The 121,988-nt window shown below is 46.8% G+C and overlaps 12 protein-coding genes, 1 long non-coding RNA gene and 1 other non-coding gene across 23 annotated transcripts; 6 read left to right on the top strand and 8 right to left on the bottom strand.

Moving 5' to 3' along the window:
• Positions 1–4,914: 4,914 nt before the first annotated feature.
• Positions 4,915–7,867, bottom strand: STEEP1 (STING1 ER exit protein 1). Its single transcript, XM_066339293.1, has 7 exons — positions 7,685–7,867; positions 7,386–7,503; positions 7,200–7,241; positions 6,950–7,088; positions 6,332–6,421; positions 6,114–6,206; positions 4,915–5,383 (listed from the first exon to the last, which is right to left on the bottom strand). Exons 1-7 carry the CDS (start codon positions 7,806–7,808, stop codon positions 5,321–5,323), a joined length of 669 nt encoding a protein of 222 aa, XP_066195390.1. The 5' UTR covers positions 7,809–7,867; the 3' UTR covers positions 4,915–5,320.
• A 949-nt stretch (positions 7,868–8,816) lies between these two features.
• UBE2A (ubiquitin conjugating enzyme E2 A) lies at positions 8,817–17,802 on the top strand. Its single transcript, XM_066339296.1, has 6 exons — positions 8,817–9,160; positions 9,479–9,559; positions 9,669–9,694; positions 14,744–14,833; positions 15,859–15,947; positions 16,353–17,802. The coding sequence occupies exons 1-6, from the start codon at positions 9,117–9,119 to the stop codon at positions 16,479–16,481; spliced, it is 459 nt and encodes a 152-aa protein (XP_066195393.1). The 5' UTR covers positions 8,817–9,116; the 3' UTR covers positions 16,482–17,802.
• A 2,011-nt stretch (positions 17,803–19,813) lies between these two features.
• NKRF (NFKB repressing factor) lies at positions 19,814–30,234 on the bottom strand. 2 transcript variants are annotated; one of them, XM_066338703.1, is made up of 3 exons: positions 29,887–30,234; positions 24,754–24,875; positions 19,814–22,678 (listed from the first exon to the last, which is right to left on the bottom strand). In XM_066338703.1, the coding sequence occupies exons 1-3, from the start codon at positions 30,087–30,089 to the stop codon at positions 20,673–20,675; spliced, it is 2,331 nt and encodes a 776-aa protein (XP_066194800.1). In that variant the 5' UTR covers positions 30,090–30,234; the 3' UTR covers positions 19,814–20,672. The 2 variants fall into 2 exon arrangements, with proteins under 2 accessions (XP_066194800.1, XP_066194801.1); XM_066338704.1 differs by lacking the exon at positions 29,887–30,234 and adding an exon at positions 25,716–27,220.
• A 568-nt stretch (positions 30,235–30,802) lies between these two features.
• LOC136373738 (uncharacterized) lies at positions 30,803–32,403 on the top strand. The gene is made up of 2 exons (XR_010745717.1): positions 30,803–30,912; positions 32,089–32,403. It is a non-coding gene; the product is annotated as an uncharacterized lncRNA (long non-coding RNA).
• Positions 30,828–57,535, bottom strand: SEPTIN6 (septin 6). 7 transcript variants are annotated; one of them, XM_066338709.1, is made up of 11 exons: positions 57,461–57,535; positions 51,172–51,286; positions 44,073–44,268; positions 42,753–42,939; positions 42,362–42,523; positions 39,926–40,022; positions 39,502–39,670; positions 38,441–38,573; positions 37,585–37,775; positions 35,638–35,681; positions 31,252–31,763 (listed from the first exon to the last, which is right to left on the bottom strand). In XM_066338709.1, exons 1-10 carry the CDS (start codon positions 57,485–57,487, stop codon positions 35,678–35,680), a joined length of 1,281 nt encoding a protein of 426 aa, XP_066194806.1. In that variant the 5' UTR covers positions 57,488–57,535; the 3' UTR covers positions 31,252–31,763; positions 35,638–35,677. The 7 variants fall into 7 exon arrangements, with proteins under 7 accessions (XP_066194808.1, XP_066194806.1, XP_066194805.1 ...); XM_066338708.1 differs by having other exon boundaries at positions 31,252–32,776; XM_066338710.1 differs by lacking the exon at positions 31,252–31,763 and adding an exon at positions 32,843–33,856.
• Positions 57,536–60,193: 2,658 nt separating this feature from the next.
• SOWAHD (sosondowah ankyrin repeat domain family member D) lies at positions 60,194–62,158 on the top strand. The gene has a single exon (XM_066339888.1). It carries the CDS (start codon positions 60,269–60,271, stop codon positions 61,277–61,279), a length of 1,011 nt encoding a protein of 336 aa, XP_066195985.1. The 5' UTR covers positions 60,194–60,268; the 3' UTR covers positions 61,280–62,158.
• A 3,257-nt stretch (positions 62,159–65,415) lies between these two features.
• RPL39 (ribosomal protein L39) lies at positions 65,416–67,430 on the bottom strand. Its single transcript, XM_066339013.1, has 3 exons — positions 67,290–67,430; positions 66,981–67,084; positions 65,416–65,721 (listed from the first exon to the last, which is right to left on the bottom strand). The coding sequence occupies exons 1-3, from the start codon at positions 67,290–67,292 to the stop codon at positions 65,673–65,675; spliced, it is 156 nt and encodes a 51-aa protein (XP_066195110.1). The 5' UTR covers positions 67,293–67,430; the 3' UTR covers positions 65,416–65,672.
• Positions 65,836–65,965, bottom strand: LOC136374676 (small nucleolar RNA SNORA69). The gene has a single exon (XR_010745956.1). It is a non-coding gene; the product is annotated as a small nucleolar RNA SNORA69 (small nucleolar RNA).
• A 3-nt stretch (positions 67,431–67,433) lies between the features above and the next one.
• Positions 67,434–74,549, bottom strand: UPF3B (UPF3B regulator of nonsense mediated mRNA decay). Its single transcript, XM_066339010.1, has 10 exons — positions 74,332–74,549; positions 74,013–74,119; positions 73,794–73,900; positions 72,935–73,033; positions 72,453–72,563; positions 71,777–71,820; positions 70,998–71,186; positions 70,355–70,506; positions 69,353–69,665; positions 67,434–68,520 (listed from the first exon to the last, which is right to left on the bottom strand). Exons 1-10 carry the CDS (start codon positions 74,509–74,511, stop codon positions 68,374–68,376), a joined length of 1,449 nt encoding a protein of 482 aa, XP_066195107.1. The 5' UTR covers positions 74,512–74,549; the 3' UTR covers positions 67,434–68,373.
• Positions 74,550–74,728: 179 nt separating this feature from the next.
• Positions 74,729–75,663, top strand: NDUFA1 (NADH:ubiquinone oxidoreductase subunit A1). The gene is made up of 3 exons (XM_066339012.1): positions 74,729–74,990; positions 75,183–75,272; positions 75,568–75,663. Exons 1-3 carry the CDS (start codon positions 74,889–74,891, stop codon positions 75,586–75,588), a joined length of 213 nt encoding a protein of 70 aa, XP_066195109.1. The 5' UTR covers positions 74,729–74,888; the 3' UTR covers positions 75,589–75,663.
• Positions 75,664–76,817: 1,154 nt separating this feature from the next.
• Positions 76,818–79,676, top strand: AKAP14 (A-kinase anchoring protein 14). Of its 2 annotated transcripts, XM_066338790.1 has the most exons (6): positions 76,818–77,073; positions 77,202–77,289; positions 77,362–77,453; positions 77,608–77,787; positions 78,777–78,829; positions 79,164–79,676. In XM_066338790.1, the coding sequence occupies exons 2-6, from the start codon at positions 77,211–77,213 to the stop codon at positions 79,249–79,251; spliced, it is 492 nt and encodes a 163-aa protein (XP_066194887.1). In that variant the 5' UTR covers positions 76,818–77,073; positions 77,202–77,210; the 3' UTR covers positions 79,252–79,676. The 2 variants fall into 2 exon arrangements, with proteins under 2 accessions (XP_066194887.1, XP_066194888.1); XM_066338791.1 differs by lacking the exon at positions 77,362–77,453 and having other exon boundaries at positions 77,645–77,787.
• On the bottom strand, positions 79,547–85,694 carry NKAP (NFKB activating protein). Its single transcript, XM_066338789.1, has 9 exons — positions 85,412–85,694; positions 84,970–85,050; positions 84,520–84,593; positions 84,187–84,306; positions 83,399–83,444; positions 82,915–83,030; positions 82,690–82,765; positions 82,075–82,224; positions 79,547–80,851 (listed from the first exon to the last, which is right to left on the bottom strand). The coding sequence occupies exons 1-9, from the start codon at positions 85,657–85,659 to the stop codon at positions 80,677–80,679; spliced, it is 1,086 nt and encodes a 361-aa protein (XP_066194886.1). The 5' UTR covers positions 85,660–85,694; the 3' UTR covers positions 79,547–80,676.
• Positions 85,694–94,993, top strand: ZBTB33 (zinc finger and BTB domain containing 33). 2 transcript variants are annotated; one of them, XM_066338788.1, is made up of 2 exons: positions 85,694–85,864; positions 90,020–94,993. In XM_066338788.1, the coding sequence occupies exons 1-2, from the start codon at positions 85,837–85,839 to the stop codon at positions 92,050–92,052; spliced, it is 2,061 nt and encodes a 686-aa protein (XP_066194885.1). In that variant the 5' UTR covers positions 85,694–85,836; the 3' UTR covers positions 92,053–94,993. The 2 variants fall into 2 exon arrangements, with proteins under 2 accessions (XP_066194885.1, XP_066194884.1); XM_066338787.1 differs by lacking the exon at positions 85,694–85,864 and adding an exon at positions 88,854–88,939.
• Positions 94,994–95,990: 997 nt separating this feature from the next.
• TMEM255A (transmembrane protein 255A) lies at positions 95,991–121,270 on the bottom strand. The gene is made up of 9 exons (XM_066338792.1): positions 121,152–121,270; positions 117,027–117,169; positions 112,527–112,589; positions 107,797–107,886; positions 105,922–105,984; positions 104,829–104,917; positions 102,046–102,208; positions 100,668–100,811; positions 95,991–98,679 (listed from the first exon to the last, which is right to left on the bottom strand). The coding sequence occupies exons 1-9, from the start codon at positions 121,207–121,209 to the stop codon at positions 98,521–98,523; spliced, it is 972 nt and encodes a 323-aa protein (XP_066194889.1). The 5' UTR covers positions 121,210–121,270; the 3' UTR covers positions 95,991–98,520.
• Between the last annotated feature and the right edge of the window lie 718 nt (positions 121,271–121,988).

Raw genomic sequence — 121,988 nt, forward strand, 5'->3', positions numbered from 1 at the left:
CAGATCAGTGAATCTTCACACTTCTCCCATGCCTTTGGTCCTTTATGGCTGCGCAGGCCTGCTCAAAGCAGTTGACTTCGATCACTGAAACCCATCTCAATCACTGCCCAAGGTAGCTAAAGAAGATCTTGTGTTGCAAAGTGCGAGAATTGTTTTTATTGCTGGAATGTAAGCAGGGCAGCTAGTCATGAGAGCGCAGCACCTTCCTGGTGCAGCTGGTGTTGGCTTGCCAGGCTGCTTGTGAGTGGGCACAGCCCTTCCTGATGGGAGACAGTTGTGTGCCTCACAGTTGAGCCAACTGTCCTTGCTGATGATTTTCAACTGCCCCTGGGCTGCTGCGGGGTGAGGTCCCCCCCACTGCCTGCTGTGGGAATGAAACGAGCTGTAAAGGTGAGATGTGAAGCAATGCCACAATTGGGCAGTGCTGGGGGCACAGGCAGCAGCTTGGCAGGGGACTGTGTCATGGGGCAGCTTTACCAGGGAGCCCTCTCCTGTTGTAGAATTGCCAGCTTATTAATTAAGGCCTCTCAGCCTCCTGCTGCTAAGCTCACCTGGATTTCCAGGGCTGAAATGATGCTGGTTGCTGAGCATGGGGAATCCATTGCTGTCCTTCCCTCCACAGGGGATGCATGACCAGGATATTGGCACAATAAGGTAAGCACATAATTTCTTCTGCACGCAGTGGTGGATGACTGAGGCACTGAGCTGGGCTGTTGTGCCAGGCTGCAAAGGAGCTTAGCTGGGGGATCCCTGAGTCCTTAAGACCTACAGATTGTGCACTGGACTTGGGGTGCAGGGCTGGCAGTAAGTGAAATGAGTTTGGGCTACCTGCCCTATTGATTGGTTTGGGGGTTCAGGAAACAAGAATGTGTTTCACAACTGTTTTTAGCTCTGGCAAGTGGGAGATGCAGGGCAGAGCCCACAAAGGTGTTTTTTCCTGCACTCCACTGTTGGGTAGCACAGGCTGGTAGGCCTTCTGGGATTTTTACCTCCTCCTCCTGGCAGCTCCTCAGGAGCAGCTTTATCTGGGGACCATGCTGGGAGGTTCAGCTGCTGCTGTTGCCTGCCACAGGAGCATACTGTACAGGAATTAAGGGCTTTGTTCTTGTGGGGAAACTGAAGTGTGAGAAAGGGACTGCCCCAAGAATGGCATGGATGGAGGTGGATTTTCCTTTAAAGTGTGATTCTCCTGTGGGAAGGGGCACTGAACCTCACACATACGATTTCCTCCACAGGAGCTGTTTCCAGCCTGGTGTATCAGTTCCTTTGCTGGTGGGAAGAGATGGGTGAGAGCCTGTAATGCTGCTTTTGTCTCAGCCCCTCACCCAGCAGCCATAAATCCCAAGCTTAGGAGGTGCTGATGCAGTACAGCTGCGCGGAGGATCATCTGACACACTTGTCAGTGGCTGGGGCAGGTGGCGATGGGTGCGGGATGGTTGGAATGGCTCAATGTGCACCAGCCTGCCCCAACTGGGCTGTGCCTGCTGTGTGCTGGGTCTTGCAGTAGAGAGCATCCCACCGCAAGGACTTGACTTGTAAAAGACTGGCCGAGTGCCAGCTTATCCACCCCACTGTCTCCTTCAGCAATCATTGGGTCACTCCAGGCTGTGTCTCTGGGCTTTGGATGGAGCCCTGCCTCTATGTCCTTGTCACTCTTGGCAGGCATTGCCCCAGCACCTTTGATGTGCTGCCTGCATTGACTGGCAGCATCTGGTGCAGAGAGACAGGACAAAATCAGTTGTTCCGGTGGTGATTGTTCCTGCCACTGCCCAGCCATGCAAGGTGGCCTCATCAGCTGCCCAAAGCATATGCATGGTGGGTTGGGCTGTGGGGACAGAGCTAAGCTCACATGGCTGCAGGGATTCAGCCCCAGTTCTGTGCACCCTGGACCCATGCTGAGCTGCTGTGGGGGTAGTAGTTTTGGGAACAATGAGTCCTCAAGACCTGCCAAGACTGGCAGCTTCAAGGAGGTTCTGGGAGGTGTCATCCCACCAGTTTTGCTGGTTGTTGCTTTCTGATCCTGCTGGGAGTGATGGGAGTTGCAGCCATGGGGATGGAGATTTTCTGGCTGACAAGAGAGATTGGCCTCTGGTACCTTGAAATCTACCCAAAACCCCACTATACTGTGGTCAGGTGGGTTCATAAGGATTCCTCAGCCTTACAAGATTTATATTCCATCCTTGGAGCCCAGCCCTGGAGCCTTTTAAATAAGCCCATAATTTTATATTTTTAAAATGCCTGGATGTGGCAAAGCCCCATGGGCTCTTTAGCACCAGCAAAAGTTGAGACTACTTTGATTCAGGCTGTGAATAGTGCTGCTCCCAAGCTGATCACTTTGTCATGCATACTGTTATGTGTATTTATCAATCTGCATTTATCAATGCAACAGTCTAGGCAGTCAGAGCGAGCCACCTGCATTTCAGTCAGTGAGTAGAATAGCACAAACATGCAACACAAGGAGAGCTGTAAGGGCTGCACAGAAACTTCCCCTCAGGGGGCAAGGGAGGATTCCATGCTACTCCCCAGGCACAGCTGGGATTAACAGGGAGGAGGCTGGATTCACTGTTACCACTTCTCTTGAGTGTTTACAAACTGTGTGGAGGTTTTGTACAGGTTATGGGAAACCGGGCAGCATTGTTACATCCAGAGCTGTTCTGAGGTGATAAATCAGACTAGGGTTTTGTGAAGGTGCTTGGAAACTAGTCTGGACTAAGTAATGAAATTACAGTAAGGTAAGTCTGGCCATGTGTGCCATTACTTTTAGAACAGATTCCCTCCTTCACTTTTATTTCACTTTTTGTGATACCTCTGCATCTGGACAAGTTCTTACATACAATATGGTGCTCAGTTAAACAAGAAAATCTATCACTTACCTGTATCTACAGATTTATAAAAACAAATGTTGACTTTTACAGTAACATGAAATCCAACTTTTCTTTGATCTGAACTCTGCTACAGATTGGACGTTTGCTACCAGGGTATGGGAAACCTTGCAGGATAGCTGGTTTAACTATTATAACAGGACATTTCATCAGTTGTTTGAACTTGGTGACCCTGATTCCTGTTGCTACAGTCAGCTGATACATTTTAATTCATTTAGATCTAGAAACGAAAAACCCAATTTGATTTACACTATTGTGAACTAGCTCCAGTTGAAGTAAGAAATACATAATAATGTATTGGATCAGATTCTCTGTGTCGGAGTTGTTTCAGTGATGGACTGCGTAACTAGAGTACATCAAAAGCACATCAGAAGAAACAAAGTACTAAGGTACTCCCCTTTCTGACTGGGCCCATGCACAAGTCCTGAGCGAAACTAGGCAGATTTCCAAACATGACAAACACTGATCGAACATGAACTGGCCTTCCAGAAGCCTGTGCTGTGCTGTCTCAAGGATCCAGGTGGCAGCTAAGGAAGTTGATGGCAGCTGGTAACAGCTATTTCGGACAACTTATGCTGAGCTGGGACACTCACCAGATTCTCTTTCTGCCTCACCAAACTGCAAAGATGGTCCTGTCCCCACTTGGCAGCCCCTTCAAAGCCCACCCTCAGTTGAAGCCTTTTGTCAATCCCAGCCTTAACCGTGACAATAAATCATGCCATCCCCAAGTTAGCTTCTTGTTCTGGTGTCACTTGAAGCAAGATCACACTTCATCCTTGGACAACTGGAGATTCAGCATCTGCATCCCAGCACTTCTCTCATGGTTCAAAACCTATTTTCAGATGTCAAAGCCTTTTACTCTTGCTCGGGGGAAAAAAAATCTGAATTTTTATAGAGCAACCTACCGTTACCCAGGCTCGGATCGCTCCCAGAGGAACCCTGGGGCCCTCGCCTGGTCGGACTGTGCTACCGCACTGGGAAAGGGGTTTGTACTCACACATGTCTCCTGCCCTTCCCAAGTACTGCACACCACCAAGGGCCTCTGGCCACAGGCTTCTGGAAATAGGCTTCAGATTAGCAGGTGATGAGCAGGGAATAAGATCAACACTGTGTGAGTTAACGTGAACACCTGCTCACTGGCCTGGCATTAAATTGTCACATCAATTGTCACATCAATAAAAAGACCCAACTCTGCTAGTCTGGGCCAAGTTTACTCTCTCTACTACTCCTTGTTTTCCCAAGAAAGAAAGAACAGATCGTTAGGTAAGCAGAACTGAGTTTTCCCAGTCAGGGTTATAAAGCCAGATGGAAAACCTTTATTGATTATAGCAAGTTTTCCATAATAATTGATAATAATTGTGGGACATGGAAGCATCTTGTTCATTGCTTGCATTTTATGATGCATTTACTCGATAGAGTAAGAACATCTAAGAAGAGGTATTTTAGTTCTAATCTGTAACATGGTATTTAATTCAATGTAAAGCAACTAGGACATAGGCTGAAGAGCACCATTACTACATCATGCAAGAGGCACAAAGTACTATTACCCAAACAAATGTTGTCTATCTGAGTCCTTAGCGGTCAGTACATTCAAATAAAATTTTCCTTCGTATTTCACAACTCCAAATACTGAAAGTGTTTTGCCCAATGGGCTAGTTCAGATGTGCAGTTGTCTTCTTAAATGATCACTGGCTGTATCAGTAACTTTCAACCATGTATTTGAACTCATTAATAGTTTTTATTTACAATAGTTTAAAACTATTGTAAATAAATATTGGATTTTATATACTTGTATGTCCATTATGACAGTGTAATTCTGTACAACTGCAGCCTTGTGATGTTCAGCAGGAGCTGAGACTGCAGTGCTGCAGCCCAGTCTGTGCTGACTGCCTCTGGCAGGTCAGGGTAAGCAGCAGCTACATGCCCAAGCCATGCATTCCAGTTGTTCCAGACCCTGTTGGAACAGCATGGTTCAGGCTGCTGCACCTTTTGGACACATATAAAATAACAAAATAAACAATTGGCATAGAGCTTACTTTTGTAAGGATTTCTTTGTTGTACAGTTACCTGTCATTTTAATGTATTAAAAAAAAACATATTTGAAAACTACACAATAAAAAGACAAGAATCTCAAGGTGAACTTGGGCACCCTGCGAAGATTTTCTTGAAAGCAAATATTCTTCCTGGAACAGCCTGCTCATAACACCAGGTCTGTAGAAAACTGCAGTTTGAGCAAAGTCTCCAATGCCATTGGAGTTAAAACTGATACCCAGAGTATCACTTATACAGAGGGATACAGAGAGGTTCTCATCCTCCAAGTTGGCTGCAGCACAGTGCAACTCTTGAATATTGTCTGTTACTTCTGCTTTGTTGACAGAATTGTGATAGCTCCTGGTAGTTTTCTCCTGTCTCCAAATACCCAGCAGACACACAGCATTTCATTTGAACTGGTTATCAATCAGGGTTCCCTTCATCTTGGCTTTCTTGGCTTCCAACTCAGCCTGAATAGGAAAATTAAGAGAGAATTAAATAATGTCTGGATAGTTTTCCCTTCAATGCTCCAATTAAGTTTGCTTTTCTTGTCTGACCAATGCAAACTTTTCAGTCCCAAAACCAGAACCAAGAGTAGCTGACATACAAAACAAGGACCATCTTAAAAATTGTAAAAAGCCCAAGACCAACTGCCCAAGAGACAATTTCATACTTTGTATCCTCAGGTGGAAGCTGCACATTTCCTCCCCCTTTCCATCTACCACCCTCCTGTCACAGGAGGTAAGATCAGTTATGTTCTTGCCATTTATTCTTCCATGCCCCTTGCAGCAGCAGCTGAGCTGCAGATCCTCCGCAAGAGCCTTGCTGTGCCCTGATGCCTCATGGCAATAACCTGCTCTGCCAAGCAGGCATGAGAGCACAGGCTGGCAAAGCCATGGCCTGATTTCTTCTTCCCTTGTTCCTCTTCCAACAGGTCAAAGAAAGCCTCCCTGCAAACACTCTGGTGGCTGCTTTTCAGTTAGCTCTCCACACAATGGCATGCAATTTTAAGTTCAGGGGGACTAGAAGACTATGTCTGTAAAACCTGTCAAGGAAATCTCATCCTCACAAAGCTAGCTGCAAGTTGCCTGTGACTACACCAGAACCCCTCTATACTTGCAGTCTGATCTGCAAGATAGCTTTTGAGTACAAAACCAACACATCTCAGAGCTTTGTGGTCAGAACCAAAGAAAAACTCACCAACTCTTGTAGCCTTTTCTTGCTCATGCCTTTGCGTTCCAGCTGTTTCTCAATCACTTTTGCATTCTGTGCATACGAGTCTGCAATCTCTCTCTGAAATACACACATCACTTTGCATCAGCAAACCCCAGAATAACAACATCTCATCCAAACAGTGAGACCACTGCTGGCTCTGTCCAGCCCAGATGTGGCTGCCAGTAAAGACATCCAAAACTGACCGCTTCAATTTCCTCCTCCTCTTCATCAATTGTGGAGACTGTCACAGAACTGAACTTGCCCATGTCCTTGGTCCGTTTGGTCATCATCACCTGGGTGAAAAACAAGAATATTTTGTTAAACCTTGGCAATGGTTGTGCCAGTAGGGATTGCTTTCTCCTTCCAAAGCTTGTAAGGCTTCTTATGCAAGCCATCAAGATTACCTGAACTCTGTGCGTGGCAAAGGAGAATTATGCTCAGTGATTTCTGGGCTTTAGAGGTATTATTACCAGAAACAAGCTCACTGGTATACAGTAGATGAGCCAAATTTCGAGAATCACTGTGCAGACTACCAACCTGACCTAGTTACAACTGGGAACCTTCTGTTAAGTGAGTCTAAGTATCAGGCACAAGCTAGATTTTTAGAGTATATTTTGCTCTCCTTTAGTGCGAGGAGACCAAGCTGCAGTGACCTCTGTCAAGGAAAACTTAAAGGAGACATGGCCAAGACACCAAATTGAGTTATTGTTCAGAGGTCCTTCCCTTTTTCTTTTCTCTCCCCTCTGCCCTCACCATTAAGTTATTTTATACAAAACAGCTTTAGAAAAGCAAAGATAACCCTCTCCTCTAAAGCAAATCACCTTTTTAGGAGGTTCCTGTTTCTGAGTATATATGTTTGTTTTCCCAAAACCCTGGCCAAATTTGACCACAGCACCATCAACAATGAACGTCACAGGAGCATTTTTCTGTTGGTGTTGATAAAAGAGCAGTAGTCCACACCTGGAAACGGAAATATGCATAGCTGAGAGGAAATCCAGATTCTGGATTCCCTTTGTTTCCTCATAAAAAGATTCTAAAAGTCACTCAAAAGACTTAAAAAACGTCACTCACTTGCCACACTTCTTCCTGAACTGCCGCTCTATTCCTTCGGGCCTGGGGGACAGAGGCAGCGCTTGAGCAGAGCACATGGACACAGGGTCTCCGCGCCTGGCTGGCGGCTCCCAGCTGGGCGGGGAGGGCAGCCCCTTCCCCAGGCCTGGGGCTCAGAGGGACGGGGGACACAGAGAACGGGCCCACCTGCGAAGGAACACGCTCTCCTCCTCCTCGGCGTTGCAGAACTTATGTGCGTGCTTGGCCGCGTCCATCACGCGGGCGCGGTCCCTCGGCCGCATCGGCAGCTTCTCCAGCTGGCAATCTGCGGGGAGCGGCGGGGCCGGGCTGGCGGTGGGGCCGGGCTGGCACCCACGCCGGGAACCCGGAACCCCGCATCCCGAGCCCGCACCCAACACCCCACCGCCGCCTTCCCGGGCCCCGTGCGCCGCCGGGCCGCGGCCTGCCCCTCCCCGGGCCGCGGCCTGCCCCTGCCCCCGACTCACCGAGCACCAGCACCATCTGCCCGCACAGGCAGTAGTAGACGTGAAGCGGCTTCTCTCCATCGTCGTACTCCTCACGGTCGCGGGTGTCGGAGCAGACGACGGACCGCGACACCACCTTGGGCATGGCGGCGGCGGCGAGCTCGGAGCCGCCTGGCCCGGCCCCTGTGCGCCCGGCCCCGCCCGCCGGGGCGGCTCCGCGGGGCTCTGGGGGAGCGCAGCGCCGGGCGGCTCCCGGCTCCCCGCGCCTCCCGGGGCCGCACGCTGCATAGGGCCCTTCTTGACCAGCGCACGGAGCTCACACGGTTCTTACTGCACAGGCTGCTACAGCGAGAAAGGTCCGGGAACGGCAGATTCGCACTGCTAACTGCGTGATAGCAATATTAACTTTATTTCACTGGGTTTTCTCCCGTGTCTTTCTTCAGTCGCTCCCCACACAGCTGGATTATATGAAATTACAAGTGAGCATAAACTCGAGAAACAGAGCCCAGCCAGCCTGCTTTACGTAACAGTGGGGAAATTATTTATCTCCAAAAGCTGTTAAAGAAACGTAGAAAATAGCGCTTCCCCCCCCCTTGGAAAACACTCTCTGGAGAAGCAGAAAATGCAGTGTAGCAGGTTGTGCTGGTTTTGACAGCGATGGAGTTAATTTTCTTTACAGTAGCTGGTATGGGGCTATGGTTTGGATTTATGCTGGGAGCAGTGCTGATAACTCAGAGATGTTTTTGTTACTGCTGAGCAGAGTTTACCCTGAGCCAAGGCCCTCTCTGCTCCTCATCCCACCGCAGCAGCGAGAGGTGCACAAGGAGCTGGGAGGGGACACAGCCAGGACAGCTGATCCCAGCTGACCCGAGGGATATCTGAGACCCTATGGCCTCATGCTCAGCAATACATCTGGGGGAGCAGGGAAGGGAGCGCATTTGGAGCGATGGTGTTTGTCTTCCCAAGACACTGTCAGGTGTGGTGGAGCCCTGCCTGCCCTGGGAAAGCGAGGCAAAAGCTCGTTGTTTTGGTTCCTTCGTGCGCCTGACCTCCGCTTTCCCTACCGAGCTGTTTAGATCCCAACCCTCAGCGCCGCCGCCGCACCGCCCCCTCCGTGACGCCACTTCACGTCACACCCCCGCCCTCCGCCGCCGTTGGTACCGCCCCCCAGGCACCGCCCCCGCCGTGGTGGTAAAGGCTGGGCCGGGGGCTCAGCCACATCCGGCTCCGCCCCCCTCTCCCCGCGCCGTTGGTAGATCCCGGGACCGTCCGGCTGCCGGCGCAGGACTCGGTGCAGCCGAGGCTTCCCCCCAACCCGCGCCCGCCGTAGTGGTAGAGGCCGCGATCGCTCCTGTCTGTCAGCCCCGCCGCTGCCTCAGTCGGAGCTCGAACCTCATCCGCGCCCGGCGCTCCCTCCGGCAGTGTATGCCTGAGCTATAACCCTCAGCCCGCCATGTCCACTCCGGCCCGTAGGCGCCTCATGCGGGACTTCAAGAGGTACCGAGGCCGCGGGACGAGGGTAAAGCGGCGGGCGGGCGGGAGGAGGACGAAGGGCCGAGCGCTACCAGGGGAGGAGGGGGCAGCACAACATGGCGGCGGGGCAAGGCGCGCTCCGCTGATTGCGTAGCGCGGGCGGCGCTGCCTGGCGCGGGTTACGCCGTTTGCGCAGGCGGCGGCTGCCGGGCCGGGTTACGCCGTTTGCGCAGCCGGCCGCAGCCAGGCCGGGTTACGCCGTTTGCGCAGCGGCGTCCCGGGTTACGCCGCTTGCGCAGCGCGGGGGGCGCGGGCCGCACTCACCGCCGCTGTGCCCCGCAGGCTGCAGGAGGATCCCCCGGCCGGGGTGAGCGGGGCCCCCTCCGAGAACAACATCATGGTGTGGAACGCCGTCATCTTCGGGTGAGTCGGCAGGGAAGGGGGCGGCGGGCCGCGGGGGCTGCTCAGCCGCCAGGGGGTTGGAGCCGGGCTGCCAGCGGGGTAACGCTGTGCTTTGCTTTCCCTTCTCCAGGCCCGAGGGGACCCCTTTCGAGGACGGTAAGTGCGGCGTGCGGGGCTGGTGTCTGGCTTTCTCGGGGTAAACTGCTGCAGTTTGACACGGCCTTGGTGTCACTACCGTAGACTCTGCAACAGGTGTGGGGCTGGGGATGGTGGGGGGGACATGGGTGCATGTTTATCTGCCCACACACGTGTGTGCCTGATTTATGTAAATGTTAGTTTTTCAATCTTGCTCTCAGAAAGTATTGTAGATTTAGATTGCTGTGTTGACTTACCAAAACGTACAAATTAGCATGTACAGTCTTGCTTGTAATTGCTACATCACCTATTATAAGTCGTTTTAAGGATCTCTCCAAACTTTTCTGTTGAACTCTGGATCATGTTTTTAGGGACATTCATGTTTGGGAAACCATCCATAACTTGGTACAGAACTTTTGTGTTTTGTTTGAGTTCTTTTTTTTTCTGATGCTGGAAGTGTTTTTTAAGCAAGTTCCAGTATGAGCCAGCTGAAGTAGGAAATGGGCTGAATGTTTGAGGAAGTTCAGAAGAGTGCCTTTTCTTGTTATTTATTTAATTCTGCTACAGTTAGTATCACTCAGGGCTTATTGAAAAGACTTTGTAAGTTTAAAAGCTGACCAAGTAGGTCCTAGTGACATACCTGTAGTTTCTCTCTGGTCTTACTGACCGATAGGTTTACTGATGCTGTATGAGTACTTAAGCATCTTGTGAAAACCTGTTAGACATGAAATACTGTCTAACTGAAATCAGTGATGCAGTTTTTTAAGATACTTTCAGTGTAGGCTATAATTAATCTTAGATCTACATGACTCATGACAAAAGCATAGGAAGAATTCCTTAACTCTTATGTTGTTCTTGGCTAACTCCATTGCCTTTGTTTATCCTTGGTGGTAGCACCTCTGGATGTGTCTTTAAATTGCAAATTGTATTTCTCTATGAAGATTTTGAAGACTTTAAATATATCAGGCCTAAGAAAACTCTGAAGACTCGCTTCTTTTTGATGTGTTTTATTAGTTAAGAAATTTGCTGGAGTAGCTGCTTCAGCAGTCTTAATGTTTAGAACTTGGACTTAAAACATTGTGTAATAGAACAGCTAGACTAAATGTATTTTGCTGTCTCATCTGGTAACCCTTAAAGAAGGGCTCACTTAAACTTCTGTGGGGGCTGCTAGAGCTACTTAGGCTCTTGGAGCACTGCTGCTGATTGAGTGATTCACTGTTTGGAGCAGGAAGCTGTCTCCTTGCAGTGTGCTAAAATGCAGGTTCTTGCCATGCTCAGGCTCTTCCAGCTCAGCATGTGGTTAACAGATGCTATAAGGATTTTTTTCCATATATTTTCGTTTAGTTGCAGATGGTTGAGGACTGCTTTTGAGAGCCCTGACATGCTGGTTTCCTCTGTGCTTTCTGAGGCAGCATTGTGTTTTTATACTGGATACTGAGGATGTGTTGCACTCCCAGCAGTTTGAGGTTCAGCTTGAGGCTGCTGCTGTCCTCCTGCTTTGGTTGATGTCATAATGTAATCTCAGAGTGTGATGGATTGCCCTTTTCTTAGCAAAGTCTGTTTTTTTCACAGTGTGCTCAGGAAAACAGATGTATCTTGTGTTGCAGGATATCTGCTTATCTCTTCTCCTCTGGATGTATCTTACCTTACTGGATAACAAAGCACTAAGCGGTGCCTGCAGATAGGGCTTGTTGGTGCCTCAGCTGTGCTTTCCCATTCAGTGAGGGGAGTAGCACAGCTCAGATAATGGTAGTGCAGTCCAGATGCAGTTCAGCTTCATGTAGGTAACAGCAAGGAAATCCTAATTTAACAATAGGTTAGTTTGGACTTGCTTTGCAGATAGTTTGCACGGCTTTGCCCAGGCCCTTGTGACTCAAAGGTTCACTGAAACTATAATCTTCCTCATTAAGCCTTTGCAAGTCAGTGTTCTTTTTTGTTTTTAGGCACTTTCATTCCGTGGTGATACTGTAAAATTTCAGATAGCTTAATTCTGGTAAAATCAGCCTGTGAAATCTGGGGTGGTGGGGGCTTATTCTAGAGGTATAATAATGCCAACATCATGAGAGTTACTGTTCTTTATCCTCATTCTGGTGAGGCCCTTCTCTGCTTGCAGCTTCTGAGGTGTTGAAGTTTGTCTGGGCTGCATATCTGAAGTTAAAACACATTTGTTTACTTGCTGTGCAGCATTCTGCAGCTGATATCACTCTTTCTCCACCCCCAGACTTTGGAGGGTGTTTTCACAACTCAGCGTGCAGGCTGGCTCAGCTTAGGAGCAACCACTAATTTAGATCAGCAGCATAACTTCCATCTTCTGGTTTAAGAGGATTTGATTGCAGGTGTCTGCAGTAGGACCCTGGGGTTATTTGTCGTGCCCTTCACCATATTTGTTAGAATCCTTATGTGTGTGGCATCTAAAGTGGTAATGCTGGCACAGCATGGAAATCCAGGCTGTCCCAGTCCTTTAGACCTGTTTGTCTGAAACTGGATGATGATACTATGGTCAGTGTAGGATTCCTGGCTCAGAGAGATTTAAGGAGTTCACTATTGTGAACTGCCTTGCTATGATCGTGCAGGAGGCTTAAACAGAGAACACAAGGCGTTTGTCTTCTGTGTGGTTTATGCCTTGCTTATGGAAGATAGATCCTGTATCCTTGTGCAGGAGTGAAGGAGCTCATCCCTGCTTTTTGGACAGTGGGAGGGAGGGGTTGCTCTTGGGGGCTGCAGTGAGGGGGCCCTGCAGGGACATGGGATCTGCTCTCTGGAGTTGCTGGGGCTGGTGCACAGCCCGTGCAGAAGCCTCTTGGCTGTGTCAGGGTCTCAAATCCTGAGGCAGAAGTGATCATCAAGGTAAGTACAAGGCAAAAAAAGAGAATGTTCGCCTAAGATTAGTGGTGATCCCAGTATCAATAATGACAGTAAATATGATCATTTATGTTTTAAAAATGTCTGTATAGGGTAAGTTGTGAGAAATACCAGTTGAAAGCATTAAATTAGTGACAGTAGGGGCTGGGCACTGAAGGCCTCATCCCCCAATGTGTTGTGATACCTGTTGTGGGCTTTCAGTGCGAGTGACCCTTGGACTTTGGTGCGTCAAATCTCTGGATTTGCTCTTTAATAAAACTCAATAGTGAGGGTTTGCATACCGTGGAGCATTTCCAAAGAGCCATTGTCACTTGGGCCCTGCCTTGGAAATCTGACTAGGTAGATAGTCCAGCTGGATATTGCTCCAGATGAGCCCCTTGCTCAGATTGATGTTAATAGTGCTGTCCTGTCTCTGGTGGGACAGTAGTTTCCCTTTCTTTCAGTTGTTTTAAATAGATTTTAAGACCAAACTGCTCTGTTACTGTCACACCTGTGTGATGGTTTGTGCTTGGTTTTCAGCCTACTGCTTGCTTAGTCACTCCTTCCTCTGGAGGAGGCTACTGAGAACCAGAGCTGGGGCAGGGAGAGCTGAGAGTGTTTAGAGTCTCTAAGCATTTGGTTCTAAGGGGCTGATGTTTGCAGCTGGTAGAAGTTGTTACTAACTTCCCAGTCCTGGGTTTCAGGCTGCTCTCAGACCCCACTCTGTGCTTCTGGACTAAGCTGGAGTAAACTTGAAAACCCCACTGCAGACTTCCACTAATTTCAACAATCGTAACTCTACTGTTCTGGCTCTTTTGTTTAACAGTGAGATAACACAGTGTTGGCTCTCTGCTGTTACATTGTTAGGCTGCTAATAAAAAAACCAAACATGCATAAACTTATTTTTAGGATGGTGAGAGTTCCCACTGCTGTAGGGAAAGTGCTAAAGCATCTGTGCTGTGTCTTCATTTGCTAACTGGAACGTCAAAGCAGTGACCTTCATGTCTTGCAACTCAGTGTTACAGTGTATCTCCTTATAAAGAAAGGAGTCCCTGGGAAATCTTGCAGGCTCTTGCTGATCTAAAAAAAAAAAATCTGTTCTCTGGCTTACCAGTTCTTAGCACATGTTTTCCAGCCAAACAAAGGAATTACTTCATTATATTAGTGCTAGAGAACTCCCTCACAGTAGAAGCAGGGACACTGACCATGGGAGGAATGGAGGGAATCTGACTCATCACTGATACATAAGGATGCCCTTTCAAAAAAAGGCAAAATGCCCCACCAGCAGCTTGTTCCAGTTGTTACTGTCAGGTGCAGTCCTTCTGCAGGAGAGCTGTAGATTTATATGAAGGTGTTTCAGTTATCTCTCTCTGGCCATACCCAGGAACATCCCGAGCCACCTCTGGGGCTGGTTGCTCTTGGCGGCAGCGTGGTGTGGCTGGGAGGAGCTCGCATGGTCTGCAGTGGAGTAGGCAGAGTTCCTTAGTTACCAAGCTGAATCGGTAGTCCTTAATCCCCTGAACCCATATGTGCAGTTTAGTTGACAGACTTCTTATTCTCAGATTGTCATACCCTGAGAAGGGCTAAAATAACTTACGTTGGTGCAGGCTGTTAAAATGGTTGGACTGAGACTCAGCTACAGTTTTCTGTTTCTGCTTAATCAGTCTTTCTCTAAGGATGACCAGTTAGTGTGAAGTAAATGTCAGGTTTAGATTTTAAAGTGTCAGATTTGGATACTGCGTTCAGTACTACTTTTCTGCAAGACCTCGTTGTCTTACAGTTGTTGAGAAACATGACTTTTTATTTATTTAGAGGAAATATATTACAAGGTCCTTGCCATGACAGCATATTCCATAGATAGGACTCAGCGAACGTGTTGTGTTACACAGATGGTTCTACACCCACTGCTGTTGTTTGTACAGTGTTGTCCTGGGATTAGGCTCTCTGGAAGAAAACCCTAAGCACAGATTCATTTCCCTACCTTAACCTTTTGACTGGTTTTGGGAATAAAAGTCTCAGGAAATACTCTTGTACCAGTATTGTCTGGGACTTCATGATTAACTCCACGACAGTAAGGGAATTGCTGTGAGATTGCATAATGTGTCTTCCGTATCCAACAAGCCTGTGTGAGCACAGTAGTGTTAGTGTGTATTGTGGGGATTGCTACTTACTCACCCCTTGTGTAAATTCATGCGGAATAAAGGTTGCTTATCTCTCTTTCAACTCCAGGAACTTTCAAACTTACAATAGAATTCACAGAAGAATACCCGAATAAGCCACCTACTGTCAGATTTGTCTCTAAAATGTTTCATCCAAATGGTAAGTACTTACACAATGCCTGGGTTTATTTTTGCTGTTTTGTTGGAGGTTTGGTGGTTGGGGGGGAAAGAGAGAGCTGGGGTGTTTCTTTGTTATAGCTTGCTCTATAAAAAGTCTACGTATTATAAAAGTTCTCACTATCTAATAAGGCAGCAAAATTGCAGTGTGGTTGTTTCATTTTGGTAAGGATGGATATGTGAGCAGTGCTCAGGCTTGAAAAGAAAGGGGCAATAAAAGGAGCCTCTTACCTTTCAGGTGTTACAGCACAGTACTGATGAGACACTCAACTGCCTGTTAAGCCTTACAGAAGAATGTTTTGTACTTAAATAGCAGTGCTTTGGACTTCTGTCTGTATGTATTGTAGACATAGCATAGTGACACTGGTGAATGCAACTGTCTTCTATCACTTTTCTTCCCCAAAATGCCTGTAAGAATGATACACCATGAAATGTAGTGTTAGGGTCCAGCTATAGCCAGTGACACTAAGATTGTTTAATCAATCCTCTTCCTTGGTAACTAAAGGCTGGAGAGGTATTCCTTGCCTCCAAACACATAAAAGCTTTGTGCAGGAATACCAGAAACCTTCCAATATGGCAAGTGTGGGTTCAGTGCAGAGAGGGAAGGTTCTCCTGTAGCTGCTGTAAGGTGACTGGACCCTGTCATAAAGACTTGATAGGGAAACCTTGAATGTGAACAACTGTTTGTGGGTGTTCTTTGGTCACTTCTGGGTAGCTCAAAATTTTTTGCCTTATAATCCGTTCATGGTTTTCCACAGTGGTAATTGCAATGACACAGAGAAGTTTGTGAGAGAATAACCAGGGCTTGAGTTTAAATACTTCAGGCTTTTGTTGGTGAGGAGCTTCACTGCTTCCTACTTACAGGCCTGTTTGCAGGGTTTCAGCCTGTCAGACACTATGGACAGTTGCAGTGTGGCTGTACGTAGGTTTTCAGGCTTGGGCAATACTAGGGAGAAAAGCCAGTAGCTGTATAAGTTGTTTTAAACTGGTTTTTTTGACCCTTTCCAGTCTATGCAGACGGTAGTATATGTCTGGATATCCTTCAAAATCGCTGGAGCCCCACTTATGATGTCTCCTCCATCTTAACATCCATACAGGTAAAAGAACTCTGCATGAAGAGACAGAATGACATTAGGATGCTTTGACAAAAACAGTTCAGGAAACTTCTTCCCCTCTCCTAAGAGCCAGTATAGCAGCTATACCTTGATATTGGCAAAATGTGAATCCTTTCCAGGTGTAAACGGGCCAGGCAGTGACACAGAGGGTCACTGCATGTGCCACTGCAGGGTCCCACCAGCGATGCACTGCTTGGCTGTCACAGCAAGTCACCTGCACTGTGCAGGGGTGATGCTGGTGGCCAAAGCCTCTAAAGCCTTCCAGCTGCAGGGATGTGGTGTGCTGCATTGGACTAACATCTCTGCTCTGACTAGTATGGATAGTTCAGACAATGTGGTGGAAAACTGTACTTTGCAGTGCCTAAGGATCTTTTTCTCTTTGCACAGTCCCTATTGGATGAGCCAAATCCGAACAGTCCAGCAAACAGCCAGGCAGCTCAGCTATACCAAGAGAATAAGCGGGAATATGAAAAACGGGTTTCTGCAATAGTAGAACAGAGCTGGCGTGACTGTTGACCCAGGATGATGCAAATGAACACTGTTGATGAGGAAAATAAACGAAGTGTCCGAGTCATCTTTTTCCTCCTAGCATTTACTTTGCAAGCAAAATAGCTGTTGTGCTGTTGCCACCCTCCCTTGCTGAAGCTTCTTCTCCTTGGACGACAGAACGCACCCACTTTGAAGTCAAACGTTCTGTACTTGGGTTACTTGCAAAAGAGTTACTGATGCTGAATTCATTTTCTGTGGTCCCTCTCCAGTCTTAGGGCAGTATTGTGCATTTCTGTAGTGTACACTAATTAATTGTAATTGTGTTAAACACAGTGATGCTTATGTGTAGCTTGATAAAAGGGATGTTTATATACATATACATTTTTTTACTGATATTAACTAAAGTGCTGATGTGTCCAGGCTGGTCACTTACCTCTATTGGTTTAGACCCCACTGCATTTCTAAGTACTGGGTGAAGAAATCATCTTTTGTTTCACTTTTGTATGGGTTTATCACCTCTTTTACTTACGTTAAAAAAATCAACTCTTCAATTGATTCCAATTCAAAGATTTAGTAAACACCCTGGAATGCTTGTTACTTCTGCACTTCACATGCATGATTTGTGTACAAATCTGCATAAATCACTATGGCTGTGGTACTTGGATCTTTGCTGGGAGGGTGAGAAACAAGCCTTTTTTTTTTTTTTTTCTTTTTTTTTTTTAATAACTATTTTAAAGGACATGCCTACTAGGTTTCTGTAGTCCTGTCATGGAGGCATTACTGGACAAAACCAGGTAGAGGTGTGGTACTCAGCAAAAGGCCTTCCACATTAAGAAAGAGGTAAAGCCTGGCCTGTTCCAGCGATGAAATTACTCTCCTTCAGTGTCCTTCACCTGCCCCTTATCTTTAGCTGAGAAGGATAAGTTGTTTGGGATCTAACTTTGTCTTGTGGAAAGTTTGAATTAAGTCCATGGTAGGCACTCGAGTCTCTGCAGTTTCTGCTCTTTGTAGATGACCAGGTGGCCTGTGTGAGCTACTGCTGCATGCTTGAGTTTGTTCCCTTCAGTTTTATGAAAGTATTTTTTCAATTCTGGAAAAAAACATTTGTAAGTCCAGTCACATTTTTTGTAAGGCAAGTTTGTACCTTTGGATACAGAATACCTTAAGCAGCAGTGTGGGGTGGAACCTGCAATTGTGTTGTCCACTGTTCCAGTGTCTTTTGTGTGCACATTGGTCTGTTAGTTGAAAAGTATAACTTTGCACAAGTAACCCATGTAAGAAACTGTACATTTTTCAAAAGTTGTAAATAAAGTGTAACCTTAGTGCTTATTGTATAAATAGGCAAGAAGTGTATAACTGTGCTTATTTAACTGGGCTGCCAGCAGTTGGGTGTGGGGTGAAGCTCCCGCACTTCCTCCCGTGAGCAGCAGTGGGGGAGGGCTGTGCCTGGGGTAGTGCAGGGGAGGGGCAGGGGAGGACAGACGGGGCTGGCTGCACCTGCAGGGATGTCAGGGTGGGGACAGGGCTGGGGACAGGAAGGAGCCTGTGACCCTGAGTCAGCGGCAGCAACTTCCTGAGCTCAGTTCATACAGGAATTGCATTTATTTTCCTCCTATCTGAGCAGGTGGAGAACAGTATTTATGATGAGGGGCAGATAACAAAAGCTGGTGCTGTTGCTGAGCTCCACAATTATAAGTGGCTGGGCTCTTCCGAAAAATTTAATGCAGATATGTACCTGCAGTAACAACAGCCTGTACTCTGGAACAGCTTTGTGCCTCATGTGGAACAGCTGCAATGCCTGCTGCAGACACAGCCTTTTCTGAGGGGACTAAGTCTCTCTAAGGCCACAGAGGCCCTCGTAGCAGTTCCACCGTTCTTGTGTTTGTTCCACTAGTTAACCCCAGAACAATGGAGTCAGAGAGCCTGAACTCTTCAGGCAGCCATAAATTTACACCACAGAGGTGCCAAAGAAGATCAATCCCACCTTCAACCTTGCTGAGGCAAGGCCTTTATTCACACACTCCATCACAGCCCCTGTGGTGCCCCTCCTGCAGGCCGAGGTTCTGCAGCCCCGCCGGGGTCAGTGATCTCCTGATGTGAGGCCCCGGCAGCCAAACCCAGAGCCCCCCACCTGGTCCTGCACAGGCACCGAGCACGGCAGAGGGAGTCATATTCCACAACCCAGGACAGCAGAGGCAGCGGCCTGCACAGACTGTCTGCCCCGGCTGCCCCTGCTGAGCTACAGCGACTACAGCTAGAGTGACTACAGCTAGGCCCCACCTCTCCCAAAAGGGGCCGCCTTCATCTTGAACACCAGTGGTGGTCTTACTGCCTTCCTTGGCAGCACCATGCTCTAACAACCTGGTGCAAACCCAAGCTACGGAGGAGGAGCTTCACTTCTTTCCCTAGAAAGGCTTTCAGGTTTCTTCCACTCCTACAGCACCATCTGCTAGAGCCCAGTGTTCTTCGGCTAGAGCCCAGCCGAATTCAGACAAAGGGAGAAGAAATAATGCACAAAAAGCAACCCCAAACAAAATGAAAACAAAACAAACAAACAAACAAACCAAAAAAAAAAAAAAACCCACACCAAACCTACTTTCAGAATTAAATGGCATCTTATTTTCTCACAGCAGCAAATTGTTACTCAGCAGGCCAACCAGGCAGAAGCTGTGCAGCAGCCAGGCAGAGGAGAGGATGCTTAATCTCTGCTTCCTGAGTCTCACCTGCCAGGGCAGTCTCTCCTCTTCCTCAGCACCCTGCAGGGATGAAAATCCCTCTTAACTGCTCACCACCAGGACGTTTTGAGGTTAGGCATCCTCACCTCAGCCCTGAGAGCATTTAAAACCAAAGCAGAACAAGAGATGGGAAAAAAGGTAGAGGAGGGTGTCATGATTTGGAGAGGCAAATATAAGCAGCAGAAAACTGAAGGTGATGGCTGAGCCACAGCAACAGGGAACCAGACAAACACTGCCTTAGGACTGGCTTAGCAGTACAGGATCATGTGCAGACCCCACTGCTGACAGAATAACCAGCATCTCTAGGCATGCCTCACTCCTGGATCTTTCAAAGGTCAACTGCTATCCTCTAAGCTTCCCGAGCATGAAGAGAGTGTTCTCCAAGGCTCACAGAGCCCTCTGTGCTGAAACCCTGTCCACAGAGCAGTGCAGATGGAGGTCAGAGGCTGCTTCCCGGTAAAGGAGGGAAGCACTCCAGCCTCCCAGTGGCAGGAGCTGGCCCTGGAGAGCTTCCACACTCACACATGGTCAGAGCAAACCCAGAAGTTTCCTGGGGAATCACCTTCACCAGATACAAGCACTGGTACAGGGATGGAGCAGAGAAATAACCAGGCACAGATTCGGTTTTGTTCAGGATTAAAGAGCTGATATTCCAAGTAAAAAAATAAGTTATATAACAGTCCCCACAAGCTACATGAGCATCTTTGAGCGTGGGCTCTGCATTTACCTCCAGTTTTTATATTTCACACTTCACCATGGTATCTGCACATGCCAACTGTTCTCCAAGGTAGAAACACGCCGGAATCCTCTCAGTCCCATTCGCTGGCAATGAAGGCGCCTTCAGTGGTTCTCAGAATGGGAGACTTGAGCTAGAAATCTATGAATAAAACTACCACTAAACTGGTTAAGGTTTACATACTGTACATACACACACAGCAGAGACAAGACCTCAATATATGTATTTCTGAAAAATAATCAAATTTTCACACTTTCTTTAATACAAAGTGTGACAAACCCTTATTTTTTCCAGAAATAAATCTTTATTTTTGTTGTCATTAATACCAATTTTACATACAAGTTTATGCCCCCAGACTGCATTTCCTTTGCTTTTTAGATTTTTTTTTAAAAAGGCTTTTTTTTTCCTTCCTTGCTCAAGAAGAATAAGGGACCTATAATTTTAAATTATGTCAAATTCCTTCTCGTTGGGCATGTGTGTTTCCTATTACAAAACTATTAAAATGTGAAGGAACAAGTAATATCAAAGACACATACAGTAACAGCACTACTGCTTTTGGGTTGTGCTAATGTGCTTGAACAGAATTTGGTCGGTCCTATACACCTAACAACATTTTAGAAATTATATTGCCAAAGTAAAAGTCATTAAGTTGTTAACGTCATTATTACCCACAAGAAAAATGCAGCATCTCTTTCTTTAGTCGAGTGTCCAGGAAATTCAGTTTCTGCTCAAAGGGGACACCTCACCTCAGTTTGCTTGAGGCATGATAAGCTCATAATGCCCAACGTGGCCTTCCTGCTTCAGCTGATCTAACAGATCTTCTTTGCGCCGCTTCCTGCTCACCACCAAGTATCTGTTGTGTCCCTGCCCATGGGATTTACTTTTAAGACCGTATTTTTGAGCAATTTGATGTATCTGCTTCCGCTCATCCATGGTCAGTTCTCTAGAGAAAGTCAAGTCAATGTGACTGTCTGAGCGTGCATAGTTTCGAATGATCTCTTCAATATCTCTCTTAGCGATTCTGTTCACTCGTTCTACATCAAGCCCAAGTCCTTCCCTTTTGAACTGCTCCTTTACTGAAATAGGCTCCCTAATTCCTTCACCATCTTTCCCTAGGCCACCGCCTGTCCAGCCCATTTTTCTTAAAATTTGGTTCCCAATGTTGTCTTCTTTGATCTTCTGTTTGAAAGCCTCTTCTGCTGATCGACCCCGAATCTCATTTCTAGAGATGACGTCTTCAACAGTGCCTTTCTTCAGGTTATTAACAACAGTTGGCTGAGTCTTTTTGAGGATTTTCACGGCTTCCTCTGCCGCCTCATGCTTGACAGATTTCTTCACTCCAACTGCTTCTGCAATGAATTCATCTTCAAGCATCACCTTGCATTTCCATCGCATGCCTGTCATCCTCTCAAAGACGTACTCCACCGTCATCTTGTTGAACTGGGCGGTGTCGTTCAGGGTACACACCGGGTTACTGGAGTTCTCATAGATCACCAGGTCCTTCAGGTCCTTCTTCCTCCCGGAGCCCCGTGATGAGCAGCCCACTTTCTGCACCTGGGTCACTTTCAGGGATGCTATATTTGACTGCATCTTCTGAAGGATTTTCAGTGCCTCCTCAGCTGCTGCGTGCTTGCTGGTCTTTTTTGTGCCAAATCCCTCGGCCAGACAGTGATCTTGGAGATACACCTGACAACGCCACGAGCGGTTGGGCATTAATTCATATTTATATTCAACAGACATTTTGTTATATGAGGCAGAATTGTTAAGAATTCCTATTGCATCACTGGCATTCTCTGTGAGGACAAAACTAGTCCAGTCTTTATTGGTATTTGTGGAACCTTTCGTGGATTCAGTACCAGGCTGCATTGGGACACAGTCCCTGTTGGCAACTACGAACTCCTCATGAGGTTTGAGAGCAGGAGGGAAATCTGGACGGCACACGCCTGCCTCACACACCACCAGATCCTCGTGGTAGGTGTGCTTGAACTTCCGCTGAACAACTCGAACTTCCACGGATTTCTTCAGCAGCTTCACTGCCTGCTCCGCGGCTCGATCCCGAGATCCATTCTTGCTGCCAGCATAGCCAGTGGCCAGGTAGACATTCTGACATCGCACCTCACATGCAAAGCCATCTGTCAGGAGCTTCTTGCTCTTGGGGAGGTCTGCAGGGGCGATCTCTTTCAGAGGAACATAAATATATTCAGGATTTGTCTTGCATGCCTGAATTGAACGTGTCAAAAGATACGTGAAGTTAATTTTATCCGTCCCAGTGTTTGCATCTGGATTAGTAAGATTTTTCCAGACAGCTGCTGACAGTTTCTCCATAAAGCTCTGCTTCAGCATTATTGCTGACGGAGGGAAAGTTTCTGATGCAGACGGGGCAGTTGAAGGAGAAACAGAAACCTGCAAGGCGCTGCTTGTGGTAGAGTCCACACTATTCACAGCCTTCTTGGCTGCTGCTGCTGCTGCTGCTGCTGCTGCTGGGCCTGCAAAGCCAAGCCCAGCTGAGCTGGAGAGCTGGGGATCCATATCTCGTGCATTCACAAAAGAATTTGTACAGTTTTGAGCTGGCTGTGCCATGCTGTTTGTATTTGCCTCCTGGTTCACCTCCTGCATGCGGTTATCCAGAGAATTGTCCTTCTTCCCATCCTTCTCAGCACTGGTGACAAAATGTATGGGCTCAAAGCGTGGTCGCACTCGGAACCTGGGCACCACCTTTTTAGGTGGCTCAGGAATCTCTGCTGGCTCTGGACCTATGAGATGGAAAAAAATTGCACAATTACCAATATGTGCTGTGACAGGAAGACAGTGTTTCCAGAAAGTAATCTTCAGGAGGAGCCTGCAGGCTCTGAACACAGGGTTTGCATTCCTTAGCCAAAACCCAGAAGGTTTTCTTCCAAAAGACATTTACAGTTCATCAAAGACAAGCAGTCATTCTTGTGCAGATCACTACAGTGGTATTTCCACCTTCACAGCTACCACACAAAAATCTCTACATATTTAGTCACACGATTCTGCCTTCCAACATTGCCCACTGACTCATCTGGTAATTTCTGAAGTTAATTCCTTCAAATCTACTAAAATAAATAAAATTATGCCCAACAAGACAGAACACGAGAGCAGGACTAGAGCCTCAGCTCTGACTCTGCTGCAGGACTGCAGGATCAAGTCAGATAAACGACTTTATCATCAGATCTTCTCACTTGAGGAGAGAAGGAACACAGTGGTAGCAAATCCTCCCTTCCAAAACACACAGGGCAGTTACTGATTCAATAGAAGCACATTTTCTTTCAGTGTATGTAATTACTTTGGGCTAAAGGGCAGCAAACATGAAGAAACCTGCTCGAGCTTCAAGGGACAGCTGTAGCGACTGAGGGTCCCATCACTGACAAACCTCTTGTTTCTTCTCCAGAAGAAATGCAAATGAGACAGACTATCCTGGTGTGCACAGCTACTGCAGAAAGGGAGAATCAAATAGCTGACAAGCAAATATGTTACATCTAGGAGATAGTTACACAAGACTTCTGTGGAAGATTCAGCACCCGCATGCTGATGTGGTACATGTGTGTAATTTCATCAGAGGAGCAAAAGGCCAGCTCAGTGCTGGGAAATGCTGCCTAATCCAGTGCCAATGCTGTAGGTCAGGCTGTCTAGACATCAACCACCACAGCACAGGTACCACCACCCACCTTGCTGCAGGTGAAAACAACACCTGCCCACAGCATAAACAGCCCTTCCTTCATAATGAAATCAGGTGACAAAACTCTTAGCATTAAATCCTTCGCCCATCAGTTTTGGTGAATTATGGCAAGGTTTGCATTCCTTCCTCTGTCTGGTTTTGATGGTTGCACTGCAGCAGCACCTAAAGGACTCCTGCCAGCAGAACAGCTCATTATGGCGTCTGTGCAACAAGCCCTGGAGAACCCTCAGGGCTGCTGCCTGTGACAGACAAATCACGGGAGAAGAGCAGTATCTCCTCAGCTTTGCAGCTGGCCCATGGAAGCACAAAAAGATTGCTAGCTGTCAAAATAAGGGAAGCAACTTAGGCAGAGCTAGAAATTATATCCAAGCCCAGAGGAGTCGTGTGCTGTCTGACCATTTGTGCCTCACACAGTCACTCTGCTGACTAACACAGGGGCCTGCCTGCACCCAGGCACAATTCCCATCCCTCTCCTGAGGGAGGGCAGGCAGCTCTGAAGCTGCCATGGAGAAACCAGCAGACAGAGCTATCAAACAGCCAGTCCTCTCTGCCTCCTGCGTTTTCTCCACTGAAAAAGCTACAGCTGGAACACTGATGCCTAAGACCATGGGACTTGGCTGACATATACAGCATCCTTCCAGAACCAGCAGAACCAGCAGGGAGGGAAAAAAAGCCCCAAAAACTACACATCATGTCTACTCTCCATCCCCTCAAAGCTCCAGCCAGGCTGTAACTCAAAATCAATGAGCTGAACTCTACATCTCTATGTACATGTACAATCCTTCCTTGGGTGAGAACATCACCCCTCACCACAGCAGACAAAGCCAGACAGGTATTCAATTCCAGACACCATCCCTAGGGGAAACCAATTACCTGATAACTGAAATGAAAAATAATAAAATGGTGTTTTCTTAAGCAAAGACAGAATTCTGTGTGAATCATGCACATGGCAGAGGAGGGGGGAGCCGCTCCGCAGTCAGGCAGAGCACACCACAAGCACTTCCCTCCAGTTTGTTGCACTGTCTGTCCCAGAGGCAGCCCCATGGCACACTGGTGTCCCCACGCTCCCAGTGATGCCCACCCAACAAGGACAGGGAAGGGGTCATTGTCACAGGCAGATGTACTCACTGTCTGATGGAGAGCGGTATCTCTTCAGGTTCTTGTTGGGCACCAACTCGTATGACCTCGTTTCCCCAATGTCGATGCCTTCAGCCATCTTGAGAACCTTCTCCATGACCTGCACACCGTATCTGTGTGGGTTCAACAGCAGAACACCTCAGAGCTGGCCCATGGGGCAGCACACATGCACACACAAGCCTTTATCATGTAAAACAAGAACTAAAGCTGCCTGAGACACAGCAACAGGTGCAAGGGAGATGCTCCTCTGATCCTGCTGGAGCCGAGCACTGACCACTGTCCCTGTGCCACAGCTGGTCTGGCACGGGCACACAGTCACACACCAGCTGACCTGGCTCTGCATGAACCCACTTCTGATTAAACCATGCAGCCACCACACTGATAGTATTCTAAACACTAATTTCAATACACTATCTGACAAAATCCAGTATTTAGCAGAGCTGCCAGGAGCACTAATGAACACTGGGGTGTGAAGGAGGAGCAGCAGCTTCAGTGAATCAAACACAGGAGCTCAGACTGGAGTCCTGTGTGGGGCAGCAGCCAGAGCTTGCATGTCACTAGCACTGGAACTGCCATGTCACTGAACTCAGCCTTCACTGACCACTGACCTTAAAAAGCCAAACTGAAGTCTACCAGGGTGCTGAAACCAAAATGTTTCAGGTTCTTGAAGCACAAGAGAGGTGAGGTGGCTGTGACAAGCTCTGAGCAAACCCTGACCCTACTCCAGCACCCACAGTTCCACACAGGCACATCCCTCTATGCCTTACAGCCCCCACCAGCTCAGTTTTCCATTGCTCTGGGGATCGATCACATGATTTCAAGCCATTTGCACACTGAGGCTAAACAGGAAAAACTCAAACATTTCTATCCAAAGAGAGCCTACAAATATAGCCTGACACCACCCTCTGAAAGCTTCACACCACATTCAGAAAGGAGGAAGAACAATGCTGCACCTATTCCACGGTGCTGGAGTCCAGGGCATTCCTCTGGGCACCCTGGGAGGCCATACACCTCAGCAAAGAGGTGTGGGACTCGAGCAAGAGGGTCTTGCATCTGTACAGGGGAGTCTTGGAGCTGTACACAGGCATAATAGACCCTGGCACAGAGCCCAGGAGAACACTGCCTTTGACTTCAGTCCATGGGAACAGCTTCCAACATTGAGAGAAGAATTACAAACGATGAAGATGTGAAAACAGTAGTTTAGCTTAGTATAGGACGAAAAATTATGCAGTTTTGAGTTTTTAGAATGTAAGTATATGGGGGACAAGATGGAGGATTTAGGGTGCTGCCCTTAGTTCTTCCTTCTTCTCCCCTGGCCTCCATCTTCTGGTGACGGTGGCACGAAGTAGTTTAAGGGGATTGGGTCAGAGTAGACATGACCCCTTAAGTACAGGTGATAGCTATGGGAACATTACTGTAAACAAGTGACACGTAGTTTCTGTATAAAGAGGCTGCGATGTCCCACTGCGAGGGGAGATCCCTCATGTCCCAGCTGCTGTTCAGATCTTGGCTGGGCACGGAGAACACTGTGAGATATGAAATAATAAACAACACAAGAAATCAAGAAAACAAGACCTTAAAGACTCCACTTCTTTCTTGTGACCTGGCTCAAGACTTTCAGAGGTAAAAAACTCTTACCCACCTTAATCAAGGGTGAAGAAACCCAACCCAAGACATGGTATGCTCACCTTCCAAAGTCAGAAAGTATCAGGGCACTGCCCACAGACAGCCGCTCATAACTGTCCCAAAAGCCAGGGCTGCAGAGACTTGCACTAGCTTCTAAATACTGCTGCTCCAAGAGTTCTGGAAACTTACTCAAGCGCCATTCAAGAAAGGCTTTTCCTGATTTAGAGGGCCATGCAGAAATTAGATCCATATAAATTTCTGGGTGAGAACTCTGACCACAGACTACTGCAGTCCCTGCTTCAGCAGCATAGCTCAGCCTCAGTGGAGGCACTGGAACCAGGAATGGGACAAAAATTCCAGGAAGGATCAAAGGGAGATGAGATAGTGGTGATACCCTGTTGGGGGTTAGGGTTTTTCCTTTTGTTTCTTTCTCTCATGGAATTTTGTCCCATCTGTTGCTAAGAGAAAATAAAGACCAGTACTTAAGAGAGACTAAAGAAATGGTGGGTGAAGTGTGCAGCTTACTACTCTCTTACCATGAGGGTTTCCTCCTTGGAAGGGCAAAGATACCATGAGATTTTGGCTGGGCTCAGCTTCTCTCCCTCTCTCGCTGTTGGCATCGGAGGACAGTCAAGCTGTTGCTTACTATGGGGAGAACCCGCTGCCACTGCCACAGCCCAGCCCTGTACTGCTTTTCCTACCGTGGGTGAGCCTTTGCTCCTAAGAGCAGCCACTGAACTGGGACCTTATTCACGCCATACCTCACTGGAAAGGACCCTCACCGTCTACTTGAGCACCTCAGGGTAAAAAACCTGGGAGCCCAAACTCCCTTTCCTGAGGGTGCATGTCCTGGCTGCCTGCGGCAGCTGCTTGCAGAAACCCGGGGGTTTCTGCCTGGGGCTTTTTCGCTACACTTTAGCCGTGTAGTCCCGGTACACCCTAGAGCTGAGCAGCTTCTGTTACATTTTGTTTTCCACCGGGGGACTCCCGGCAGGACCCTGCCCGGCCCTGCCCCGCAGAGGAAGGTGCCGCAGCCCAGAGCGGCTGTCCCGGGGTTTGTTCTGTCCCGGAGTTTGTTCTGTCCCTCGGCGCTGCCGCTGCTGGTGATTGTTCACCTTGTTTTACACGTACAGGCCAGTAAAGAGCTGCTGTTCCTTCCCCCATATCTTGGCCTGAAAGCCCCTTAATTTCAAAGTTAAAATAATTTGGAAGGGAGTGGGTCATTCATGTTTTCCATTCCAAGGGAGGTTCCCACCTTCGCTGGCAGACACCTTGTCCTTCAGACCAAGGCATACCCTCATCCTCTTGCAGCCAGAGGGGAAAGGAGTGGGAATCTGTTTCTCTCTCTGGCTTACAGGGGACAAGATGACATTAGCTGTGATGGATAATGTCCCTTTCCAACAGAGTGCAAGAACACTGTCAGATTTGACACCTGTCATTCTACACAAAAGATGAAGACTTTAGGGCTCATATTTCTGCTGGGGACGGGGAGGAGATCAATCAGTCTCGACATGTGTTTGTCTAATCTGTCCAGAGGAACCCAGTGCCTCCAGCACCTGAAGTCTTCCTGCTGTGACTTTAATAAGCTATCCCTTACGCTGATCCCTGTAGCTCTGAAGCATAATGCTTTCCTGCAACACTATCCCATTCTCAGCCACCTTTGACATATCCGGGAATAGGAGCACCTTCTGTCATCCATGCCTAAACTAAATGAAGCCTTTTTTTAACTCCTTCCTCACAGACCATGTTTTCTAAGCCTTCTGGATGCTCTCCACATCCTCTCCCAGCAGAACAGTCACTCAGATTTCATAGCAAAGACCCTGATCTGCTCTTCACAGAATGGCAGAGGAGTCTGAGTTGGAAGAGAACCACAAGGAGCATCGAGTCCAAGTCTTGACTGAATGGCCCATACGGGGATTGAACCCACAACACTGTCATTATCAGCACCCTGCTCTAACCAGTTGACTACTCTGAAAAACAAGTTGTCCTCAGCTGGCAAGGAATCAGCTTTAGGAAAACAAAACAAAGCCCCAAAGCAAACACTAGTCAACAAACTGAAGCGAAAGCAACAAAAAACTCTCAAACTTTGAAGCAATTTACTTGATATATCAACAACAGCTCTTCCCAAACAGCAAAAGGCAGCTCCAGGGAATGCTGAGGATCTCTTCTTCCCCCAAGGAACTGCAAAGCTAGAATTCTTCTAACAGTACAGTATGCTCCCGTACACTGCTCCCAGCCAGGCACGCCAGCTCTGGGAAAACATCTTCACTTATAATGGCTCCAGACTGCATCCTGCCCAAATCTCATCTCCCCTGAGAGCTGCAGGTGAAGGAGACCATCACAAAAAGCATGTGTACCGACTGGCTTAAACTGCATCAGTTTTGGGGATTTGGAACCTCTGGTATTAGAAGTGAACACAGCTGTTCACTTCTATTACCAGCTCCCTGTAACTGTTTATTGCACCATTCCCAAAATCCTTGGCACAGAGAAAGTACCCCATTAGGACAGCACACAAACACATTAAGATGGACCACACAGACTGCATATGAAGAAGACATTCTCAAACTAAACATATAGCTCAAGCTTTAGAATTTGAAACTATTTCAAATCTATGTTAAATTTTGGTGCTTGCAGAGCAGAAAAGTTTAGTACTTGACCCAGGGGAAAAAAAAAAACAGAAAAGGAATCAGGCAGATCTGTATTTTGCTCCACAGAGATGACACAAAGTATTCCCCCACAAGAATGCGGGATGGAACATTATTAGAAGTCCATTTATGTGCTATCAATGCTCAAAAGCTCCTCTGTCACTGCACTGTTTGCAGAAGTTGGTCATTAAGCAGCTGCTTCCATCCTTCCAGCCAGATAAAAACAATTCCATCATCAAAGGCGTCAGTCGAACGTAGGTGACGTTTCTGCAGACCTCCACAACCTGGCTATGGACAGTACGGCTGGATGAAAGCAACCCCCTTCCATTCTCCACGCCTATTTCTCCCAGAAAAGGTGAGCGTTCAGGGGACTGTACAGGCTGCGTTGTGCTCAGAGGGAAACTCTCTCCTCATTTAAATGACACAGCACAGCACCGCAAGCTTAACGACTCCTGGGGGCGGGACATCAAGAACTACTTGCAAAACACACATAAACTTTTCCAGAAGCTTGTTCCCCTAAACGTACGAACAAAACACCGGCATATTCGAGCAAACCAAACTGGCCACGGACAGAAGTTCTCTCCCATCAGCCCCCTTCATCCCAGCTCTTCCGTGGCTACTTTCCAAAACGCATCTGGGGCCGAGATTCGGCAATGATGGGAGTCTGCGCCCCTTCTTCCCGCGGGCGCTCCAGTCTCGGCTTCAAACTTCCACCCAGGCTCCTGTCCGCAGCACGGGTCGTCCTGCTGAGCCCCCGACCCCGCCGTCCTGCGGGGTACCCCGGCTGACAGCGAGCGCCGGGCCCGGGGAGCCGAGAGACCGCCCGCCGCCCGGTGTGTCCCTCGGACCTCACCTGCAGCCCATGAAGACGTGGTTGGTCCAGAGCACGGAGAGCGCCAGCAGCTGGTCGATGGCGGCGCCGGGATACGCAGCGAGGTGGCGGAGGATGAAGCGGCGGCGCAGCGCCCATTGCCGGTCGGTCTCGTTGTACTGCCGCCACTGCTCCAGCACAGGCTCGGGCACCGCCTCCGGCTGCGGCTCTGCCGGCGGCGGCATGGTGGGCAAAGGCCGCGGGGCCGAACCCCGCCGGGGTCGCGGACTCGCCGGGCCCAGGCGCGTACGGCGGGACCAGGCCCCACGTGTGGACCAGGCCGCGGCTCGCTGCGGGCCACCGGGACGCGCCGGCCCGGCCCAGCCTCAGCTTCTCCGTCACCGGCCCACCCCGGCCCCGCTCCCCGGCGTCCCCGGCCCCGCTCCCCGGCGTCCCCGCCCCGCAGGTGCCGTCGCGGTGCCGGTTCCGCTCCCGTCACTCGAGCGGGGCCGAACGGCGCGGCCCGGCCGGCGCCGCGTCACGTGGCCGCGCGTCACGGTCGCGCGAGACACCGCGAGAAACAGCCGGCATGGCGGGGAAGGCGCCGGGGGCCTCAGCGCCCCCTGGCGGCGGCTGCCACGCGCGGGAGAAGAGGGGCGGGGCCGGAAAGGGGGCGGGGCCGGAAAGGGGGCGGGGCCGGAGCGGTCCCCACGGACCCCCCGGTCCCCACGGATCCCATGGGTCCCGCCCCCCCCGGGGCCCGGGGATCTCTCCCTGGGGCCCGACCCTACCCCAAGCCTTGCCGAACAGCCGCGGTCGCCCCTGGAGCGGCCCTGCCCGCAGGGATGCGCTGCCCAGGGCCGGGAGCCGCCATCCTCACCGGGCTTCGGCTTCCCCGTGACCGATCGGAGCTGTCCGGAGCGCCGGGCCCAGCGCCGCCGGCCCCGCGAGCACCACACACACACACACCACAGCAGCCGCGCTGGCGTTCGTGTTTTTTATTTAAAATTTACATGAAAGTTAGAAAGGTAACAGGCGGAACAGTGCTGGTTCCTCAGTGTTTGCCGTGTAAATACAGAACGCGGTGCCGTTTTCACGCACTTGCAGTGGAAAAAAGGGAAGGAGGCCGGCACGGGACGGTGGCTCGGGGAGCATGCGGGGCGCGGGCAGGGCAGCACCGGGGGGCGAGCAGCGCCCGGGCGGCTCCAGCACCGCCGGGACACTGCACCCCGCTCACGGCGGGCACGGAATTCATCCTTACACCAGCCCCGGCATCGCCACTCCCTGGTACTGCCAGCTTCTCCTAACTTTAAAGAACAAGAGGAGGTGGAGTTAGGAAAGAGAAAGTACCACTTGACTCACGTCCACCATCCAATGGGGCTCTTATAACAGGATGGTGATACACAGGAGGACACACAGTTCTTACTTTATTTCTTTGATAAAATTAAATATTTCGTGGCTGCCAACAGAGCAAGTCGCACCATGTTTGTATTTCCTTTGATTCCGAATGTACGGTTTCCAAAACAAATCAAACAACAGTATATTGAAAATATTCCTTAGGCTTCACCCCTCAGGGAAGCCCGTGACATTTATATTATTAAAGACAACATTAGAAAAAACATATGCCCATAACAACATTTGAAAATGTATTCGCTACATCATTAGTCCCAATACCACACTTCTGTCGCTCTTCAAAATTTCAGGTCATCAGTTCCCCCCGCATCACCCTGTCTTGTCACACAAATTACAAGACACTTCAATTTTAAGTATCATGCAAGTCAGTAAAAGAGCTTCTTTCCAAGACACTAACACTGAAGATTTGTTCCCCCCTCCCCAGACATGAGACCCTTAAACTCTTCTAGAAGTGGCAGTCTTCTCCCTCAGACACAGTGCAGCTGGCGAAGACAGATTAAAAAAAGCTACAGAGAGAGAAAAGGGGAAAAAAGAGAAAAAACAGAAGATTAGCAAAAAAGAGAAAGACATTCAAAAAGCAAGACAAAGAGATGCAACATGGAAACAGCTGACAGAGGAGAGCTGGAACCTCCTTGTGGTACCTCAAGTAGTTCAGGGAAATCACACAAGTAAAACCCTTTTTTTTTTCTTTAAAGTCTTTTAAACTTTTTTTTCTTTAAAGTATTTTAAAACATTTCACATAAGTTTAAATAACATTCTAATAAGGCAAATGGTCAGGAGGAACAGTGACCTGCAGTATGGTAAAAAAGTCACATTCAATTGTCCTTTTAGCAGATAATCTAGATAATCAGCAGGGACAGGATGTGTGGATTCACCACATACAGAGCAGTGAGCCTGACCACAGCACGACTGAAGGATCGGGGCCACAATAAGCAAGTCTGAAATGGAAACGAGGATTTACATGCTAGTCTTCAGATAGCATGAATTAGCAAAAGAAAACAACAAAAGCAAATGAAAAAAGACAGATGATGTCATGAAAATGACACCAGATATGATGTGAAAAGAGTGTTTTATCTCTGAACTATGTGATAATTAAACTACAATGGTGTTGTCATTTTAATGTCATCAATAAATATATTTAAACTGCGTTGTTATTTTGCCAGCAAAAATAACTCACGGAACTTATTTCCATATCTCTTATTTAGCTGGGTAGAACGAGACCAGGAAAAGGGGGAATCCATTAATTGTAAGGGGGGAAAAAATGGCAGGATTTAAATTTGTAGCATCCAGAAGCATGTTATGACTAATTTTACATTGTTTAATGAAAGCAATAACCACCAGTACACAGTAAAAACAGAATCACAACGAGGACATAGGAGAGAGCAAGGATAACACCCTGGAAAGGTCACAGCTGAAATGCTGTCATGTTTTATTAGACCCTCCGATTTAACAAGTAAATGAAGGTCCATTCCAGGCCATTGTATTCAGGGGTAATTACTCAGTACAGAGCCATGGGTTACTGTAAAAGAAGGGCAAAGAAAACAAAACAAACAAACAAAAAAAAAGAAGTAAATGTTAACCAGAATTCACTGTCTGATGAACTCTTTATTTAATAACAAAACTCAGCCAGAAATACACAGATAAGACACTTGCAGGCAAACCACAGTTGCACTTAGCCAGAGTGAACTCCTGGCCCAGTGAGCAGAACATCCCCCTTTTTAGAGTAAATCTTGCAGTAAAAACAAGGGTTTTGATGAAAATATGAGAAGAAACCTGTCAACATCTGTACAGTTCTAAGGAGATGCCAGATAAAAAAATATAAAAGTAGTATTTTTTTGCATTAAAACGAGAAATTGTTGGAATCACTGAGAAGAAAGTCAATGAAACAGCATCGTCTTTCTTCAGAAACACTGATATGTACAGCAAGGTGACCAGCTTTCCCTGAGATTGGATCCAGGATGTGCATCCAGGTCAGCACACTGAGAGGGAGACCAGGCAAGAGATCCTTCATGACCCCTGCGGCATTCAGAGAACACTTAGTTGCAAACCATGGATCCAAATTTAAGATTTCCTCAGGGCTGGGAACTAGAGGTTTGGACTCAGGCCCATGCCTATGAGGATGTCAAGTGTTGCAAAAAGTCCTTGAAAGTTATTTAGGTCACACATGGCAGCACAGGGGGTAATGAGGGCTTAGGGACAGCAAATTAACATGGGAAGAGGGCAGCCAGTCTCTGGAGGCAGCACATCCCACCCCACGGCAGCACCTGGCTGCACCCACAGCAGGAGCTAAATGCACACCCCAAGCAACTCTGAGAGCATGGAGTGGGGAAAAAGCTGAGCAATGGGAGAGGGGAGACTTGCCCAGGAGCAGTGGGTGTCCTGCTGCTGCCCAAGGGGCAGGAGGAACCTGGCACGAGCCCCTCTGGCCAGCAGGATCCCTCACAAGAACAACCCCAGCAGCCAAGAGCTCTGGTTTAACCCCGAGTGGTGAGCGCAGGAGGGGAGCAATGGGAAAGGTGAGCAAACAGGCACAATGGCACAGCCGAGGGTGGGGCATTCGCCTCTGGGGCCAAGGGAAAGGTTCTACAGGAAACCCGAACTGAAAATGAAAGAAAAAAGCAGGTTAGTGGTTTTATGGATTAATGACAAAAAAAAAAAAAAAAAAAAAAAAAAAAAACAAACAAACCCAAAATAAAAATACAAGTTTTCCTAATGCGCACGCACACACAAAAAAGAAAATGTTGCTAAGTGTTAATAAGGTTTAATCTGACTACAAAACATGCTTTATGCAGACATACACACACACACTCAGCAGTGGGATGAACCAAATTTATTTTCTGAAACAATCCTTTCATCATTTTGCATGCTACAGGACTCATCAACTGTGACTTGTTTGTATCCTTACAAAAAAGTGAAGCCCTGCAACACTTTATGGATCAATATGGAGAGTGTTTTTCTAAATCCTGGAAAAGTAGCACACATACATATTTAATTTAGCAATGACAAATGCCCATTGAAAAAGGCACTGTCTGCATTTGTGTAGTGGGAACAAAGAACTTCATTTGATTCAAAGCCCAGCACACAACAGTGTACAGTTATGAGGACTGCCAAAAGCAATCCAAAACTAACAAAACTCAGTAATGTTCATTCTAACTGCACTTTAGCTGTGCATTCGTACTCAGCACCAGAATGAACACTGTTATTCTTTGAGCTTATTTTTTTCCACATTCAGAGCCTGATAGGCAGAGAATTGTTCTTTTCATTGTTCTACAGTTACCATTGGCAGCAGAGACATTCATTCAACTGGACAGCTCAAGACGACTGCAAGCATCAGTTTGAGTCAGTGCAAGACACTTCTGCAGCTCTTCTGTTAAGTGGAAGGTCCCATTTAAATTATATTCAAATGCCTCTCACTGGCAGCATAATGTTTACTTGCTTTTCCATTTCCCTCGGTGGAGTTAAGAGGAAAGGAATCCTGGAATCAGCTTCCACCAGTTCAAGGGCAGACCATAATTTAGTTTGGATAATCCAGGAAAGAATTTAAGTCTTAGCTTTGTCTGCAGGGAAGAGTGGGCTCAAGGGTGAGGTTTTTTTAGGGTGTTTTATACTTTATTTCCAAAAAGGTCTCTTCTCTGAGAGGCCTGTGCACCTCAGCCTGGGGCACTGTCACACTTGCCTTGGATAATGAGTATTGGCTGCTCTGTAAAGAAGCAAGACATTCCTGTGGGAGGTTTCCTCTTCCTCTCATCAAAGAATCATCAACAAATTAAAAATGCTAAATTAATCCCACTCAGCCTTGCTGTAAGTAGACCATTGTCATTAACAGTTTAACTAATAACACTAATGAGGATGATAGAAACTATCAATAGAATAAAAGGTCTTGCATCTACCTTCACCTTCACTGTAACCACAAGTTAACATTACAGCTTGGAGGAGTGGGAAGAAGGAGAAAGGAATGAGAGAGACATTTTCATGGCTAGCTGGGCTGTATCATCAGCACCACATCTCCATAGCAATTGTTGCCATAGTATCATCGTGGCCTGTGTGATTAAAGAATATAATACATTTTTAAGAGAGATGGAAAAAAGAGAACACAGCCAATGAAGTGTGGGGAAGATTTAAAAGGAAGAGGACATAATCCTTATTTTACTGTGTTCCATGGCCTGAGTCTCTGAATTTAACTTTGCAGAGTCTTTAAAGATAATTACATACTTTTTCTACAACTGCACATCTAGAGTGACTGGTAGAGCACATATAGTGGGGGTGAAAGCAGAGGAAGACAGAGATAATACTTATAAGCTTCAGGACTTGCACACGGTCTGCTTTTTTAGGAAAGGTAACTGATCCCACTGTGAGGGTCTATTAGTTAATGACGCTTACCAGGACAATGTGCCTCATGCACCATGCAGCCAAACAGCAGCTAACTGTAAAACAGCAGACATGTAAGACCTAATAATGATGATAATGGTGTAACAACAACAAAAAAATCATCTGAGTCATGATTAGTGCAAATTACAGAGCTTGGGTTTAAACAAGTCACCTGTGAAAGAAAAAGGCTATTGTACTGCCAGCCAGTGGTAAACAAGCTAAAATTAAGCTCCAGCTTGCAGAATTCATGGATTGTTAAAAAAAAATTATTATCTAAATACTGAAATCCGTTATTAAGGACAATTGGAGAAGTTGAAGAGCAAAGAAAGCAGCACCATTTCTAGCACAGCAATTTTCCTGGAGGCGAAAGAGGCTTCCTATTATCTTCCCAAGCATTACTGAAGCACTGACCTATCTCTGTCATGGAGTTTTCTGTGCCCTTAACTGACAAGGACAGTACCAAAGCTTTTCCATATCAACATGCTTGGCATCAAGGAATTGTTCTGAGATAAGAACCACTTCAAGAACCAGGAGTTTGACTTGGGCTACAGCAACTAATTGCTGATACTAATACGGCTGTTGCCTCCCATTTCTGCATTCCTGACCCTGACTGATCTCAAGGCTGAAGTCTGCAGTCGAGTGAGCAGATGTCTAAGGGCTCTAAGCATGAAAGAACTTAGCTGGGTATTCCTCACACCGTCCAGGCTGGAGAGAGAAGCCTGTCCCCACTCTGTCTCAGACTCCTCAGTCTGAGAAGATATTAAAACCGTCTGAAGGTGATTCAAGCGAACAAATCAAAATAGGCAGTGGAAAAACAAATGGGCGAGTGAGAAAAGGGCAGCACTAATTGCTCATCACAAAAGAATGCTCATGTTGAAGCAGCTTCAGCTCTAAACTAAAAGACTAAGCCAGGATCTCATTCTTGTAATTGGGTCTTTCCTCTTCTGTCTCACTTGATTCCAAGTTTAACAGCCACAGGCTTTTTCCTTGACAAACAGTGCTGTCAGCACTTGGCATACCCCATACTGTCCAGTTTAACAGCACTTATTCATATACTTAAGACTACATAGTGCAGGCAAGGATTGCCTCAGGACTGTGCAGAGGGGGGATCATGGCAGTGGTACAAAACCAGACCCCCTGTTTGTCTGCACACCACTCTCTGCACACCTGCACAGGTGCCACAGTGTTCCTTTTGGGAAATGTACCACAGTAGGGAGCTCAGTGCTGGAAGAACTGGGAGGTCTGTTTTCACTCTACAGCTGGTTGCTCTTGAGTAACTGCAGAGCTCCAGGAGCCTGACATAGGCACTGCAGACAGCCCAGATTCCAGACCCTGATGAGGGGCTGGATTATGTCACAGCAGTCCCTGGCATGGGGAACCCCTGCTACAGCCATGCAGTATCTCCCATTGCTTCTGTGGAGGGCAAAAAGATGATTTAGGACAGAAGAATACTTGTGCTAACAAGGTACTATTACTTGTCCCCTCATTTTGCAATCTTACATTCTGCAGATTCCAGAATTCAAGACTGTTAGTCTTCCTGAATAATTTCCACTGTCTTCTCAACCTAAACAAGTAAGAACCTGAGCGAGAACACACTCCTCTCTGAGGGTAATGGGACATCCCTGCTACCCACACCCTAGCCTTGGCAGCTAGTATGGTTCCTTTTTAGAATCACTGAGAGACCAAGGGTGGAGCAGGGAATCTTGGGGAGTGAAAGAAGTTTATCCTCTCCCATGCTGTCAGAAAGCAAAGAGGGAAGTTAGTACTGCTCCCTGCTCTTCAGGATGACAGCAAATGTTACATGCTTCCAGATACTCCTCAGCCTTACTATGGATTAAATCTGGCTGCAAACCTTCCCCTGATGAGGACTGGCTATGCTGGAGGGAGGTATGATTACCCAGAAAAATGATCAAGGAGAACAATTACCAAAAAGCAAATACCTCTGGGTTAGCAACTTACTTTTTCCTTTCCTTATCCCTTTTAAGAGTTTGTGATCCTCCAGCCTGCTGAGCCTGTGACTGAAGCAATTCAGCTGCTGTCTTCCTTTGTTTAAATGCATTGACTTCATCATCCAGAGACTTCTTCTTGTCCTCTAGCTTCTTCTTTTCATCCTGATGCAATTTCTTCAGGCGATCAAACTTTTCATGCAGCTAAAGGGAAAGGAGAGAGGTGAGCAGGATGTGGTACTACCAGATACTCTGTCCACAGGAAAAGAAGAGGATGGAAGGATCCCCTGAGATCTGAACCCTTGAGTATCCATTGGTCTCCATATACCTTCTAGCTCCTGAGCTGCCAATGCCCAAAGAGCAGGGAACAGCATCCTTCCACAACAACTCAGAGGCAGTGTTCTCTAGTAATGCATCATTGTGCAGATTAGGAACAGAGGATTGGGAGAGCATAAATGTAAAAAAAAAAACCCTAATCTATTTCCAGAGGTCTCTGCCTTATTCCTCTTTCAAGGTCAGTAAATCAATGAATTTTTCACAATTTTAAGAAAGTTGTATGGGTGTACTTTTTGTAAAACAAGTTCATCTCAAGGGCTGCTTCTCTCCTTGACTTTTACCACACTGCACCTCTCCATCAGAATCAAGACTCTGGCCCTTTCCTGGTGCAGTAAGTTGTACCGAACAAGCACTGTTATTCAGTTTTGTCCTACAGACAGAACACCTTAACATCCCCATCCAAGTTAAACCTTAGACTTCTTGGTAAGAAAATCCTAAACCACACTCCGCAGAAAGTGCTTTGGCAACAACTACCTACTTGAGAGTCAATCTATCACTCACAGCCACGAAGACACAAGTACTGCAGTCTTTACCTCTTTTTCAGCCTCCTTCAATTCTGCTTCTTTCTCCTTGACCCTCTGGACAAACATCTGTCTCATTGCCTCTTCCTTTTTCTGCAATTCTCCCAGGAACTCATTTCTTTTGGCTTCATAGGTTTCTTGTAAGCTGAAAAAGAAGGAAACTCCAGTAGTAAGACCTAGGACAAACTGTGTTCCCTGACCCTCTGAAATCAGGCCCTCACCATGACTATTGCTTTGCACATAACACATTTGCTACTCACTCACCCACAAGTGTCCAAGGTCCTCTTTATCCCAAGATTTTTTGCACTTCTCTGTATGTTGAATGTTGGGCAATTCAAAAAGACCAGCTGGCAACAAACACTGGTTCAGAGGAACACTACTGTTGATGCTTTAAGATTTCAGCTTTTATATTTTTCAAATCCTGTAGTGCATTAGTGCACAATTTTAAACTCCATATAAAGTGGTACTTAACTGTCTCACATTTTGGACAGACAAAAAAAAATCCCTCTGGGCCTGAGATCCAAGGACACTCTCCAGCCTCAGGCCCAGAAAAGTATTAATAAAAGTGAACTAGGGGGGAGCAAACTGGGGGTAAATTATTTCATTACCTGAAGTCATAATTGGAGGATTAACACCTGATATGTAAATAGATCAAACTTACATCTGTCTGAAAAACTCGTGACCATTGTCCATTTTGGTGTAGCCCCTTTGGGAAGCTTCCTCTGCCCTTAATGTACCCGAAGGCCCTTCATTAAACATATCCACTTTTATACTTTTAACTTTGTCTGTTTACCTCTGTTTCCAGGTAGCCCAAAATAGGCATCACTGTCTCTCTGCAGCACAGACATTTCTACTCCCATACTTGCAGATTCACAGTCAGTCCTGCACATCCTCCACGTATTTTCACCTTCTCCCAGTCAGACCTTTGCTGAAGTCTGGATTTATCTGACCTGGCAGTTTTTCTTGCTGCATTGGCTTTTTCCATGCTCCTCCAAGGACACATTCACACACAAGCACACAACGCATCCAACAATGCCTCCCTCAAGCTCTCCTGTCTCCTCCAGGGATCTCACCTGAAGGGTTTGCTGTCTGGATCAGTGTCCTTGAAACCCATCTCTTCCAGTTTACATCGCCTGTAGAGCTCATAGTGGCGTGTGTGGGTCTGCTCCCGAAGGTCTTCCATGTTCACACGGATCAGCATCTCCCTCAGCTTCACAAAGTCGCAGTGAGCTTCATTCTCCACTGTAACAAGACATGGTAAGGAGGAAAATGGGGACAGAAACTAAGATTTCTTCACAAATTCCCCAATCATCTACTCCTCCAACAGGTTTAACCCCAGCCCTTCCAAGCAGAGAAAACTGGCACTATAGGCCTGACACAAGGATTTAACAAAGGATAATTCAAGTCCAGCAGGCCTTTGCTCCTTTTATGAAAGCCCACTGCCTCCTTGCACAAGTGTCACCATTCATGCCAAGAAAATCCCAGGGCTCAACTCACCCTGCACTGTGCCCCAAGGATACTGACGAGCTTTCATCATTTTGTTTCCTATTTTCAGTTCTTCTGTACTCCCGATCACCGCAAATGGCAAGTGGGCCTGGAACACATTCAGTGATATCCACGTTAGTCCCTCTCAGACCTGGCTGACCCGCCAGCACACAGACATGAGCACAGCCACCGAGCAAGACAGTAATTATGCACACGCTAATCTCAGGGAGTCTAGCACTGGCCACTAGTCCAAGACAAGCAGGGTGGGTCCTTTTTTTGGAAACCTTGTTAGTGCTACCACTCTATATCCTCTACCTGGCTGATCGTCCCAGCCACAGAGTCTCAGGTGAGATGAGCCAGTGCAAGACTGGCATCAGAGTGACAGCTGGAACAGAGTGCTGCGGCTCAGACTGCGGTGCTGTCCCAGGGCTTGCCATGCCTGAGGAGAACATCTGCACAAGCACAGAAGCAGTAAGAGGTCTTGGAGCCTTCTTGATTTTATCCCCCCATCACTCCTTTAGCTCATGCTGGAGCACAAGACACCTTGCTCCATCAGATCACGTTGAAACAGCAGCAGGATAGAAGCCCATCCTTCACCCCTAGAGTAACAGCTCCTTCCTCCCTGCTTGCTTCTGCCCTGGTGAGGAAGGGCTGAACACGTCCTCAGCCACTGTGTCTGGTCACACTCCTCAAGCTGAGATATGCACTTCATATTACACAAAGGCTGTGTAATTTGCTTTTCAGAAAGTCAGAAATCAGAAATAGTTACTTCTCAGTAAAGATGATGTCTCTGCAGAAGGCAAAAAGATTTCTCCAGTGCAAGCTCAGCAAAATTGGAACTGAAACCCTTCAAACACCTATCTAGGCTCTGAAGAGCTCACCTTATAGTCTTCTCATTTCCAAAACTCAGGCAAACAAGCAAACCCCCCAGACATTGCCATCACAGTTTGCTGCATTTTTCTGTAAGTGAGATTTCTTCCCACCTCCCTTGCTCCTCAGAACTACACTGCATTCTGCCAAGCTGCAAGGAAGTCAAGTGCAAAGTTTCAGCACTTTGAGTTCCCAGCTCCTTGCAACAACCCTTTCTGTTGAGTTTTGTGAAGTGACGTTTGTTAGGCAAAGCTCTTAAAGTGTACCAAATTCTGGACAATTGAAAGGGCCTCAGGAAGCCAACTACATGGAACACCCGTGATCCTGGATTGCTCTCAAGAGCGGGTAGTGAATTGCACAGTTTATCCAAAAATTTGGAGAAGGTCATGACAGCTGGTACAAGCAAAAGATTTCAGAGATGATGTTTTTGCTTTCAGAGTGTGGCTCATAGAGTCAAACAAAGCAGAATTGCCAGCAAGCACTCACAGAGATGAGATCTTCCCCCTGTATTCCTCAGTCCCCTGCTCTCACATGAGACACACACAGAGTACAAGTAATATTTGTCTTATGTTTCTAATAATAACAATATTTGGACACAAGTTTTCCAGACCTGCAAAATTGCCTTGGTCAAATTCTGGCCTGCTTTGTCCCCATAAACCTGGTAATTCTGACTGCAATAGAGGATTAAAGAGTTGACTTGTCTGTGCAGCGACTGACACAACCCAGAACGTCCGCAATCCAAGACAGTAATTCCCTCCCAAAAGAAAAGTAAATGGCTGAAGACAAGCAGAGGTTCACTTCCACTCTCAGAAGGGCTAACACTGAACTGCTCTGACCAGGAAACCATCACTGACAGCTCCTACCTAAGGACAAACTTCATGTTTCTTTCAGGCGTCTCCAGAACACTCCACAACTATTAATACTAAATCAAGAGGTGGCACAAATGGACATCAGCTAGACCTCTACTACATCCACAGCAATAATGCAATCAACTTCTTCTACTTGATTTCCTGTGAAAAGCCTTCTGGAAAATGGGACTACGGTCAGGATGTGCTGCCAGAAGGACCAAGGGACAGCTTGCTTCATCCTCAAGGAGCCACAGACAGGCACCCACGATGCTGGGAAGGCCAGACCCAGAATGGGCATCTGCAGGCACCTCGAGGCCAGTCTGGCCTGAGTTGTGTATTGTTTTTCACACCTTGCTGGTTAAGCTATGTAATTCCTTGCCACAGGATCCTGGAGTTTACTGGTGGGAGGCCATCAGGTAATGACAAACCCTTGAGCTGAGAAGGGTTTAAACTTTGATTTCCTATACATCCTTCAACAGATACACACAAGGACAAGGAGGGTATTGAAAGTCTGTTTTCTGACTAGAAAAGCCCACCAGACAGGCAGTAGCCTACCAAAAATCTCTTCTAGCCTACAATGACACTACAAGGATGAAATTCTTGTGAAATCTTCTGGTTTTAAGACACAAAATAAATGGGAAAGTAGATTTAAGGAACATCCCAATATGAGCCACGAATCCCTACACTGACAGTGCTGTTCTGGGTGAGGAAGAAGAACTGAGTCACTTACATTCATTGTCCCATTTATCTCTGCCACTGATTCATCGTCTGTCGGGAACTGGTAGATCTGCACTCCATTACTGACCAGTTCACTTGTGATTTTAATTTTGAACTTGGTCAGCTCACTCTTGGAAATGGCATCAGATTTGGCAATGATGGGAATGATGTTCACCTAATAAAAAACAGAGGTATGAAGCAATCAACTTTGCTCATGGGAGTTTCTCTAAGTCTGCAATACAACCTTCAAAAACTTGTTAGTGCTCAATAAATCTACAGAATTATCTGCCAACTCAGTCGTTTCCACCAGAAGGGCTATTCAAATGAGGAGATCCTCTGCAAAAGCAGCAGCTTTTCCACTATGCAAACAGTAAATCTGCCCAGTAATAGCTACTAGTGCCAACCTTGCTGTCAAGCTTCTTCATCGTTACCAAGTCCAGAGATTTCAGGGAATGGCCTGTTGGAGCAATGAAGTACAAGCAAGCGTGGATCCGGGTGTCATGGTAGTTGTGCAAGACCCTTTTTATCTTCAGTTCTTCCTGCAAGTAGGCTTCAAACTGAGCATCAATGAACTCAACGATGGGCTTATAGCTTTGGTGGAAGGGAAAAAAAAGAAGCTTTACAACTCACAGTCAGAGAGCTAAACAAATAGGACAGTGCCCCTTGGCTTGCTTTTAGGAAACAAGCTGTTCATAGATTTCACTTCCCATTTTCCACTTCCTGAGGCTAATTCTCACCACCTCCCTTGCTCCACATCTATAAGAAATTTTAAAGTTGCACTACTGACAAGGTCCTACATCAGACTCCAGCAGCTTGTTTGTCAAAACACTGGATTCAGCAGAGGTCAGCCGATAAACCATCCTCTCCAGGGAAAGCAGACTCTCGTATTTTGAAATGCAAGGGTGAGAGACCTTCTAAAGCAAGGCTAATGTAGACACATTTGCAGCAGTGTTTAACCCTTGCTTGCACTCAGGGAGTGAATGGCTTGCTGCTCTTACAGCCCTGGGTGCTGCTGGTGGAAGACAGAGCTTCATTCCGTACTACCTTTGCCCAGCACACTGAGGTAGGAAATTCCTGCAACTCCCTTGCAAGGCCTTCTGGAATATAGATCCTGCCAGATGCATAATGTAAAGGATGTTTTTGCATTTTAAACAAACTTAAAAAAAATCTAACAGACTCACAAAATAAGCAAATCTCATCAGCAATGTCTCTCCAGAGATGCACCTTGGAGACTGTCTAGTGGAATTGCACATCTCTTAATCAACACACTCCAGCCACTCTGGCATGTGAGATACCAGAGACACTCCCCCAGGGTATCTCACTGACATTTTCATGCTCCCTTTGGCTTTTCCCATGGAAGAGCCCTGCCAAAAGTGAATATTAAGCCAAGCAGACACTAAACCACACTAGTGGTTTGGTCAGCAGCTTGAGGTCAGCACAAACCAAAACCTGGAGCATTGCAATCCCCCCACCAGATAAATTTAGGCAGAAAATTGCCAGCAGGGCAGAAATTGCTCTGACAGCATAAGAAAATCTGCTTTATAGCTGAAGCAGTGCTGACACTCCAGGGCCTCTGTTCTCTCTTCTACCTGTCCCATCCCAAAGAGGTGACAAGGACAACTCTTAGGAAGCAAGCAGGAAAACTGCAGTGCAGTCAGGCCCAACTAGGGCACAGGAAGAATGAAAAGCCAGGTAACAATAAAGCCTCTCTCCCTCACACTCACCTGTCCTCTTTGTTGATCTGATCCCCAAAGCCCACTGTGCTTACAATAGTCAGCTTGAGGTTGACATTGCTCTCCTGCAGGTCATAGGTACTGGATTTCAGCTGGACTCCAGGCTGTGAGTGAGATGCTGGGTCACCTTCAAACTTGGTGTTGAAAAGGGTGTCCATGAGGGTGGACTTACCAAGGCCAGTTTCCCCTATTGGAGAAAAAGAGAGTTGAAATGTTCTGTTGAATATTAATATGGGTTGGCCTTTCAGCTTCCAAACATTAACAGGGGTGAAATTGTAGCAGATGAAAGCAGATCTCATGCTCCCAAGGGAGCGTCTGGTAAACAGAAAGCCATGAACAATGGGAGGCCTGTATTCCGGGCAAATTACATTTCACAGTCTAATGGCCATTAATATCATTAGAAAATAGAGATGAAAAGAAAGAGGTGAAAAGGCAAAGGGGAAATCATCGTTCAAATCCTGCTTAAACCCACAACTACACTACAGAAGATGCTGTTTTCATTTAAAAGTGGGAGAGGAAATGGGGCTCACTGCCATTTCCAAAAAAAGCTGCTCCAGGATCAATGTCTCTAATAAGCAGACACAGAAATAGCTTCCTTCCATGCAGAAACCCTGAGAGCTGGTTTAAGTCCCACAGCAAGTTGTGCAGGTGGTTTCTTATAGCAAGATGGAGAATCAGCCTTCTACACTGGGAGGGGGCATTTTCTGCAATTCTGGCTTCATACCTTAGGGCCTACACAAGCTGTACAATACTGCAAAATCTGCTGCCAAAAGTTCTGCTACTACTGGCAGTATTCTGCTAGTATTGTATCAGTTTTGAACTGCTATTTGGCTTTCATTTATCAATGGGCAACTACCTCCTTGTCTGGAAGGAAGAGACAAGTCCCAGAGACCAGCCTTGAATTTGTTTTAGATACATCCCAGGAAGAATAAAACAAATCCCTCCGTGCACACATTCCATAGGGCAGCCTGCCTTACCAGGCTCTGACAACAGAGCCAGCTCTCCGAGCTCAAAGGTCTGACTTCCTACACAGTCTGGTCTGTTGCCTTGTGAGGGCTGCTGTGTTTTGGAGAAACAGCAATTTCTGAGCTGCCCAGATGGCTTTTGGAGAAACTTCAGGAGCAGCCAAACCCCACCCTCTGTAAAGGTTGCTCCTCCAGCCTGCTGTGGGACCACAGGGACACTGTGTCTGGCTGCAAGAGCATTCCCCTCCTTCCCCCAGCCCTCAGCTCCCAATCAAAACAACTTCACCATTTTCCCACTTTGCTCAGAATAAAAGGGCTTCTTATTTTTTGTAGGTTTAGAGCTCTGTAGCAGATCCAAACTTGCATGAAATGACCAATTCAAGAAGGGGGAAACTCCTCCCCACCCTCCCCCATCAAAATGTCCACATTTCTAAGCCTCACCCCTGCAAGCAGGCAAATTCCTATTCTGGCCTCAGAAGGGATTTTCCTCACTCAGGGCTGAAGTACATGGCAGAGCAAGGCAAACACAGAATCATAAAATCATAGAATGATTCGGGTTGGAAGGAATATTGTGTAATTCCATACCCTAAATCCCCTGCTCTGGGAACTGAGCAGTTCCTGATTGACAGGATGACATATCCAGTGTCTTTCCAGAAGCAGAAAGATCCATTAACATTTCAAAGTCAATGTACACACTGAGCTGCATAACTGCCTGAGTGCCAGCTGAGAGCTTGTGCATCATCACCAACCAACATCAACTACAGCTACAACAATCACCAGTGCAGTTGCTCTTTGCATCAATCTGGTTTTCAATCTGAAGAGGAGAAGAAGGAGTCAGCACCAGGAGCTGGCGTGGCTGCAGTGTCTTGTGCTACCTCAATGCATCACCTGTACCTACAACACCACTGGCCAGAGCAAGGGAGGGGAACCCAGCAAAGCACAACGTTACCTCTGTCACTGGAAGAATAAGAACAAGCCCTTCACTGACTTGGAATCTCATTTTCTGGACTTATCAGGGACCATTTGCCCCCAAAAAGGAGCTGGTGCAAAAATCAGACCAGTGCATTGCCATGGTTTGGACAGGGATTTTTAGTGTTAAACAGCCTGTATGGCCTCCCAGGCTGTTCTCAGGGATTCCAGGAAAACAGCAGTGTAAAAAAAAAACCAGAAATCTAAACAGCCTGAGAAGGCTGCAGCATTTCCAAAACTCCTGCCAAGGGATGGGTGGGACAGAGCAGTGAGCTGGCTGCTTGCCTGTGAATGCCAGGAACCCTGATGGGACATCTCAGGATAAGGGAGCCCCTCAGCCCTGCAGTGCAGGAGCATCACCCACACACAGCCCTGCAAAGCCTCCTCCTTTGCCACTGCCCCACAGCCTGGCAGGCCCTGGAGCAGCTCCAAGGCTGCAGGACAGGCTGACAGGTGAGCAGCAGCAGTGACCAGGGCAGGGAGCTGCTCTCTGCAGTGGATACACAAGGTCATCTATATACCACACTGGCTTCTGGGCAGACAGCACCCTGTAAGTCACCTCTCGTTTCTGCCTCCCTCCTTCTTTTGGGTGAAAGACGTTCATATGAGGCCAAGACTATTGTTTAAGCACATCCTGAACCTGTTAATCATTGCCTACTTCAAATCCATCTAAAGTGTTTTTTCCAGCAGGAGTGACTTTAACTGTCAGAGGGGCTAGGAGAAGTGTTTAAGAGATGCAGAACATGCTTTTACAGTCCACCTCATGCCAGCTACACAGGGCCAGCAAAGGCAACTTTGAACTCAAACATTGAGCTTTTCTTTTTGGAAGGGGAATATCAGAACTGTGGCATTTTTCCACAGGTGCCTATCCAAACTCCTTCATGATTAAAACATCCAGGCACTAACGTGGCATCTCATATGAAGTCTAAACTCCCAAATTTACACTGAGCTAGCAGATACCCCTGTCCCTGCACTTTGTAACCCCACTGACTTGACACAGAATAAAAGTCTGCCAGGGAAGATGGAAAAGAGAGGAAAGACTGTCTCAGCTGAAAGAATGTTAACACTGACAGAGTGACATGAAACAGTAAAAGACTAAATACATTAATAAAGTATTCTGTGTTAAATATGAGCAGAGATAGGGGGCAGTGCTATTTTGAAGGTCAAAAAGACAGAAGGAAGAATTTCTGAATCTTCAGGGAGTTTCTGCCTCACAGAGAGGCAACTTTTTACTGGCTGGAAGATGTGAATGGTGCCAACTGCTTGCTGTAAGGACAGGAGTCCAAACGGAACAGATAGTCTGAAAAAAAGGACAAGTGGTTCGTGCTTGTTCCATCCAGTGGCACTGGAATCTTCCCCAAAAGGCAGAAATTATGAACAGGGATTTAAAAAGGCAGAATTACTTTGAAAAAACAGCATCCCTGGCAAGGAGATTATTTCCTGATCTCAGGCTTTATTTATGGACACGTGATTTGATCTTCAAAACCGTACTTAGGGATTATGCAACTTGACAGTGGTCTGCTGTCCCCAAACAGGGCTGGCAAAGCTGTGGGGAGGGCAGAGAGAGTGACCTTTATTGGTAGAGTTCTGCACCAGGAAGATGTGACAGCAATTGAGAAGTCTGAGTGTTGTACCTTTCATCAAGGGATGGAGTTTTGTTGTTAAGTCTGACAGTTTTCAAGGACATTAAAAAAAAATGGGGTTCTGGACATGCAGCAGCCCTACATCCGTGCTGAGAAAGCACCATCCACTTTTAATGCCCAATAGCCCCGCTGTGCTGGGCTCCACACACGTCCTCTCATTCTCCTGAGACATATTCCCTGCTCCAGCTGCACATGCACATGGCATCTTCACTGCTCTATGGAAGTACTTCATCAAGTCTCACATTGATGGAACAGTGCTGGAACCACCTGCAAAACTACAGCTGGGACAAGCTCCTAACTTTCCAAACCAAGACAGGCATCTTCGTGCTGAATGAACTTTCACTGCTTCTCTTCACAGCGCTTTTAACATTCTAAGCACCTGCAGCAATGAGCTGAATTATACACCACAAAGCTGTACCTCCTCTTTTTGTGCCTGGAAATTTAATTTGCTTTTCCCTAGCATGTGCTGAGTGAAACAACCAACTGCTTACTGCCCGCTTTTTCACTGCCCACAACACTCAGGTTAAAGAGGCCACAATCATACCACCACCAATGGACTCTGTGGGAGGACAGAGGAGTCCTCAGAGTATTTCCCTGTTCAGAGGCAGGGAGTAGCTTTCACAAGAGCTTCCTTTCACCAGAGAGCAGCACCTGTCCTTCACAAGATTTACAGCTTTGGCTCCAGACATCAAATAATTCAATTTTAAAGAAAATGTATATGCATGCACAGCCTTTTTATGTGTAGAAATAGGAGCTAATCCAATGTAGCAGGTTTGCTGAGACAAGCCCTGAGGCAACTCAGACTGATAAGGCCATCTCTCAAGGAAAGAAAAAATGGTTTGTTTCATCTGACAGGCATGCAAAGACACCACACAATTCCCAACTGCTAGGCAAAGGCTGGGCTAAACGGGCAAGGAGGGTAACAAGGGCTCACAAAATACACTGAAACACCACCTCAGAGGAGCACCCAGCACCCACCCCATCATACCAGCAGCATAGAGCAGGAGAAGGCTGAGGAGACAGATGGCTTTTTGATTGGAGAAACTGTTCTCTCCTCCGCTGGTTGCACCAGTGACCACAGAACAACCACTGGGCAACTTCCAGGCTGTACAGCTCATCACCCCAGAGAGCTGCCTGCTGGAGAGCACCAGGAATCCTGTGCACACCCCTCCCTCCCCAAGGTGAGAGCTCCTGCACATCACAGGCCCACTCCTTTGGAATGAGACCTCAAGAAGTCTTGGTACAGTCCCGGGAGAAAGTGAAGTATTTCTGCCACAAAACAGCCTTTCTCACTGCACTGAATAGGCCAGTTAGAACAAATTCCCTGCAAATCCTGGGAGAGAGGAAGGGGCAAAATCCTGCTTAAACTGGGATACTAGTTCAATGCAACTACAATCTACCCTGCCAAAAACTGAGAAAGTTTACATAAAAAACCAGCAGGGTGCTCCTCCTCTTTTTCCCCTGTCTCACCGAGAAATACAGTCAGCACAGAAAGTCTCAGACATTAAACACTTCTCTAGCCTTTGCACTGAATTAAGAGGCAACTAAAATTTTATCTTGCAAGATTTAGGAAGAAAATGATTGTACTGAGAAATAAAAGATCAGAGAAACCATCTGCAACACCTAACATGTAACAAGAGGTTTTCTCATTTATTCTAGCTTTGGCTTTAGTCTCACAGAGGAGACAGCTTTCAGCAAGAGAAGAGCTAGAAACTGCTCCACTCTGGACATGCTGCTGAGAGTCATTTCTGAATCTTTCCTTGGCTTCTCCAGCAAGAGTTGGAGGAATCACTGGCTCAGATCCAGTATGACACAGACTAGAATTATCACTGGATTTTTCATCCAACAGATGCCACACACTGCTGAAAAATGGGAGGCAATGAAGTGCCTTTCTGTCATGTTTTGTGGCCTATCTATGCAATCTTCATTTTCTTTCTCGTTCTTCTAATTATTCATCCCAAACTCTGCTGTACAAGTGAAATCCAACAGAAAAAATGACAGATGAACACTGGGAATTCTTGTTTTCTTTCTCCAGGATGTTTAAGTGTGGGGGCAAGTATTTGCACATCTTTTTTTAATGAAGTTTATTGTATTTTCCTATAAAGTTTCTTTATTTCAAGATTGTGTTATTACTATTCATAAAAAAATTACATTAGTAACTAATGTACATTGATCTTGGTGAGTCCTTCACCTCCACAAGTGATTAATGCATTCCATTTCTGCCCTGCAAAGAGGAAAGCACAGGCATTCAGCTCCCCTCCACACATCAAAGTGAAGATGTAGCTACAGAAGGCACTCACTGCTACACCTAGAATTTGTAAAAACAACACTGCAGCCCAGTAATTGGGAAAAGGAAACGCTTTCAGACTTCAGTCGTGGGGACAGGAGTTGCCTTAGGTCATATCACATTCATGCACTGTGGAAATAACCAAGAGACTCAGCCTGACAGTGACCTCCACTTGTCAGCAAAGTTTATCATCTTCACAGGAATGCAGTTCTAAGGAAAATTGTCTTCTCAGCTCCATTTAACAGGGCTCAGTTCTCCTCTCCTTGCTCTACTACTCTCATTTCAGACTTAACTATGTTCTGGCCAAACACCAGGTCCATACCATGAGCTGCATCTCTCATGGGAGGAGACAGAAAACCTCTGTGTGGGTGCAGAGCTGACCATCAGCTGAGCTCCCAGGAGATATCCACAGCTGCTGCTCTCCCCTCTGCCACACAGGCACTGCTGGGATCATCTGCAGACACAGCTTAGTCCGAGCAGCCATGGCCACACAATAACCTCCTGCTCCAGAGGCAGGGAAACCCATCCTGGCAGCAGCAAACACAGACAATTATTAATTCTCTACTTTTAATTCACCTTCCCAAAATCTGGTACCAAAGCCATAGAGGGTTTTACCTCTGGTACCTAAGAGAAGGGATTATTTGGGATCCCAGTCCTGGGGAAGACCTGTGAGATGGGCTGCAGGGACAGACAGCAAGTCCTGCTAGAGTGCCAGGCCCCAGCTGTGATCCACACCACATGGCAGCTTGGATAACTGTCAGAAGAGTTAAGGCTTGGCCAGACACTATCTTAATTCAAGTATGCACAGGAGGGAGGAGAAAAAAATAGCTTTTAGTGATTTAAGAGGAGCATGACTAGTACTTTGTTAAAATAATAATAATTATTATAATTACAATAATTCAATACTTAACCAAACAAGACCTTGTGACAAAGTACTCTGGCATGGGCACCTATTTTCTTTTAAAAATGTGAAATTCAAACATATGACGAAAAGAAAGATTATAATAACAGCCTGTGATTTTAGGCATTTTATTTCACTGCTTGGTAAAAAGCCATACTGCAGAACCTCAGTGGGGATTTCCCAGAGCACCAGTAATTCTTGTTACTGAAAATAGAACAGTTGGGGAAATTTAAATCAAAGCAACCTTGTTAGTGCTGTAAGCTACAAGCTACATCCAGCTGCAGAAAACTTCAGCAAGAGAACTTCCCAAAATGGAAATACTCACCCACACACAGGATGTTGAAACAAAACCCATGATTAACCGACTTATTAACCAGCTGGTCAGGCAAACTATCAAATCCTACATGTCCAGAAAGCGGGACAGTACGACAGCCTTCACCCTGAAATACAATGAAATAGTTGTGTCATTTTCAAGCAAAATACACTTCTCTGTATAAACCCTTAAGACCTCCCAAGTGGAATCAACTGCACAGTCCAAGCAGAGATTTGCACAGATCTGTCAATCATGCCAGCATGCTTCACTCTTCTCTAAAACAATTCCAGAAGGCACAAATAGAACGTTTCATCCGCCAAGCGTTTGAAGGTTGCCCTGACAGAATAACACTAAAATGGGCAAAACATGTACACAAACACAGCTGCTGAAATGTAGAGGTGAAAAACACTTGCTTCTTCAAAAAATATGCAAAAACTCAAGACTCACCTTATACTGAAAACAAAAAGAATCCTCTGCACAAAACAACCTATTAATGACAACTCCTCCTACATGCCTATTACCATTCATTTTACATGAATTGGGACTCACATGTAATTCCCATTCACAGCTGCAATTATAGAAACTAGCTAGAAACAGTGAGGAGAACTGTACCTACAGGAAAACAAAGGGGAGAAAAAGTGTCCAGAACTGAGCTGCTCATAACCTCACAGGCCTGAAGGAGCCTGCCACAAGGGTTTGGGAGTGGAGGTACCCAAATCTCCTGCTGGGGGCAAGGGCAGCTCCTGCCCAGGCACTCAAAGGACTTCCTAAGAAGCTGCTCCTGCATCCTGCTCTCTCCTGTGCTCAACACCACTAATCTGGTCTCCCCAGCCAAGAGGAACATGTGGTGATCTATGCCCAAAACAGCCATGAGCCTTGGGAGAGGAGTCAGAAATTTTCACCTGGCCAGTCTCTGCCAAGGCACCCTGGGTCCCAACCCTGCCCAGTAAAACACAACATAAGTAGGTTCAGTCTCAGAAATGGCTCTAGGCAAAACAAAGAGTCAGTGCTGCACCCCTGTATTGCTGTGTACTTCTAAGTTGTCCTCCTGCAGCCAGCCCCAAAAAGGTATTTCCCTCTCTGACGCAAAAGCTTTTCTTAAAAATGTGTTCTAGTGTGAAAACCAGAAAATTCCCCTCTAGTTTTCCAACAGTTATCAAAAAATACTACAGCCAAAAGGTAGTAGCTTATAGGGTGTGATTTTGAATTTATGCTTTCACAATCATGCTTTCACATCTCTTGAAAGCCTGTTTATAGGAACTGGTTTTCCCTCTTCTGCTAATCACACTGGTATTTTAGGCTGGGAAAACATCCCCAAGGAGTACATTTACTACAGTAACTTGTCTGTATAATTTCTTGGTTTGTTACTGTTTTGCTGATGTGGGTTTGGGTGGGGTTTTTTTCAGATAATGAGGCTTCAAACACACTTCAATCATTAACCATATTTACCAGCCTGTGATGTGTAAATATGTTTCCCCTTTACCAGATTTTGTGTATTAGTCTGACTCTTCCTGACAAGATGTTCACCAAATATGGCGCTTCATTAATTCCTGAGAACCTTCCCTCCTAATGACATGTTATGAGGAAGGCACTCAGGCTCCCCAGCAGATTCTGGTTTTCCCTACTGACAATGCAGCTGTGAGGTCCAGTAATGCAGGAGAAAGGGAGGCTGTCAGACACACAGATTTTGTGACAACACGCTCAAACTCTCCTAAACTGCATTCACCAAAACAAAACCCTAGCACTGGGGAATCTCATGGCAGTGCTGGACCTGCAGCAACAACCCCACAGTCCTGGTGAAGAACAGAGCTGGGGGTCAGAGACTACAAAGGCGCAAGAGAGAACCACCAGCAGACGGCTCCTGGGGAAGGAGAAATATCAAGTGTATTTTTAATACTCAGCCTTAAAACCACACCATTGGAACCTGCTTGAACACTACTCTCCCCAGGAAGTGTGGGCAGGAGTGTGGGCTCTCATTAAGAACAAATCATCCCCTCATCCCTAAATATAAGTGTGATCCAGACAGAACAAAATAAATGGTAGAAGTTAAGCCGTTCTCAGCTACAAGCAGGCATTCACCATCACACAGGATTCAGCCTGCAAGTCATTTCCTGTAGGTTCTTTTTCTAGTCACCTGCGGTTTCACAATGCAGTTAAACTACACATCTGCTACGCCAGGAAACAACTACTGCAAAATGTGATTTCCAGGCACAGCAGCTAAGCCTCCATGTTAAGTATGCAGTCATAAGGTATATTGTGCTACTCTGCCTAAAAATCTACAGCCTCCTTGGCCAAGGCAGCAAGAAATTGGATGCAGTGGGAAAAAAAAAAATGTTTTAAGATCAGTCTGGTTCTGACACAAATCAGAAAGTTGACAGCAATTACCAAAATAGTGGAGAGAAAAGAAACATTTTCTGTCTGATCCACCAAGAAACAGTGCAAGCCACCAGTCTTCAAGCACCAGGTGATATCTCTGTACCAGAGCACTGCTATATATAAACAGCACCATCATAAACAACATATGAACACACTGATTAGTCATCCCGGGGGTATATTAAATGTAGGTTTGAATCCCCTTGTTCAGCACTGAAGGAGAATATGTTAAGCTTATAAGATTTTTGCTGATACGGTGTTCAAGACTCTTCCATCATTCACCTTCCACACCAGACCAAATTTAAAACATATGAGGAAGTACCAAAAAGGTAAGCAAAGTTTAACTACTGTATGCATGAAGACTTTTTTCCAGGAGCATCAGTGAGCACTGGATGGCTGAGAGTCCTTTGTACTCTCTATTTTAAGGTTACATCTTCTTGGAACAAAAACAAAGATGCAATCTCTGGAAAGCCAGTGTGAATACTGGCACCACACCAAAATACCAGATGCCTTTTTTTTCCTCATATACACAGAGTGACCCCCTGCCTAGACAGAATGGGCTGTTGTTGCTTGGGAGGAAGTGAAGCGTGTTTGTCACAAACAAGTTTAAAAGAACAAAAAGAGCAACACTCTGTTGCTGTATTATCAGGCAGGGCTATTGCAGAGTGATGGCAAGAAGCAGGCACTTGGAGAAGCTATTTTACTTCTTCCTTTCTTAAAAGGATTTATACAGCCTTTTGTAAGGGCTTCTTGATGCCACAGAAGACATGCTACCTATTCTAATTCTTACAGAATTCTTACAACAGAAAACTATTCGAATCATATGGAAAATACAAAGATGTTACAACAAGTGACCCCAAGCCTGAAAGCACCACACATAAACTATTTACATAAAAGGGGCAAGATTTAGTCTTCAGGTGTTTGAATCACTCCAGGGTCCTTGGGATGAAAAAACGATTAGAGGAAAATCTTGCTGAATGCACACCTGTGCCTTGATCTACTTAGCAGGACAGCAGGTACAGCACTGTCACCTCCTGATGTCCTCGGAGCCCTGAGAGGCCGTTGCTTCTTTCTGGAGATAAAGCAGAACACATGCAATGGTGCTGCTCATTGCAAATGTCAACACTGCATATTTGGGACTACGTCTGTGGCCAGGTCTAAAGCAATGCTGAGAAAGGGTACCATGGCAAAGGCAAAGCCTCCACTTGGTGATATTCAGGGAGAGCACAGCAAAGAAAATAAAGAATGCTACAGCTCTGAAACCAAGGGGCTCAGTGTCCAAATGAGGCCCACACAGCACAAAACTGCTCTCAGATGCTGCAGTACAATATTTCAATATACAGTATATATATTTCAATACACAGTACAATAGTTAAGTGTTTCTGTTCAGGACACTGACAACTGACACTTAGTACTTCTGACACAATTTCTCACCTCTTCCCAAATGAGAATCACTTCAAACCCTGAGGCCTTGGAGATTCCCTTAGAAAGATTTTCAAACAGCCACAACAAACACAGCAGCACCATCCTGTAACAAAACTGAATCAAGCAACACTCACAGAGCTCCCCCACCACTGCCAGTGCCCACAGCAGCCACCCCTTGCCCCTCTGCTGCCCTTAATGCTGAGACCTGGGGGCTGAACCCCAAACCTGAGACAACGCTTGCACAAGAAATCAAATGTCAAATAGCAAAGTAAGGCAGAACCTGGACTCAGGTTTCCACACCGCAGTTTTTCACATCATCTTTAACTTAGAACAACATCAGATCCCTCCTTATGACCTTGGCGTTATGGCATTCACTTCCCCAGACTGCATTTGGCTCTGATTAAACAGCAAATTAGAGTAACACTTGTACCAATTATTTCTCACTTGTACAAGTATGTAATTCTCCTATGTAATGAAAGAATTATCCAGCAGACACTATAAACATCCTCCACGAGATAAATGTAAATCAGGAATTTAAGGTCTAGATTAAAATTTTTTATTATTTTTCCTTACTCAGCTGATAAAAGATCCTCAAGAATATAAAAGTAAACCACCAGAAAAGTGGGAGGAAAATAGTTTGGAACCGGGCCCCATGGAAAGCAAGAAGTGTTCCACCAAGAGTCCTGACCATCAACCACCCTCTCCAGTCGTACTGCACCACTCAGCCATTCAACATTCACAAACACTCAAGTGCTTCTGAAACCTCAAATTCTGACAGCTCTTAAGATTACACTTCTTTATGCCCCTGACAAAAGGCTGCAGAAATGCCATGCAGTTTGGATACATTCCCAGGAGAAGTCTCCTCCAGCAGTTAAAAGTTGCATATCACTATCAGCAGTCGCAGTAATTTTTCTGACCTCTACTAGAGACTAAGAGTTGGGCAGTGCCTGGCAAGCCAGTCCTCTGCAACCATCCTCCCCGCTGCCAGAGGACAGGAGAAGGGGCTCAGCTTGGTGGTGACAAGGCCACTCTGCCCACCTGGGGAGAAGGGGTCTCACCAACCATCTCTGCAATAAGTGTGGGTTTGATCAAGGGTTTTCTGGGACAATGGCAGGGTAATAACCCCAGCTCCTCCACAAACCCAGCCCCAGCTCCCACACTTTAAACCCTGTTGGCACACACAGAGCCCTCTGCACCACCAGGACATTACAGCTGACTGTTCCAGGAAGCAGACATGACCAGATGCCCAAGACCTTGGCTGACAAGTTATCTGTTCATAAAAGAACGTTTTCAATTTGCAGCACACTAATTTCAAGCCTGTCTCACAGGCAGCTTTCCTTTTTGCCTCCAAAGTGAGACTGTGTGGTATCATAAATTCATTCCAGACCACAAGCAGATGTCTCAAACTTCTGTATATTATCTTATGAAAGCTTAACGCTCAATTTCTTTAAAAGACAGAGGAGCAACTGAGTCACTTCATGTATTTTGGCAGTCGCATACAAGGCAAAGGGTATTCCAGGAGGAAATAACATCACAAACTGGTAAAGAATGGCTACATCTACCCGTTCAGCAAGACTGGGTCCCTGCTAAAACTTAATGCTTTGAAGATGGAATTGGAAAACATTCACTTCAAGTATTACTTCTGTATTAACACACGGACACGAAACTTGGAAGCCCATCAAACCACAAACAAAACCATGCAAACATGCCTCCTTAGCATTTCTCTGACAAACGCAGAGGTGGTTCAACTCCCTCTACTCCTCTTCTGGATAATTCTCCGCAGACACACAGGGATCTTGTGCCGCGCTAGGCAGACGGGTGAGCACGGCAGCGGCCGATGGCACCCGGGGACACTGCCAGGGACCTCCGGGGACAAAGCGCAGCACGGACACGGTGCTGGTGTTTGGCTCCCGTAGCTCCTCCGCGGTGCCAGACTGGACACCTTCCTTTCTCGCATCACGCACTACCGAACACGGGCTGATGGGTTTTTTGAGAGGAGAGCAGCATCCTCGGAGAGACAGGGATGCCCTTGCCGTGCCCCGGCCGGGCGAGGGGCCCCCCGAGCTGGGTGAGGGAGGCACGGCCAGGCCTCCCCAGCGCTGCAGCCCGGCCAAGCCCCGGGCAGCGCGGCAGGGCCGGCCGTGGCCGGGCCCGGGGGCACCGGAGGGGCAGGACCCCGGCCCGCCGCGGCGCGGGCAGCCCAAGGTCGCCCGGCCGGGTTGCCGCGGGGGAGACCCCAACATCCAGGTAACCTCAGCTCCCCTCGGCTCGGCTCCCAAAGCCCGACCCTCCGGGAGCCGCCGCCGCTCCGAACCGAGTCTCGGAACCCGCGGGAGGCCCCAGGCCGGTGTCTCCTCGCAGCCCACCCGACACCCCCCGATCCGGCCCCGCCACCCCGGCCATGCCCGGCTCTCCCGATCGCCGCCCCGGCGCTCCCCGCTCCCGGCCCCCCGCCCCGGCGCTGCCCGGCCCCGCGATGCGGCGGCCCCGCGCCCGCCCGCACCTGCCGCGCCACCTCGGCCGCCGCCATCGCTGCCCGCCCGCCGCACGTTCCGCCCCGGCCTGCGGGCGGCTCCGGGCGCGCCCACCGCGGCACCGCGCGGGGGGGCCCCGCCGCGCCCCGAGCCCGCCCTGCCCGCGCTCCCGGCCCCGCCCCGCCCCGCCGCCCCCTCGGCCCCGCTCGGCCCCGCCGGCCCCGCCGGTCCGGCCGCCGCCGCCGCGGTCTGTGAGGTGCGGGGCCGCCGGTCCCTCCCCGCGGCAGCCCGTGATGGTGCAGCCCGGGCTGCGGGCGGGGCGGGCGGCGGCCGGAGGGGCCAGGCGAGGATGGAGCTGCGGCCGGGGTTCCGACTTCCAGCCGGGATGTTCCGAGCCCCGGCCCATCGGTCCCGAGCCCCGCGGCCTGCCCGGCTGCCTCCGCGGCCCCCCGGCCCGTGCCCGCTCCCAGCGCGGGGAAGGGTCGCCCGCGCCGACTCCTCGGGACCCGTCCCGATGCCCTGCGGCCCCTAGCGTAACACGGGCCGGGCCGGAGCCGTGCGGCCCCGACGCTGGGCTGAGGTTCGAGGTTTGGGTCCGTTCAGGCCCCCGAGCCTCAGCAGATGAGTTGCTGTTTCAAGCGGAATGTTGCACTTGCCCTGTCCCAGGTCTGCCGGACGCTTCAGGCCCACCCCGGCACCCGGCTGAGTGCGGCTGTGGCGAATTCCCTCCTTGTGGCACCGCAGCTCCTTTCCCGGCCGTGCAGCCTCAACTCCCGGCTTATCATTAGCAAAACACTGCCACTTCGAGGGTGTAGCTAGTGCCGCTTGGGTTTCCCTTCATTTGATGGTAGCACAAGCACCAAATAAGGCTGAGAGAGAGGAAACTCAGTCCTTCCCCGAAGTAACTTTCCCAGCCCCTGGACTCCCGAGTAAAGTCCCCAAGGTTGTCACCCTGGTTTTACCATGGTCAGAGCTCACCAGTGGGTTCAACTCCCTAACGCAGGCATGCACAGTGGCCCTAAATGGGAGGTTTGCTTTGCATCGTTATTGCCTTCATTTCCCAAGAGCAGCTCCTTATTTTCTTCCTTGTTTCGGTCTTTTCCAGATGCCACACAAGTGTTTTCAACTGTTCACCAGGATCTCATGCCTGTGTGGTTCAAATTCTCTGCCTCCCTGGGACCACAGAAGCCACCAAAACCTAGTGACAGAACCAGGCAGCTCCAGAAAGGAAGCAGGGGTACAATTAAGCTTCCGCACCAGTTGTTTGGGGTTTGAGATTACACTGACATTACCAACTCCCCACACATCCCAGAAAAACTGGTCCAAGTGGTTGGAAAAAGGCGAACGCCCTCAAAGGCTGACAACCAGCTCAGGGCAGGTTCAGAGCAGGGCTAAAGCTTAGGGAAGGCAAATAAAAAGGGTTCAAGGGGCTGGTGTGGCTTTTGGCTGCCTGACCAGCTGCAAAACCACCTGGTGAACGTTCAGCCATGGGTGTCAGAGCAGTCATGGGTAAGAAACTTCTGGAGAGAAGAAGGACTGGGAGCTTTTGGGGCAGAAGAGTTTGTCCTGATTTCTAACAAAATTAGTGTACAGACTGCTGGTGGTTTCAGTTGCCAGCAGCACCAGGCATGGACTGTGCAACAAAGGGAATCATGGCAAGAGAGGAAGGCCAAATTCTCCATGGGATGAAACACTGGGTAGCAAGGCCCGGAACAGTGTCCCAGGCTGGGTCTCCCTTACATCAGAGAGACCCACCAGCCACTGGGAACATGGCTTCTTGTGGCAGTAACCTGCGCCTTCCTGAATGCAGCATCAAGGAGAAGCATTGCAGTCATGGAGGGCTGTTTCAGGGGGCTGTAAGGCAATTACTTCAGTAAGGCAGCTTTGGGGTGCTGCTGCGGTCAGAGGAGGTTTCCTGGGACCCAGTGTCATGGATTTACACATGCCAGACAACATGACAGGGTCTGACCCTGGGACCCTGCTAAGAATGCTGTGTTCAAGTGAATGTTTCCAGTAAGTCCTTTGTAACTTCTTTGGTTATATAGCTCAAGCTGGTGCTTCCAGGCAGGAACCCCTACCCCAGTTCACACCTCTCAGTTATACCCCTGACACTCATCACCTAGTCCAAGTCAATCACTAAATTCCGGTTGGTGGGTTCTTGAGTTCTTGCTGGGTTTCTCTGGAGCTGGGCTGGCTGCCTTCTGATGTTACTTTATTCTCCTGGGATTGTCTCCTTGGTCCTTATCATCTCCATTCTGCTCATAGGTGCTGAATTCCAAGAGTGCTTTGCTAGCAGCATCGTTTTATCAAAAGTTTATGTCAGCTCTTACGGCCCAAGAGTTTGGCTACTTCAGGTGCTAATGCTGAGCCAGCAGTGCTGAACCAGACTGTACAGGCAGGAGAATACAGTTCACCAGTTTCTGCTATAGCGTCAGCACTGAGCTGCCCAGGACCCCTGTGCTTCCGTCTGGTCCCGCGGTTCTGCACGCTCCCTGTATTCCCATGCTTTCCCTGTATTCCCACGCGTTCCCTGTATTCCCGCACCCTCCTGTATTCCCTCACGCCCGGCCGCGCTCCCTCTGTGACTCCAGGCGAGTGTGGCCGGGGGGGCAGAGCCAGCCCGTGTTTGAGGCCGTGCCCGGCACCGGCGGCAGCCATGGACACAGCGTGACCAAAGGTCACCTGCACCGCCCCGCCAGCGCCGCGCCTCCGCCGCCGTGCCCTCCCGCCGTGCGGAATCGGTTCCTCCTTCGCCCAACGCCGCGAAGGGAAGCGGGGTGAGTGCTGGAGAGCGTGGGCTGTGCCCTGCTGGGGACAGCCCTGCGAGAGGCACCGCCATGGCCCGGCAGGAGCGGGAGAAGAGCGCGGCAGAGCAGAAGGTAGCTGGCATCTCCCGGAGGTTCTCCTTCCTAGATGCCGCCCAGCCCCGAGTGGGTGGCCTGGCCCGCAGCTCCCACCTCTGGCCAGCCACGCTGGGGAGCAAGGAGCGTTTCCATACGCTGCAGAAGATGGACACCAACAAAAGCATCAGCTGGGGCAGGCACAGCCTGGGGAGCTGGGGTAGGACTTCAGGCAGGTTCTCTGTTAGCCCCAGCAGTACCCGGAGGAAGGAGCTGAAAGAAATCCTCCTGCAGACCAACAGCCCTGGCAGCACCATGCGGTCTGCCGCTGCTCGGAAGACATCCAGCAGCAACAGTCTTCCAGCAGGGTTGCACCAAGAGGAGAAGCCTGAGCAGAGCCCTGATGTGCTGCCCCTTGTCCTTGATCCTCTGGAGCACGCTTGGCTGCTGACGGTGGCTGAGGGTGATGCGGACAGTATCATCAAGCTGCTGGACCTGGATCCCAGCCTGCTGACCAGGAGAGACTTTGTGACAGGCTTCACTGCTCTCCATTGGCTTGCCAAACATGGCCACCATGAGAGCTTCATCCAGGTCATCTCCCATGCCCAGAAGAAAGGCTACCCTGTCAACATGAACATCCCCACAGCCAGCGGTGGGCTCACCCCTTTGCACCTGGCAGCCTTGCAGGGACACGAGGTGCTCATCAAGGTGCTGGTGGGAGCTTACGGGGCAGACACCACCTGCAGGGACCACAACGGGCGCAAGGCTTGGCAGTACCTGCCAGCAAACACCTCCAGGGACCTGAAGGAGCTGGCAGGGGCCTTGGAGGAGGACTTGGTCCAGCTGCACTCTCACAACACCAACAACAACTGTAAGTCATCCAGACAGCCTGGGGCAAGGCAGGACTCTGTGGACTCTGGGGCTGAGGGAACAGCCCAGCACTCCTGGAGCCTGTCGACCCTTCGAGGTTTTGTTAGACAGGCATTTGCTTTCTTCCATGAGCGCTGAAGCTGTCCTGGCTCCGTTCACCACTAAACCCATGTTTGGTAGCAGGCAGAAAAGCTTGCAGGGAGCTGGGAACTTGGGTGGTCAAAATCCTGGCCAAGTGAGTCTTAGGCCATGGCACCATGGCCACCCTGGTTCTTGTGGTCTTTTGGGGATTTTATGGTGTGTGTGTGGAGCACCATGGCCATTGGGAGCAGTACCTTGGGACAATCCTTCCAAAAAAACTGCCTGTCTGTCACCCTTTTGCCCCATGCCCCCGTGGCTGGGGACTCCTTGCTGCATCCCAGCAGATCACCATGTTTGGGGCTCACATGTCAGCTCTGCTGTGGAGAGCTGCTCCAACACCCTGCGCACCCACAGGAGGATGCTGACCCACAATGCATGGTGCAAACACTTTCCAGCTCCCTGTGAGATGCCCTGATCTCTGCCATATGCACCTTCTCTGGGTTGATGTTTGTTTATGACAGATAATTAGAAAGCTGTTTCTCAGTAGAGTAAGAGCTAAGGACTCTGTTTATGAGAAGAGTCCGGGCCAAGAGAAGCCTTTCAAAGTGCAAAACAACTGACACTGGCAGCCCTTCCATTGAGATCGCCATCCCAGGAAACCTGAAATGCTCAATCTCATTAGGAACGAGCAAAGGAGGCAGGAAGGACACAAGAGGGGCAGCTTGTGGTGACTCCTGTGGGGATTAGAGTTCAGGAACAGCTCTGGAAAGATGATTCATTCTCAGAAACTGTGGAAAAGGTATGTGAAGGCTGTGAGATTGAAATTATCTTTATTGCTGCTGAGGGCATGCTCAAAAATGAAACTGATGAACATGCTGCAGCAGCGTTAACAGCGCATGTATTGTCTCAGTCACTGCATTAAAATGGCAAAGCCTCTGCTCGCCTGTTTGTGTTTTGTTCACCAAGTGGAGCTCTGCCCTGATGATTACAACTTGTTTTTTACATTCTAAAAGGCCATGACTGCTTCAAAATATCTTCAGAAAAACAACAGCCCCTTCCTCTTTCTCATCAGCATGAGACTATTCCTATGCCCTTAAATAGCAGTCCTGTTTGAGAAGTGTTTCTCAGGCAGGAACTGGGGAGTTTCTGTTCCCCAGGGCAGCCCTTGCAGGGACAACTCCTTTAGAAGGGCAGTCGTGGTTTCTTTCCAGCTGCCTTTCAGGGGGCCTGCAGGGGTGACTGAGGGACTCAAGGTGATCTGGACCTGGCTACACAGGCACATTTGCCTCTTGATGCAGAAAGATACACAAAGACACACAGGTAACTTCCTCTGAAGCACTAGAGCTGTGAAGTTTCACAGATCCTGAGCAAACTCCAGTTATATTCAGACTGTGTTTTGAAACGCTTCTTGGACACAAAAAATAACCCAATCTGCAGTGATGACATGTGGAAGAGCAACCTTCACTTGAGTGGATAATACCCAGTCCAGGTGTCTGAGTGGACATATAGATTTGTCTGGACATCTTAATCCCTAAGGTCAGCAGCAGATACATAGAAAACATACTAGAACTAGATTTAGTGCCTGATCTACAACAGTTTTGTAATGCTTTAGCTCTAATAGATTGAAGATGTTGGCAATACAGCTCCTTCTGGGACTGCTGTGGCCATGTCCATGCCATGGGAGAGCAGGCTGGCTTCTCACAAGTCTGCTCAAGCCAGCACAAACTCCATGAACAGCGCTGGGTCAAGTTCTGGTAACCAAGGTGCTGTTGATAAGACAGACAGGACTGAAAAATATTTTTTGACCTATTAGTCTTCTGTCACCCTTTTGCAGCTGTCAGGGAAGGGGCACAGGATGGTTCTTACATCCTCCTCTGAATAAGGCACAGAGTAAACAGTGGAATTAATGAGAATTTCCTTGAAGGAGCCATTTCCTTGGCAATAGTACCTGTGGCTTAGTCATGCTCCACCCGGAAACATGGACTTTAAGTGTTCCATTTAAAAGTAAAATTTCACTGACAAATACTGCACCTAAATACAACAAAATGATTGTCAGAAATTGCTTTCCCTTGAGAGATAACCAAAACCCTCTAAACACAGCTTTTCCCCCCATCTTTTGGTCATGGGTTAGACCCTGTATTCTGTGCTGAGACAACTTAGGTGTGGACTTCAGAAAGAGCAGGACCAGAACTCTGCTTCTCTAGACGTGTTACAACATCCTTGCCATGCCACCCTCTGCCCTGGCTGGGTCCATTTCCACTGAGAAAAGAAAAAAAAAATTTCTTCCCGTGACCCACCCCTTTGTCTTGCTCAGTTAATTTTCATACCTACAGAAAGACAGTTGATTTGGACATAGAGACATGTTCAAAAAATATTCCTCAAGTACATGATCAGCTCCAACTTTGCTTTTCAATCAGAAACCAAAACATATCCACCAAAATCAATGGACTAGAATATTCAAATATTTTTTCTATAAAGCTTCTGTTGATGTCTCAGTTATCATGTGTTAGCCCAATTCTGCAGAGATTCTTGTTCCCCTCTCATGGGGAGGAGAGGACAAAGAGAGTTGCCACAGGCAACAGAAAAGATTCAAACCCAGAGGTATTTGTTTGGTTAAGGTTCTGCAGAAGACTGAATTTAACCTAAGTTTAATTTGTACTAAATTTACTTTGTGATATCCTTTAATGTCCAGTTTGAAAAGCAGATTCAGTCAAACAGGGAAAATAATACAATAAGATACTTTCCAAAATAGTTTTTAGTAGAAGCTACTTCCATCTAACGAAAACATTAGTCATGATAGTAATAGGGAGACTTTCTAATAAATAGTAATAAATTGCTCATTCTATTGCTCAGGCAAGTTTTCCCACAAATGCCATGGAAAAAATGGTCTCTCCATTCTCAAGTCCATAAAATTAATTTTCCTCCTTAGCCAGATCCTCATAGACACAATTACAGAGAAACTCCCTGAGCAGCTTTTCCTGCCAGCAGTGATGTGAAGAGGCTGGAGGAGATTCACTGGGCATCAAGGCCAAATTCCAATCCTCAGCCGTGCTGTTATTTCCTGAACACTCACTCCAAAGAGTGCAGGTTTAAAAATCACAGGGGGCAAAGTGGATGCAGCACACAAGTCACTGTTGAAACATCTCTGGCAATGCTGTTTGCTGCTTTCCTGTTGCAGTGACTTACTGCTTCCCTCAGATGATGAACGAGAGTCCACTCTTACCAGACAAGGTAAGAAGCTAGAAGATACCTCTTTTAAGTATCCTGTAGTTGGTAAAAATCCCAGCCTTGTTTGCCCCAACTGACAGGACCCTGCAGCACACCTTAGGGAGACACATTGACCTCTGAGATGTGTATTTCTTAGCATTTACACGTTTGGCACATGCTGTGCCCAGTGTTATTTGCTCTGAGTTGCAATATAAAGGAGATAAATCTATTTACCATCAATGTGAAAAGCAGCAACACAGAAGGTATGGCAGCCTGAAGCTTCCTCAGGAAGTTGCCTCTCAGGAACAGACCTATGACCTGAGGCTGAACCCAGGACTGAACCAGCACCTTGGCAGCCCTCAGTGTCAGGATGGGCTTTGGTGGAGCGAAGAACAGGCTCACAGCAACAGGGATTTCCTGCTGACCTGAGCAGCTCCCACAGCTCAGCACTAACAGAAAGGCAGAGCCACAGCCTCCTCCTCCACTTTCCTGCAGTGAATTGGTTTCACAGGCCTCAGCAGAGAGGTGCTGGACAACTACCCAGAGACCTTTAATCCCTTTTTCCCTCTCCCCTTTTTTAAATAGCTCCAACCTCTCCATTTGAGCCCCATCCTAAATTTCTACCTGTCTGCTGAGAATGTTTTGTGTCAAGCTGCACCTGTGGTTGGTGTTGACTTATCAAACCAACCCAGACTCCCAAACAAAACTCATATTATTTAATATTCTAGGGACTACACAGACATTATGTGCTACACTCTACAGTACAGCATTTTTAAGAGATTTTTCTTCCAGTCTGATTTTGACTCTTTTTTTTAGTTGGTACTTTGGTACCTGAAGGTTTACAGTAAATGAAAAGGAACACAGCCTTCTTGACTGAAAAAGAGCTGCCAAGGTCTCTCATATTAAGTGAGAATATAAGTAACATTACCGTGAATTTTATTATTACAATCCCACCACATACATATGAAATAATTCTAAAAACAAAAGTCGTTCAGGTCCATATTTATTAATAAGCCTGTGCACTGTCAATACTCGTGGTGATGCCTTAAAAGAACACTAATAGAACACAGTCTCCATGTTTCAGATACAAAGATTTTCCCAGTTAACATCAACATCCCAGACCAGCTTATAAAAGCCCCACACAGGGGACTGCAGTCCAGCACCACTGAAGGAATCGCTTGAGGGTGTTAACGATCTGACACACAAAGACGGGTGTTCAATAGAGCTCCCGGGACAGTCTCTCTTACAAGCCCAGTTTGGTCCTCCTCCAGTGTCTCCTTTTGGAGTTGTACCTAAGACAAAAGCAGAGCGAATTAGCAAAGTGCACACATGCTTGTTAAACATGAAACAGAACAGCACAAGGAAAAAAGTCTCTTCCATGAAAGCACACTAATTTGTGAGCACACATTTGTCCATGTTAATAACAAATGCTTTCACCATGGTGTGGGTGAAACCAGACAGTGTTAACAGGGTTGCTCTCAGCAGGAAAATGGCAGCACTCCCACAGCAGGAAGCGCTGCAATTGCAGCCTGCTTTAACACAAAACTTAGACAGAACCTCTGGCCCAGCTACTCAAGTGCCAGGAGACAAAAATCTGTGATTTTGCCCTATGGTCAAGTATTTGGAAGTACTGGAATTTAGCTGAAACAGAACCCAGTTGTAACCTGGCATGTGAAAGACAAGGATCCAGCTGAGTGCATGCCCACTGATCCTGCCTAGAAACAAGTTGGGAGCAGCTACAGAACAGAGCCTAGCAATGCTGGGTCACTGCCTGAGCCAGCCAGTGCTGCTGTTGCTCTCCTCACTGCTTAGGACAAAAAGAGAAAGAGAAGAAGGATTTTGTTGTCCTAAAAAGCCCAGATGAAGGAGTGTATGAGATAAAAGACTATGCTGCAGTTTTCAGCCAGGGGATTTGGACAGACAGACACCACTCTCCACATGCACCATGTGCATCCAAGTGTGTCACAGCACTCCACATTTCCCTAAGCACAATGCTCAACAACAAACACATCAGGAAAGCAAGAAACTATGGCAAATTAATTCTACAGTCAAATACCAAGCATTTCACACTAACAATGTGACTTCCCATACAACCAACAAGTCTTTATACACCATCCCCTGAACCTCGGAGCAGCCATGTTCAGGAACTGTTCCTTGAAAATGCAGGAGCCCAAAGGGGCAGCTATGAGAGAAGATAGGTATTGGGGAGGGAAACGTAAGGAACAGAGAAGCTAACAGGGAACAAAATCTGGAATAAATCATCCACACGTACAGTTCAGCTTTTCACTTTACATGTAGCATCACTGAACGTCAGTGGACACTTGCAGAGCACTGGTGCAAAACCACTACAGAACAAAATGGCATCGAAGCCACACGCTGCCTCAAGAGGCCTCGCCTGCCGTGCCATCCCTGTATGGCCCTCACGGCCACAAAACTGCGCTTCTGCTGGCATAAACGCCATCAGTTCCCGCCTTCGGCCCGTACCGCCCAGGCCGCCTGAATAAGCTTGCGCGGCCGCAGCTCCTCAGAAAGCACCAGCCGAGCTCGTTACCTGATCTTATTGCCGGTTTTCATGCGAATCCACTGCGGGATGGGCCGGTTCTGTTTCTGCTTCTTGGCGAGGAAGCGTTTGATCTTGAACGTCTTGTGCGACGACTGCAAGAGAGCGCAGCGGTCAGTCCCTCACACAGCCCCGGCCCCGCCAGGCCCCGGCGAGCCGGGAATGCCGCACCCGGCTCCCTCCCGTTTCCTCACCGCCGCTCCGCCCCGCCGCCCGCCCGCCAGGACCCCCGAGCGCGGCGGCCTCGGGGAGAGGGCTCGGGGCGCGGCGGGAGGGCGCGGATGGCGGCGGATGTCTCACCATGGCGCGGAGCAGCGCGGCGTCCCGGCGATGGCGGCGTCCGAAGAGGCGGAAAGAGGGGGCGGAGCGGTGACGGCGGGGCAGGCGCAGCGCCCCCTGCCGGCCCGGCGGTCCCGCACGCAGTGAGGGACGGCGGCGGCCGAGCGAGTTTGTGCGAGTTTATTTGGATTTAGTACAAAAAACAGCTATGGCTAAAATTCGCTAGCTTGGGAGGAGCTGCTACTGGCGAAGTCTCGTTCTGGGCTGTAAAACAATACTTCAAGTTATGAGGGAAGAGGCAACAGTTCCGAGAGGGCAGAAGTTCAGAAGTACTTCAAACTCGAGAGAAGGGAAGATGCTGGAAAAGAACAGGATGCCCAAACCAGCTACATTTGATTAAAAACAAGCATTTCAATGTAGGGAGACTTTACATGAGAATTTACCAAGACATATTCAACTATTAAGCCAGCTTATTCATACACTCCAACTTAAGTTACTTTATCCAGAGAACCACTGTAGAGGACGGTCTCTCCCTCCCTAACATGGTTACTGCACTGCCAGATGTTCTGCTCCTTATGTGCCAAAAGGCTCCTATCCACCGATACCTCAACAACCCCAGCCTGTGTACGTGTCTCAGTGCTAGACTGACACACTTTAGCTTTCACTGCCTCAGGTAGGAGCACCACACAACACAGCAACACCTGTGTTAACTCCGGGCAACTCCAAGTTTGGTGTGCTGAAGTGCACCCAACATTGCTCTAATTGCCTTAGAGTAGAGCTCTGGCTTTTGATCCAGGTCTTCTCCCCTCCTGACCACAACTCATTTATTATCAAACTTAAGGCCATAAAGTCTTCCTATTTCACAAAGATTCTCTTATCTGTTCTAGTTAGATGTTGGGAAAGTAAGTTCAAATAACTGAAAATATTACAACGAGAACACATTTCAAAATCCGAATCTATAACTGTGGTTCTTTAACCAGAAACATCCAACAGCACAATGCCCCCTTTTCTTCATTTCTTTTTCGCTCCGAAGGCACTTCTGGATTGCGCAGTACATGCTCTTTGGCTGCACAGACAGTCAGAACACATAAGGCTGGCACTTGAGTCACTCCTCTTCCTTCGTGTGACTGGTCTCACCCTCTTGTTTCTTATCCACTCCCTGATCTGGGGGCTTTGCAGCACTGTCTTCATACTGACACAACCTGCTCCGGCTTCGGGCTCCAGGCTGGTACAGCTGCATTGCTGGGCGATCCTGAAATAAATCAAAACTATTTAGACTCTTTCATAGCTCCCTGCACTCAGGGTTATTATGGCATAATTTCTATGGTATTAGAAATGGCTCAAATTCAAACTTTTCAGGCTAAGTTTAATTATTCCACACTGGTGGCAAAGTAACTTCAATTCTCCCAAATCAAGGTTGTCTCTGTCGAAAACATCCCTGTTCAAGCCACAAAGAACCCTACTCACAGTTGAGGTTATTTGTAACAAGTTTCCTGTTGAGTTCAGCTCAAACACTCTCAGAAGAGAGGCCAACTTACAAGTTTCAAAACCCTGAGTTTCATTTGTACCTGGCAATGTCTTAAGTGATACATGAAACAAGCACAGTGAAGCTGCAAAAACAGATTTTCTAGAGTACATAAAACTACACCAAAAGACATTATTTATTGAGTCTAGAGGACAGGTCATACCCTGCAAGTTGCAGTTTCCTATTTAAAGGAACCTGTTCAATCACACTGCCACTTTGAGATGCATTTTCAGGCACCTATAAGATCAGCAGACACAGCCAGACTGCTGATACTCTACCAACATCTTAAAGAGATAGCCTATGGCACAAGTCAGCAAATAAAAAGGGATCAATGTATTACAATTTAACCCATGTTTTTTCTTGTATTAGTTCTTACACTGTGACAAGAAATACTACTGTTAATCAAATTTTAGTGGACATTTCTAGCAATGGCAGAGTTTGTTGCAGAACAGGGAGAAGTTTCAACAGAGAAACCAGATGGTTCTTTCCTTGTAGTGCTTTTATCTTAAAAACCACAAATCCCTATGAATCAACACATGAATTTAAAGAAATCCAGCACCTTGTTTCTGATACGATCCCTCTTAATTGTATCCTCTTTTTTATCGTCTTTGGTTACTTTCTCAGATTTGTCCGTGCTGCTGGTAAAGTCTGTAAGATCACTTTTCTTTCCCTTTTCTCTGAGTAAGTCTCTCTCCTTTTTCACCTCTTCCTCTTTTCTTCTAAAAACCTTCTCTTTCTCATAGCGCTCTTTCTGCCTCCGACGCTCCTCTTCTTGGCGTCTCAGTTTTTCTCTCTGTGCTCTCTCATATTCTCTGTCTCTGTCAAAATCTCTATCTCGGTCCCTGTAGTCCTTTACACACTCATCTTCTGATCTGTATGAAAACAAAACTGAAAATTAAGCTCAAAAGATTCATCAGACAGAGCTGGGAGATCAATGTAATAGTGCTGTAAATGTGCAATAGGAAGACGACACACTGGCAGGTACTAGGGAGCTGTGACAGCCCAAGTCATGCATGACAGCCAGAGAGGACACTGACCACTAGTTTCCCAGCCTCCTACTTGCATAGCTGGCTGAGTCTCTTCTGGCTTTGAAAAAACATCTGAATTTGTTTGTATTTTTCTCATGGCAGAACTGAACCTTGAACAGATCATGGAGCTGTTGAGAATTACATTTTCCACTTTGACTTTTTACAACACTTAGAGGGACTGGTAACTGGAGAACACCTCTCCTCTTGTCATGGTTATAATAATTATCTCATTGCAAAGACAGTGCTCAAAGCCTGCTGCAGTCACCTACATATGGGCTCCCTTAGTGGAGTTCCTATAACAAGTTGTAAAAATATTAAAATCGGTCCACTAATGAAGAGTTTCCAGGTAATTCACAGAGCTTTCTGTAATCATGGGGATGTGCACTGGCACAGAGAACACAGCCCATGCCTTATATGAGAAAAAGAATTTAAAAGGAATTTGAAAACATGGTCATGGCAGAGCAGCCTAAGCCTCAGTACAATCAGGAAACAAGTTATAAATACATATATATTTATAGCAAGTACTAGAATACTTTTTTGCCTTCTCTTCTTTTGTCTCCCCATCAGATCGTTTGGCAGATGCACTACTCGCATTTTTTTCCTCCCTCAGAGTCTCTTTTTCCAGTTTCTTGGATTTTTCTTTTCTCTCCAAGTCTTTTTCATCTCTTTCAGGCTTCTTAAGTAGCTACAAAGAAAACAGAAGTCTCAACTAAAAAGCTCACTCTAATACATACTGTCTGGCACAACACCGAAATTGCATCAGAGGAACCACAGTCCAGTATGAAGTAAGCATTAAAAAAATATTACTGCAAATCACAGTATTTCTAAAAGCTGGAGTGTATGAGTAAGCATTATTGACACAGCAGACTAGGATTTTTCTCCTAAACCAGGGTGCTTTAGAAAGCTTAAAAATAGTCTCCATTCCATAGCGAATTCACAATCCTGTTACCACAGCATGTACAACAGTCACATGACAAAAACTTTAAATATTACTATGAAACATTACAGCACGTAAACCTTTACAATGCCTACTAGTGAATATTACAAAAAAATTGGTCATTTACTAACACCAAACTCGTGATTATTCACACAATACCCAAAGTACATTTTGATACTGATATACAAATAATAGAGGAAAGGGTGTGTAACAGTTTATAATAAAGAACTGTTCTAGACCTTAATCTTTGGTTCTTCTTTTGATCTGTCTCTTTCTTTTTCTGGGCATCTGTCTACTTTCTTCGACTTTTCTGCTTCTTTTCTCTTTCTTCTCTCCTCTTCTTTCCATTTTCTTCTTTCTTCTTCTCTTTGTCTTTTCCTTTCTAATTCTCTCCTCCTTCTCTCCTCTCTTTTTTCTTCTCTCAGTCTCTGTGTAATAAAAGCAAAAAGAAATAGTGTCTCTCCACACCAGGAAACATATCTTTAAGCCATCAAACAACTCACCTCAAAGCTGCCTCTATTACAAAAGGCAAAAAAACCAAGTCCTGTCATCTCTGTTGTTGTTGTGAACCTGAACATACTACGGCAGTATTTTTTTTAATCACAAGCCTTAATTTGTACTGTCTAAAAGAACTCAAATACAACACTGACCTCAGCCTTTATCATTCAAATTTTAATTAAATCTGCCCCACCTCTGTTCTTCTCCACTACTAAAAGTTAAAATAATACTATGTGCTAGGAGAAAGATCATCTACAAGGACGTCACCCATAGTGCACTAAAAATGTAAGCACTAAAATGGAATCTGTTTTGTCAGTGCAACAAGAGGTGTTTTGCTGTGACCAGAATGTATACAAACCACCACCATTCTAACACTCTTAGTCTTTTAAAATATATGAACCAAAATTTGACAAGTTGGGTCAAAAGCTCCTTCTTCAAAATGAAGGGCAGAAATGTATCAACATACAATGAGCAAACTGTACTTTCAAGCAACAAAAAAAGTTCTGGAGGTAAGTCTTACCTGTTTATTTTTCAAGAAGTTCAATAAAGGAGTGGTCTTTTTAGCTGGAGAATAGATAAAATAAAAAGTAAATATTCTGCGTTATCCAATACTGCAATACATACAACAAAGCTCTATATGAAGGGAAGCAGCCTTACACATTCCCCTGCCTGTCTCCTCTCACATACAGCAGTACAGCAGTGAAACAAGTATTCCAAACCTATATCCAAACACTGGAAACTATTAGGATTCTAAAAACTTCTTTAGGATACTAATAGGATATCCATTACACTTATCTCTACACTCAGTCTGTATCAGGCCTTTCCCATTTTTAAAAAGATACTTAGAAAGAGCAACCTGGTCATTTTTTGGTGGTATTTTACCCAACCACATTATGTCTTAACTTGTGCCTGCATGGAACATCACTGATCGCAGCACTGTGCATTAAACACCACTGCATCTCACTGAAATGCAGCCACTCCACAGCCTGGAACTTTGTCATCTAAAACTTATACCTATGGAAGAATTTAGAGCATGGGAACAAAACACACTGAATAATTAGCCTAAATGTTTAACAAATACTAAGCACAAATACACAAAAGAATTTTGTCTCCTCCAGGTTGAGCTTCAAATTACAAAACATATTTGCTTCTTTGTGATCTAGGAAAATATAATTATAACACACAGATTTCCATACCTATTAGCTCTTTGTTTCTTGCCTCTATCTCCTCCAACAAAGTTTCAGGAGTGGAGGTTAATTTTTCATCATCTGCACTGTAACTTTCCAAAAACTTCTTGTATTCTGGATCTACACACAAAAGAGAGAGAAAAAAAAAGGAGGGCAAAAAAAGAAGATACTGTAGCATGAAAAGTATTTGCATCATCCTCTGGGTTGTGGATGTAACCATGCTCAGTTACATTTACTAAGGCTGGGCTGTTTATATGCCACCTTATCATGAGTTAGCAGCTCTCAAATGAGCTGCTGTGTTATATTTGTCTGGGACAATCATATTTAACAGATTCCTAGCTAACAAAGCAGTGCTCATAAACTTTACATATATATAATTAAGCAAACATCCTATTGGTGGAACTATAGTGTCACAGTAAAAATACTATCTTCAAATTGCTGCTAAGACTTCCAAGTTTAAGCATGCAAAACAAACTAGCTCGCTGTTATACCGTCTTCAATAGTTCCAGTTTTGGCATCCTTTTTCTTACTCTTCTTTTTTGCAGCTTTTTGGAAAGGGGCAAATTCAACTATGGCAGCATATTCCTGACCTGTTGAGAGAAAAAAAAAAACGTTAAAATAAAGACGAAATGGATATAAAATAGATTCTATCATCTACATCTAAAGCAGGAAAGTAAGTCTCACAAGAAATATGCAATACTAGAGAAATATGCAATACTTACACAGAATAAAAAAGTTACTGTATTTGGAAACCCATTTAATAATTTAAAAAAAAAAAAAAAACACAAAAATCCAAGCACTTTACAGACAGCAGAATTCATAACGCTCTCACTACACTAACAAACCAGCAAATTCACAGACTGACAAGAAGGACATACTAGATTTAAGACTGCCCATGACTGTCAGTTCAGGCACCTCAGTGGCACCACACCATATAATGGCCTCATCCTACAGACTCTGTGTTCATCATGAAAGAAAGAATATTTTAAGTTAATGCAACTTAGGCAAATCTCAATTTTTGACAAAATACAGTAGAATACAACACATTACAAACAGTCTTTAAAACTTCATCTTCTGACAGGTACACTACATTGATGGCTGCACAAATCTAGTTGGGTACAGCAGCCACAGTGTGATGTTACTCTGCAAACCAGCTCATTTAAAGGACTTAGAACGTTATTGGAACTATATACGTATGTATTTCTAGATGTTCCGGAATTGTTATTTGAGGCACTAAATCCAAACAAGTCAGACGTGGCTGTTCACACCCGCCCGTCCAAAACTCAACCAGCACAGGGCACAGACATCCATGAGGGAAGCAGCAACATTCAGCGAGTGCCGTTCACTTGCCTTTGTGATCGACAAAAACGTAGCCATCGAAGCGATCCCTGAAGAGCACTATATCTTCCTGGTTCTTGAAGTTGATGTAGGCTCTCGAGAACATGTGCGGGTACAAGCTGCAGAGACACAAACCGAGAGCGCTGGGCTGATGAGGCGGCAGCGCCACTGGGGCCCGGCTGGCGGTAGCGGCGGCTCCCGGGAACGCCCGGACTGGGCAAGCGGCCGTACCTGGAGTCGTTCGCGAAGAACTCGAAGTAGTCGTGCTCGGGCAGAGGCTGCAGGTGCTCCTCCAGCTGCTCCTTCGTCAGGCTGGGCGGCAGCCGGCGGATCACCACCTGCGGCACGGCAGGACCGGGGCTCAGGGCAGCGACAGCGCCGGGCATCAGTCATTACCGCGCCTCCCCCGACACATCCCGTCCCAGGAGGCCCCCGCAAGCGGCCCGTTAGCGGGGAAAGGTCCCGTTACAGAGGGGGAGCCCTGTCACCGGAGGGAGGAGGCGCCCGTTACAGAGGGTGCCCCCCGTTCCCGGCGGCGCGCAGGCCCCACCTTGCTGAGCGTTTCCTTCTTGTCCTTGGGCCGCTCCAGGCGATCAAGCTCGGCGGCGCCGGTTCTGCCGTCCGTGCCGGCGGTGGGGCCCGTGCCTGGCCCGGTGGACAGCAGAACCCCTGGTCCGGCGGAGGCGCCCCGCCGCTCCTTGGGCCTGGCGTTCTCCTTGTCCTCCTTCATCCTGATCCCGGTCCTGACTCCGGGCCCGGGCAGCGCCGCGCGCACTCAATGATCGCCGCCTCTCGCGAGACTCTGCCTTGAAGGCGCCGCCGCCTTCGCCGGACTACCACTCCCAGCATGCACAGCGCCCGCCACGGCTGATCCCGGTGGGGTCAGAGATCGGGACCAGGACCGGGACCGACAGCGGTATCGGGCTGCGCGCACGGCCTCATTTCTTGCCAAGGGGCTGTTCCCCGGCAGCGCTGCCGCTCCCGCTGCCCGCTCGGGCCCGCTCGGCTGTGACGGGGCGCGGGGCAGGCCGGGAAGGGCGCGGGGCAGGCCGGGAGTGCCCCGGCAGTCAGCGGAGGGGCAGCGGCGCCGATACAAGCACCGGCGGGATGTGGTACGAAATCCTGCCCGGCATGGCCATCATGGGCGTCTGCCTCAGCGTCCCCGGAGTGGCCACCATCTTCATGCACCGTTTGTGCCACGGTGGCAAGGTCAGCGCGGGGCGGGGCGTCAGGTCCCGAGATCCGGAGGCCCCGCTTCCCCACAGGAGGCCTCCTTGTCCCCTAGTCCCCTGCATCCCTCTGGGATCCCTTCCCTCCCGGGGCTCTCCTTACCCCGCGCCTCCCTATCCCTCGGGAGCTCCAGCCCGCGACCTTAACAGGTGGTTGGGTCTGTGCCTACAGGAGAAGAGGATCGCCCGCTATCCCTACGAGTGGACCCTGATGGAAAGGGACCGGCGGCTGTCGGGTGTCAACAAGCACTATGTGCCCAAGGTAGGTTTTGGGGGCGCTGGGCAGGTACCGCCGGGGGGAAACGGGACCCAGGCGCTGCTCCGCCATCCCCGAGTTCTGGGACGGCCGCTTAGGTGGGCACTGGTTGCTCTTGAGGCTGTCAGATCTCACTCGGTGTCTGCAGCTGGCCTGCCTCTGGAGGTGTGCATTTTAATTTTGTTCTAATTAAGACAGGGGTAATTAAATATAGTTTGAAATTTTGCATTTTCAGATATGCCCTGTTGCACATTAGTCACAAGAATGACACAAATATAGCTGCTATTCTTTTCTTTTTCAGGGTCTGGAGAACATAAACTAAGGTGTCAACACTTTGAAAAATTCATGTATCTATAGAAAATGATTTAACTCTTAAATAAAGCTATACATGTATTCAGCCTTTGTATTTGTGTTGCTGTGGTGGGGTGACACTTGCTGGACTGGTGCCCACTGAAGCCATTCTGTCACTCCCGTCCTCAGCTGGACACGGGAGGGAAAATACATTGAGAGGCTCGTCAATTGAGACAGGGAGAGGGAGAGACCATTCATCAGTTACTGTCGCAGGCAAATGAGACTCGACACGGAGAAATTAATTTAATGTATTGACAAGAGCAGTGTAATGAGAAGTTAAAACAAATGATAAAACACCTTCCCGCCACTCCTCCCTTCTTCCTGGGTTCAGCTTCACTCATGGTATTTTCTGCCTCCTCCTTGCTGATGAGGAGGATGCACAGGTTGATGAGGAATAGGAGTCATGATAAATGTCATCCCATGTCTCTGTTGCTCCTTCCTCCTCAAAAGAAGACTCCTCACACTCTTCCTCTGCTTCAGCATAGAGTCCCTTCCATGGAGGAGGGAGACTCCTTCACTGGCTTCTCCAGTGTGAGTGCTATGAGCTGCAGTTCTTCTTTAACTGCATGGGTCCCACTTATAAAGTGCAGTCCTTCAGGAAACAGCTGCTCCAGCAGGGTCACAATTCCTGCTCCTGTGGGCTCCTCTCTCCATGGGCACAAAGGTCTTGCCAAAGCCTGCTCCAGCATGAGCTTCCCACGGGGTCACAGCCTGGGTACATCCACCTGCTCCAGCATGGGGTCGTTCCTGGGGTGCAGGTGGATCTCTGCTCCATCACGGGCCTGCAGGGGCACAGCTGCCTCACCATGGTCTAGCAACACGCCCTGCAGGGGAATGCCCGTGGAGCACCTCCTACCCCTTGCCCCAAGGCCTCTTGTCATCCTAGAAGATCAGGTGCTGGCAATTCAGCTGTGGTCTGTTAAAACATTTCTGGTTTCTCTCATATAGTAGCCATAATCCTTTCCCTCTGAAGGTCTGTGTGTTGCAAGTGCTGAGACTTGTGTGTTGCTGGTTCAGAGACTGCAGCACCTCAGTGCACCGTGCTGGACAGAGCCCCAGCCTGGCAGAGCACAGACTGCAGCCTGCTTTAACTCCCGAATTGTCCAGAAAGGCAAAAATATGACAGGCAGAGAGCTGCCTGGATCCCACAGCTGTTTTCTTTCTCATTCCGTCTTCCCGGGAGACCGCGGCTCTGGGAGGCGTTTCCGCGGGCCGGGCAGGCAGGGAATGCCGCGGGGCCGCCGGGAGCGGCACGGGCTCGCCATGGTGACGGCGCGCCGCCCGCGGGGCCGCGCTCAGCGGCACGGACAGCGCCGGGGCCGGGAACAGCTCCCCGGGGCCGGACACCCACCCCGGCACCGGAGTGCCCCGGGAGGCCCCCGCCGCGCCTGGGGACCCCCGGCTTGGCCGGGGCAGCGGGGGAGAAGCAGCCGCCGCCCCGGGAGCGCCAAGCGGGGTGAGCGGGGCCGGGGTACGAACCAAGAGCGGTGGAGGATTTGCCCTCTGCTCCCCGTGTTCCTCAGATGGGGCCTGCAGCTCTCAGACCAGTGCTCTCTCAGTGTTTGTGCGTTTATCTCTCTAAAGGTGAAGCCAATGGACACGGAAGAGGAAAAAGCTGCCGGTGAGGAAAAAGATCGTGAATGTTTTCCAGAAGCCAAGGAAAAAGAGAAAGGTATTGTGTTTGCTCTGCTAGAATGTGTTGGGATCATTTCAGGAGGATTTGTCAGCATTTTATTTGTTTTAGAAACCCAGCATGTAATCAAAAATATCCAGTGGACCACAGCCAAGAACTTCACAGTGGAGAGAGGACGGCAGCAAATTGAAGAACTGATTTCTGTGAGTCACAGTTCCAACCACTCAGGAAGGCCACACCTTCTCACTGTTAAGAAGTATGAAAAATTAAAGGAGCACCTCTATTCCATTTTAGCACCACCCTCAAGTCAACCCTACTAGACAGAGGGAATCTTAGTGTGATGCATTTATTCAACAGACATGGGACATTCATGAAAGCTGGCTTCACCACACAGAATTTCTCGATGAAGAAGAACTGAAGGACAGCAAGTGGTACCATTACAAAGCTTGCTGGGGCCTCCCAACACGCAGAAAACCTGTCCCACGAGCAACAGCAAGTGTCTACTTTGTTATAGTGATCTCCAAATTAAAACCTGACGTAAGTACTCGGAAATGGTGCAGATGGATTAATCCTTTAAGGGACTAATTAATACTAAGGGACAGTGGCATTCCTGAGGCAGGGAAATGCCAGGACAGTGGAGAGACTGGTGAGGAGCCAGCAGTTCTCATGAAGATGCTGGCAAGGCCTGGACATTGCCAGAACAATGGCAGGAGATTTAGATGTGGCCTAATAGAAACATGCTATTGGTTGTCAAGGGGAGCAAGGCACAGAGCAGGAGGCTGGGTTAGCTCCCAAATCATTGACTGTCAGAACTTGACAAAGAGAATCTGGCAGGATCCTACATCTGCCTTCCTGCTCTTACTGTCTTCCCCAAGCAACAATTGTTCTGGGCAGCTGGAAGATGGGCTGAGTAGAAGTGAGTTACAGAATGAGGGGTCAGTACAGAGGGAGTGACACTTCACTCTTCAAGCTATCTCAGAATCCCTTTCCCGATCAGCCTGAAGTTTCCACCTGTACAATGAATTCTTGCAACTCAAGAGGAAAAAAATGGAATAAATTGCACTGAGTAGACTTCTTACCTCCAGGCTTAAGTCATACTGAACCTTAGCACTTCTACTTAGCAGCTATGGATCCCCAAATAATAGTCAGTGGTTTAACCCCAGCTGGCAACTAAGCATCACAGAGCTGCTTGCTTATTCCTTCCCCACCACTATGGGATGGGGCAGAGAACTGAAAGTGAAAAAAAAGTGTAATAATATTAAAAAATAAACAGAATAATAGTAACTAATTTGGGAAAGAAAATAAGACTGAAAAAACTCCCCTATAAAAGACAAGTGATACAAATGAAAACAATTACTCGCCACTAGCCGACCAATGCCCAGACAAGCCCCTGAGCAGTATCTTCCATTCTGCCTCAACCAAATATCCAGGTTATTTTTAAAGTAAACAGTAGCTCTCACCTAATTACAATGTCTGGTTTTTGAGAGGCTGTAGGCAGCCTCTACCCTGTCTCTGCTCTCTTCCAGACTCTACCTGTGCAGGTCTTCTACAGACTGGAGTCCAGCAGGCTGATTCGGAGGTAAATATTATTACTCTTCTGTTGTAGCAAGCTTTTCCATTCCAAAACCAAACAGGGTGCTCGATGAAAATAAGTTTGCAATAATAGCAGAGAAGTCAAAATCTTGCTACATGAAACAACCCTGCTTACCACTAGCTTTACCCCCGGAGACATGAACAGCCACTCCATGGGCATCTGCATTCTCCAGAAATCTGTCCTGCTTTACATGGGTCTAGGTGGGGGTCTTTATTGCAGGAGATACCCTTACGTGGTGAATAAAGGCTGGCTCTCAGCTGGCCAAACTTTGATTCAGTATTATGCTTACAGTCTACCTTCTTTTTATTCCATTCTCCAGGCCAGAACAGTGCCAGTTTAGAGAAAAGTGGCTTCAGGACATAATTGAAAATAAAATAGTGTGCGCAGAAAGAGTTGCTTCTCGATGAACAGCTCCAGTTCACCATTACCAATACTCTACAGTGGAGAACTAAATAAACACAATGAAGAAAAAAAAGCTCTTCCTTAGCAGCATTTCTTTTTTGTGGATAGAGAAAAAGCATTGGACCTATGCAAAATCAGCTATGCCCTGACATGACAGCTGTCTCAGTGTGACAGTCCCTGGCAGGTATGGGTAGGGGCAGCAGGATGGAACCTGGTTCCAGAGTAAATGGGAAGGGGCAGCTGGTCAGGATTTGCTGTTTGTGAATGCCAGGTCTGTGAAACTCCAGGGAAAACATCATTGGACTTTAGGACTTTTATTTTCATGATACAAATATACAAGACACCTCCACTGCTAGACTTAGAGGAAGAAAAACAACAAAAAAATTTATGAGAACAAAAAAGAAACAACCCATCTTGCAAAACCATTTTGTTTTCAAAAACATTTGAGAAAAAAAAAAGTTCCAGGAGATATGTTTGGAAATACACAGTTGAATCAAATATGACCACCACATAAGCACTGCCTGAGCAAAACCTCCAAGCACAGAGTTTAAAGCAAGACAGGTCATACTGCTGAAATAGACCAAAGCAGAATACTACAGTTTTAATCTAGAACACTTCCATGAACAAAAACATTTCAAATAAATTGAAAGATACATCTTGTTACCACCTGTGTACATCCAGGGGTTCCAATCACTGCACCCCACTGCATGGATGTCTATGTATAACATAGGAGAAAAAGAAGCAAGCAACTTAGTTCTTCACCATGTGTTTCAATAGTCTGACGATCAGATCCTTCTATCACCGTTACTTTACACCTCAGTGGCCATCTGCTTGCTCTAAAGTAACTGAAGCCCATCTGTATTAAATTACAAACTCATTTACAAAGTATTTACAAGTCTGGTTTGAATCACAAACCAAACTCAACTGTTTTGAGGAAAAAACTAAATCTGAAAGACTTACGAAAAAATAGTGAAGTTGACAGTCCTGTTTTAAGGACAGGAACTCAGGAGTTCCTTAATTTTTGCTACTGGTGCTAGTAGCTTGTTACAGGTCTTTCCCAAGCCATTTATTAATAAAAATAAATGGAATAAAAAAATCACGCTTATTGGCATTAGGTAACAAAGCCTTCCCATGGTATCCTTTAGCTTGTCTGATTCAAAGCAAGCACAGAACATTGACACCTCTAATCTTTCCGGCCTGTTCCTGCCTTGTAGCCTTTCTCTTTACAGGGGTTCTTTGTAGATGGTAAACAAACCATCCATGAAAATCTGATGAAAATAACTCCGTTTCCTTGATACAAGTAATCCACTCCTGAGGCTTGGCCCTGTTGGGTGAAAGGTGCTGCAGGACCTGCAGCTTTTTTCAAATCACAACTGGACTGGGTTAGCTGCCACACGGTGCTAGCTACGGTGCACAGCTCAAATGAAGCATTACTTTTCCTCTTTGCCTTTAGTCTTTCTGTAGACCATCTCTCGAAAGCTTGCAAGGATCTTATTCTCTCGTTTCCTCCTCTCCTCCTGGTTGAAAGATGCCAGAGCTCTTTTCTCATCGGCACTGTAGATCTGGTTCTCTTTACGCAGACGCACGGCTTCCATGCGGCGATGTCTGTGGGGGACAACACAGGGTACGTCGGGGGGTGTCAGTGCCCTGTCACAGCTTCCAGCCATCCACTGGCCTGAATGGGTTCAGGGGCTTTAAATAAAGATACTGAAGTACTAGATGAACCTTCCAACAAGATGCTGTAATTGTATCCACTCATTAAAGTAATAGGCATGACCATTAGTGAAATACGTGGTGTGATAAGAATATATTTATCTTTCTGCATTTAGAAGCCAGACAAAGGCATGAAATCAGACATCTGGCCTTATTTGAAGGTATATAATCAAAGCCAGCTCCCTTGGTTCATCCTTGAGCCCTGGCCAGGCTTTGGGTGGAACCCAGGAGGAGAATGAAACCAGATGTTCCTGCACTAGAAGTTGTGCAAGCTTGTTTATTCTACAGTCTAAAAGCTGGGCCCTCTCACAGTGAAGAAGGAGGCCTTGCCTACAGGTGGAATTCCCACGCCATGTAGGAATTCCCAGGAATGGCTCTCCAAGCCTTTGCTGGGGCTCCTCAGCTGATGAGTAGATCTGGATTACAGTAAAGTCTTAGGGTAACTGGTGATATATCTTTCTTAACCATTTTAGGCAATCTTTTGCAATAATGATTAGGTGCGTTACTTAGCTTATCCTCTCTAATGCTTTGCAGTTTTGCACTGTAGCAAATTATACTTACTCCTTAAAGTTGGTCTCTGCCTCTTTTGTGCTGACCCTGCCAACTGGCAAAACTGATACCTAAACTAGACAATCCAAACTGCACACTAACCTTCCCAGGAAGGAGTGTGGTAGATTACTGGAGGGGTGTCCGTTCTCAGGCAGTCAGCCAGAAGCCTCCCTTATCACCAGAGTGTCAGCTGCTGGCTCAACAAAATTAGAGTGTTGCTCATAAAGAAAAAAGTGCAGCCAACCTCTCACACATTTGTCTCCTGCTGAAGGGCCAGCACATCCCTGGGGATGGCCAAACAGACCACCTTTGAGCCACCTGACACAAGCACCTCCTCATTTGAAATAATTAGAAGAGTACTGTCTGTTTTGTTCTTGAGAAGAAAGTGTCCTTGAAAACCTCACTATCCATCTCTAGCAATGACAATTAGTGTAGATTATTGCAAGGAGAGCATCCTCGCCTCCATGCTTGCAAGGAGAGGTTAGAAGAAGCAGTCTTCTGTTCAGCCAACAGAGAAAGCTGCTCTTGAAAATTCCACTGAACCATTGCCATAATCAAAGCCATACCTGCTGCCACTCATGACGTAACCAGAGCTCTCAAACGATGCAATCTCTTCACTTGTCAAGCCGATTTCACCTCTGCGGGGAATGCGCTTCCCTGCTTTGACATACTCTGCCATGGCTGCACCCTCACCGGGCAGGAGGGCATGTCCATAGCTAAAAAACCAAAATTGGTGACTTCAGAAGAGTCAGACAGAGAGAGCCTGAGCTAAGCATCCAACTTCCCTGTTCACTACTATATACAGCTGCATTTTTAAGCACTTTCTTATTCTTTCCCACATATTGCCCCTTTTTTTCCTTATGGCAACACTAGCAACAACATCTTAAATTATCAGCTGTGCTCATTCTGACGACACTGCGAAGTCACAATACTGCAGAGCTTTAGAATAAAGGCACTTAGAATTAATTCTTCTAGGAATCACGACTAAAAAGCATAAACCAGACTTTTCTACTCAAACTCAGGCCAGGGGAAAGCCTAGCACTAGTACTTCTGTATGTTGAGTTTCCAGCACAACATTTCTCCCTCTGCCTGCCTTATTGTTGCAACAGCCCTGTTGAACAGTAACTTTCACACCTGAATTACTTGATTTGATCAAAGTACCATTAGAGCTGTCTACTCACTTCAAAGGCCTATCATCCTGAGATGCGTGAGTTTTGGGAGCCTCCGGTCCAATCAAACTATCAGCTTCAGTATTTTCTGCAACAGTCAAATAATGAAGAAGATTAATCTTGTGCCCATTGTTCTTCGTTATCAGAAGTGTTTCACAGGTCATCAACACCTAACAAAGAATTCAGAGAAATGACATCAAGAAGTTTCTACCCAAGTTTAAAGTCAGGTGAACCTACTTGACCTCTCGATCCAGAGATCATCCCCTTGAAGCATTTCATCATCAGAATCTTCACTGCTTGAATCACTGGATTCCTTCCTGCTCTTCTTAGCTTTCTTTTTCTTACACTTCTTCCTGTGATAAAGCCAGACAAACATAATATTTATAAAAATTTAAGATGAAAAAAGGTGCTTGGAATCATACTCAAATAATTAGTTTCTCAAGGCACCTTCCACCTATAGGAAGACCGGCTGTCAGCTGTTTCATGCAAACCATTTCACAGCCAAGACAATATATACATTTTGACTTTCATAGAGTGCTAGAAAGTGGTTCTATGAGGAGTTGTTGTGCACTCCTTGTAGATTGCACAGATTAAATAAAATCCATCATAATTAATATTATTTGACATCTCTTGCAAATTACCCAAGGTTCTCAGGTTCACTCAGTGCCTGCAAAGAAAACTGACCTGCCCTCCCACCAACAACAGCCAGAAGGACACTTACTTTTTGCTCTTCTTTTTCCTCTTCTTGCTTTTCTTTTTATCTTCATCTGGAAAAAGAAAGTATATATTATCGAAAAGAAATTATTAGTTATAACTAAGTAGTTTACTACCCTGTGAATAACATGCCATGCCTTTTACAGCCCCGGTCTTCATGGAACTGTGGGCTCTTTGACTTTCTCAACCCTAACCCCAATCCTAAGCCAAACCCTATCACCAGAGGTGCTGGTCAAGATCAGAAAGACATAGGAGCAGCACAGGTGGGGCCTTACTGGGATCACCTTTGCATGCCCTTTCCAGCCCCAATGCTCCTGGAGCTGTAGGCTCTGTGACTCTCCCAATCCTAACCCTAAACTAAACGCTAATCCTAGCCCTTACTCAAACTCAATACTATGGTTTTCCAGGTCAGAAAGATGTAGAAACATCTTTTCCAGCCCTAGTGTTCCTGGATTCACAGGCTCTTTTATTCTCCCAATTCTAAGCCTAACCACTCCCCTAACACTACTGTTAAGAATTACACTAACCACTAGCCCTACTAATTAACCTAAATACTACCCTAACCACTACCCTAACCCTAAGCCTATTCCCATCACTAACTGCCTCCACCAGAATGCTCTAGTACATACACCAATGGGACTTGTTTATACCGGGAAAGTGATATTAGAAAGCTCCCTGCAGTGCTGGTCAATATAAGAAAATATCAAACAGATTTCTGGCATGAGAGAGTGAATGCTAAATTCAGAAATCCTATTTCCTGAGGCCAGACTACAAGCTGAAACCCTCTTGTCTTACCACTGGAGTTCTGCTCAGACTCAGAGTCACTGTCGCTGTCCTCAGAATGTTTCCTGTGCTTTCTTTTGGATGCTTTACGTTTTTTCTTTTGTCTTTTCTTCTTCCTTTTCTTCTTTTCCTCTGGAATGTTTTTAAAGATAACATTAGAGAACAAAGATAATTTAGTTATATAAGTATTCCCTGATCTTCCCAAAGCAACAATCTCCTTTGAGCTGGAGCCCATCCCACTCACTTCCACTCATCTAAGCCAGGGAACCTCCTGCAAGCAGCAGCAGATTCTAAGCCACAGTAGCTCCCCATTTTCAAAAAAGCAGTGCAAGCCAAACAAAATACCTTCTGAGCTGGAATCCGAAGAACTACTCTTAGATTTTGCCTCTTCATCTTCTACCGGTGTGTGCTCGTCAGAACTGAATAAAATAACAGTTTGCTACTTAAAATGTGTTTTGTTGTACTCAAGATCAAAGGTACACATATGACCAAAGACATTTTGAGTCAATCTTTGCCAGACAGCAAAATATTGAAGGGCTAATTTAGCCTTGGAACTACTGTCAGAGCCACAACAAAACAGTCACCTAATCTACAAAAAAATCACATACTGCATAATTGGTATGTTGGAATTATTTGGTGAGAAAAAAATTTAGCAATCTCACTATGTTGCTTCAGAAAGGAACTGAAACAATAAGTATTGTGGCACCATGACTAGTGCAGCAATAAAGCATCTTTATAAAGGCAATTGATACGTCAATAATATTATAAAAAACATGAAGAAACAATATGCCTTACTCTGGGTCAGGAACTTTTGGTGACAGCCCCCAGACTTCAGGTGCCCCCAGTTCTCCAATTCTCTCTCTCTCATTGAGTCTCCTGTAAAGGGAAACACTGTCACTGACGCCTAGTTTGCCACACAGACATTTTAAGTCCTACATGTTAGTGTTTCTAATCGCCTAAAGCACCTACAATAAGGATAAGAACAACTCGGAGCGAGGGCTCGCAGGCCGGCCGCCTGGCAGCAGAGCTCCGCACACTGCAGAGGACCGGCGGTAGCAGGTGTTAACCCCCTTCCAGCCTCACTGGGCGGCCGGGGAACGCACGGAGAGCCCGTGACGGGGCCGAGAGCCCGTGACGGAGCCGTACAGAAGCAGGCCCCCGCCCCTCCCGGGAGCACCGTTCCCTAGGCGCGGAGCTGGGCCCGGCAGCGCAGGCCTGACCCCGTGCCGGCGCTCACCTCTGCCGCAGGATCTCCTCCTTCTCCTTCTCGTAGTGCTCGGGCCACTTCCCGTGGTGGTGGTGCCCGTGGTGCGCGGAGGAGCGCGGCCCGCCGGGGCTCCGGGACCGGCTGCGGCTCCGCCGGTGGCACAGACGCCTCGGGCCATTGCGCTCGCGGGACCGGGACCGAGAGCGGGACCGCGAGCGGCGGCCGCGGCGCTCGGAGCTGGCGGCGGGCGGGGAGCGGGATCGGGAGGCGGGCGCCATGGCGGCGGCGCAGCCGCTTCCGGCGGCTTCCGGCGGCTTCCGGCGGCCTCCCGGGCGGGCGGGAGCGGGGCGGGAGCGGGGCGGCCCCGCCCGCGGGGTCACCGCCCCACCCGCCCGGCCGGCAACGCGGCGGCGGCGGCGGCTCTCTTTGTGCCCCGCGGCGGCCGCCTGGCAGCGATGGACGCGCGCACGGCGGCGGCGGAAGGTGAGGCGGCGACGGGGGGCGAGCCGCGGGCGGGGCGCTGTGGCGGCGAGGGCCCGGCTCCGCCCCGCTCCGCCGGCACCGGCGCGGGGCCGCGGCCCCGGGAGCTGTCCAGGGCGGCCCGGGAGCAGCACTGCCCCGCGGACAGCTCACCGTGCCCCGGCGGGGTTCCCCCTTCTTGGCCGGGCCTGGCACCGCCCGACACGGCCCGGCCCGGGCAAGGCCCCGTTTCGAGCGCTCAGGCGCCCGGCGCCTCCCGGCGCGGCCTGACACGGCGCTGGCCGCCCCTCCGGTAAAAGTGACAGGACGGGAGGAAATGTTGCGTCAAGTTGCGTCAGGGGAGGTTTAGGTCGGGTACACGGAAAATTTTTTTCATGGGAAAGGTTGTCAAGCGCTCCCAACGAAGTGGTGGAGTCACCATCCCTGGAAATGTTAAATGGAGATGGCTTTTAAGGAGGTGTTTTAATGGTGAACGTGGTGCTGGTGCTGAGTTCGCGGTTGGAGTTCGTGCTCTTAAGTCTTTTCCAACCTTAACCTTTATCTATGAAGATGATACAAATCATTCAGATCCAGATTAAGTATTCAGATAAGACATCCACTCTTCTGTGAGCACCCTTTCCCCTCAGGTTTCACCGCGTTGTCACGGTGCTTTCTTTAAAAAACCCCGAGTTTCTGCTCAGCTCTGGAAAGAGCAGTGTAATATCGCTGGGTCTAGGCAGCTCTGTGTAAACGGGGCATTTTGGGCAGCTGCTCCAGTCTGGGAAGCCCATGCTGGTTTATGCTGTCTAGAAATTATGTCAGGGTATGTCAATCTCTTTTTCACCAATGAATGTATTTTAGCTCCCAAACCTACCTATAAGCAGCATAAAAAAAATCTGTAAGATGGAGGAAGCCTATTTAAATTGTGCATTAAAATAAAAGTTGCTATTTGGTCCCTTATGTATTTTTTCAGTTCCAAGAATATCACATGTAGTTCTATATCCCAGATGTTTCTTGTCAATATCTTAGATAAAATGGTTCTTTTTTCTTTTATACTGTTATTTATATTGTAAGGTTTCATGTGTTTGAATCCCCAAACACTTTTTAAAGGCTTGTCTAAAAATAAAAGTGGAAAAAGCAATTCATAAATTAGGAGATGCATGCTAAAAAAAAAAAAAATTCAGCTTTCAGATGCAGCAAGACAGTGGCAGCTTCAGTCAGATTGGCTGAGCTGGGGCGAGTCTGTCCTGACTGCAGCAATGTGACAGTGTGGTCCAGAGAAAAGCTGATGTGAGAAAGGTAGAAGTCAAGGAGATGGTGCAGCTCTCCCAGCAGCTTTTTTAAATCAGGCAGCATTTCTATGCCTAAGAATAAGTGGTTCAAACCTGATTTTTGAGAACTGGTGATGCTTCAGGAGCAGGATTCCTTCCAAGTCAATGCTCATTTGTAGCTGTAAATTTTCCTGTTAGTTATTTAGTGTTGGAAGAGGTAGTAAGAAAAGAAATCCTTAAAGCCGAAGGATTTAGCCGAAGGGCTAAGAAATTGTTTCATTTGGGCCATCACACATTTCTGGAGGAGAAAAAAAAGCACTGGTTCAAGTATTAAAACAATTATAGTATTATTTTCATTTAATATAGCCTCCTGTGTAAAAATTACTAAGAACCTGTATCAAAGGAGAAAATAATTGAGGAAGAAAAGCCTATGCTTTCCCTGATGAGTGTTTTCTATTATTTATTCTCTCTCAATTGACTCTCTGGTAAAACCTATAAATAAACAGAAACTGGCTTTGTAACATTTAAAATCTGTAGGCTCACTTCAAAAAGGCACTTCTGTTACTAACTATACAAATACAGGGAGTCTGGCAGGTGATTTTCTTGCTAGAAGAGCTCATAAACCTGGGCAGGACCATTTCATTGCTGATTTATGTAGTGAAGGACCAGTAATTTCTGCCAATGACTGTGGCCTGTTCATGCTTTTCATTTAACTTGACAGGACATTTGTTCTTGTCCAAGTTTTTGATTCTTAAGAAAAATCAGGAACCCCTGTGGTTCAAGTCCATAGAATGCATAGGGGAAGGGAAAAGAAAAGGAAAAAGAAAAACAAACGAACAAACAAACAAAACCAACCAATCCAACCAAAAAAACAACCAAAAAACCACCAAAAAACCCCAACCAAACAAAAAAACACACCACCAAACAAAAAACACAAACAAACAAACAAAGCCAACAACAACAAAAAAACCATCGAAGAATAGATCAGTAACATCTCTTTTATCAGAAAATGAGAAGTATTTTTTACGATCTTGGTGTTCTTCGAGCATTCCTGAACAGCAACATTTTCTAAGTGACTAGGTCGTGTCACTTTGGTGGCCAGTTGTCCAATTTGCCAGAGTCCCATTTTGTCAAAGATACTTTGTGTCAAAGCCGTACAGGTCTGGCAGAGTCTGTGTAACACGTCTCACTCGCTAGGGTGCGAAGAACTCCAAATAAATGTTCCCGCAGCAGGAGCAAGGGTGCTCAGGTGTGGGTTTCAGCTCCCCTCGGTGCTGGGCGGAGGTGCCGGCGGCGTCAGCGTTGGCAGAGCAGCGCCAATGCCCCCGGGAAGGAAATGAGATTCAGCGGGAAATAGCGTCTCCACTGCTTATCCACATGGTCAGCCGTAAGGCAGGCGTCGGGGGTTCACTGCCGCCTCCGCCCGGGACCCGGAGCGCGGGGCGGGAATTGCCAAGGCCGCGGCAAGGCCCGTGCGCGGATCCCGAGGGGTCCCGAGGCCTGCGCTGTGGCAGGGTCGGGGCCACGCTCGGCACCTCGGCTGCCTCCCGCAGGCGGGGGCGGAGACGCGGGCGGCGCGTCCCGGGCTGTGTCCGGAGCCCCGGGAGCGCCGAGCCCTGCGGCCTCGGGGCTGCCGGCGGCGGGAGAGCGCGGGGCGGGCCCGGCGCGGCGCGGGAGCGGCGGAGCGCGGCCCGCCCCCACCCGGCCCGAAGGTTCCCGAGGCCGTTCGGGGCAGAGCCGAGGGCAGCGCCGGCAGCGCCGCCCGGCGGGGGAACGGCGGGGACGGCGGCGCGGGAGGCGGCGGAGCCGCGGCCGGAGCGCGGCACAGGTAACGCGGGGAGCGCGGGCTCGGCGGGCTCGGCTGCCCCTCTCGCCTCGCTGGGGGCTCAGCGGGGCTCAGCGAGCGGGGAGCGGCCGAGGGGCCGCCCGTCAACTCGGGCCCGGTGCTGCCAGGCCGCTCCTCGGGCCCGCTGCTGTCAGCGCCGCCGCTCCCGCTCGGCCTCCGGCCGCGGACCGGGCGCTGCTGCCCCGGCGCCGGCCCCGCTCGGAGCGCGCGTTCTCACGGCCAGGCGCCCCGGGGCCGCGGCGGGAGCCGGGCCGGACGCGCTCCCCCGCCCGGCCTGCGGCGGCCGCGGGGCTCCGGCCTCAGCGCCTCATCCGGCCCGGCCCGGCCTGCGGAAACAGAGTTTCACGGGGAAGATTAGAGCCCCTGACTGGCTGTTCTCTATTTTAATGTTGCTTTTTTGCAGCTTACTTGGGGGGGCTTTGAAGGGGCAGTGATGACACATGGGTTAGTTTGACTTAGCAGATGTGATTTGTTATGGTACTGCTTCAGTGTCTCAGTTTGAAATAAAACGCCTTGCAAATATATCACATGGGGTTAAAAAAGGTTTAGTTTTCTGGGGAAGGAAGTGCACTATCTATAGCATTTTCATTAACTTAGTTGACTGGTAATACACACACAATATACAATATACAGATTCTGGGGTCTGGCCATAAATAACTTCATGTTACTAGGTTTTTTCGTAACAATTTAGGAGTATTTCACAACTAAAATAAATCGCTAATAATTTTTAAAGCTGCATGAGGAACCCAAAACTTTCATCTTCTTGGTTTTGTAATTAATTTTATTTGATGTTGCCTAGAGATGAGGTGTTTCTCTGTTTCCTACCTTATAAGAACAGAGAATATATTCAGAATTCCACTCACCTGGTGTAGAAGGGGAAAGGACAAACAACAAGAAGAAACAAATTTGCAGAGTGCAGTAGCACATAATCCTCTGAATAGTATCTCAGATTTGTTTTTTCCTAAAGAAGGAATAGACAGTAAATATGTGAATGCTGTCATGCAGTGAAAACTGTAAATCTGTGTTTTTACTAATTTGATATCTTTTGCTTTCCCTTTGTAGAAATGGAGGGGAAAAAGCTTATTTCTGCAACAGACACACAATATTCTAGCGTGCTCCTTCAGTCTTTGAATGAGCAACGTGGCCATGGACTTTTTTGCGATGTTACAGTCATTGTGGAGGACCGGAAATTTCGAGCTCACAGAAACATCCTTTCAGCCTCAAGCACATATTTTCACCAGCTTTTCTCAGTGGCTGGTCAAGTGGTTGAACTGAGCTTTGTAAGAGCAGAAATTTTTGCAGAAATTCTTAATTATATTTATAGTTCCAAAATAATCAGTGTTCGATCTGATTTACTTGATGAACTGATTAAATCAGGGCAGGAGCTGGGTGTTAAGTTCATAGCTGATCTGGGCATACCTCCAGCTGAAGGCAAAAATGGGCCAAGCGAGGTCAAAGACAGTGCTTCAGGACTTTCAACTTCTATCCCAAATCAAAGAGATGCTGAAACACAGGTGACTGTAATCAGACCAGAGAGTCAAGAGGCCACAGATGGGATGCCAGTTATAACACAGTCATTCTCCTTGCATGGCATAGAATACGAGACTACAAAAATTACAGTGAGTGATTCCGATGATGAGGATGATGATGTAATTTTTTGTTCTGAGATCATTCCTCCAAAAGAATGTACGAAAGACAAAAATGCTGCAAGCCAGAACCAGTCCTGCTCAAGTCCAGCTGGAGCTTCTGACCAAAAATCCTGTGGCAGTGGTGGCTCTCCCCATTTGACAAACACCACAGCAGCTCAGAACCTCACTTTGTCTGCCAGTCAGCTGAGCCCAAACCAAACACAACCAGGTGCTGAATCACTCATCTCGGCAACACCACAGCATTTTGCTCCTAATATCATTGTGCTAAACAAGCCGCTGCTTAATTCATCGCTTGGTGCCAGCTCCTTGCATCAAACACATGTGACTCCTACAATTAATTTAGTTGAGGAGAACCAGCAGCCATCCAATAGTGGCTCCGTGAATGAAGTGGAAGCAACTGCTGTTGATGATGAAGAGGTTGTTGAGGATGATGTCGATATCATTAGCTCCTCTAGTCCTGGTTCAGTCTCTTTGGTTCAGCAGCCTTCTGTTCCTAGGGCAGTGAGCACTGAAGGATCAGGTGTGCAGAAAAAACAAGTGATTACGTCTTCACAAGAGACATCTGCTAAACCTGGAGAATCTAAAATAAAAATCTCAGATGTTCTTTCTGGAAACAACAAGGAATTTAGCTCGGGTCTAGCATCAAAGAATGTGGCAGATGGGCAGAAAATCATTACATTAGATACAGCAGCTGAAATAGAAGGCTTATCCACAGGCTGTAAGGTTTATGCCAATATTGGTGAGGATACCTATGACATAGTCATCCCTGTGAAGGGTGATTCTGAGGACGGGGAAACCAAGCCTGATGACACACCCAAAAAGTCTGGTGATGAATCTCCAAAGAGGAAACGCATGAAAGTAAAGCACGATGACCACTACGAGCTCATAGTTGATGGCAGAGTCTACTACATTTGTATCGTGTGCAAGAGGTCGTACGCGTGTCTGACGAGCTTGCGGAGACATTTCAACATCCACTCCTGGGAGAAGAAGTACCCGTGCCGCTACTGTGACAAAGTTTTTGCTCTTGCAGAATACCGTACCAAGCATGAACTCCACCACACCGGGGAGCGAAGGTACCAGTGCTTGACGTGTGGCAAATCTTTCATCAGTTACCAAATTACGGCCTCCCACATCAGGTCAGTTCACAGCCAAGACCCTTCTGGCAACACCAAGCTGTACCGGCTGCACCCCTGCAGGTCCCTGCAGATCAGACAGTATGCCTACATCAGTGACCGCCCTAGCAGTGTCCCAGGGATAAACGAGGGGGGAATTGTCTACGGTGTTGGCTCAGGGAAGGATGGCACCGAAGGAACAACATCTAACTCTTCAGCCAGACATATCTCCTGGGATGACATTTTTGTTCGGCCGGGGAATGAAACAATTTTTAAACAAAACCCGGCAGAGGGAAGTACTGAGTTTGAGTTTGTGATACCAGAATCTTACTGAAATGTTTGAAATGCTGGAAAAATGATTCAGTGCAGGAGCATTGCAGCTGTTTTAACTGAACTGTTGAAATGGCTGTAAAATCAAAGGTTAAAGTCAAAAGAAGTTAAATTGTTCTAAAAAGTCACCAAATGTAACACTTAGATGGACCATGCTAACTGCAATGATTTGTGGAAGCAATTAATCAGAAAATTTAATTTAAAATAAGACGTTTCTAAGGCACTAGCAGTGTTTTCTGTTATGTTAAATTGGATCAAAACGTGAGGATTTGTGGCTTGAAAATGTACAATTCCTTCTAAAGAACTAGAAATATTTCTAAAATAATGGAGGTATTTCCTGTACCCATACTTACCATGTAAACCCTTTCTTTCATGTTAGCACTTTAATGCTGAATTCTGTTTAGATGTTAACCAAGAAAACAGCAAGATTTTTTTCATCACTGTCTCTTGGTCATGGAACTACTAAAAAAAAATCCCACAACCTATGAATAAGGGGCCAAAATACATGATCCCTTACTACACTGGAGTAGTCTGTTTTTGAGCTAACATTTTAATTCTGCATTTATAAATATTATGAATCATCTGTCTTTGTGCAAAAAGTATTGTCAACAAGCAATACTCAATTAGGGCTAACTTGAACAAACTTTACTCATGCTTGGCAGTATGGTGAGCAAAGTATTCAGTGTCCTGGACCATGATATTTTACTCTTTGCAATGAGAAAAAACCAAACCCCACAAAGCTCAATAGTGAAGAAACTTAGAATACTTAGGAAAAAGATAATGTTACCTTCTTAAAGCTTGAGAAATGTTGTTGCATTTTATTACTGCTGGAAAAAATGGCAGTAATTACTTTGATATAAAGTGCTGTTCCTTCTTCTTCTTTTATTTTTTTTTTTTTTTTCCCAATTCAAGAAGAAGGGCTTCAGTCTGGAGTTTAAAAATTAACGATAAAAGTATCTTTTGTTTTTATCTGAAGGCTTCTCAAAACTGTGAATTCATCTAAGTGCTGTATTCGTTTAGCACTGAGATCCTGAAGATCTCGTGTATCTATTTGGATTTCCTCCCATAGCTGTCCCCATTTATACATTTTGGAAGGTGAGGACTAAACCAACAACCAGAAAATACTCTTTATTCACCATCACCTAAAGTAAAATTTCTCTGTGGTTGTCTGGTTGCCAGTTGTTTCCAGGTTTGGGTTTACTATGCTGCCATTTTCTTCTTCTTGCAATTGGTGCCTGTTTAAGCAATTAAAAAATGAATTAGATATCCCACTTGATCAGGAAGTGGTAGAGAAAAACAACTGTTTACTGGAGTCATAGTCTAGCATTTCAGAGTTAGTGACTTCTTGATTTTTGTAAATGGTAATAGGAAAACACCTCAAGTTCTAGAGGTGACTGAGAAAGACTGTTGTGCATAGTACTAGTTATGGAAACCTTTAATTACTTAAATTGCAGTTACAGGTTTCTCTCTTCTTTTTCATGTTTTGAGTTAGCATCTTGATTTTATGACTTTCAAAGTTAAAGGATTTAGACATACAGTACTCTTCACAGAAAGGCACTTAAATGGTAAATGGTTCAAATATAAGTTGAGCTACAAAAAAGGTACCAGAAATCCACGTGGGCAGTGATGCAAGGGGGTTTTGTTTACGTGGTGCATATAATGCTCAGCACTTCTCTTTTGTCAGCAAAGAACATGAAATACCTGATTATTTCCAGACCATATTGCAGACCCTTTTAAATATAATGTGTCATGCTCCAAATGTGGGATGTAACTGAGGTGGCATTTCCGCAGTCAGACATTATCCTCATGTGACATGAGTGTGAATTGTCTGTGTCGGCTCAGGTGGCTCAGCCGCAGCTGGCTGGTGCTATGGTGGGGCTTCCTGTCCTTTGTGATGAGACAAATGCAATGTTATTTTTGTTATTGACATGACACATGTTTAATCACAAAATAGTCTGGAGTTGGAAGGGTCCCACAAGGATCACGGCCTGTGGATCATTCCACAGGGGATCATAGATCATTCCATGGGGATCTGGAATTAAGCAGAACTAAACATAATGACTACCACTGTTTGCTGCTGATATATTTAAAACCTTAAATTAAACTGTGCCTAGTAAAGGTTTCTTTTTGGAGGAAAACTGGAAAATTAGGAGTTTGTAATATTTTCGCTAGAAGACTCGTGCTTGCATGTGTCTCAGGGTCTTCAGTTTTCCTTGGAAGTGATTTTTGATATCCAAAGTCCAGAGGTATGTAAAGCATTTTTTAAATTTCACTTCTGGTATTTATTGTTTTGGAAACATGTTAAATCCATTCTTTGAAAACTTTTTGTGGGGCCATGAGTAAGTTTTTCTATTTAGATTTCTGGTCATTGCACTTATATTTGTGATTTTGTTTGTTTTTGTAAGCATTTAACTTCCAGTTTAACTTAATAAAAAAACTTATGTAAATATTAAGAAATTGGTTTTGGATTAATGAAATAAAAGGGTTGAATCTGACAAAGCATTTATATAAGAATGAAAAATTTCAAAATGTCAAAAATTTCATTTATTATGCATATAAAACCATTAACAGATCTGCTGGAGAATATGGTAATGGTGGTTGCATCCTCACTGTCTGGTTTCTTTGGAGATTCATACATTCCACTATGTGAACTAAATAAATATTGAATAACATCTACTGCTTATTTATTTTGTTCTGTTGAGGCATGCAGCTTCTACAAAGGTGTAGACGCTGACAATTATATACATTGAATTCTGAGTTCTACAGGTATTGCCTAGGAAATGTTCTGTGTGAAACATTCCTTGGTTTTCCCTGGTCTGTGATGTATATAGTTGTACAGTCTTCCCTTAACATACTTTTTCAAGTTGTGTTCTACTTTTCATTAATCAATACATGGTATTAGTTCTTAGAGCTTTCTATGGCAAAAATAAAACTTTAATTCTCAAGATGGGTGTAGTATGTTTCTTTTTGATGGCAACTCAGCTTATATAGTGTAACATGTTTGTAACTTCCATTTCCAGGTCTTTGGCAATAGCAGAGAACCCACTGTGGGGGGAAACAGGGAGATGTGTTTTTATTTGGGCCTTAGTTTTGTTTGTTTTGATGCTGTCTAATTGGTTTTGTTGAAAACTTTAAATAAAGCAAATTAGCTCTACAACTCCAGTGTGTTGTGAGCTGAATGCTGCAACAGGTGGGGTAGATGGGAACTCTCAGGACAGGCTGAGCTCCTGTGGAACAGTCTGACCAGTTGTTGGCATTGCAAATGAGCTCAAAGTAAAAAGAAGGAACCCTTACCTAATGGCCAGTAAAACGTACATAGTGACCAGTGCAGAGCTTTCAGCTCACTCATGGTTTGGGCTCTTCTTAGCAGCTACTGACTGGTTATGATTTTTAAGAGTTCCATTGTTGGTGACCCGGGCCAACAGGAAATAATAACTTACTTTGTGTAGACTTGTTACATGTAAGGAATGTAATTCAATAAGTAATGTATCAAATTATGTTCTAGATGCCTTTATCTCCTTGGCATTGGGCTTCTACCTCACTGTGCTGACATCAAGGAGCAGCTGACATCATCAGGACAGAATTAAGCCCAAAGTAAGCAAAGGAGACACTGAGACTTTGAGGCTGGTTAGATTATTCAGATCTGTGTTAAGTGAAAAATCAGCAGTAATAACTTTACAGGGCTTGAGGTCAGGCCACCATGTTATGTGGGTAAAACTGCAGAATTATCAAATGCAGGGATAAAAACATCTTCTAAAACAGAACTTAAAGAGATTTTGGCTAATCCTGGTAGAAATATGTCTCCAATATAGTGAATAAAGATGGGGGTTTTTTTGCTTTGATTTTTTTAAAAATGTAAATTTTACTCACTTTTTTCAAATAATCTTAAAGATGCTTGTAAAACAGGAAGGTTGCTAACATGTAGAATAGATTTGGTAAATGTTTACAAAAGTCACACAGTTTTATTTAATTTTGGCAAAGTAATAAAAGGGTACATATGAATCACAAACTTGACATTCTCATAAGAAATGACAAATACAGTGCAGAATGTTGCAGTTACATTAAATGCTTAGTTTTACTCAAGCAGAACGAAACAGATAATTCAAAGAAAATACTACCAGTAAGTTTTTAAATGTGAAAATGTACTTGTCCTTTTATAGTGAATTTAAAGCAGCAATGTAATTTTTGCTAAAATATTACTTAGAAAAAAAATGATAATTTTGATATTTTTTAAGGGTAGTATTTTTCAACTCAAAACTGATGACACAATTTGTCTCCTAATTGTTTCTCTGCCACTAAGTTGTGTTCTCTTTAGGATGTTCTGTCCTGTCCTGTGGTGTCCCCTTGTCCTTCTAGCCCTATTTTGTTGACAGGCACAAATGGTACAGTTTTTGTCAGAAGTGGGACAGGACTCTTAGCTTTTATTTCAAAGAAAAAGCAATAAAATAATTTCTGATACTAAATTAATGTGCCCTTCTGATTACAGTTTTGTGGGGAGTTTTATTAAGAGAAGTACTGTCTGTTTTGAAATTGCCCATGATCTCTTTATCAAGATTTAATTCAATAAAATGTAATATAAAGTGGAGCATGCCCCAGTATACAAATTTATTTCCAGTGTGCAAATTTATAGGAGCTGCACTTCAACATTCTATAGTAAAACAAAATGCCACCAGGATATATTCTACATACACTACTGCTTTAAATCCTGTGAGCTGCATTCTTTTCTCCAGCTGTATTTTTTCCCTTTTTACTGGAGAAAAGTCACTCTTGCTTCTGGATAGTGTCATCCTTTAATGAACTAACATACTGATTAGTATTTGACAGTGGAAATGATAAAGTTAATACACAGTCTAGCCTAAAGGCTTTGCAAATGCATAGAATTAAAAACAGCATTGTAAAGTGTGGGTGTACTTGGAAAAGTGAGATCAGAGACTTCAGTGTTTGTTTTCCATGTTGATAGCATTTTTTTTTTTTTCATGATTACAAGTAAGTGCCAGAGTTTAAAATCCAACTGGATTTCCCTCCAGCCCACTGGCATGTATTCAGTTTTGATTCTGAAAGCCACATTTACCTTTTAGGTACCTTTTTGTCTGCATCAGTTGCAAGTAAAGGAAGGCAACTGAGGATTAGGGTCAACAAACTGATGCCAAGGAAATTATATCTTTAGGAAATACGGAGTAAAATGTTAATGTTGTTTTTATCCCCAAAGTAAGCAGTTGAGAATGCTCAGGTTGAGCAGCTCAGATCCATCATCTGAAATCACTTCCTGGAGTAGAACCACACTTTAGAGGTCATTGTGTCACATATCAAAGCTGACCTTTAGTTATGCAGGATGCATGCAAAATCTGCTGGAATCTAGATCAATCAGCACAGTCATCAGCTGAAGATTAAATGAAAGTCACAACAGTAATTGCAAATTCCTCAGTTTTGTCCTATATTACAGGGTGTTGAATTTCATCCGTGTGAGACTTATATCTTGGAGAACTAGTAGTGGATATTCCTTATGTGCAGCCCGTAATACAGCTACTAAACCAGTGCTTATTTAGGGTGCTGATTCAGTCCATTAAAAAAGTTAAAAGTACAAACATAAAAAGAAATTCCCAGCCACAGAAAAGGTAAACATATAAATAAATAAATAACATCTTCACTGCACTGTTTCAGTGACTTGTAGATGGTTCCTAATGTTTTTTGTAGGAATATAAGGACAATTTAGGCAGTGCAACCACCAAAACTGTTTGACTTGAGCATTACTTACACAGAATTCAGAGTGAGACAACTCCAATTCCTTTTTTATCTTAAGAAACAACCTGAAATAAAAACAGCTTGCCCCCCACCCCCAAGCAATATTTTGATTATTTTGCTACACATACATGAGGCTATCCTATGATGTTATCCTTTTCAATCGGGTTACATTTTGAGGCACTGTCACTGTTCCCCCTTCGAATTTTTCCAGTGTTGGGAAAACTCCAGTTGGGCCAGCAGGTGATGTGAACTAGATCCTGTGTTCCCCCACCCAAAATCCCAGCAACTGGAGCCCAAAGGCCAAACAAAACCAGTGTTGAGTCATGCTGTCTGCAAGCACCCTCACCTCAAACAGATTGATAATCTCAAGCAACTATTGACCTTGGCTACTCTTACTTCAGCTTGGCACAAGATGGAGTAAGGCAGACCAGAATCTGTCATCTATGTTGGATCACTTGATTAAAAATCAAGGACTACATGAACCAAAGAGGCTGAAATTTAGGTCACCTGCTACTCACTGACTCATTAAAACATCAGAAGTCTGTCCCTTTTGTCACAGGTCATCGCTAAACATTTGAAATAAGTCTCCCAAAAAAGGACAGTCCAATCTAATATTTTTATTTGCAATTATCTTCTGTACTCTCCTGCTCCCTTCCACAGTAAAATATAAATACAAAATGTTCACACTTATTTTGATGGCAAATATTGTTTTTCTTTATCCCCACATTCTTTATGGTGTGTAAGGTGGTGGCTTTTCAAAAGGTGGGAAATAGGGTGGTGAGTAACGAGGCGGCGCATTAGAGGCCCACATATAGCTGGGAGATGGTGACAAGGACTGAGGGTCATCGGAGAGGCCAGAAGGAGTGGAGGCTGGAAACACACTGGAATGCTGCAGGGAGACAGCAAAGGCTGTAATGTAACCATTTCCTAATGAAAATTACTTTATCAAAGAGAGATTTCATTACCAAACAGTTCAAAATTAACATTTCAAGGTTCATCTCAGTGAATCACGTACATACAAATAACACTTCGGCTAACTTGTTGCATTCAAGGTAAGGACAGCCTGTAAGTAACAGTTTTGAAAAATGAGGCTCCTTAGATCCAAAAATTGAAGACATTTAAAAAAAAATTCTTATCACCTCTGTGTGCGTGCTACATTTCACAAAGACTGGACAACTGAAAACCGATGAGCTTCTCTCAAATCTTGGTCACAGTAGTAGCAGCCAGTAGCAACTGGTTGCTCCAAAAACCATTTTAGAGTTGTGTATGAAAGCCAGGTTTTTGCAAGGGCCCAGGCTTCCTCAGGAATTCTGGTGTGTTGTTTTAGTCCTGTGAAAAACGTGTGGAATGAGTAGGAAGCACCAGAGGGAGTGCATCCTTTGGAAGATATTTGAGAGGCGAGGCTGGGCTTGCTCCAAGTGCTGTAGGATGGCAGGGGAAAGGGGCCAGGGTGGTACTGTCACTGCCTGGAGTACAATAGGTCTCAAGGCAAAAGAGTCTCCACAGCGAGAAGCTCAGCTAATGCTCCCATGCAGGCCCCAACTTCCCTGGAAGATATGCAAGGCTCAGACTTGGAATTTAATTTCAAAGAGGGACTTGGCTGTATTAAATTTAGGTGACTTGAATTTATGCCCAGCTTTTGTGCTGCCTCCTAAGCCAACACCTGTGCTCACAGCAGTGAGACCCAGACACTTTGATCTGTCAGGCTGAACTGTAAGTGGTATCAGAGCCCAGCAGTACTTCCAGTTACAAAGCAGGGAAATCACCCATGCTGAGCTCTCTGCAGGTACTGGGGCTGCCACACGGGCAAACTCTGGGTCAGACAGTGCTCAGAACTGCTGAGAAACTGAGAAAATGACTTTGTAGCAGAGCTTGATTTGGCATGCACTGAGGGTGGCATTTTTGTAACTGCAGAGAGTTAGTTACACAGCACCAGTGACTGTCCAAGGTTTCATTAATTGCAAAAATAAGTCACAAATACGTCCTAGAAGTTCTGACGTAAGTGTTCTGTTATGTTTACGGGCCCTGGCAACAGCACTGTCCAGTGGCACTAGCAGCAGACCCAGGAAGGTTTAGATTCATGGTACCTCTAATGCATGGCTCAGATGAGGGACATGGTGACTATCACAGAGCAACCTCTTTGTTGATGACCAAGATCTTATACTCTTTTAATTAAAAAAAAAAAAGTCTCCAGTCTTGGTGGTTGTGTGATATGTTAATTAACACCACCCCTGTGGTAACATCCACCTGACAGAAGAGCTGAGGAGGAAATATCCTCATCTGCTTCAACAAGTGAAAGCTGATGTTGACAGCAAGGTTCACATGAAATGGCCATTTCCAGCAGCACAGCTCCATAGCTCAAAGAGGAAGGGATGCATTACAGCAGAGATGTTTAGAGAGACCCCTCTTAGGCCAGCTGAAGTATGTGGAAAATAACCACAACAAAATAGCTTTTTAGGTATCACGTGTCTTCAAGAGGTCAAATAGCTTGTTTCCAAAAGCTCATCTCTTCTCTCAGACACAGCTGTTGGCCTAATAAAAATTAGCACCTGAACACCTGGCTTTGCCTCTCTCCTCAGAACATTGCAGTGCTAGAGGCAGTTCCTATTTTTAATGTGATCTCTACCAGTAAGTGATGGGGAGGCAGGCAGGTCTTCCCTCTTGCCTTCATTTCAAGGACAGCTTTCAGGAAAACACTGCCTTAGTAAGAGAGAGCACTGCCAAGGACCAATGCCTAATAGGAAAAATTTGGTATTTTCTGCAGGAACAAGAAAATTAAACTGTGTGAATGACAGGAAGACAGGCCCCAGGAGTCCTGCAGACTGGCTGGATTTAACCTTGCTGCTAAACAAGGAAACAGCCTGTAATGGTACTCACCTGAAAGTCATAAGCAGAGTAGGGAGGCAGGTGAGGAGTGCTGTGGTAGTAGGAGTTGTAAGATGTCACTTGTGGCCTGGAGTAGTAGGTCACTGAAGGGTGTGCATTTTCAACAGTGCAGTTCAGCGTAGGGAGAGAAGGAGTCTATCAAAACAGAAAGAAGAGGCTGAAAACCCAGTCACAGAAAGCTGACAGCTGAATGAAAACAGAAATGATTTAAAGGAGCACTGTGTGCCTTTAGACCTCAACTCTGTCGAATTAGCAATTGGCAATCCAGTTCCCTCTCAGGCTGCAGCTAACTTCCAAGGTAATTTTGTTCCACAGCCAGTTATTGTTTCAGATTCCACAGAACAAGCTAGCAGCAGCCCAGTGCACACCAGTACTCACACAAAACAGATTTACATCCTCACAAGTAGGAGAAATTATTAATTACTTCCAAATGAGGTGCATTTTGTGAATTGCTGTTAATTTCTATACATCTTTGTTTACAGAGTTTTACAGGATCTCTGGTGTGGATCAAATCTCAAAGGGCTTTGATGCACAGCTGGGAATATGTCTCCTGTTTTATTTGGGAAGATATTGGTGAGTCTGAAAAGAGTTCAGAGTTCTGAAATAAGGTACCCTTAGTGCAGGGCCCAAGATTTCTTTGTAAGAAAAACATACAGCCAGTGACATACAAAACATACAAAAACAGTGACTGTTTTTGTATTATCCCAAATAAGTCACAAGTGACTGAAAAAGCCCTAAATGTATCTGTTGAACATTCTGTTCTACCCATTCATTAGTGCTGTGTAGAATAAAACTGTATGGAAGGTAACAGGCAGCGTGGTTAAGTCAGGGTATTTCAAAGTTCACATTTTTACAACAGTATTTTTTTCATTGTCTGAAGTTTTAGTTTTGATCCTCAGTTCACTCTCTCAGGTTGCGCACGAAGAAATTAGATGGAGAGTTTTAGCCTAACACAGCTGCTTAAACAGTTTGTAAAGCTCAGACTGCTACTAGAAAATCAACAATTAGTGAGCAACCACCACCCTTTTCCTTGTAGAATGTGAATACTGTGAAAAGGAAGAACAATTTTTAAGAAAGAGCTTATTTTAAATCATCCTGGTATTGCCAACGCCTCTCTGATGGCTCCTTTTGAAAATACGGTCTCCCAATTCTGTTAATAATTTCTAACTGTGCTCAAGTGTTGATAAGATCAGAAAAGTGAATCACTTCCACTTTTTCATTATGGTCATTTCTTGCCCTTCGTTCCACCCTGATTGAAGTAATGCATAGATCATTTGCACTGAAATACCAATAGTTTCCACGATGATTTTTAAAGACAAATTGCCTGATTTGTTTTCTTTAACGCACAGATAGATTGATACCCTCTTACCATGTCTTTAAAGCCTCCAAGTATTGCCGCTGTAATGATCCCTAGGAATAGTCCGACTATGTTCAGAATTGTTGCCGACCAGAGCAAGTGGTAAAGGTGGATGATGTCCTGGCAGCTGCTGACATCAATGTATTCATAGTACCCTCCAGAAATCTCTACTCTGCTAGATTAGGAAAAAAACACAACAGTAATGATAAATGCACCGCATATGAAAAAATGCACCGTATAGCATAAAACCTAAGCAGTACTGCTGGACAGTAAAATGCATTCTGCAGCTCAGTGATAACCTGGACCTTACTACCAAGAGAGTGAGGATAAAACCTCATAGATCCCATGCTTGTGCCATCCATGATCTCCCTGCACGAAGTGCTTGCTCTGTTCTGCAACAAATCTTTGTGTCTGAACCTGCCGGTTATTTTTTCCATCTGAAATCTCCACAGGGGTCCTGGAGGCTTACCAAGGACAAACTGGTCTTGGAATTACCCTGGGAAACCAGTCTGTGCTCCAAGGAGCAGCAGCTGCCCCCCAGGCAGTGCTGGCTGCTCCCCACGGACACAGACCAGCTGGGTGGGATGGGCATGGACCAGCACAGCTCCTGCCTGGCTCTGCAGGGTTCAGCCATAAAGCAGGTCCAGCTCCATGCCCTGCTCTAGCTGCCAGCCCCTGACAGCTCTACAACAGCCTGGGCTGCCTGGCTGGTCTTTCTGCTCACACTTTGAACTGTTTCCACAGCAGAAAAGACAGAACACTTGGTCAATTCTGGTTAGGTCATCATTTTGGAAAAGGAAAAGCAACGCCTGCAGCATGTGAACTCCTGAAGCCTTTCAGCAGAATTCTTCAGGAATGACTTCTCTCTGACTGCTGGGTGGGGAACAGGCTGGCCTTCAGCACAGCTCACCAGATGTAGTGACCTACAGCAAATACCCCTCCAGAAAGCGTATTTAGCAGGGACAAACAGTACCAAGAGCTTAGGAATGACTTATCTCCCAGCTCACACACAGGGTTAGGCACAAAGCACGTGAGAGCTTTGAGGAAAGGGGGAAGAACTGGCTCATATTGAAGGTCAAGAAGCAGGAGATACAGGTTCAGCTCCTCAGCAGACTCTACAAGGCCTGCAGGAAACTGCCGCTTTTCACGAGAGTAACCCTCCTTTGCTGATTACTCAACTTAGAAGTTGAGTAATTGAGAAGTCCTTTACCCTTTTTCCTTTTAGCAGGCCACTGTGGGAGACATTGCAAGGAGAGATGAGGATTTCAAGTGGAATCGAGGCAGAGCTTAACCACAGGTTACAAAAACCTGTTTGTTGGCTAGCACGACCTCTGTGTAACCTGAGCTCTCACTGTGACCCCCTAACAATAAAACCTGTATGTGCTGTTTGCAAGTGCTCTTTCCTATGGAGATGTGAGAGCACAGATCTCTCACTGAGAACCTCGCGAGCAGTTCAGCATGTCCTTATCAGTGGGAAGGGACTTGCCCCGTGCTGCCAAAGCCAGGGTTCCCAGCATCAGGAAGAACGCAAGACTGCTGTCACATTTTCCATGTTTTCCATCCTTTACATGTGCACTAACCAGCCTTGAGTGTCTCTATCTTACTGAGACACCATCCAGCACCTCCTCAGTGCAGGATGTTTGTGTGGTATTAAGCAAGATTAAAATAGCAACCACTGGTATCTTTTATCAGAAAGGGGGAAATGGGTCAGGGGCACGTCCCAGAACCAGGACTGGGAAAAAACAAAATACCAACAAAAACAAAAGAAATACAGAAAAGTTTCAAGCTTTTCTATTTAAATGAGTCCTCTGTGTATCGCTCTCTTCAGCGAGTAAAAAGGGATTGTGTTCTGTAAACTGCTCAAAGAAAGCATGAGCTTCACCCCTCTCACACATATAAAGTCCCACAGAGACCAGGGATCACATTTCCCAGCACAGGGAACCACCCACCCTCTCCCAACAGCAGCTTTTGATCTTCCTCCACCACAGTCAGTGATTTAAGTGGAGGCCAGCCCAGATAAGTACTGTGAGAAATGCAAAGCCTGAAACAGCCCTAGGCAAGAGCCAGCAGTAAAAAATCAATTTATTAATGACTCACTGACACACACCGGACACTCCACAAGGTATAAGCAGTGCATGCTGTAAACTTATCTGGCTTAGGTACACTAGCCAGATCTCAGTGGTGTGATCACTCTGCAGTGGTTCTCAATTGGTAACCACCTTCTGACTCATTGCACAGTGCTGGTTCACCTTCCAGCCCCGTGTGACCATGAAAAAGACATTCACTGGGCAGAGAGGACACTTGTTTATGAACGCACAGATGGCACCAGCCTGTTACCTCTGCTCCCTGTTAGCAGCGTGGGGAATGGAATGGTGGCAAGGTGAAGAGGAACAGTGTCCCAGTTTTTTTGCATCTTCAATATTCGCAAAGAAAAATAACCAACCCAGTGCCAACAGAGAAGGAAGATGTTAAGAAAAGTAACGCTCAATAGGTGAAAAATCTGAGGAGAACACCAAGCATGAAAGTAATGGAAACTCCTCTGCTCTTCTTTTTCCAGCTAGACTGCCCCAGGTCATGCTCACCCACAGCTGGGATGGCCTTGGTGTATTTCACACCTACTTTACTTGATTAGCTTTTGTCTGGGACTCCTCATTGCTAACAAACAGAGCTTAGGGTCCCTTCCCACAACAACTGTCATTAACTGATACTATCCCGCAAACGAGCTACAAGCTATTGTCAAGGTGTATGACCACTGCTCGCCCTTCCCGTGGCCAGAAGTGGCATTTTTGGCTTACTTCCCACAGTTGTACAGGTCGCAGCAGAAGCAGGTATTGGTTTTTATTTTCGGTGTGCAGGGGGCACGGCGCTGTGGGTGACAGACTGCCTGCGTGAATACAGAAAAATAACACATAAAGGACAGAATGACACAATCCCCAAACACAGTTTCTGCTGCTGTTTCACCTGCTCTACGTGTAGATTTCTCAGTGATCTCCACATTAGCCCCAGGCAGATTTTTCTTTCCTTATCCTGCTCCCACAAAGTCCTCCGTTACTGGAACAGAGATGCACTAGGCTAGAACAGAGCAGCGTTTCCTTTTGCTGTGGGGAACTCACAGACAAGCAGATGCCTGTAGAGGAAGGAGGTTTCGCAACTCTTACAAGCAGCCAGGGCGTTGTTGAACGAATGCACCTCACCCCACGGCAACGCAGAGCAGAGTTGTCAACAGCGTGGCCGAAATTGAGAGCAAAGTTCCCATAGTGCTGCAGAACTGACCAAAGCGGGTAATTTGTCTGTGCCTGTGCGTGGTAACACCCGAGTTCACATGGACAGTCTTCGGCCCAGCGTGTAACTTTGCACCCTCTAAAAGCAGGCCTTCTAATTTGGTATATAGTGGTTATGCAAAACTACCTGTGGACTTGTGAGGAAAGCTCTGAGAGACAATCAGTACTCAGTAAAGGCAAAGACATCCAGACACACTATCAGTATGTGGCAGTACCAGCCCCAACAGGCTTCTCTTTGGAGAAGACAAAGGAGAGGTGCAGAGCCTGGTACTTGTTGCTCATATACACAGTAATTACTGCTGCCTGAAACCTTAACCCACCACCCAGCTCCTGCAATGAATGCACAGCTGAAGATCTAGAAAAACTGGTGAATTTTCCTGTCCTACATCCCCTTCTCTGCATCTGCTCCTTTACTATTGAGGCAATACATGGAGGAACCCACCTCCCGAGTGCTTCCAGCATCCTGCTCCCGCTCCAGCCCCAGCCTCCCACCCCCTCCTCACTTTGCAGACTTCCAGGACGTTGGAGCAGCCACCTGACAGCAGGTTTCCTCCACCTGCACCAAGAAGCTGGCCCCTTAACAGGACACAGCAGGAGCTGCTCTCACCTCTGGTGGGGTGGTACTCTTGGAGTAGTACTGACATCGCCCCGCGTACAGTGGCCTCAGATCCTGCCAGAGAAAAAGCACCAGGCTTAGCCCTGCAGCAAAATCAAAATCACAATCACCCAAAGGGTCTGGGGAAAAGGAGCAGGCTTTAGAGAGACCCTGATCTCACACCAGCACCTCAATACAGCAATGGCTCTGCAGTCCCCACTCCAGCCCCTTGAAGCCAGGGGGGATGTTTAACCCTGGTCCTTGGAGGCATGAAATTGTTCCAGCCAGCATGGGTGGTGCAGTCTCTTAAGCTGGGCTCTTTGGGTGATAGTGGCCATCCTGAACTGTAAGATTTATTCCTCATCCTGCAAGACATATCTCATGTCTGCCTGACCTATTTTTGAGGGTTCTTCTTGCAGAATCATAGCAATTTTTCTTTAATTGTTGGCAAATTTGTCCTTCCTGTGCTCTTCAGTGTCATGTGGGAAAGCTCTGGATGATCATCAACATTCCAGCCTGCAAATATGCATCAATGCCTCCCTTCAGGGCAGCTTGATCTCCAAGGAAAAACCTCAGGGAAAGCAATGCCAGACGTGTATCCACATCAGCGAGCCCTTCCCAGGAGCAGCCAGACTTGCTCTCCAGGTGTCTGATCAAAGTCTCTGGATGGCAGAGCAGTGGCAGCAGCTGGCAACAGGAGGAATGCTTTGTGCCAGCATGGCAGGACCGTGCCTCCTTCAAGGTGGTGACATTTTTGGACTGTCGGGTGGTAAAGTGATGCCAAAAGCCCATCTGTTCATCAAGAGGCAGAAACCAAAGCCTTTGTCATCACAACTGCTCACCTCTGGTTGCCTCAGACACACAGCCACCCCCAGAGCCCGTTGGGAGGAGGTGCCAGCTCATGCCACAGCCCAACCCATGAGGTCACACCTTTGCAAAAGGGGTCAGAGATGGCTCAGACTTGCTGGTTTCACCCAGACAGACGGACACCCATTACACAACTGAGTGGAGCTGCCCTTTGCTCTGTCAGCAAATCCTGCCATCCAGCCACCTTTCCACCACTGGAATACTCAGGGGCAGGAAAGAAGAACCAGCTTCACAAGGAGCATAACTAGCCAGCTGACACAGGGAGTTTCCATTTCATGGGTAATTCTGGTCTGCAATTCCTTTCTGTTCTGAAACAAATAAACTCAAAATCTGTCTTTTTAATCCCTATTTGCCAAAAATTTCAAAATAAGTCATCAAACTGCAGAGCTGCAGGAGAAAAAAAACCTGTTTGTAGTTACAAATTTCGATCAAAAAACTGAAATGGAATTGTGTCTCTTTATTTCTATACTAATAACTAAAGCTTCTGCACATCCCACTGTACTAGTGATTGGTCATGACAGCAGTAGCTCATAATTTTTTTAAGTCACCAAATGGAAACTAAGAACCTACTGCTAATGTTTCCTGTTTATATTGTAATGCTTCATTGAGCTTTGTATCAAATTGCTTCATTCTACTACAGCATCCAGTGATTCACGCTGCATTAAGAACTAGCTCTGCCTACATTTAAAACAAAATAGATGTTACTGCTCACATTTCGTCCCTTGGCGATAGTTGTAATTCACATTACATATTAAGTGTTCTGATACTCAGTAAACACGTAAAGCCAAAAAAATCCAAACAAAAGCTTTAAGACTTTAGTGCTTTCCACTAATTTCAAAACACTAAAAAAAAAAAAAAAACCCACCATTTTTCTAAAGTTTGTGATTTAGAGCAGCATTCATTCAGCAATGACATATATTTACAGGGTTTGATGCAGCCTGATACGGGATTGCAGACACCATCACTTGTTTTCTTAGAGTAAAAGCATTGCAGGAGCTGTGTTTTCCTGGGAGCACTTACTATGTGTCTGGCAGCAAAGACACCATCTACTATGGCACAGCAGAACGCAGCGATGACACCAAAGCTGATGAAGACGATCGATGCAACCAGCTGAGAAAGGAAAACAAAGCAAAGTATCATCTGCCTCTCCACAACCAAGTGATTAGTGCCCTCTCCACAAGGATATGTAAACCAGAGTCGATAAGCCCTGAAGCAATCAGTGACCCAAATGTTAGCCCGGGCTGCACAGACTGGTCTGGCTGAAGGCAGTGGGATGTGTGTCTGCTCTGGCAGAGTGGCAGGAGTAGGAGCATTGTGCCAGGCTGGTTCTCTGGGGACTTGATAGACTAACACAGGTTTTTCCATTACTCCAACAGGCTAAACTTGGGCTGAGAGCAGACCTCCTCTTCTGGCTGCTGCTGTCCTTAACTCTCCCCTGGAGAGACAGAAGAGAATTTCTCTCCTCACCCCAGAATGCTGTGGGGAGCTGCTCCTGTGAACACTTACTGAGCTGTGAGGATGCAGGAGACTGCAGTGTGTGAACTTCTCTGTGGGACTGTGCCTTCAGGGAGCACCACCTGGATGCAGGCACAGGCACAAAGCCATGAGAGCAGAAGGCAGGTGACCAGCTGATGGCATCGGTGCTGTACTCCCTCACAGCAGCCTGGCTGGCTCCTCAGTCCACCCAGCCTCCCACTGGAGAGCTGCAAGGAGAGAGACTTCCCTCCACCTGCAGCTTGAGAAGGGCAGTCAGACAGGCGTGATCCTTTTCCACTGGCCCCACCCTGCCTATTCTTAAAATTAGGGTGAAAGCATTCAGCAGGTAAACCAGAAATCATCTCCAATCCAGGTATGAGGAACAGTGTCCATTCCCACTACGCCACTTCAAACACCACATCTGCCACCGAGCCAGTGCTCAGCTGGGCTCTGACGTGCTGCTCCCCAGTGCTGACACAGCCCCTCTCACACCTCAGCTGCTGCCAGTGGGCTCCTGACCAGCTCCTCACACAGAGCTCCCCCCACTGATCCCAATCCCCTCTGCCAAAGCACACTAGGGATATCAGCAGGGCTGAAGAGGGAGGGCAAGCACAACGCTCAGACAGACAGATTCACAAAATGCAGCTTGGGGAACAGCTTTCAATATTACTTTATATCTGCTGAAATACATTATTTCAGTATATTTACAATATTTCACTATAAAAAACGGGGAGCTCCCTGGTGGTTTTCCAACTCTGGTGACCACAACCTTCAAATGTCAATTGCTGGCAGCTGTTAAAAACTGTTTCTCCACAAGTACAGAGGTGACTCTGGTCATGGGGATGCTGTAAGCAGTAGTAAAAATCTCTACAGCCCAGATACAAAGCTAACACTCAGCCCAGCCAGAGCTGACAGATATCTCAGGTTTCCTGACTTGGGGATGTTTGTTTTAAAGCTCCAGGTACTAAGTTTGCTTGCAAACCTTGGCTTCTGCCACTGCACAAGGGTCCAGTTCTCCGAAAGACAAGCCAACCCTCTGGACAAATACAATCCAGAAGGATCCTGTGTGTGTTTTTCAAGGGCCTCAGGATTTTTAGGTTAATCACACTAGTGTCATCTACATCTTCCTAAGTGAAAACAGATCTTGTTTCAGCAACCTCCAAGTACAGGCCAGATCAGCTTGAACAATGACTGGAGATGTCAGAGGGCTCACCTGGGACAGTAGAAATGGCCCCTGTACAGCTGCTTATTTAAAAATGAGGGGAAATAAAATGGTTTTCTAGATGAGGCAAGTATTCAAGGCACAGACATTAGACCTGCAGCAGCAGAGAAACCAGGCTGTGAAAGGATCCCAGTGGCCATGTGAACATGTCATGGTCACAAGTTGTTACTGGAATATTGGATGCTGTGCCACACAGGACTTGCAGATGGCAGCAGGTGACAAGTTTTCCAGGACCAGATCCTACACTGACCCTGTTTCTGTCAGCTGTAAACTCCTGCGTTTCTGCCCCACTCAGCCCCACCCTTTGCATGTCTGGATCCCAACTCACACTATCCATTACAAAGTCATAATGTCTCACCACCAAACCAGTGAAACCACACCAGGGGAGAAAGTCAAGTCTTGGTGGAAGACACGGGGGTTTATGGCTTGGGTTACTTTGTAGCAAGTTTAGTTTTTCTCAGTACTGTCCTTTGTTTCATACACACATGAAAGAGGATATTCGCCCTAGATAGCATGAGCCTTAGAGACGGGAAGTGAGCCAAACACTAAATATATACAATTAGGGAATTTGTTGGTCATTTCTGCTCGCAGATAGGAGCTGCTAATATGGTGTTTTAAAATAAATACAGAGTCAATGATATTTTTCATAACAGCCCTACCAAGAGGTAAGTATCTGATGCTCGCTTTATTTACATACAGTTTTCTCTCTCTCAGATGTAGAAAGAAAAGCCTGATAACTGAACACTGAGAATTTATGATAGAGAAAAAAAACCAAACAGCGAATAGAAACATACAAATTGAAAGGAATGAAAAGGAGGTGTCTTTACAAACAAACTGTGATGGTAGATAAGGCTAGATACAGAGGGATGAAAGAAGCAATGGGGGGAACCATAAATTTCATAGGAATTCCATAACTGACACAGACTGTTACTCTCTCGAGGCAGTGCTAAATCTCTGGCTTTAGAGAAAAAGAACAGAGACACAAGGAAAAAGTAAAACAGGGTAGAAGGGGGTATTAGGTGTTTTGGGAAGTCTGCACCTCTCAAGTACCTCAGCCAGTGGGGAAAGAGAGAAGGAAATGTGGCTGGGAAATTAGAATAAAAAAGAGGCTGCGTCCCCTAAAAATTTTGAGAGACACAAGGGGAAATGCCGCATGGCCTCTCCCTTTACTTGAATAAAGTTACAGGATTCTTCTGTCTCTTTTTTTAGACATAAACCTCTAGTGATTGTGGGTTAATTTTCTTGACAAAATTAATTTTAAAAATCCCTGTTTTCAAACTGTCAGTAAGATTTTTGATTTGGGTTTAGCAAATCTTCTGTTACTGTAGCAAGCAGAAGCCCCTCTCTAGAGCTGAGTGATATTATTGATTGATCTTCACTCGTGTAACTCCAGATGAAGCCAGCCACACCAAGTAGCATTTAGACAACAAAAGACAAACTGGGTTTGGATAGTGGAGGAATGTCCTGGGTTGAGGCTCCCTTTAGGTGATGGTACAGCCCCCCATGGACTGTGCAGGTGCTGGTTCTTACTTTTCCATGGCAAAGATGACTGTCATAAAGGCGTGTAAACTGCTGACTCCTCACTTGGGAGCTGCTGAGTGGGCAGTGGGGTGTGTGCCAGAGCTGCCTGTGATGCGGGCAGCACTGCTGGGCAGCTGGCCCTTCCTCTGGGCACAAAACCTCTCCCTTCCTTCTAGAGGAACAGCGTGGAAGTCAACACACTTGGGAGGAAAACCCAGAGAGATCTGTTCCCGTCAGCAGTCTGGGGGAAGTGAGAAGTGCTCCCCCAGGTTAGCTCTCCTCATCGGCCACAGTGGCTCACTCCACTCCCCACACTCGCCAGCCACGGACAGAAACACACACAAGAAACAACACACACAGATGCACAAGTTGCTTTTGGGTTTTTCTGCCTCCGGCTGCACAACAAGCCAGACCAAGGCTGCCTTTTAGCAAACTAGGACACAGGGGAAGTTCAGAGAAGTAAAAAAAAATAAATCCTCCACGGCCAGGGGTATCACGGAAACATGCAGCGGACAAAGCTGACGCTGTAAAGTGCTCCTGGGTGAGGAGAACATGTGACTAAAGCACAGGGACAATAAGTGACAGCTACTGCGTGTCCTCCCTGTGATCAGAGTGGAGACATGCTCACTGCCAGCCCAGGCAGCAGTGATGCAATCCCCGCAAAGCTGGGTCACGAATGTTTTTTAGGACACAAAATGATAGAGAGATGAAAAGAATAAACACAGGCTATCCAGGGCTCTTCAAAATAATCAAACAAGTCAGAGCCACACTGTCACTTGTGGGCACTCCTGTGAAGAGTCCAGGACTGACACAACATGGTCATTGCTCAACCAGACACTGACATGCTGCTAATACATGAGCAAGAGGGTGAAACCCCGCCAGGACAGAAAGAACAGGGATATGTTGCTCTTGCAGAGCCAGGGTGAAAATAACAAAAAAATCCACTTGGAAACTCACCTCCCCTGCACCCTGTCTGACTGTGGGAAAGGCTAATGTCATCTCCTGCAGGGTCTGCCTCACCCTCCTCCTGCTCTGCAGGGAGCATGCTATTTGCAAAGCAAAGGCGGCACAAAGGCAGACTTTGGATTAGGACAGGCAGGAATTTCACTCATCTGCCTTTGCAGAACATGACTTAGCTTTGGTCAGCAGCACACACTGCTAGTCGGACCCCTGAGCTCCCTCCATCCCTGCCAAGGCAGGCAGCAGCCCAGCAGGAGAGGCTGCAGGGACACCATGACCTCCCTGGGCCCTCTGCAGCCTCACACGAGCAAGGCTGGAGGGATCTCACTGCCAGAGCTTGGGATAACCACCCAGGAGGGGGATTGCAGCTGCTCTCCTGAGGGAGATGAGTGGAGCCAGGAGGCAGAGTGCCCACAGGGTGCCGCTCCTAGGCTGCCAGAAACCATCTCCAGTTCTCCAGAGGTATGCAACACTACCCTGTTTAGGTTTTAGGAAAACCTAAAATACTACTCTTTACACACAATATTTGAGTTATTGTCATTTTTTAAAGAAGTTTTTATAAAGAGCTTACCATTTGTCTTTTGTTTTCTATCAAGTTTGATCCAATTATTCCAAGGAACGACCCAAAACCAAGCTGAAAAACAATGCATTGTTAGCATTTAGATCAGGATGATACCCAACATATTTTACAAACAGATAGAACACAGTTAAATCCAGAAGCAGCAAAAGAACATTCTGCTGATGTGTGAGCACTCTTCCTTTAGCAAGAAATCAGTGGAGTCTCTTGCTAGCAGGAACTATCAGGTGTATCCCACATACGACACTAAAAGCGTGTGTAGAAACCAAAAGAATGAGTTCTGAATTCCATTCCCCCACAGTGATGCTGAGAAATGGCTGGTGGATGAGGATATGCATTGCTGTCTTGGAACAACCCTAAAAACACTCAGGACCCTCCAGACGCAAACCTAGCAGGCCCAATGCACTAAAACCTCCAGGACCAGGTTTCTGTGAACTCAGTGAGCATGTGAGTTTTCAGCTCAGAGAATTCCTCAATGGGAAGCCTGAAATAAGGGAGTTTTACATTTTGGAAGATTTAGCAGTTTTCTGTCTTCTATTACTGCTCCCTCATTTCCAGGGGTGAGGATTCATCAAACCAGGGTGTTCTCCCAGAGGAGCTCACACTGGCCCAACAGAATAAGCTACTGCTGCAAAAGAATCTTCTCTTGCTGCTGTAACTGACAACACTTATTTTAGCTCAGAAAAGTCAGCCACGAGAACAATTTCCCACCTCCTTTCTCCATAGCCTTAAGCTACACTAAGAAGAAGTTTCTAGGACAGAGCACACCTCAGCCAGGACAGAAAAAAGGACTTCAAGCAGGAACCATGGACAGAGAGGAGAGATGCAAAAATAGTATTGTGTCACACTGAAAAAGGTCTTTGGTTAGCGTACAGAATATCCAGTCCTACTTCCATGGGTTGGCAAAATGCTGGATAAGTCCTACAGCTGGATTTATGATATTAAGGAAGTGCAAATCCAGACAACAGACCAGGTGCCAGTGAAGATCCATGTGAGAATGCCCAATAATTGGCCAATGCCCCAGAAAGAAAAACAAGGCACGAGACAATCACGTAGTGATTAAAAAATGAGTCTACTAACCTGGAAGAGATACTTTGAGATCCAGGAACAGAAAACAAAAGTTTAATGAATCCAATACTAACAGGCATAGGCATGTGCAGAAATTAGCAGACACAAATGTGATGTAAACTTGGGCTTCAATCTTCCCTAGCCCTGGCTTGGTGCAGTGCTGCAGGCAGGGAGGGCAGGTGGCTCAAACAGCAGGGATTAAAGTGGTGCAGCTGTTCAGGCTGCTGCTTCCCCACTGCCTGGCCTGCACTCTGAGCTCATGCAGGCCACTGTCCCCACATCAGACACAAACTGCCATGGTGGGAAGCACAGGTCTTCTTACCACTGGGGTGGCAAACAGGCAGTCAGGGCAGAGACCTGGGGTACTGCTGAATTGCCCCACACTGACCTGACAGTCCTTTTGGGCTTATTATTTAGCTTAGGGAAACAACACTCCCACCTTTCTAAAGTAACAGGAGATTTATAGTTCAAGTCCAAGCAAAAAAAAATTGGGAGATCCAGGCATTAACAGTGATGTGGATCCAGGTGTAATTTTCAGTCTGCTGATATTTAGCAGAAGGAACTTGTGTGGCAATGCACACCTAAGGCAAATGCTCAAGAAAAATACTTTGTGGCCTTTGAGCTTTAAGAGAAATATCCACATGGTGTTTCAGAGCAGCCCCAAACCAAAAGGTGAAATGCTTTAGATAATTTAAGATAATTCAAAAACAAGAAATTAGACCAAGTCTGTACATCCAGCAGGTGAAGACCAAATAAATTGGTGGATTCTTATTAACAGGAATTCTCATTGCACTAATGGAAAAACCTCTCATTCTTCTATGGATGGGGCAAAGAGATCTTAGTAGTGTTGCTCAGTTACATCATTTGTTTGCTGGTGGATGTGATCCTTGGGATGTCTGTCTGAAAGGAGGACAGGACACAAAGTGAATGTGCTTTTCCAGAGTAAAGCCCCAGGCCAACATCCTTGGCAAGAACCATTACAGAAGAGGTTTGCCAGTGAAAGCCTAGGAAAGGTTACACAGATTGTGGCAGCTGTTACAACTTGGAGACAACACAACTATCTCCCAGTCTCACTTCCACAGGGCTCCTTGTCTTCTGCACCCAAGCATTACTCTTGTCTGCTGAACATCACTGTTGTACTCTGGGCTTCCCTGTCCCAGGTCTGTCATCCAGCCACGGGTGAGAACATTTCCCACAGAGACACACCTAAGGTATTCACTGATGTAGTTGTGAAGGTGTGGATGGTCACGGAGGAGGGTGAAGGCACCCTGGCTACAGGATGTCACTGAACCCTCTGCTTCAGCTTCTCCATTGTATCAATGAGAAACTGAACTGCTAGGGAAAAAAACCCACTCAACAACTTCAAACCCTCAAAAAACCCAAACAAACAAAATCCCACTGATGTGTGCAAGGTGTCTACTGCTCAGGTCTGTCCTTCCTTGGAAGCAGAGGCTTGGGAAGATAATCCCCTGCATTGAAGGAGACATCTTTGCATGCTTCCTCCTCGTACAAGAGGTGCTTGCCCAAGAAACACAAGTTGAAGGAGGAAAGAAGGGTGATTGAGGCACGGCAGCAATGAGACGTCTGATGTCTGAGTTCAAGAAGAATTTCAACAATGCCCTCAAGCACGTGGTGTGATTCTTGGGCTTGTCCTGGAGCTGGACTTGATGATTCTGATGGGTGTCTTCCAACTCAGAATAGCCTATGACTTTATGATTCTATGGTCCATAAGATGATTCCAGACATGGAATTGGTCCACACACAGAGAAGTCACCCAGCATACAAAGAGACTTCTGGTTCTATCTGCTTGAGGACAACTCACTAATACTTATTCACCATATCCAGCCCTTTTTCCCCAGTAAAGGGAGAAATCCCAGCTTGTTATGAAACATCAGCTATTTTAAGCACCTTCTGAAACATCCAGCAGCACACTGAAATGTTTTCCTGTGCAGCGAGACAGGTGAGGTCACCACACATTTCCACAGAGCAGATTAATGAACCTAGATGGGCAATTTGGTGACAAAAACAAATTGCCAGGGTGCCTCTGAATAAAGCAACTCAACGCCCTTCCCAAGTCCAGGAATTCATTAATTCCTTGAGTAGACTAAGCCTTAAAAAAAGTCTAAGTGATGCTGACGTTTCTGGACCGTAAATAGCTCAGGAGATGTCAAGGGGATGTGAACAGCAGACTCTGCCCATTTGCATCAGTCTGCAGGACCTGCTCTGAAGCACGAGGTTCAGCTCAGGCTGGCACAGTGCAGAGTAAGCGTGGAGAGTCTGGAGCCAGGCTGTCACCTTTCTCAACACCTTCCCTCTATACTCCTCTCTGAAAAAGATCAGGCCTAAATGCAGGAGATACTGGGACAAGCCAGAAAACCTAAACCAAAGAGGCCCAATGTAATCTGTAAAAATATTCCACACAGTTATGGCTTTAAAGAGGCTTTCTTCAGTCGGAGTAGAAAAGTATAAAGCTCCCTGAGATTAGCAGTGCGTGGCAAATAAATCAAACAGCAATAAGACAAGAACAAGTTTCCACCTGGTTATCTAGAATGGTTTCAAGCCTCCCAATTCACAGCTCCAAATAAAATGTGCAGCATCCTACAGCCCTTACACCAGGAGCCTCTAGCTAGGGCTACTGACTGCATTTAATCTACTTAGACACCCAATTTGATTGCAGTTCAGTGCTTCTTTTTCAGTGTGTCTTAGACACGCACAGGAACAGAGCAGGACTTGCTTTCCAGCTTGTGTTAGATCTCTGTTCGTGCCAGGAGGGTCGTGACATAGCTGTCCTTCATGCTTCTGTAAGAGAGTATACATGCAATGGCAGGAAGGCTGGACACCAGTGGTCTTCTCTAAATTAAGCCATTTGAACCTACAAGATTGTTCTTTCCCATTTTCAGCTGCTGATAGCAAAAAAGAAGAAACGGATGTGTTCATGGCTTCGATGTACATGCTCCCCTGGCAAGCTGCCACAGCTCCTCATCCAGGGACTCCAATTTGTTAAACACTTCTGCAAGTAAACTTTATGACCACAAGTTCATGTTACCAGTGCGTCAAGACTTGGTCTCTCTGCTTTTGGCAGTAAGATCCTTCTTTCCCTTACTTTTGCCTGGGCTTAGTGTGATCTATGTAAACAAAGAAGTTCTAAAGTTGCTTTGACTGACATAACAAATCTATTTATCTGTCTCACCACTAGCTCAAAAGCAGGTTATTACTGAAGCTCAGAGGAAGCTGCCACTTGGATGTGATTTTTGCATGGGAATGTGCAGCAGGTGCAAAATAATAATAAAACAAATAAATCAAATGGCAATGAAGTAGCTGAGCAAAATATTGAGGACAAAATCACCCTTTATAACATTTTTCAGCATTACAAGGGACTTTGTAGGCAATAAGTTTTCTAGACCTACCTAGGAGTTCTATACTTACAATAACCCCTGGGTAATAACCTCCAACAGTCACATTTTGGGTTCTTGTTGTAGCAGCTAGGCCCACCGTTAGAATTAATACTGACACAATGAGGAGAGTCACAGTTACGTAGAGGGAATTTCTTTTTCTTCTATTGAACGACCCTAAAAACACACACACACAACAGAATTTGCTGATTCCATCTGGGGAGAGTCACAGCACCACAAATTTCTCCTCCCGCCGCCAACCACACCACCGTGAATTTCCCTTTTTCTGTCTTGAGAATATTTTTGGGTTTGGCTGTCACTTTTCACCTTCACTAACATTGCTCTGACGTAGATGAAGAGAGCCTTAAGAACTGCAGCTCTGCAAAGCTCATTTAGATACACTGGAGTCTCCCAGCTCCTCTGGCCTGGGGCAATTGAGCTAATGAGAAATATTCACATTAGACATTTATACACTTTCTGATCTGTCTACTTACATCAAGCTAAATAACCCCACTGCATGCTTCTTGTTTTGAGAGGGGAAATTTGACTGTAATCATAAGGCATCCACAGTTTTCCATGCAAATGAGACATCGCCAGTAACAGACACTTCTCCACTTTCAGCAAGGACCAGGTATTTTTAGATGCTTGAGTAATGAATCTGTGGATTAGCAAAACTCATCTACAGCTGCTGGATGATGAGGGGGAATTTTTTTCCTTTTCTATATTTATAGATTTTCCAAATGAGCATAAACATAAAAGAGTGATTCCACCAGCCAAGAGGAAAACTGCTGTGACACCACACTCAGCAACATCTTCAGGGGTGTGTTTGGTCTGTATGTGCTTTGCCATCTTTGTGTCACTTTGTGGAACAATCCTTTTGATCATATTTCATCTATTACGCAGATACAACCCAGCTGGTAGGAGACAATGGACTGTAGGGCCCCTACTTCACTCCATATGGGCTGCTGGGGCCACACTGAATCCCATTCCCACAGCCTGGGGCTCTCCAATAGGCCCTGGGAGCAGTAAGGGTATTCCCACCTGAGAGGCTCCCAGCATTTCTCTGGGTGTTTCAGAGAAGAGCAAGAATGTGTCCCAAGGGCAAGGAGCAGCTTTCACAGTTGCTGAGTGTATCCCCTAAAGCAAACCACCTTGGGAATCCTCACTCGTCCAGGGGCTCCCTGGCAGCCTGTGCACAGCGAGATAAAACACCTGCAGAAAGACCTTGACAAAGACTTGGTCAAGCCAAGCATAACCTCCTTGTCCAAATTCTCCAGAAAGAGGAGCGCACCAGGCTTTTTATCTCAAAGATGCACGCCCCAGGTGCCCACAGGCCCTTCTGTAGGGTCTGTGTACTTATGCCCAGCAGATAAAGAGATCAGTTCACCCCAACAGCTCACTGATCCAGCTGTACCAACCCACACACACTGCTAAAAATTATCTCCCTCCTTCCATATGGACAGCTCTCCACAGGGAAAAGCACAGCAGCTCCCCACTGCTCTTCCACACCTGCTCCAGCCTGACCCAGGAGCTGCTGGCAGCAGGGCTCCCTCTCCATGCTCTGGGTTGGCACAGCTGCCAGGGGCATGGGGCTGGATCATTTCACCCAAATCCAATCACGGACAAGGGCTAAACTTGGGGCTTAAAAGTCCAACAGAAGGAGAGCACAAAATCACAGAAGGGTAAGGCTGGAAAAGACCACTGGAGGTCATCTAGTCCAACCTCCCTGCATGAAAGGCAAGAGAGATTTATTAAAAAACCCACCATCCTTTTTGACTGACCTGCTGTCTCTGGAAGGAAAGCTCTCCACCCACAAACCTTCTGCTCATGTTCCAGAGCACAGGTCTGACTGCACCACTGGGACATCATTGTCTTAAGACCGAGGAGCCTGACAACTGGTTAGTCCTTAGCTGGAATAAACACCTATATAGTTGCTAATTTCAAACAAAAAATACTAAATAACTCCTAGAGAACCCCAAGATTCAAGGTGAATATTTTATCAATGGTCCTTAGTCTTTCAAGCCACGTTTTACAGGCTGGAGATAAAGGTATGTGACTGCTTGCTGCAGGTCATAGTTGGGGTTGTTCTCCTAAATCTGCCAAATAAGTTAATAATATAAAATATAGTCTTTCAAATAATTAAAAAATCATTGAGAGATTAAGTCGTTCTGTACGTGTTGCCTCACAAATACTGTCATTGTGCCACACTTCAGTTTCAATGCAACCATTTAAATGCAAGTGTTCCATAAAAGTCTTAAAAAATCCATAGCAGTGGGATCAAAAACTGAGAAAATTTGCTGTTCCTTACATAGATCAGTTCTGAAAGGAGTGAAAGGATGAATCCATCTTGCTTCCATAGAATTACCAAACTTCTGATTACTGCTAGGGTTTGGGTGGCAAAGGAGCAGAGAGTAAATAAAGCCCAACCATGAGTTTCTTACACAGCTCCCAGTGTGCAGGGCACGGCTGGGTGTGTGCTGTGGGCACAGGAGCACAGCACTTACACATCCAACCCAGGGCTCCTGCACTGCCATCACAACTGCTGCAAAGAGTTACCAGAAAAACCACCCTAAAAGAAGCGTCTTGAAACACCATTTATAGATGCTGTATGTTTCAGCACCATCATGTTCTTCACTCTTAACTTCTGTGTTGTTTCCTAGCTTAGGACTGGTACACATACTATAGAGAAGAGAAACATAAGGTTTCAACTGGAAATTTTCTCAAAGCTTTTCAGTGTTTCTCATAAGATTAAAAATATATTTAAAAAAACCCTTTTATTTCAAGTTCTAAAAAACCCAGCCATATTCTTCTAACTTGATACTGAAGAGGGATGTCAAACTGAGGAGATAATGTGACTGCCTTTACTTCAGCTCTGTATTGGGATATTAAATGCATTTTTTTTCCTTCTCTGAAAACACCTTGATATGCATGTCAAAATTGGTTTTGTACTTCTGAAAGGATGCCTGCAGCTGCTTCAGCCTACATGGACTCATACCCAGTATCTCTCTAATAGCTGCTGAAGGGCTGCTCTGACAAAATCCTCTCCCTCAACATTAATTTCTGCTGAAAGTATTCCCCATCAGGTAATTTTCCTCTGTGTTCCTGAGTTTGGTATAGTTCTACACACAGAAGCTCAGCTATGGCAGCTTTGCTATCTCTGCTTTTAAGAGACAGCAATAGCCATTTTTCTGTGATTTATCCCAAACAGATATCCCAAAACTTGTAGTGCTTACTACAACATAAGCAGGACCCTAAACACTGTGCTTAACTCTGTTAGGGAGCTGTAAGGAAATTAATGCTATCCATAGTGTGGCTATTGCTAAAATGGCAATCCAAACGGGCACCGGTTTTAGAGCGATCATATTTCTCTTTAGCATCAGAAACATCTTCTTGTTATATTTGCCCTATAACCACCCTGAAGACAAGGCTGTAGCAGGTTTTTCCAGATTACTTTAAAAGTTTGCAATATGTGTATTTCGAACTGCCCTTGGTTCACTTTTTTTTTTTCTTTTTTTTTTTTCCCTGCCCCCCCCCCCCCCATGATTATTAGAAGAAAATGGACAAGATGGCACAGAAACACGACCGACTTCTCCATCTTGTTCTTTGGGGGAAAAGCCAGAAGCGAGGAATAGGCAAAGAGCAGCTCAAGGAAGAAGCCAGCTCTACTTTTAACCCCGGGAGAACGGGGGGCAGACGGCACCGAGCATCCCTCTCCCCAGCCCCTCTCCTTTCGTCCCATTTTTCTGCTGAAAACGCGTCACGGTGGGAGCCGTGACCCCGCGGCTCCGACTGCGGGCCCGGCAGCGCTGGGGCGGGGGCCGCGGGGCTCATGCCCTGCTGGGGCGGTGAAAGGGAGGGGAAATCGCGATTACTACGAGGGGTCCCCGACCTCACCGGGGCTGCGGGAGGGCAGCGGCCGCGCTCCGCCCCGCTCCAGAGGATGCCGCCGCGGGCCCGCAGCCGGCCCGGTCCGGGATGACCCGCGGCCGGGGTCCCGCCGAGCGCCCCGGGGGCCGCGGGGACACACGGCCCGACCCGCGCTCGGCCGGCCCCGGGGCGGGCGGGGGGAACGGCGGGGGCTCCCCGCGGACCCGGCGCCCCGCACGGCCCCGCTCCGCGTCCCCGGGGCCGGCGAGATCCCCCCCGGACCGGCACTCACCCACCGAGTCGGGCAGGGCCACGCCGGCCGGGCGCTGCTGAGTCAGGGACTGCCGCATGCTGCCGCCGCTCCCGCCGCAGCCCGCCGGGCCACGGCGGCGGCACAGCCCCGGCACCGGCACCGGCACCGGCACCGGCACCGCCGCGCCTGCGCCTCGCCCCGCTCCGCTCCGCTCCGCCCGCCGCTGCCCCGGCTCCCCGCCAGGGACCGGCCGTGCGCGGCTCTGCCCGAGGCGGCTGCTCGGGGACACCTCGCCAGAGGCCTTTCCCCAAGGGGGCTTGGGGAGGGAGGGACGGAGCTCCCGCCCCTTCTCTGGAGAGGACAGAGCTCCTGCTCCAGCTCCGGAGGGACGGAGCTCCTGTCCCGCCTCCGGGAGACGTCGGCGCACTCACCGGCAGCCCGGCCGGAGGGTCTCCCCACCTCTCTCCCCACCTTTGTCTCCACCTTTCTCCATCCCTTTGCCTTCAACAGCTCCCGCCCTCCTCCAGTCCAGCTGCCCCAGGACATTCTGTCCTTCCCCAAAATCTCCCTCGCACCTCTCTGTTGCCCCGTTCTCCCCATCTCCCCCCTCCCTGAGGTGCAGATGACAGTCCCGGGCAGCCACCCCGACGCGGCCACCGGCCCAGTGTTTCATTTCTCGGCGCTCTGAGGTCTCCGCTCGGGTGGCAATGCCTGTGACGGCCTGTGGCTATTCCACGGAGACAGCAATCATCTGCAGTCTCCGTGTCCATGGCCAAGGAGCAGAAAGAGGCCCTCAACCCCGTATTCCATATCCTACCTGTAAAATGGGGATAAAAGCATCTTCCCAGCAGGCTTCATAATTTCTTGTAAATGACT

Source organism: Sylvia atricapilla, chromosome Z (assembly GCF_009819655.1).
Source record: "Sylvia atricapilla isolate bSylAtr1 chromosome Z, bSylAtr1.pri, whole genome shotgun sequence".
Lineage (NCBI taxonomy): Eukaryota > Metazoa > Chordata > Aves > Passeriformes > Sylviidae > Sylvia > Sylvia atricapilla.

Coding starts and splice junctions, on each gene's coding strand:
- STEEP1 (XM_066339293.1), bottom strand. CDS start 7,808: ATGCCCAAGGTGGTGTCGCGGTCCGTCGTCTGCTCCGACACCCGCGAC. Junction 7,089..7,199: donor TTCAGGAAGAAGTGTGGCAA/GTGAGTGACGTT, acceptor TTCCGTTTCCAG/GTGTGGACTACTGCTCTTTT. Junction 6,207..6,331: donor AGGAGGAGGAAATTGAAGCG/GTCAGTTTTGGA, acceptor TGTGTATTTCAG/AGAGAGATTGCAGACTCGTA.
- UBE2A (XM_066339296.1), top strand. CDS start 9,117: ATGTCCACTCCGGCCCGTAGGCGCCTCATGCGGGACTTCAAGAG. Junction 9,161..9,478: donor CTCATGCGGGACTTCAAGAG/GTACCGAGGCCG, acceptor TGTGCCCCGCAG/GCTGCAGGAGGATCCCCCGG. Junction 15,948..16,352: donor CCATCTTAACATCCATACAG/GTAAAAGAACTC, acceptor CTCTTTGCACAG/TCCCTATTGGATGAGCCAAA.
- NKRF (XM_066338703.1), bottom strand. CDS start 30,089: ATGCCGCCGCCGGCAGAGCCGCAGCCGGAGGCGGTGCCCGAGCCTGTG. Junction 24,876..29,886: donor CACGTCTTCATGGGCTGCAG/GTGAGGTCCGAG, acceptor GAACCCACACAG/ATACGGTGTGCAGGTCATGG. Junction 22,679..24,753: donor ATACCGCTCTCCATCAGACA/GTGAGTACATCT, acceptor TCCATCTCATAG/GTCCAGAGCCAGCAGAGATT.
- SEPTIN6 (XM_066338705.1), bottom strand. CDS start 57,487: ATGGCGGCGGCCGAGGTGGCGCGGCAG. Junction 42,940..44,072: donor CAGATCAACAAAGAGGACAG/GTGAGTGTGAGG, acceptor CTTCCACCAAAG/CTATAAGCCCATCGTTGAGT. Junction 32,777..37,584: donor AGGGATAAGGAAAGGAAAAA/GTAAGTTGCTAA, acceptor CTTCTTTTACAG/TAACCCATGGCTCTGTACTG.
- SOWAHD (XM_066339888.1), top strand. CDS start 60,269: ATGGCCCGGCAGGAGCGGGAGAAGAGCGCGGCAGAGCAGAAGGTAGCT.
- RPL39 (XM_066339013.1), bottom strand. Junction 65,722..66,980: donor AAAACCGGCAATAAGATCAG/GTAACGAGCTCG, acceptor CTTTTGTCTTAG/GTACAACTCCAAAAGGAGAC.
- UPF3B (XM_066339010.1), bottom strand. CDS start 74,511: ATGAAGGAGGACAAGGAGAACGCCAGGCCCAAGGAGCGGCGGGGCGCC. Junction 73,901..74,012: donor TTCTTCGCGAACGACTCCAG/GTACGGCCGCTT, acceptor GTGTCTCTGCAG/CTTGTACCCGCACATGTTCT. Junction 71,187..71,776: donor ACTTCTTGAAAAATAAACAG/GTAAGACTTACC, acceptor TTTATTACACAG/AGACTGAGAGAAGAAAAAAG.
- NDUFA1 (XM_066339012.1), top strand. CDS start 74,889: ATGTGGTACGAAATCCTGCCCGGCATGGCCATCATGGGCGTCTGCCTC. Junction 74,991..75,182: donor GTTTGTGCCACGGTGGCAAG/GTCAGCGCGGGG, acceptor CTGTGCCTACAG/GAGAAGAGGATCGCCCGCTA. Junction 75,273..75,567: donor ACAAGCACTATGTGCCCAAG/GTAGGTTTTGGG, acceptor TTTCTTTTTCAG/GGTCTGGAGAACATAAACTA.
- AKAP14 (XM_066338790.1), top strand. CDS start 77,211: ATGGACACGGAAGAGGAAAAAGCTGCCGGTGAGGAAAAAGATCGTGAA. Junction 77,290..77,361: donor AGCCAAGGAAAAAGAGAAAG/GTATTGTGTTTG, acceptor TATTTGTTTTAG/AAACCCAGCATGTAATCAAA. Junction 77,788..78,776: donor TCTCCAAATTAAAACCTGAC/GTAAGTACTCGG, acceptor GCTCTCTTCCAG/ACTCTACCTGTGCAGGTCTT.
- NKAP (XM_066338789.1), bottom strand. CDS start 85,659: ATGGCGCCCGCCTCCCGATCCCGCTCCCCGCCCGCCGCCAGCTCCGAG. Junction 84,594..84,969: donor CCAAAAGTTCCTGACCCAGA/GTAAGGCATATT, acceptor TATTTTATTCAG/TTCTGACGAGCACACACCGG. Junction 83,031..83,398: donor AGGAAAAAGAAGAGCAAAAA/GTAAGTGTCCTT, acceptor GCTTTATCACAG/GAAGAAGTGTAAGAAAAAGA.
- ZBTB33 (XM_066338788.1), top strand. CDS start 85,837: ATGGACGCGCGCACGGCGGCGGCGGAAG. Junction 85,865..90,019: donor GCGCACGGCGGCGGCGGAAG/GTGAGGCGGCGA, acceptor TTCCCTTTGTAG/AAATGGAGGGGAAAAAGCTT.
- TMEM255A (XM_066338792.1), bottom strand. CDS start 121,209: ATGCGGCAGTCCCTGACTCAGCAGCGCCCGGCCGGCGTGGCCCTGCCC. Junction 102,209..104,828: donor GACCTGTACAACTGTGGGAA/GTAAGCCAAAAA, acceptor TTCCTAATCTAG/CAGAGTAGAGATTTCTGGAG. Junction 98,680..100,667: donor ACTCTGCTTATGACTTTCAG/GTGAGTACCATT, acceptor GTCTCCCTGCAG/CATTCCAGTGTGTTTCCAGC.